At 40.3% G+C, this 144,179-nt stretch overlaps 1 protein-coding gene across 5 annotated transcripts; it reads left to right on the top strand.

Moving 5' to 3' along the window:
* The first annotated feature begins 23,638 nt into the window (after window positions 1-23,638).
* MKX (mohawk homeobox) lies at window positions 23,639-98,971 on the top strand. 5 transcript variants are annotated; one of them, XM_045399756.3, is made up of 7 exons: window positions 23,639-23,751; window positions 25,963-26,232; window positions 27,946-28,105; window positions 34,485-34,638; window positions 35,067-35,402; window positions 96,291-96,324; window positions 96,435-98,971. In XM_045399756.3, the coding sequence occupies exons 2-7, from the start codon at window positions 26,045-26,047 to the stop codon at window positions 96,436-96,438; spliced, it is 876 nt and encodes a 291-aa protein (XP_045255691.2). In that variant the 5' UTR covers window positions 23,639-23,751; window positions 25,963-26,044; the 3' UTR covers window positions 96,439-98,971. The 5 variants fall into 5 exon arrangements, with proteins under 5 accessions (XP_045255691.2, XP_005564914.3, XP_015311176.3 ...); XM_005564857.4 differs by having other exon boundaries at window positions 96,430-98,971; XM_065520442.1 differs by lacking the exon at window positions 23,639-23,751 and adding an exon at window positions 24,769-24,999 and having other exon boundaries at window positions 96,430-98,971.
* Window positions 98,972-144,179: the final 45,208 nt, after the last annotated feature.

Below are 144,179 nucleotides of genomic sequence, written 5' to 3'. Positions count from 1 at the left end.
ATGGTGACTGGGCAGGACCCCCTAGGCTCATATTTGCAAGAGAGATAGGCTATGTGGGGATCACATATGATCTCAGTGGCTTCACACCACAAATGCTATTTCTTGCTCCACAAACACCAGCACAGACCAAAAAGCCTTTTCTTTCATCTCGTACACCCATCTGCCACCATTGTGTGATGCCACTATATATTAAAGACTGCTGTTGCTGCAATAGGAAAGGAGAAATGGAGGGTCCATGGAGGATTTTAGGGCCAGCTTGGACGTGGCAGTCTCCACTGGCCAGAATGAAGTCACATGGCCCCTGTCTAACTTACAGGGAGCCCAGGAAACCTCAGGAGGCACCTAGGATCCACAGCAAGTACAAATGATTTCTGCTACAAGACCTTACCCCCACTCCAACAAGAGCAGTGATTTGTATATTTCTTTACTTGTGTGTAATATTTCCAAGGGAGATTTTATTTGAAGAGTTTCCTGGCTCAAAAGAAAAACATGTGTTAAGGCACTGATCTAATAAGAAAAATGACTATTTCAAATCTAAGATGGCACAATTTAGTTATACTTCGGAGAATATAAAATTGGTGCTTTCATGGTTTGATCAAGTTGAGGGAGATTGATGATAACAGAGTGATGTACCGACTTGTCAGAATCAAGAAAAAAGAGGTTGAACATGGTGGTTCAGGCCTGTAGTCATAGTGCTTTGGGAGGCCGAGGCAGGAGGACTGCTTGAACCCAGGAGTTCAGGACCAGCCTGGGCAACATAGTGAGACTCCATCTCCACCAAAAAAAAAAAAAAAAAAGAAAGAAAGAAAGAAATTAGCTGGACATGGTGGTGTGTGCCTGTAGTTCTAGCTACTCAGGAGGCTGAGAGGAGAAAACTGCTTGGGTCCAGGTGTTTGGGGCTGCAGTGAGCCATGATCCTACCACTGTGGTACAGCCTGGACAACGAAGTGAGACCCTGTCTCTACAAGAAAATAAAATAAATCTTAAAAAAGAAAGAAGACATCATCACATATGTAGAAGTTGAATTTATGTGAAATACGAATGTTCATCATCCCTTCCAATCTTTTTTAGCTTTCTCGTCTGACAGAGGCTGGAAAACTCAGGTCTATGTTTCCAAAACTCCTTTGCAAATTGGATTCTGAATGTGACTGATCTGACAAATCAAATGCACTCCATGTGCGATACAGCATTTGGAAGTACAGTGGAGGCCTCACCTCTGTGGTTTTCTGTTTCTTTCAGCAGTCAGTCTCATGGAGACATTTCAGGGTTTTGTTCCAGAATTGGCAGACTTTCCGGTGTCCACATACAAGTTCCATGGGTGTCAGAGGTGAGGTGCAGGCCATCGGTGCTGTTCATGGGAGTCACAGTCCTGGTGCCAGCAGCAGTGGTGGTTTCTTGGTCATAGCACTTCCTGACTGTGGCACAGGGGGGTGGTGCTCTGGAGTTAGGATCAGGGAGGAGGCAGAAGCTCTTTCAGTACCTCTGCTCTGCAGTGTACTTAGGAAGCCATTTCTGAAAAACCTGGAACGGAGGGGTTAACCTGATCAGGTCTGCCAGATGTAGCCGCCTTCTTGCTCTTGGTCATTTTTATTTCCATGAATCTGAAGGCCATGAGATGAATGCTGCAATGTCACCTTCACTGGCCACCTTATTGACAACACTTATAAGTCACCACGGTAATGGTCACGTCAGTTGTTTTTCAGGAACTTGGGACAGCTCCTATCCAGTTCAAACTGGTTGAGACCACCCTTCAACGGGGCCTGTGCAAATGCCCGAGAGCTGACCTTTTGACATGAGAGGACCCAAAACTTTACCCACAGATCATGCTCACAATGCCGTGTTCTGAACATATGTCCTGTGAAATGCCAGGCACACTGCCTATGCTTGTGCAGATCACTGATTATGTCATTTTTCCCTACTGCCAATCACCTTTTCCCACGCCTTAGACCACCCTGCTTCTCTAACCCATAAATATCCCTATAAGCCTCATCTTCAAGGAGGTGGATTTGAGACCTGCTCTCCCACCTCCTCATCTGGCTGCCTTGTGAATAAACTCTCTTTTGCAAAACACGTATCACAGTGATTGATTTATTGCGTGTGGGCAGAAGGGACCTGGACCAGGGTGATACCAAGTGTACCCAGAGTTTACTAATTAAGCACTTCCCTTCCTCCTGTTCCTAAGTTCTTAGTGGTTTTCCACGTCATTTCATGTCCTGTAATCAATCTTTTCCTCATTGAACTAGCTAGAGTGGATTCCGTTTGCACCAATGAAGCCCTAACTGCTACAAGACCCATCTTGAAAAAAAGAAAAAGAAAATGATAGTAATATGTGGGAACATCTTGGTAACTTGCTCAAATCATCTCCCTCATCCTGTACCAGGCTAAATGCCACTGTTGTGCAGGCCCTACTTCCCAGCATTTTGTAGAAGCTGGTGGATTTCATAAATGAACTGAACTTGGCTAAAGATGAGAGATGAGAAGAAAATGGCCCAAAAAATGTGACGGAGGTGTCCAGGCATAGTGGCTCTCACCTGTAATCTCAGCACTTTGGGAGGACGAGGTGAGTAGATTACCTGAGATCAGGCGTTCAAGACCAGCCTGACCAACATGGTGAAACCCTGTCTCTACAAAAACTACGAAAATTAACGGGATGTGGTGGTGCATGCCTGTAGTACCCCCTACTCGGTAGGCTGAGGCAGGAGAATCACTTAAACTCAGGAGGCGGAGATAACAGAGAGCCGAGATTGTGCCATTGTACTCCAGTCTGGGTGACAAAAGCAAAACTCTGCCTCAAAAAAAAAAAAAAAAAGAAAGAAAAGAGAAGAATTATGACAGAGGCTTTCCCTGCTTTTTTTTTTTTTTTTTCCATTACAGAGATCTGCAAACACTTTCTGTGAAAAGGCCAGACAGAAAATATTTTAGGCTTCATGGGCTGTGTGATCTCTTTAGGGACTACTTAGCTCTACAATTATAGTATGACAGCAGCCATAGATACTCTATACATGGGTATGGCTATGTCTTCCTAATAAAACTTTATTTACAAAAATAGGCAGTGAGCCAGATTGGGGTGGCAGATCATAGTTTGCTGATCCCTCTTCTATAGTAATAGTATCCTTTATTTTTATTTTGCAGATAGGAACATGGCCACCTGGAATAAAGACTGCATTTCCCAGCCTTTCTTGCAGCTAGGTGTGGGAACGAGGAAGCATGCATTTCTATTTCCCATTCTTTCTCCTTTTCTCCTGGTTGGAATGTGGTCATAATGGCTGAAACCCCCATAGCCTTTTTAGACCGGATAATGATCTCAAGACAGAAAGCCTTGCATTGGGGAAGCAACAAAATAGAAAGCAATTAGATCCTTGGCATATAGGAATGTCAGGTGGGTTTCTTGAATATGAAAAGAAAGTAAGCAATGATCTTGTTTAAACTATTTTGATTTGGAGTTTTTCTGTTATGGCCAAACAATCTTAACAGATCAGGCAAAAATTCAAAAAGCATAGTAAATGAATGAGGACTGCTCAGTACATCATTTCTGCTGGATTAATAAATGACTGTGAATTGAAGTATGCACCCCATGAAATAAGGCTATTGGGTCTTGTCTCAAAGATCTACATATCAACTTGAAGTACAAAATACAAAAAGGTATTTGGTTTATATATTTGCAATACCAAATTTCAGTATATGAACTATCTTTGTATAAAGTTATTTGGTATTTTCATGATATAAAACAGAGAAAACTAAACTTTATTAAAGAGGATTAAAATAAGTCTACATCTAGTTATAACACGTAGATTAAAAATTTATAACTAGGGGCTTGGCACAGTGGCTCATGTCTATAATTCTCACCAACGCCCGAGGATTACTTGAGGCTAAGACTTTGACACCAGCCTGGGCAACACAGAGAGACCCTGTTTCTACAGAGAAAAAAATCAAAATTTGCTGGGGATGGTGGGTGCACTTGTACTCCTAGTCACACAGAAGGTTGAGGCAGGAGGATCCCTTGAGCCCAGGAGTTCAAGGCTACAGTGAGCTATGATGGCACCACGGCACTCCAGCCTGAGAGAGAGCGAGACCCTGTCTCTAAAAATAAACAATTAAAAAATTGTAATTAAAACACTCAGCAATTGTACGCTAAACTACCAACACAGTGTTCAGATTTATATCTATGTTCTAGTCACTGTGCTACAGAAATAGCTTCCTAACTGTTCATACAAATATCTCTCTACACCAAATAAATCATCCCATAGAGGTGGTTTTTCTAATCCCTGTCCATGCCCTTACCCCTCTCTGTAATGAGTGTATCTCATTGGGTTCTATTTGTTTTTCTAAGTTAAGAAGAGAAAGACGAAACTAAGCTATACCTGAAAGCGCGGTGGCTCAAGCCTGTAATCCCAGCACTTTGGGAGGCCGAGACGGGCGGATCACGAGGTCAGGAGATCGAGACCATCCTGGCGAACACGGTGAAACCCCGTCTCTACTAAAAAAATACAAAAAACTAGCCGGGCGAGGTGGCGGGCGCCTGTAGTCCCAGTTACACAGGAGGCTGAGGCAGGAGAATGGCGTGAACCCGGGAGGCGGAGCTTGCAGTGAGCTGAGATCCGGCCACTGCGCTCCAGCCTGGGCGACAGAGCGAGACTCCGTCTCAAAAAAAAAAAAAAAAAAAAAGAAAAGAAAAGAAAAGAAAGTTTTCCAAAGAAACAAATTATGTTGTGTGTATTTAAGTTATACAGTATGATGTTATGGGATACATATACAGAGTAAAAAGGTTAATATAGTGAAACAAATTAACAAACATGTCTATCAACTCACATAATTATTCACTTTTTTATTTGTTTTTGTGGCAGGAGCAGCTAAAATCTACTCATTTAGCATGAATCTCAAATACGGTACAATTGTATCACCTATAATCTTCTTCTTGTACATTAGATCTCTAGACTTGTTTATCCTACATATCTGCTACTTTGTATTCTCTGACCCACATATCCCCATTTCTTCCCCCCATCCCCAACCCCTGCTAACCATTGTTATATGCTCCATCTCTGCATATTTGAAATTTTTTCAGATTCCACATATAAGTAAGATGATGCAATATTTTTCTTTCTGTGCCTGGAGAATTTCACTTAACATAATATCCTCCAGGCCCATCCGTTTTGTGGCAAATGGCAAGATCTGGTTCTTTTTTAGGGCTGAATAATACTTCATTCTGTATATAAACCACCCTACACCCTTGCTATTCAAAGTGTGGTCCTTGGGCCATCACCCCCACCTAGAAGCTTGTTAGGAATGCAGAATCTCTGACCACACAGTATCAGAATCTGGTTTTAATAAGATCCCAACGTGAATTGCACGCAAGTTGAAGTTTGCGAATATTTGAGAATACTGCTTTTCATTTCTTCTGTACTGACATTAAGTAACAAATACCCTTTAACTTCTCTCAGCTCTTTCAATCTCAAAAATACTAGTCACCTAAATAAAACGTTTCTGTACTTCTAAACTACCCACCAAGCACCAAAACAAAAAAAGGACTAAAATTAAAACATATGTCTCGTAGCATCACCTATATTCCCATTGGGAGAAAAGGGAGTATGTTTTCATTTCAAAGCACTTCTTTTTCCTAGAAAGCATCTAGGATTAGGCTCCTCTCTGATCCTCAGCTGAAAATGATAAAATGATAGTGATAAATTCTAACAATAAGATGCCATACCTGTAGAATCTCTTGGGGATCCTACAGAGTCAAATTCTGATAAATAAAACTAATAGTTTTATTTATTGAGACATCAATTTTATTACAGGTCTGCAACAATAGGTTATTATTTAATACTATTTCCACTACATATGTCAGTTTCATATCATTTCAAGAATATAAAAACTTGTATTACAAAGTAGAAATTGTATTTTTCCCCCCAAAGAAAATCTCTGCTTGCAGTCCTGCTTGCTTAATACATCCAAATCTATGCTTCAGGTACTTGGAGGAGAGCCTCACATGTAACTACAAGTTTAAAATATAAACTTTGAAGAAAAGTTAACAGCTTCTAGAACTAAAATACTGAAAAGAAAAGACAAGACAATTTCTAACCTTTGTCAAAGAATGATACCCCCCTTTTGGGGATATTTTTAAATATATTGGGTAGAATTCCATGATGGCTTAATTATGGCCTTGACTAAATATGGAAAGATAGATTCTATTGGCTTCTCAAGGTCTCTTTTCAATGAATAGTCGCTGTACAAATAGTATTTGCTATAAATAAAATTGCATAGTGAAAATCAACCCAAGCACATTGTACCTTATACCATTTTATTTTCTAAACTTTGGCTGAAATATTCAGAAATATTGGCAACAATATTACTTCTTTGGAAGAAAAACTAGGTAGTGAGATTCTTGGGCCCTTTTGTGCTGGGAGTTTTAAAGAAATTTAGTACATTCCTGATAACTCTTAGAACTCACATCCTGTGTATTTAAAAACGTATTTTCTTGCCATTTTGATATATCAGCTCATATCTGAATTAAAGGCCTGTTTAAATGTCTAGGTCAAGAACAGAAGATTCATTAGAGACCTGTTGGTTGAATCCTGTATGGTTTCCTATCTGGCAATTTTAAGGACCAATTGTAGGGATCATCCCCCCCACGTTGCCAAACCCTGGAGGGTTTACTGGGACACATAATTTTCAGTACTAACATAGAGACAGTTGGTCACACTACAATTTAGCAATATATTTTTCAGAGTGTATGTGTATCTGCACGTGTGTTAGTGAGTGGTTATGGGGTGTGTGTGCTTCTGTGTGTGTGTGTCTGTGTGGAGGTGCACGGTGTGTGTGTGTGTGTGGGTTTATGTCTGTGGATGTGTATGTGTGTATAAGTATGTGTGTTCAGATACATTTATTGTTATTATTTTTTCCATGTGTTTAACATCCTTTTAGAGGATAACGACCAAATATAATACTTTTTCCAATCTATGTGCTATGTGTGCAAGTAAACCAGTAGTTAGCTATTTATCAACTCATCTTTAAGAAAAGTAAAAACTAAAATTCAGTATTTGCATTTTAAATAAAAAGAAAAATTCTCAAAATAGAGACATCTTGTCTTGACGATGGTATCGGTAACCGTTTTTGAAATGGTGTTTCCTTTCCAGCCTTAATAAACCCATATTTCTGGAGTGAATTCATCTTTAATAATGCAAGGCTGATAGACGGAGCCTTATATGCTGCCATTAGAAGAGGACATTCTCTGGGCTGAGTGGCTCATCGTGTGTAACAAAAGACATTCTCACTTTCTTATCAATTCATTTTTTAAAATGTTCATAAAATTGTGAAGTTGGCTGTATCTGCTTCTTTTAAATAACACTTCAGTGTAAAAGCAACTGATGCTGAGTTGTTCAACTTATAACTTCTTGGATCCAAAATGTTTTCAGGATGAAGTGGCAATTTTTACAAAGCCAATAAACTCTGTGATTTTCTTAGATGGAAACAATGAAAACTCATAATTGAATAATGGTATTCAAAAAGGAGAAAGCCCCCCCCCCCACATACACATTTGAGGCAGTTATTAATTAAGCTCCTTATTCTAAAAATGTATGTCTAATGGGAAAGCTTTAACACTTAGTCTGCTTTTCCAGTAAGACTATATTTCAGGCCAACCAAAAAACCCCCACTTCATCTAGTGGGGTTTTACAAGAGAATACCATCTATGAAGAAAGATAAAAAACTGAACACTATGATAATCGTTGTCAATTCCTAATGAAATTATTGACCCAGGCAAGAATTATCAACTATTGTTGGAAGCAGCTGATCTTAAAAAAGATGAATGGACAGTCAGACATTCGCAGAGTACCAAAGTAATACCAAAGCTTTCTTGCTAGTCACAGGTGAGAAATGTAAGTGTACAATAGAAGGACCAGGTTTTCATCACCGGAAGCCAGTGGTCAAGTTTAACCTCATTTATGGTGCAGCCATCAAATATCATGTCTCCTGCTGTGACGCACAACAAAATGCAAACCACCACCTGAGACATATTCTACGAAAATGCTCAGTGTGAGTCCAGCAAACTTTCAAATCTAACTTCTGTTTATGGAAAACAGAGGGCATGAGGGAAAGTAAGACAACGGCATGAGGGAAAGTCAAATAACAGCACCAGAAAGTACACAGACAAATGAAGAAGGTGGAGAATTCTGTGGGGTCATTGGTCCAGTCCATCCAACAAGTCAGTGTGTAGTGAAAAATCATTAGGGATGGTGACTGATTAGAAAACAACTTGGAGACAATACAACTAGATTCAAGATGTGGGCCTAGATTTGACTCTAGTTTGGACAGACTGGTTCTGAATGGTGCCTTGAAGACAATGAAGATTTCAACTACGGATAGATTATGACATAAAAATTTATCGAATTTTAAAGTTAAAGCTCATTAATGTAGAAAACCAGGTTACAAAACAAGTTGCAAAGTATTTTCTCATTTATATTAAAATACAAACATATGTAAATCATCTGAATGAATCATTGAAATAGTATTAACAGAAATAATTCCTGGGTGGTAAGAATATGGTACTTTTATTTTCTTATTTTTGCTTATCTTATTTTCTAGCTTTCTTATTGCACATATATGGCTTCTGTAACAATAAAATTTATTTATTGGTTAAGAAACTGAAAGAATTGTGTGCTGAGGGCGGGAGTGCCACAGTTCAATGACATTAGGGTTTTAGACCTTTCTGAGACCTAGCGCTGATCAATGCAATCATTTTCAATGACTTTAAATAGAGAATTTGGATTAGCAGAACAGAGTTGAGTTATAATCAGCAGGTCCAGAGCCAGGTCAGCACTTTAACTCTTCGTGTCCACAACTGAAGTTGTCAGCATAGCCCAGATTTGCTGGACTCTTGGCTTTTATATGACCTCGAGCTCAGATTTTCATCTGGAAAGGACTGATAATGAGACCGTGTGCTTAGGGTATTGCCTTACATGAACAGATACACATGAGAGCCCTAGAACAATGCCTAGCATCTAAGAGCTCCATAAACATCAGCTCTTGTTCCTGTGATTGTTCTCTCTCACAGTGAAGGATTCCATTGTCCCCTGAGTCACTTAGGGCTGCAGGCCATCCTGGAGGCTCCCTCACTCCTCCCACAATGACCCAGTGGCATCTGTGGCTGCTCCGTTCTTATAGGAAGAAAACCAAAACAATGGACATAAGATACAGGCCTTCCATCATCTAGCATTTGCCCATTTATTGGCAGTCTTCTCATTTCACTTTCTGTTACGCATCCTAAGCTTCAGCCTTAAGCCACAATAATTTTTTCACCTTCTTGAGGATGTGACTATCATCCTCAAGGATATCTACTTTATAGTTATATAAAAGCAAAACACATATAAAACACTCTTCATCTGCCCCCTTCAGGTAAAGATGACATTTAACAGTAATTGAGAAAATAACTGCCTTCCAAAAGACACTTAGGATTTAGAAATGTGCCTTTCATTCCATAATTTTGTTTCTGAAAATAAATTGTATTATCTATTGAAAAACTCTGATTTTACTTAAAAACTTGGAAAAGGAATTTTCAAATCTACTTTAAAATCTCTTTAAAAGTTGCAGGGAATATGATAGTCATTTTTTTAAATTGAAGTGCCACACTTTCTGACCAATTTATAAGAAGAACTGATTGATATCAAGGAAGACTTAAAAGCATAATCTCAAGCAAGCCCCTTTGTATAATTTGTGGATGGGGCGGTAAATATAGTCAGAAATCCACCTCTTCTGTATGACTCTATGTCTTGTCCTGAGATATCTGGGATTTTAGGGATGACAGCAGTATGAAAAATGAAAAAGAAAAAAGGATGCTAATGAGCAACATGAAAGTTTAGAACTTACTGGTAAAAGTAAGTACATAGTCAAATTCAGAATACTCTAATACTGTAATGGTGATATGTAAATTACATGTATCTTTAATATGCAGGTTAAAAGAAAATTATTAAAACTAACAATAGCTACAACAATCTGTGAAGGGATACATAACACAAAAATATGTAAATTGTGACCTCATAAATGTAAAATGGGAGTAAAAGCATAGAGCTTTTATGAAATCAAAGTTAAGTTGTTCAAAACCAAAAACTGACAAATGGGATCTTATTAAACTAAAGAGCTTCTGCACAGCAAAAGAAACCATCAACAGAGTAAACAGACGACCTACAGAATGGGAGAAAAGTTTGGCAAACTATGCATCTGACGAAGGTCTAATATCCAGCATCTGTAAGGAACTTAAGCCAATTTACAAGGAAAAAACAAATAACCTTATTAAAAAGTGGGCAAAAAGCATGAACACTTTTCAAAAGAAGATATATATGCAGCCAAGAAGCATATGAAAAAAGCTCAACATCACTAATCATTAGAGAAATGCAAATTAAAACCACAATGAGATACCATCTCACACCAGTCAGAATGGCTATTACTAAAAAGTCAAAAAATAACAGATGCTTGTGAGGTCGTGGAGAAAAAGGAACACTTCTACACTGTTGGTGGGAGTGTAAATTAGTTCAACCATTGTGGAAAACAGTGTGACTATTTTTTAAGTATGAAGCAATTCAAATTACATTGGTACAGTGTGACTATTTTTTAAGCATGAAGCAATTCAAATTACATTGCTTTCACTAAAAGTAGCCTTGTTGATAATATTAATAATTATTTATTGACATAATATTTTGGTGGGAACAAAAATATATTTGTATCATTAATAGAAAACTTGTTTTAAAATATTGTTTATCTCATTGTTGCCTCTTTAAAAACCTTTCCATTTTTGAATGTTTTACAATTTATAAAATATATTAGCCCAGTTGTACATCTGTACCATCCATTACCAGTAAATGACTACATATGTATTAGAGCAGGCCGCCCCTAAATATTTTCTACTGATAAGAGTGTACAATAGGCCGGGCGCGGTGGCTCAAGCCTGTAATCCCAGCACTTTGGGAGGCCGAGACGGGCGGATCACGAGGTCAGGAGATCGAGACCATCCTGGCTAACACGGTGAAGCCCCGTCTCTACTAAAAAATACAAAAAACTAGCCGGGCGAGGTGGCGGGCGCCTGTAGTCCCAGCTACTCGGGAGGCTAAGGCAGGAGAATGGCGTCAACCCGGGAGGTGGAGCTTCCAGTGAGCTGAGATCCGGCCACTGCACTCCAGCCTGGGCAACAGAGCGAGACTCCGTCTCAAAAAAAAAAAAAAAAAAGATGTTCTAATTTGGCCGGGCGCGGTGGCTCAAGCCTGTAATCCCAGCACTTTGGGAGGCCGAGATGGGCGGATCACGAGGTCAGGAGATCGAGACCATCCTGGTTAACATAGGTGAAACCCCGTCTCTACTAAAAATACAAAAAACTAGCCGGGCGAAGTGGCAGGTGCCTGTAGTCCCAGCTACTCGGGAGGCTGAGGCAGGAGAATGGCGTAAACCCGGGAGGCGGAGCTTGCAGTGAGCTGAGATCCGGCCACTGCACTCCAGCCTGGGTGACAGAGCGAGACTCCGTCTCAAAAAAAAAAAAAAAAAAAAAAAAAAAAGAGTGTACAATAAAAAAAGTTTGAGGGCCATTGCTCCAGACCAATTGTCCTCAATGTACAGTTTGATAAATATCCGTATCAGCACCATTATAGAGCCTGAAGCCCAGAAAACCTGGCTTTGAGCATCTATAGTTGGGATGTGGAATCTGCATTTCTAACAAGTACCCACTGCTTAAGGTGGTTCAACGGCTTGAAAAGCCTAGCATTGAGGAAATAAAAAGCATTCCGTGCAAACCACGAGTGCCTAGGAATAAGGCATTCTACTGACAGCCATAGGCTATATACAGTGTCCACAGTCAGCAGTCTCCTTAGTAGTCTTACTGAATTTGCAAGTCCAACCTTAAGTGTATAAACTTCTTACCCTCAGCAAATAAATTATTTCCTAAAGGATGATTCTGCAACAATTGGCTCTGTAAAAAATGTATGTGACATACATAGGGCTTTATAGGGACTGCTACAGACTGAGTGTGTCCTCTCCAATTCCTATATTGAAACTTATTCTCCAATGTGATAAGCTAAATGAGTCCTCTGAAATTCATATATTGAAACTTAATTGCCAGTGTGACAACATTAAGATAAGTGGAGCACTTAGGAGGTGATTAAGTCATGAGGGTGGAGCTCTCGTGGATGGAATTAGGACATTATTTCCTAGTTAAGGCCTTGAATGAGTGGGTTCATTCCCTTCCCATTCTTCTGCCATGTGAGATGCAGCAAGAAGGCCCTCACCAGACACCGGATGCTAGCACCTTGATCTTGGACTTTTCAGCCTCCAGAATCGTAAGAAAGAAATTTCTATTCTTTATCAATTATCCAGCCTCAGATATTTTGTTATAACAGCACAAAAGAACTAAGACAGTGGCCCTGCCATTGCAATTCCAGGGGCTGAATTATGTGTTAATCATTGTGGGATCATCAGAGGATAAACTCATGGAAAGGCTTCAGTTACTGCAATTTCTTTTTCATTAATCAGAGGGCCAAGTTTAATAGTTTTAAAAAAATAATAAGTAGATAAATAAACACTTCAAATAACCATGCCACCCTTAAACCCAGGCAAAAGGCTACTGCCCTGAATCCTTCTTTTAAAAGGTCTGCAACACACACACACACAAACACACACGCACACTCTACCATTTGGGATTGCGTGCCAAACAGGGCATAGTGCAATCTAAACCTAAATGTCTGCTCTTGTGACAACATCATTCAGGCCCACGGAAATTGTTCTACACATTGTTTGCTTTATGTCCTCATAGTAAAAGGTGATCACATTCAAATGTTGTAAAGGTTTGGGTTGCACTGCTGAGAACACTGGAGGTGAACACTGCAGTGAACACTGCTTCTGATAGCTGGGAGAAAAGACCAATTAGTTAACTCAACAGATCCACAGAGAGGATGAATGCAATATATCTTTGCCTCATGCAATATTGTTTCCCAGTAGTGCCTGGCATCGTTTTTTCTTGCTCATCCAACACGTGGTTCTGGAGGTATTCAATATTTAGCAAAGCTTTGCAATAGTTGCAACTGGTAGCAAAAGAACGTTTTGCAATATTAAATAATTCATCACACTTAAATCAGTAATTGTATAAATCTTGACAAATCAGTCAGAAATCTGATGTCAATACTTTGCATTGAAACCAGCCATGTATTGAACACTAGCAATGCAAATAATTTCATTTGTATAAAGATATTTTAAATTAATTTTCCAAAGATTAAATAAAACAGATTTATTTGAAATTTTATATTCATTATTTTTATCTTTTAATTTTATACATAATTATTTTAGAATAAAAATAGCACTTCATAAATGACACATGAAAATGAATTTAATTTTCAAACCTGCCATATTTACTTTAATGTACATTCTTTATAAAAACATATTCAGATTTTAAACACTTAATAGAATTGCATTTACTTGTAATCCTTCGGAACACAAATTATGAGAAAATATTGATTATAATAACACAATGTCTTTTGCTGAAATAAAGACAAGAAAATTAAATTTAATATAATAAATATATTTTATATTTCTTATATTTTATTACTCGTCTAAACACCGCAAGCTTAACAGCAAGATATCCAGACATGTGCAATAACAATTAAATCTGATTGCCTTTAACATTTTTCTAACCAAAGTCCTAACTTTCTATACAGTTTTTGATTTTCCAGCGAGATGGTATGTTCGTCAAAGTAGAAGGATGGGGCATATGTTACTTAAGTGTTTTAGCTTGATTTATAGGGTTTAAATATTTAGACATATGGTACGTGGGCGTCATTTGTACTCTTGCCTTAGGCTTCACAAATGTTAGGGGTAAGCCTGACGACGGTAACAAATGAAAACAAGACAAAACAAAACAAAACAGAGACAAAATAACCAACGAGGATCATGAAGTTGTAGGGCCACTGCCACCTTCCTCCTCAAAGCTACTGGTTTTCACCCCTCTTAGAATCAGCCACTTATAATTGTGTCTACTCCCACAAGAAAACAACATTTCAGGGTCACTGAGGCTATTCCATAGCATGTTATTTTTCATTGTCCGGTGGAAAAGATGTTCTCCAGATTTCGAGAACCCTTAGAATATTCAGCAGCAATTGGCTTCTGGGTGTAAGCCCAGCCATGAAGATGAACATGAAGTGGAGCCTTTCTACCATGATGCTGAAGCTGTTAAAATCATCCTATTCCGGGTGACACTGACACTCCACTACTCTCCACCTAGAAAAAGTGTCATATACAGAATGAAAAGCGAACATATTGGCATTGAGTTTCTACCTGTGAAGTGAGGAGTTGGAAGGTGTGTAGCTGCATGTTTAGCTGTGCCTGCAATTATGGAGACAAGGGTTTAGAGTTCTTTCTGTCTACCCTTCCTATATACCTTCAAAGAAGGGGCAGAGTTAAGTGATATAGCACATGAGCTCTAGGGTCTGCCTGACATGGTTCAAATCCCAGCTCCACTAGTCACCAACTTTGTGACTTAGGGTAATCCTATGCCTAGATGTCCTCTTCTACAAAACGGGTACTAAAGGGTGGTTGTGAGAATTACATGAGTTAATTGCCTAGAATAGTGCATGGATTCATAGGAAGTGCTTTGTATGTATTATGTATTTTTAAAATATACTTTACTATGTCACCATTTATGAGTCTGGAAGAGTAGTATCAGGACATATGTCTTGAGCTGCCTGCTACTGCAGGTCTAAGAAAAATTTGTGACATTTGGATATTGCAAGACTTCCCCTATCCTACACTTCAGGCAGTTTAAATTATACAATTAGGCCTGGCATGGTGGTTCACACTTGCAATCCCAGCAACTTGGGAAGCTGAGGCCAGGAGTTTGCGACCAGTCTGGACAACATAGCAAGATCCCACCTCTACAAAAAAAAAATTAAAAATTAGCTGAGTGTGGTGGTATGTGTCTGTAATCCCAGCTACTCGGAAGGCTGAGATGAGAGGATCTCTTGAGTCCAGGAGTTCAAGGATACAGTGAATTATGATCATGTCATCGTACTACAGCCTGGGCAACAGAGCAAGATCCTATCTCGAAGAATTTACATTAATAAATAAATAGTATGCAATTAATTGGCCTAATGCCTTTTTCCTTTTCCCTTTCTACTAGTCCAAACTCCTTTCTCAGCAGGATTTATGGTAGCCTACTCCATCAAAGCACTTTTAACAAAGATCAGTGAAAAGCAGGACAAAAAGATGCTCACGCCTGCTGCCTGGCCTGAGGTTCCCTGGCCCAGATACTTGGGCAAGAATTAATCTCTCTTGTGCAGAGAATGACTGGAACCCCAGGAATGACTTCACTGCCACCCATAACAAGTTTATGCACAGAACACCTCTGTTCCAATACCTCTTTCCCTTTAGCACTTTTCCAAAACAGGGGTTTTATCAAAGTGGGGTGCAGTGAGGTAGGTTAGATAAAGGCACGCACAAGGAAGAAAAGTCACAAGCTAACTTCTGTGTGTCTACCATTACTGTATTTTTTTTTTCTCAACGGAAGTCCTAAAAATCTTTCTTGAAACCCAGAAGTTTTTGGCATAACATTCAAAACAGCCTGATGTAAGAGGTGAAAATACTGTTTTTCAATCAGGCTCAAATTTCTAAAATAATGCTCTCTTTTTGCATGTTTTCGGGAAGGATGTTGGTAATATGGTTACAAAATTTTTAGCAGACACATAAAATGGTCATTCTATCATCTTTAAGCTCCCTCATGCATTGCTACAGATGACTTATAGATTTACTGGATTCAAGCAATCTTTATATCAGATACCCTAAAGCATTTTAGATGAGGTATATTTATTTTCCGGTGCTTTCTTAACAGGTTTGTAAGCTAGGCAAGGATCGTGTCTTTTAAATCAGATTTGATGCAGTTCTTGGCACAGAACTTTGCATGCAGGTGCTCTATAAATACTTATTGTTGATTATTGAAAAGAAAACAATAAAAAATAGCTCAAATTTTGTGAGTTTTTTGGGGTGGTAGTGGTGGGGTATCGGTCAGAAAACAGCAAGCCTTGAAAATTAATCAGCATTTTCCATGATTACATAAAACATAAGCATCAAAATCCAAGTACCAATACTGCACCTAAAGGCATATCATATCAATAACAAAGGCATATCGTATCATATCAATAACTAAGAAGTGGAAGAAAGAAAGGAAGAGAAGGAGGGAAGGAAGGAAGGGGAGTGAGGGGAACCATGTAAGGAAGAAGGGAGGGAAAGAGAAAGAAAGAAATGAAGGAAGAGAGGGAGGAAGAGGGGAAGAAAAGATGGAAAGAAGGGAGACAGAGAGGAAGAAAGGAAGGAAGGAAGAGAGAGAGGGAGAAAGAAAGGAAGGAAAGAAGGAAGGGGGAAGAGAGAGGAAGGAAGGACGAAAAAGAGGGAGAGGAGGAGAAAGGGAGAGAGAGGAAAGAAAAGGAGGAAAAGAAAGGGCAGGAAAGGAAAGAAAAAGTGAAATAAAAAAGGAAAGGAAAGAAAGGAAAGGAATGGAAAGGGAAGAGGAAAGAAAAGGGGAAAGGAAAGGGGAAAAGAAAGGAAAAATTAAGATTTTTAAAATGAGCATAGCACCAAATAAACGTAAAAATAATTAGGCTGATTCTCTAAACACATGGAACACAGTCTCAGGAGGCAAGGGGAGGAAGCACTTTTTCTTCCCATCTCCTTTCCAGATCGCCCTGGTGTAGCAGCCTCTAGGCATCTAGAAAGCACTTTTCTTAAGCCCACCTGTGGCCACTGGGATCATTTTTTTTTTTTACAAGTGTCTATTACTTAGGGTAAAGACTAAGTTCCTTTAGCAAGGAAGCCCCCAAATACAGTGACTTAAATAAGGGGCATTTGTCTCCTCTGCAATGAGAGCTGAGTAGTGTAAGTCATAGGTCAGCAAACACAGCCCCTTCTCTGGCAAAATCCAGTTCATGGCCTGTTCCACCTTCTAAGGTAAGAATCACTTTTACATCTTTAACTGGTTGGAAATAAAAAATAAAAGGAACAACGCTATTGTATGTGTATGTCTCTTCTCGCGCTGCTAATACAGATGTGTCTGAGACTGGGTAATTTATAAAGGAAAGAGGTTTAATGGACTCACAGTTCCACATGGATGGGGAGGCCTCACAATCATGGCAGAAGGAGAATGAGGAGCAAAAGAACATCTTACATGGTGGCAGCCAAGAAAGCTTGTGCAGGGTAGCTGCCCTTTATAAAACCATCAGATCTCATGAGACTTACTCACTGTCACCACTATCACAGGAACAGTACAGGAAAGACCTGCCCCCATGATTCAATTGCCTCCCACTGGCTCCCTCCCATGACACGTGGGAATTATGGGAGCTACAATTCGAGATGAGATTTGGGTGAGGACACAGGCAAACCATATCAGTAAGGATGAGAATGACATAAATTCAATCTTCAGTGCCATTCAATCAAGTCTTATAGGAAAACATCAACCCTCATTCCTTAACTCATTCATAGTCAAGTCTTGTCTATGGTTGCTTCTGCACCACAATGATGGAGTTCAGTCACCATGGGGGAGATCACAGGGCCCAGAAAGGCTTTGCTATCTGGCCCTTTACAGAAAAAGGTTTTTGGACCCAGATTAGGTTAGCCTGACAGCTCTCGCTGGAGTGGTCCATTCAAAGCCACAGGTTCCCTTTATCTTGTGACTCTGCTGTTTCTTAGGTTGTTATCTGCTCAGCTGACATGGGTCACTGCCTGTAATGGACTGATCTGTGTCCCCTCAAAAGTCATATGTGACACCCTAACCCCCAATGGGACTGAACTTGGAGACAAGGCCTTTAATGAGGTGATTAAAGCTAAATGAAGTCAGTCGGGCATGTTAGCTCACTTTGGGAGGCCAAGGTGGGTAGATCACTTGAGGTCAGGAGTTCGAGACCAGTCTGGTCAACATGGCAAAACTCCATCTCCACTAAAAATACAAAAATTAGGTGGGCGAAGTGGCAGGCACCTGTAATCCCAGCTGCTCAGGAGGCTGAGGCAGGAGAATCTCTTGAATCTCAGAGGCAGAGGTTGCAGTGAGCCTAGAAAGTGCCACTGCACTCCAGCCTAGGTGACAGAATGAGACTCTGTCTCAGAAAAAAAAAAGAAAAAGTTAAATGAAGTTACAATGGTGGGATCCTACTTTGATACAACTGGTGTCCTTTTTTAAAAGAGGAAGAAGTAGCAGACCTCTCTCTCTCTCTCTTCCTCTCTCTCTCTCTCTCTTTCTCCTCCCCTCTCTCTGACCCCAGCCTGAGCACAGAGAAAAGGTCATGTGAGGACACAGCAAGAAGGTGCTGTCTGCAAGCCAGGGGGAGAGAACTCACCAGAAACCAACCCTGCCAGCACCTTGATTTTGGACTTTGAGTCTCCAAAACTGTGAGAAAATACATTTCTGTTGTTTAAGTCACCCAGCCTGTGATATCCTGTGATGGCAGCTGGAGTGAACTAATACCCTGCCACATCCATGCTCCAACCCTTGGACACAGGAAGAGTTAAAGGGGAGAGAAAGACAGCGATTTCCTTCTAAGCTTGTTGAGCAGAAGTTGCACACATCACTCCTGCTCACATTCAGTCCTTTGGTGAATTTATTCAGTTGTCCTACACATAGATCGAAAATGAAAACAGAGAAGATGGATTTGGGGAGGGTCAACCAAAAGCATGACACATTTTGGAGCACATATCGTGATTAAATTATTTAAAATCTACTGATTTCCTGAAGTCCATTATGCTTCATATGTAGAGCCCTAATGGCCTAGGGACAAAAGTCTTCACTATTTTTATTCAAAAGGACACTTTTTGACAGAAAGGCAAATTGATTCTCAAGCTAGAAGAGTCTTCTGAAAGTAATTCTAGTATTTAAGTGTAAATGAACATTTTCAGGATGAAATATTCCGCCAGTTCCCGTCAAAGCCCCAATGTATAGTATATTTTCTTGTGTATAATACAGTGGACTCTAATTTGAGGTCACTGAAGATACTTTGGTATCAAGAGAAAAAATAGGTTGTTAGAGGTCAGTGTCACATCAGGTCCTGTCTCAAGCAAGACCTGGAGTAGACCAAGACATTAACCCACTTGGATCTCAGTTCTATTGATTGCTTATTATGTGTATTTTCTGCACTTATACATAGCTAATGGTTTTTAAAATCATGGTGATACAGTACTTGCATTTCTGGCCAGAATGAATTTGACTCATATATAATCATTATCAAAGGTTCCTATCTTGACTAGCTGCTTTGCGAAGGGAAAAAAATTAATTCCCATTCCATGAAAAGTTAAGCAAGGAGAGAAATACATTTTACTTTCAGATAATGGGTGCTTTTTCATTACTTTTACAAATAACCTTATATTGCTTGTGATAGGTTATCCCTTCTTTTTTACATGATGTTTTTGAAAAGCTACGTGCAGTCACACTGTGCTGTGGAAAATACAGCTGCTGGAAACTGCTTTCCTGCTTCTAAGCTGATAAATGACTTCATCCTAGAACACCATTGAATCAACCATCTCAATCTGAACCATAACTTATTAAGAAGCCAAGTGGAAGCATTTTTTTTAAGTATTAGATGAAAATACAAAAAGAAAAAAAAAAACCTTCTTAAGCAAGACACAAAAAACAGAATTCAAAGAAGGAGACTGACATACTGATCTATTTGCATTTAATCATTTTGTAAGACAAGGACAAAACAGGTAAAAGGCAAGCCACAGACCAGGTAACATATTTGCAACATGTAAAAATATATATCCTGAAAAATGATTTATAAATAAGCATTATAAATCAATAAGGCATCTCATAAGGATATAAGCAAAGGAAATTCAATTGAGAAATGCAAATGGCTTATAAAGGAATAGGTTTTCAAACAGTGTGGCATTATTTTACTCATCACTTAGGCAAACATGAAGATTGAACATACGCAATGCTGTGTGGCATGTGAGGAAATTGGAGCATACATGTGTCAGCGGTGGTATAGGTTGGAGAAAAATTTGCAAGTATCTATCAACATTTAAAAACCATGTTTCCTTCAACCCAGAAATTCTATATCTGGGTAACTGTTTTCTAGAGAAACACATATACATACATGGAAATAATCATATGCAAGGATGTTTGATGTTTACATAGTGAAAATTGGAAAGACAGACATGTTCATAGGAGAATCGTTAAGTAGATTGTGGAGTCTCATGTAACAGTTTAAAAGAAGGAGTTACATGTGTGCCTACTAATACACAAGTTCTTTAGGACATCACGGAATGAAAAAGCAAGAATTAGTTTAATACTCGGTATGTATATGTACACTTATATACAGTCTCATTTAGCAAAGCTATAATTTATTTGTTTTATTCATGTATGTAAGTGCATAGAAAAAACTTAAACAGATGCATATCCAACCTGCAACTGCCAGCTTTGGGTGATTCCTCTGCAGAATGTGATTGGGTGGAAGTGGCTGAGAGGCATTTTCACTTGTATTCCTCTTCGTTTGAGAGTGGATTTATGCAAAAGACCCTCCCTGTAAGGTGTTATTCATTCTGCATTATTTATGGAACTAAAATTAACTTATAAACAAAGCAGAAACATCTTGTGAGATACTTCGTGGCCACCCATTCTACTACTTAGCTCAGTGTTTCTGCAGCCGTATGTGTCACCACTTGTTCTGTTGTTCCCCTTACACACTCCAGTATGTATCTCTGCCATCAAACTGGCCACGTGTGAGCTGAACCTGCTGTTTGTTCATTAACTTACTATTTTATGTCATTTGAGCAGGAAGTTGTAGTCATTCTCTGGTTTTGTAGTTTGCTTTATTGCTTATAAGTAATAACTGGAAAAAGGAGTTTTAAAACACTCATTGTTTTCAAACACTTTGACCAATATTTATTCTGAAATGTCAGGGTACCTTGGTAAAATATCAAAATGCTAAAACTGAAGACTTGTTCTTTTTCTTTACCAGAAAGTAATAATTACGTATATTTATAACTGCAGAGTCCAATACAATGAATTAATATTTCTTCCAAATGTTCTTACTTAACGTCTTTCTAGCTTTAGCAAAGCAATATCTTACTTTCACATTAAAAAAAAACACACACAAAAAAACCTTCATAATAGTGTAAGGCAGTTTGTGGAAAACTTATTATTGTCATTTTATACTTCAGTAAATTCAGGCTAAACCAACATCAAATTAACTAGAATTAAGATAGTTGATTCTAGTTAATCAGGGCTCAAGTCTTCTGATTTCTGGTCTAAGTTTTTAGGTGTTTTGGGTTTTTTTCCCCCCTGCATAAGGCCATCTTCCACAAACTACATATACTTTCTTAAATCTTCTAAAACTTTCTAAAACTGGAGGTTTTACTTCTGAGGATTATATATAGCATTTCATATACTGACATTGGATATAGCACAAGAAGCTGAGTAACATTTAATTTAGAAATAGGTGTAATTTAATTATGAATGTATTTGAACTGTGGGTTAAAATGAAGACAACACTTCCCTTTTGCATAGAGGATAAAACTTGTAAAAATAAAATAAATGCTCATTTGTATATTACAGAGAGATATTTCATACCATTTCACTTCTAGAATGGATCCTTCACTCTTCTTTCATTTTTAAATGGATTTTAATTATTAAATCATAGTCTAAGGGAATTACCATATGTTAATTTTTTAGTGAATTGAGGCTTACTCAAACGTATTTTATTCCTATATCAAATGAAAATTATTTTTGCATTAAGACTTTTGCTGTATATTTCATTTCAGAATTTAAGAAAACAAATATTACCTGTAAGAATATCTTAAATAAAAGCGCTCTAAATGCATTTTTAAATTGAGTAAATATAGTTAAGTACTAAAACAACAAAATTCATTTGTCCTATACTAACATGTACTATAGCATATAGCTCAAAAAGTTAGTAGAATACTGAGAAACTGCAAGTAACTGTATCATGCCTATTGCTTTACCTGGGACAGCTGACCAAAAAAATGTTTCAGGGGTGTGTTAGAGCTGATTTCATTACAATTCCTGGTGACAGCACCACTGATAGAGACCATAAAAGAGAAGATGGCTCTTTCGTCTTATGAAATCAATTAGATCTGCTTCTGTGGTGAAATTTGTTCGCTGAAAATTGATGGCTGAAACCTTAGGATTTACCCCTGTCTTTAAGTTCCTACAGCGAGGTCTGTAGACCAGAAGAAGCCTGTACTGAACTCACACCACAAGGGCAGCGCCAAAGACAAGATGCAAGCGCTGCAACAGCAAGTTATATAACAAAAGAGAACCGAGGACATCAGAACGTGCTCCAATGATACTTTGTATCTTCCTGGTGCGCAAAAATGTAAACCGGCCTTCCTTTATGGTTTACATTGTACCACTGCACAACGGTTTGCTATCGCGTAATTTGGTAGATGATACATATGAAATTTGAGGGTGTGATTAGTCTTTAAAATAATAGCTTTAGTAAATATTTTAACCCCTTCTAGGCATCCCCGCCCCCTAAACACACACGAAAAGAAGATGCTAAGGTGGGCCACTGCCCCGGCTCTGGCCAGCCACATTTAGAGGGGAAAAGGACACATGGTGCTATTTCTTTAAGCTTGGTGAGGGGAAATCTAAGTTTGTTCTTTAAAAAGGGCGAAAGTTCCCTGGGACCACAGGGCCGGCGGCGAGAGCGCAGGCAGCTTCGTTGTTGGCACCTTGGGGATCTTCTGGGCTGCCAGTAGCTCTGAGCTTGCAGTTACACCTAAACCGCCGATTTTGCTACTTATATTTGCAGTAATGCTAGGAAGCAAAGTATCATCAATTAGAGAATCTGGAAGCCATTCTCTCTTTGCCCTGTGTCCCAGCTTGTGATTCTTCTAAGTTCCATCTCCTTTGCCGAGTGCAGATTCCTGGCTCTGGCGCGCCTCCTCTTCTACACTCGGGTCACCGCGGGTTGGCCACCTGGGCTCAACTCACCCCATCCTTGCTTTCCCCCATCACTATACCCAGCGGCGAGGGCAGCCTCACTACTCTTGCCCCGGAGGTGAACGTGTGCCTGGCTTTGATTGAGACAACCAGGACCCCAGAAGCCCAGTGACATCAGAAAAGAGGCTCCTGGGCGCTAGCACTTTCCGCAATACGCTCCAGGGCTGTAGGTGCAAAACCAAGCTCTAACTTCCCTCCGAGAGGGAAATACAGGGCGCGTCACAGTGGCCTCTCCCGCCTAGCCACGCGCGGTGAAATTTCCGGCAATCGGGCCAGCTAAGACACGGGATTTGCACCGCAGTCTCCCAGCTTCTGGAGCCGGAGCCGAGAGCTCCCGGCAGCTTCTCCAATTTCTCTCCTAAAGTGCGAAGGGATAAGCCCCGTCTGCTCCACGCCTGCGAGGCCGGCGGATCTGGGAGCCGCGCCCGGCTCCGCAGGACTCGGCGGGCCCGGGGCTCCCCGGCAGCGGCTCCTCTGCTAGGGGTTAACAGCAGCCCCCGCGGCCGGGCGGGCGCGGACGCTTCCTCTCCACCCGCCCGGGAACGTGGATACTGCGCCCGCAGGATGTTCGCCGGCTGGGCCGCGCAGTCAGGAAACATGAGAAGGCCTCGCTATTCCTGTTCCCGGGCCGCGCGCGCCGGGCTGGGTAAATAAAGCCGAGACGACAGCGGTGGCGGTGGTGAGCGCGCCGGAGCCCGCGTGGAGAACATGCGGCGGGGATGGGAGTGCGCCTAGTCTCGAGGCGGGAGAGCCAGCCGCCCTGCAGCCGGCCGCCGGCCCCGCAGCCACAGGTACAGCCCCCGCGTCGCCGAGTCCCAGCCGGCTGCCGGGGAAGGCCAGGCTCGCTCTGGCCCCTGCGCCCCACCTTCCCTGTGCCCCGGGCGCTGGTACTCTCCCCGCCCTTCCCCCAACTTCCCTCCAAGGTCTGGTGGAGACGCGCTCGGGTGGCGGCCAAGCCTGACCCAAGGGCCTGCGCGGAGCCTGGGAGCCCACCTGGCCGCGCCTCCTTTGCTTTAAAATTATTCGCCGGCGTTGGGGGGAGGGGGACACTTCTGCAGGGAGTGACCTCCCCGGCCACAGTCTGGAGTGAATCCGGGTAAGTGATTTGAGAAGAGGCGAGGGTGGCCACGCGCCGGAGTCCTGGGAGGGTCAGGAAGTGTGGTTCACACGCCCCCGGACCCCTTGCGACAGGACAGCGCTCGGACCTTTGCCATCGCTTGCCTCTGAGCCTGCTGCCTGCAGACCTAGAGCGCGCCGGTTGTCTGTGTCTGCGATCTCTGCGTGGGCTTGGGGCTGCCGGGGAAGGGTCCGAGGTGGCTAACCTCGTGGTGACTTCGCTAGGAAAAACACGTCGTCGCATCTAGGAGGACGCACTGGGGTGGCGCGGAGAAGGCCGGGCCAGGGAAAGGTGTCTTGTACAAATAAAGCAGCATGAACGCACATCCCCAAGGGCACTGACGTTAAAAGAAAACAGCAACGCTAGTCTTGACTGTAGAACAGGGGCTGCGAGCGCGGAAATTCGCTTTGACACTTATTGCCGAGGCTGTGTGCACACCCCAGGCACGTACCTGTCTGCGCGGGAGGACGCAGTCCTAAGGGACACGCGGCATCCAGCAGAGGTCTGACTTCACTTCCCTACGAACACAGACCGTAGCCGTAGTTTGATCGCGGTGGCCACAGTCCTAAATGTCACGCGTGGCCTCTGCTGCGGTGGCCGGAGGGCGGGGCGGGGGCGTTGGCGAGTGTGGGCACTCGGCGAGGCAGAGGGTGTGTGTGTGTGTGTGTGTGTATGCGCGCGCGTGTGTGTTAGTGGAGTAGCAGCCCATGCCGCGACTGGACGGGCAAAGGGGGCGCTGGCAGCGAAGCGGAGGCCGCTCGGAGGAAACGGGAGCTGTCCCGAGGCGCGAGGCGGGGAGATGGGGCGGGCGAGGGCGGCCGCGCGCCCTGGGGCTGTAACTCTGCGGCTCCGCGGCCGCGCGGACTTGCCCCTGACGCCCGTGCGCGAAAGGCAAAGGCTCAGGGTCTCCTCGACCCCAGAGGTGAGCTGCTGGCTCTCCCCGACAGTGGCAGCCGCAGCCCGGGAGGTGCGCCGACCAAGCTGCCTCCTGACCTGGACTTCTGACACCTTTACAGCCTCTGAAAGGGTCCCCTTGAGACCCCAGAGAGGAGCGAGTGTCAAGGGGCTCCGAGCCCGCGACTGACACCCGTGCTGTGGAAGAGAATGGCACTGATTGAGGGCTCTCGGGACCTGGGTCCTGGCGCCTTGGACCTTAGGACCATGCGCGTCCCGGGGCGCGTTGGGGGATGATAGGAAGATTCGGGGAGAGAAGGGGGAGAAGTGGTGCTTTCGTCCTGACGCCACTTAACTTTTTCCCTGTCCTTGAACCCAACCTCACCCCGGGGGACCTTATCGGGCAGAAGATGCGGGGGTTTCAACCAAACCATCCACGATCTAGGAAACACGAAAATCCTCCAAATTCCGGTATGGCCTGGGACTCATGAATTGGGCCTTGCGGATGCGGTTGGCACATTACCCCAACTCTTCCCTTCCATCCAGTCCCTCCTGACGCCCCGAGTTGGGGATCCCAGAGGCTTTAGTCTTCTGCTGTGATTGAAGAACCACGCGCGGCCTCACGCCGGTCCCGGCTCCGCAGTCCGGAGTATGCCTCTCCCAGACACAAACTGAAACCCAGAGGCTCGTTTGGGAATTCGTTTCCTTTGCCTCTGCGGGTGAATGATTCCCAGTTGTAGTTCTGGGGAGTGAGGGGAAGGGGGGATCGATCGCCCAGGCAAGGAAGAGGGCAAGTACCTGTCCGGGGAGCCTGCAGGGGCGGGGGCGTGTAGCCAACTGGGGAGAGCCGCAGGGTCCCTGCCATTTGCGGCGGCGCTGCTCCTCCCCTCGGCTCTGCAGCCCGGCGACCCGGGCAAGTTCAAGGCCCAGGACCTGCAGGGGTCTGAGCACTCTCAGCCAGTAAGTAACGAGATGCACCTTCCTCTCCTAGAAGCCGAGCCCTGCTGCGGAGCTCCCGGCGGCCAAGCCCCGAGGCTCTGCGGCCGCGCAGCGCGTCCCTGCCACGCGGCACCATGAACACCATCGTCTTCAACAAGCTCAGCGGTGCGGTGCTGTTTGAGGACGGAGGCGCCCCGGAGCGGGAGCGGGGTGGCCGGCCCTACAGCAGTGTCCTGGACAGTCCTCACGCCCGCCCCGAGGTGGGCATTCCCGACGGCCCGCCCCTCAAGGACAACCTCGGCCTGAGACACCGGAGGACAGGGTATGCGCACTCCCGGGGGCAGGGGGCGGTGAGCTGTGCTGGGGTCCCGCGGCAACGCGGGCGGGTTGGGGGCAAAGGGCCCGGAGTTCCCTGGATGTGCAGGTCTGCCTCTCCAGGGCTCGCGCGTTCTCATGTTAACGGGCTCCTATCTCACAACATGAGGGATCAATTCGTCGGGGCAGCTCTAAAGAGCTTGGTGGAGACTGAGGGCGCCAGGAGCTGCCCCTCGGTCCTCGCTGCCTGGACCTCGGATTTGCGGGTTATTTGCCCCTCTCCGGACTGCGGGTGCCGGTGCGCGGCTGAGGGCGAGGAAAAAGGACTGAGCTGGGTGCAGAGAAACAGGCGAAGCCAAGTAGTCGGGGAGTCCCGGCTCAGACTCCGCGGACTTCTCTTCGGTCACCCCAGCCCCTCGCCAGGGCCCCGCGGCTCGCCTGGCCCAAGGAGTCGGGAAGGTCGCCTCCCCGCAGGGAGTCCCGGGCGCGCGCGCGGCTCGGCGGGGCCCGCAGCGAACCCGGAGGGGGAGGCTCTGGGCCTGCGGGGCAGGCTTTGGGTTTAGCGGGGTGAGGGGGATGCTGGGGGGCGGCAGCTTGCGGGTGGGCCAGCTGCTCAGACTGCCGGTGAGTGGAGGGCAGGCTATGCCCGGCCGGATCCCGGCGGCTTCCCGGACGCCCAGCTGGGGAGGGGTGGCAGTCCTGGCCGCCTCCACCTGAACGATTGCATCAGCTGCTTGTTCTGCGGCGTCGCTGCTTAGTAAAATAGAGATTCGGTTTCGTCAAAATGTTACTACCAGTCGCTTCGGGTGGAATTGCATTTCAAAGTGTTTAAAGAGGCAGAAACCCAGGACGCTCCGGCGCAGGCGCGCAAGCCTCGGGGAGCGGCTGGGCGCGCCGGCGGCCGCGCGCGACACCTCCCGGACCGGTGCGGGAGCGCATCGCCCCAGGCCACGCTCCAGGCTCCTGGCTCCAGGCTCCAGGCTCGTGGCTGCCTCTGCCTCCTCCTCCTTTGAATATGTTTTTCCTGAGGTCTTTTTACTTTACCTGATGTGACAGAGCTTGCCGTACTTTTAACCCTCCCTTAGTCGGGAAACGGCCCGACAGTGTTTTTGGGTTCTGCAGCCTTCCTCCACAAACCACCACCTCCTTTGGAAAGTTTCCCCCTTTTCCTAAAAGATTAAAGGAAATAGCTTAAAGAGAGCGGGGAAGGCAGTGCTCCTTTGCTTTATTCCCTCTGTCCAGTCGGCGACCTTTCCCCTGACCACAGGCGACGGAAAGCCTCTGGGAGCAGACAAGAGATCCCCGAGGAAAGTTTCGAGAGCCAGCCACATACCCTGCCAGGCCTGCCAGGCCAGGGTCACTCGAGGGCGCGGCGCCAGCGGGCGAGGGAAGGGTAGCAGTTAGCCCCGCTGCCCAGAGCCGCGACTGGAATAGCCGTTTTCTTCAAATCACTTGACCTTCGTCTCCTAAACCTCTAACCTTGGGGTATTGAGTTCAAAATATCCCCCTACTCAAGATAAACGTAGCGAAATGACCTCCCCATCCAGAAACTTTGTGGCTCCCACTTCCTGCCTCTCCCAAACTCTGGGCGCGCGCGGAGCAGGGGCGCAAGGCAGGACTGCGCAGCTTGGATGTGGGGTTCGGACTCGGCCGGTATGTGGAGGGGCCGGGCGGGCAATCGTGTCGCTCACCAGGGCCTCCTCCTCTCCCCATGTCCCAGCGCCCGGCAGAATGGCGGGAAGGTGAGGCACAAGCGGCAGGCCCTGCAAGACATGGCGCGGCCCCTCAAGCAGTGGCTTTACAAGCACCGTGACAACCCGTACCCCACCAAGACCGAGAAGATACTCTTGGCCCTCGGCTCGCAGATGACGCTAGTACAGGTAATCAGGACTAATTAACCCCCTGATCCGTTTCCCGGCGAGGGGCTGAAGAGCGGGCACGCTTAGGGTTCGTGAGGCTCTCCACGTGGCGCTTCTACCTGGAGAGGGATGGAGTCGAGCTGTGGGAGTTTCTTAATTCTCACCCTCATCCCTCAGTTCAGTGCGGATGCTCGGTGCAGGAAGGAATGCAGGAAGCGCTGTCAGGGAGGGAAGTGAAAAGTCAACTGCAGACTTATGAGAAGGTAACTGGGAATCTGGATTCAAGAGCCACATATAGATGAATCCAGATGATGCCATCTGCGGTGATTTTCAACATTAGTGAGCATCAGAATCGCCTGGAGGGCTTAAAACACAAATCGCTAGACTCCACCTCCCAGTTTCGGATTCAGCAGGTCTGGGGTGAGACCATCATTTGCATCTCTTACAAGGCCCCAGGTGTTGCTGCAGCTGAGGCTAGGAAGGAATCCCACTTTGAGAACCGTGCAGTGTGACACTCCATATTAAGGCCCAGTATTAAAGCTCAGGTACAGAGTAACTTTCAAAATTACCATTACTGACAGCTAGGAGTAGGGGATAGAAAGATAAGAAATGATGTTTGGATCAACACCCCCCCCCCACTCCCCCACCCCGAAAAACTTTTTTTTTTTTTTTTTTTTTTTTAATAGGAAGCATCCTAAGCATTAGCTGCAATCCACAGCATTTTGCTCCTGATGCTTTTCTGCTGGGCTTAAGGAGAGGAGGCAGATTTCAGATGGTTGAGTTACTTTGCCAAGTGTGGAGAAATGGTGCTAAGTTTGTGTTCTCTGGTGAACAGCGTTACTTTACATTTGACTAGCTTTTCAAAACTGAATCTTACTGTTCACAAAACCACGATGTTGTAGGCAGTTATTATAAGAATTTTACACTTGACATAACCAAGACTTGGGGCAGTTGTGTCAGTAAAAGACAGAGATAGGCCTGGAAATAAATAATTCCAGATCAAATGCTTTTCCCATCATGTCATAATTTTTTTAAAAAAATAAATATGGTGGCTTGAACTTTCTACATGCAAACAGGCAAATTTATTCAGAAAGAAGAGGAGGAGGAGCTACATCAGGTGAGAAGTTTTGCACATTACAATAGCATTACCTGATTGTGAAAATTTGGCCATTCCACTAAATTTACAGTAAGCAGGAGCTCCAAAAAGAAAAAAAGGAACTAGTGGATAAAATAAAAATTGCTTTCCGGAGTATTTAAAATTTCCCTTTAGGAATTACTGGAAAGTTTGACAAGGTGTGAAACTTGACTTATAGTCAGGCTATCAATACTAGAATATGTAATTTCTGCTTATTTTCAGAATATAATTATATACAAAAACATCTGTTTCTTTTATATTATCAGGCAATGGTATTAATAGTGATTTGCTGCAGCAGTGGAGGGGAAAATTAATTTAGTGTTCTTGGCTTAATAACTGTTTAACATAGAACTATGAATCTTTTAGCGATTTACCAAAGTAGTTTCTAAATAAATTATTCCAGTCAGAAAAACCTGACTTATGAAAATAAATAACCTATGTTAAAATTTCGTTTAAATAAGTATGCTATTTATTTTTAAAATACACTAATTTATAGAGTTATTTGAATATTTCACATGATGTCAGCAATGAAACACTAAGTTATTCTGGTTGATATAGAGCTTTATATTTAATAGTGGCTATTCTTTCATACAGAAAGCAAAAGAACATTTATGACATGTGTTAGGATGTTTTTAAATTATGAAGTAGCATTTGTCATTAGGAGAGCCATTTAAACTTTCTTATGTAGTACTTTTGTTGAGTTGCAATACAAGTAGTTGTAATTTTAAATTATTTGCCACCTGTAATGATAGTTCAAATACAAATAAAATGCTTTTTACATTCAGATCTTGGTGACACTATTACATTTTTAAAATATGCTTTACATGAAATTTTCATTCAAAACACTTTTTTTCTCTTACACTAGTCCTCAGAAAATAAAAATGCACAAACATATGTAATTTTAAGTAGGGTAAAATAACTTTTATAATAATAAATGACAACTGTATAATGATTTCAAATTTTATTATTCATGAAGCTGGTTTCTGAAGCTTTAAAGTGATAAATGGAAAAAATTAAAATGTATAGAATTACCAATGGATCTTATGGCTGATCCTATGGCTGATCATTGTTCAAATGCTATAGAAATACACTCTGGGCCGGGCGCGGTGGCTCAAGCCTGTAATCCCAGCACTTTGGGAGGCTGAGGCGGGCGGATCACGAGGTCAGGAGATCGAGACCATCTTGGTTAACACGGTGAAACCCCGTCTCTACTAAAAAATACAAAAAACTAGCCGGGCGTGGTGGCGGCGCCTGTAGTCCCAGCTACTCGGGAGGCTGAGGCAGGAGAATGGCGTGAACGCGGGAGGCGGAGCTTGCAGTGAGCTGAGATCCGGCCACTGCACTCCAGCCTGGGCGACAGAGCGAGACTCCGTCTCAAAAAAAAAAAAAAAAAAAAAAAAGAAATACACTCTGTACTCTCAAAATATAAACAGCTTTGTTGTGGAATAGTATAAAATGGTATGTGATTGGGGTTTGTATTATTGCAGGATATGGAACTTACCAAGGAACAATGAGTAGATGTTAATGCTTCCTCCTCTAATAATGGAAGTCTCATATTCCTGTGATCTGTCCACATACGATTTGTTAAAACTACCATGTTCCAAGATCCTGTCTCCACTGTTGACATAACTCTGTTTTTCGTTGGTACTGAGTGTGCCTGCTGAGATATATATGCTGTTATCAGCTATAAGGCTTATAACAACTGTTAAATATTCAACAAAATCTCAGATTGGTCCTTATTCATTATTCCAAGTGTTATATTACATGGTGTGGGAATGAAATGCTCAATATTTCAGTTGAATAGCTCAGAAGTTTGTTAATTCAGTGTGTTCAAAGATGGACAGATGCCAGTTTATCCCTTTGGGTGTACTATAACAATTGCTCTGTCAACATGATGAATGTAAACACCTTTGTTAAAGTAGGATGAATATTAGTTTTCCCTCCCAGCTTCGAGACAGTTGACCCTCTAATCTTTCACTATAAAATATGGGAGATAGATAGACAGATAGATACCAATATAAAATATAATTATATAAATTAGTCGTATCTAACTATCTCCCATATTTTATAGTGAAAACTTAGAGGCCCAAACATCTATACATATATACACACATAGCATTCAGTTTGACAGTAAAATTCTGTTCCAGAACCTATCCTTGGTAAGGAGACCTGTTTCATGTAAAATACAATTTGAAGAGAATATGAATGACAACCCGAAGGAATCCATAGTAGATTAAAAGTAGAAAATTTGAACCGATATTTTTACCTTCAGTGAAACAGATGGAATTTGCATTAATTCATCAAGAAAGAAATGCAAAACAAGAATATGCAAATTTGTTAACCAGCTATTTGCTGTTTGCAGGACCTACTGCAAATACACATTAAAGACCTTGGAGTGTATCTATCTGTTAGGTTGTACTGAAAGAAAAAAAACAAAACAAAAAACCCCAGCAGAATACATATATTACCAGATTGGGTGGTGGTCAATTTATGAAATCAGTTTTGAAACAGTCTATATTAGACATCAGCAAATCTTTCTGGAAAATCACCTAATGTGTAACTATTATAATATGGTAAAAAATAAAAGACTATGAGTATATAAAACATAAAAAAGATATGACTCCTATGTATGAAAAGTTAGTTAATCCCCTATGACATTTAAATCATTTAAATGTTCCCCCATTTTTGTCTGTTAGAAGGATAGTGTATTACTTTTTTTTAAATTAGAAGGCCATTGCATTTTCATTATAAGAAGAGTTTCATAAGAATTGGATTTTACACTGTACTATGTGTGGTTGCTGTGTGAAGATTTAAGGTTAGTCTGAATTATATCCTGTTTAGTAAAGAAAGTTACAGAAATGTTTTGGAGTTGAATTCTAGTAAATATGAATGATCTAGGGGAAGTTGCAGGCTGTACTCTGTGTGAAAGGAGCAAAGAAGGACAAAAACACTCTTGCTGGAGACAGTACTGGTCAACAGAGGGAGGTTAGTACCTAGTGTAAAGGATATTAACATTGCTGTAGGGAAACTTGGGCTGTATTTGCCCATCTTAATTTTTAGAGCTAACAAGGATATTAGGAACCATCAAATCCATTTTAGAGATGAAGGATTCAAAGTTCAGTAAAGTTGAATAACTTATCCAAATTCATACCGCATGGTTTTGGCAAATTCAGAACAGGAAGCCAGGTCCTTTTCCATTGTATGGTGATTATGGGATAACAGGACATTTATGAGGATTTGAAGGAGTGAAGTGATTAAATCAAAATGGTGCATCAATTCTTGAATTTGATGATAGTTGCTAAGATCGATTTAAGAGAACAGAATGGAAGAGAGGGAAGTTAGAGAAATGTTTCCAAATTCCCAGTTAGTAGTATAGTTGGATAAAGTAGTTGGATAAAGATTTTGACAGTGAGTTGAAGAATCCAAGGAAAGATTGAGAAATTTCATGAAGAAAGGGATCAGGCTCCATGTGCTTCCACAGCTAATGTTCACCGGTGTATCCCAGTTAATTATGTGTAGTTCTTTTCTGCTAGTCCTTCTGGGAGTGCAGAAGACAAAGCTTATTCATTCCTAGAACTTAACACTATGGCTAAAGTACAATAGTCACTCAGTAATTTTGTTGTCTGTCTGTAGAGAATGGGAAGGACTGAGAATTCGAATTCAGACTGAGAATTTGAAGCCAGACCGAATCATAGTCATAGTAACATAGCTTAGCAGGAAGAAGTGTTGATGAAGACTGACTTCTGAAATGCCATAGTGAGATTATATGTCATTGCATATAAATTTGAAAGGATAACTATCATTGCTTCAGGTACAAAGAAGATAGTACTGACTATATTGAATATTAAATACATATGGGAAACCCAGCATGTGTTTACCCATGAGGACAGGGAGAAAAAGTATAATTTGAGGGTTTTTTAAAAGTAGAATAATAAGAATTTGAGTAATGCACAAAAAATGTGTATTTATGGTATAAATCTAGAAAAAAAAAAAAAAGGAGAAATTTCCAGTACAAACACTGCCACACAAACCATTATAGTAATCTGGCCTTTCTTCAAAGCCTAGCTTAAATTCCTCAGTTTGGTCATGTTCTGGACCAAACTGGCAGAAAAACTTAATTCTCTTCCCATGTTTCATTCTTTTAAAGGCAAGTATTGCCCTTTTGAGTTTCTAAAAATCTCTGCACTGATGATAGCCTGATATTTTAGAAGAAATCTCAAGTACAAATCCAGTGGCATCTTCAAAAAAAGAATGGAAGTATCTTTTCTTTGTCTTGAAATGTTTCTTTCTTTGCCTTCAACTATTTGTCTAAGCAACACTTGACTTTTGGCTTAAAGTGAGGAGTTCTTTGGTTTATTTTCCTCCTCTTCACCGATGGCTCTGCCTCTGCTTGTTTTGCTAGCTCATCTTTTGGAAGCAAACAGGTCCCACCTTTTTCATCTCTAATGGTTTCCAAAGCTTGGTCTTTGACCCTGCTTTCATTCTTTCTACTCTTGCAACTTTGACAATTACCTCTGTGCCTTTTCCTCTTGAATTTGGTCATCCCCTCCCTTCAATCTCAGATACCACTTTTATTTTCTTACCAGACATGTCACCAGTATTAGCACCTCAAACTAGACATTGCCCAAGCCAAACACATCATTTTATCCTCAAAAAGTTTTATCTCTTTCCCCATGTGCACTACCTTTCTCTTGGTTACACAGGTTTGATGACTCAAGGTCATCTTTAACTCTTCCCTCTTCCTCAGCCCCTACAATTTCTCTGGAATTTCACTTCCATTTGTTCCTGTGTCCTCTTTATTGGGAATGCACTTCCCTTCCCTCTCAACCTGACCTATTCTGGACCTTCTTCAAAGCCTCACTTAAATTCCTCAAAAAGGCTGGAGTCACATATGAAAGTAACCCCTCTTTCTTTTGGACTCCTGTATCATTTTAATGTCTTGTATGCCATTCATCACATTCTTTCTTATATTAGCTATTTGTATACCCTCCTACTTCTCTGACTGGACTTTTCTCTTACTAGAATTTTTTGAGGTCAAGGCCTCTTCATTTTTCCTTATTCCACAAATACACTAAGTGCTCAGTGTCTGTAGTAAGCAACATGTTTGTCGAATGAATGAATGGATATGAATGTCCAGTATTCTTATGTCCTGAGAATATTTAATGATCAGAGGTGCTGAGAGAGGCTTAGCTCCTTTATGAGAAAATAATTGCACCATGGATAATGTTTTCAAGTTTTGTTAATTGAAAAATAATACCGTTTTAGGTGTCAAATTGGTTTGCTAATGCAAGACGTCGGCTTAAGAATACCGTTCGACAGCCAGATTTAAGCTGGGCTTTGAGAATAAAGTTATACAACAAGTATGTTCAAGGCAATGCTGAACGGCTTAGCATAAGCAGTGATGACTCGTGTTCTGAAGGTTTGTTAATATTTTTATTTTGCTTTCTTTGTTTTGCCTCTATAGCAAGTTCACCATAATTGCTATTTTTAAGGTTGCTCTCACAAAATATGATGGTGCCATAACGGTTCTTTTTTATTGCATGAAGTAACTTCACTTTTATAATACTATAAATGACCAAAGGAATGATGGCCATTTCCTCTTGTTTATAGATATACCGTGTGTCAGAATAACATATTCAGTGAAATTCATTAAAATTAAAATACCATAAGTGAGAGATGACATAAATATTTGCTTTCATTGCCTAAAAATTAATCTTGAATATCAAAGATAATTTTATATACTTTAAATATATTTCCTTTATATATTTTTAAGGATTAAATATAAGAGTTGGGTGGCTGGGGGAAACTGTGCCTACTATCCTACTTAGTGATACTGTTCCGCTGTAGATGGAGAAAATCCTCCAAGAAACCACATGAATGAAGGGGGCTATAATACCCCAGTTCACCATCCCGTGATTAAAAGTGAGAGCTCAGTCATCAAAGCAGGAGTGAGGACAGAGTCACGGGCCAGTGAGGACTACGTGGCACCCCCCAAATACAAAAGCAGCTTGTTGAACCGTTACCTTAATGACTCTTTGAGACATGTCATGGCCACGAACACTACCATGATGGGAAAAACAAGGCAAAGAAACCACTCGGGATCTTTTAGCTCCAATGAATTTGAGGAAGAATTAGTGTCTCCATCGTCATCAGAAACTGAAGGCAACTTTGTCTATCGCACAGGTAAGCCCATGTTTTCTGTAGTAATTCCTGTGATACCTTTTTAAAGTACAATTAAAACTGCATCAGAGGGGTTTATTTTAACAGGTATAAAGGCATCAGATTATTCACATATTGCCCATAATTCAGTTTTAAAGCTTTCATTTTGTTTATAATTGCCAATGGATAAATTTGTTAGTAGATTATGGTCTTATTGAGAAATTTTCAGTTTTCGTATTAAAGATAAGAAGTTTTATTTTTCTATTTTTTAATTTTAATTTTTTAATATTTTTGTTTTGATTTTATACAAAAATTAACTCAAGATGGAAGAATTTTCATTCTTAATGATAATTTTAATCTTCATAATAACAATGTTTAGGGGAGGTATATACTGGCTTTTATGAATAATTCATAATAGAGGATAGTGCCAGATTGTGGCCAGTCCTGCAAATACTTTGTATTATGTCTTTTCTGTTAAATGCTTTGATTGCTAAATAGTGATGGTAAATGAAAACAAATTAATAGGGGTGCCAAGCTTTTGTGAAAGAAAAGTATAGGTCTGGCTTCCATTGCTCTGGAAATTTTACTCTCATTCCTGAAAAGCATAAGCAGGGCTGAAAGATAGCTTTTAAAATTTTACTTTCCTTCCAGAAATAAAGAAATGATTCCAACCTGTCCAAAACTTTCAGATACAGTAGTAGGTTTGGTAAAAATTTCTATCTTGACTTCAGTTCCCAGAGAGGTTTGCTCTTAAGAAGTGTATGAGGTGACTTTCGAACAAGGAATATGCATGACCTACATCTACATCTGGTGTAGACAATCTGGGTCCTGAAAATGCCAGCAAATAGGATTTAGAATATTAGAGCTGGAAATAACCTCAGAAAGCATCTATAACAGGGACATTACATCACAGATAAGAAAACCCAGACCAAGAACACATAGTAGGTACTCTCCTCCAGATCTCTGAGTCTGCATGAGAGATAGGAAGAACATCACTACTATAATCACTATTATTATCCCAACTACTACCAATCATGTATACAGTAGTTACGGTACGCTAGGCCCTACGCTAGGCTCTATGATACTATACACATTTTACTACATCTTTTCTTCATAATATCAAGAAGCTTGGTCTGTGAACAGTAGGGCTTTTTTAAGAAATCTAAAGTTGCTCTGTTAATATACCCTGTAGATCATTTTGCCAGCAATCTGATTTTCAAACATCTACAAATATATATGAGACAAATGATCTACAAAGATTCAGAGAAAATAGCAATACATTTCTAAAGACTTAAATCAACCTCATTTTCTCTCTGCATTACCAACTCTAACAATAAAAACAAACTCTAAACACTCAGAAATACAGAAATCGTCTTGTAAACAATAATTGGGTCTAGGAAGAAGAAAAAATAAAAGGAAATTTAGCCAATAAGGAAAATGAAGCTGGGCATGGTGGCTCATGCCTGTAATCCCAACACTTTGGGAGGCAGAGGCAAGAGGATTCCTTGAACCTAGGAGTTTGAGACAAGCCTAGGCAACATGGTGAGACCCCCATTGCTACAATTTTTTTTTAATTACCCATGCATGGTGGTGCATACCTGCAGTCCCAGCTACTTGGGAGGCTGAGGTGGGAGGACTGCTTGAGCCCAGGAGATCAAGGCTGCAGTGAGCCGTGATTGTGCCACTGCACACCAGCCTGGGCAACAGAGGGAGCCCCTGTTGCAAAAGAAAAAAAAAGAAAATGAAGACACTACATATTAACATCTAACTATTGTAACCAGAGAACTTGAAAGTAATTCAGAGTTTTATGAAGGTTTATTTTTAAAGAAAGGAAATCACATTGTTCAAATACAGATAATTGAAAAAAAGTAATAAAAAAACAAAAAAAGGTCAAATGGAAAGCTGAAAAACAAATAAGAGTTGACTCTTTTAAAACAGTAATAAACAAGCAAAAATCGACACAAATTAAAATTGGAAATTACAAAGGAGGAAACAGCAATCAATAAATAGTTATTAAACAAAAAAGGTTTTAAAAAATTATGATGAAGTACTATGCACAATTGTTTGGCAATATACTATATGTAAATGTATATTTAAATAAATTGGCATTCTCCACACAAAAGTTCATAAACATGAAAAGTTTTAAATGGCCAATAACTCACAAAAAATTAAGATTTTTAGTCAATCCAATTCCCAAAACACATGACTTAATTCATCCATTTTTTTTCAAACTTTGAAGAATTAATGCTTGTGTTTTATGCATTTTTCTGGAATGTATAAAGATATCAAATTTTTTAAAAAGTAAATGTTATCTTATTTCCAAACCAGATTAAGACTCCATAAAAGTCAAAATCTTTATTTATAATACTGATACTATGAAAATACCTGAGAAATATTTATAATGTAGTATTAATTGAAAAACAATTCAAAATTGTGGGAACAGTATAATACAGTTATAACAGTACAAATGTGCATAGGCAAATACAAAAAAAATGACAAATACATTAATTTTAATGAGACACAGTAATTGGTAATTGGTAATCTTTTATTTAAAAATATTTTTCTTATAAAATATTTAACATTGTCTAGTAAAAACATAGGTTAATGACTATGCAATTTGCCCAGTGTGGTGAGTCTTCTGAAAATGCATGCTCTTTTCAAAAGTGACAAAATATAAAGCCAGAATGAATAGCACGCCTGTGCAGTTGATTCTTTTCAAAATTAAATGTCTCAGTGGCTTATTTTTATTAAAGCATTCCAAAGGCACTTTGTCCAATGTATGGACTATTCATTTGCCAATTCTATTTTTAAATAAAAGCCTATTTTTTTTAGTTATGGAAGCAAAGAGAAAGCAACCTAGACATGTAAACTTCTGGTTTTACACGCATGTGCATCAACTTAAAAAGGGCAGACTAAATGATTTGTTTTTATGGTTGGAGAATTAAGAAAGACTAGCAGCCTAAGACTGATCTGCTAGGTTTCAGATCAAAACAATCAATGGCTGTCTTCTGTGGGAATTGAGTGACAGCGTTTCTGCAGTTGTAGCTGGGTTACCAGGCATGTATAAATAGTAAAACCGGGGATTTCAAGAAATACTTTCTGAGCAACTGCTGTGGTTTTCTCTGGCATACAACCTTCTTCTGAATTCTTTCAATTCCATCTGGTTATATCTTTCTTTCCTCCCTCACCTAAATAGAAATTTTCTAAGTCTGTATTAACACCCCCACCCCCAGTGCTACAGTAGTACAAAGATTCTGAACTTTCAAATTTTTTAAAAGAACACTTTACAATTTATTTGTTTTTGTTACAATTTATTGCTAAGGAACTTTTTTGTTTGTTTGTTTGTTTGTTTGTTTGTTTTTAGATGTAGTCTCGCTCTGTCACCCAGGCTGGAGTGCAGTGGCGCTATCTCGGTTCACTGCAAGCTCCTCATCCTGGGTTCACGCCATTCTCCTGCCTCAGCCTCCCGAGTAGCCGGGACTACAGGCACCCGCCACCACGCCAGGCTAAATTTTTGTGTTTTTGGTAGAGGCGGGGTTTCACCTTGTTAGCCAGGATGGTCTCGATCTCCTGACCTCATGATCTGCCCGCCTCGGCCTCCCAAAGTGGTGGATTTACAGGCGTGAGCCAGCGTGCCCAGCTGCTAAGGAACTTTATCCATTTATTCATCCATTTTTGTTAGAGTGGCTGTTTTGTAATGAGTTTTATTAAATACATGGAAGCAAAATGCCAGTTGAGGCCGGGCATGGTGACTCACACCTGTAATCCCTGCACTTTGGGAGCCCGAGGCAGGGAGATCATCTGAGATCAGGAGTTCGAGACCAGCCTGGCCAACATGGTGAAACCTCGTCTCCACTAATAATACAAAAATTAGCTGAGCATGGTGGGAGTCGCCTCTAATCTCAGCTACTAGGGAGGCTGAGGTACGAGAATCGCTTGAACCCAGGAGACAGAGGTTGCAGTGAGAGGAGATTATACCACTGCACTCCAGCCTGGGTGACAGAGTGAAACTGTGTCTCAAAGAAAAAAAAAGGCTAGTTGAAAGTTGGTATGAGAAAGGATAATGTATCACTGAATTTTATTTCACTTATTTTTATTAAATTCTAGGGGGCTGAAGTCTTATAGATTATAAAGTAGTAATCCTAATTGAAGATATTGCTAGAAACATCAAAGCAAATGCATACATATTTTTACTGATTTTACATGGACATTATTTCTCTGTAATCCAGTCTTTGGCTTCATGCCAGGTGCATAGCACACTCTCAATACAGATGGGTTGAAACATTTTTGACAGCAGTAGTTATACCATCACAATTGATCAGAATTATTAAGGTCATTGCATCTAAATGTAATTAATACTCAAAGGAAATTTAGTCACTCAGTGTCATCCATTGAATTAAGTCATCTAAATTAAAATTATAATTTGTTTTTATCATGTGAGCTTAGCGAATGTCAATTTTCAGATATCTGACTGAGTGAATTTCCTTACAAACTGACCTCCAAGCCTCTAGACCTGGGGGTCATCTGCTCTGGGAGGTGCCAGGATAAGGACCCCCTGTGTAATATCCACCTTCATTCCTGTTGAGCCAGGTTCAAATTCTCCAGATGGAACCGTCTTTGCCACCTTACAGAGTGGGTTCTCGCTGGAACCTTTCTTAGCTTGGATTAGAATTTGACTTTATCCTCAGAACCAAGCCTATGGCATATCTTTCTCTACTGAAGAGGAAAGAGGTTTCTAAGAAGGAGTAAATCAGGCAAGTCTTGAAATAAAACCTGTGGAGTTACCCTTTTGTTTTGCTCGACTTGAAGACAAGTCCCTGTTGCATTTTTCCCTTTCACAGATCACAGATGATTAGTTTATAAAGGCCTAGTGCAGGCCAGGCCTGGTGGCTCATGCCTGTAATCCCAGCACTTTGGGAGGCCGAGGCCAGTGGATCATCTGAGGTCAGGAGTTCGAGACCAGCCTGGACAATATGGCGAAACCCCATCTCTACTAAAAATACAAAAAAATTAGCCAGACATGGTGGCGTGTGCCTGTGATCCCAGCTACTAGGGGGAGTGAGGCAGGGAGATCACTTGAACCTGGGAGGTGGAGGTTGCACTGAGCCAAGATCATGCCACTGCACTCCAGCCTGGGCAACAGAATGAGACTCTCTCTCAAAAAAAAAAAAAAAGGCCTAGTGCATTAGAATGGTTGCTCTATGAGCTCCATGGCTCTGTCAGTATAGGCTTCATAAATGTATCCTGCTCCCAAGAGGCTGAATGTTTAAACTTCATCTTGTTAAACTCTCTAAAATCTCTCTTAATTAGACACATATGGTATAAACCAAAGCATCTAGGCAGATAGGAGTCTTTTCTATGTTAGTATGAATTAATTGGGCTAACTTCCCATCGCTTGACGGAGGTGAATATCCCTGGGAAGAAATGAAGATTTTGATTGAGAGAAAAAAGAAGTCATTTATTGGTGCATGGGACACTTTGGGAGGTAGGATCCATTTGGATGTCCTGCTGCAGTTGGAGACGTGGAACGAAACGAGAGAACAAGGCATTTTGGTTACTGGGGAAAGAGGAACAAGGACGTAGAAAGTTTGGGAGGATAACAAGTCCAACTGCCATCTCCAAACCTTTTTTCTTGGCTCATAATGACCCTCAGGGGAGAAAGTGTTCTTTTTTCTTTTTCTCTCTCTTCCTGCACACTGTGTACTTCAGAATTTAAGCTGGTATCAGTAGTAAAATCTAGATATGCTCATGAGTTCAATAAACCATTGGATCTGCCTGGGCTTCAAGCTTAATTTATGGCATAGTTTCTTCGGAGAAATGTACTCTCCGTTCTAAACAAGCAATGTAACAAGGACCCTTCTGGGACAGAATCCATTGGTATATGAGGTGCTGCTCCTATGTGCACTCATTCCACGTGCAAAAATGATAATTAAGAGCCACTCCAAGAAGGCTCTGGCTTAGACTCACTGGAGGCCTGTGTTTGGTGCTGGCCACTCTATCCATGAAACCATATTTAAATGAACCAGAAGAAAAGTTTAAAAAGATGCCTTGGCAGATCTTTTTGAGCAGTGAATATTCCCCTGACAATATCTGTTTCATTCATTTCAGCTTTTGTTTTGGGGGGTAGCTTTAAAAAAGTCTTACGGCGGCATCAAGAGCCATCTGTGTTAAGGGCCCTGCGTCGAGTGCCTCGGTGCACACGCACGGTTTCTCTTTTGGGCTTTTGTTACCAGTAAGTCTACCTCGGACACTTATTTTCTTATTTTATTTCCCTTTCTCTGCTGTCACTTTCTTGGTTTTAGTGAAAGAATTAAGCTTTGCCTTTTTGGATTATTCCAGACATTCTTTTCCTGGCATGCAAATGACTGTTGATGTACTCCAGCAGAGAATAATAAAAGCCTCTATCAACAGTCCAGCGAGTGACATTTAAAGGATACTTGAAAGGTTGTCCAATTCCTTGTCTTGTACCTTACCTAACAAAGGCCATCTGGGAATGAGGTATTTCACATAAGTCCAATTTCCAGATAGCAGAAATTTAAGGACCAATTTAAAAAATAGAGAATTTTCTTCTCTTCTAAACTTACACTATTCAGCACAGCTTTGGAGAGGTACTTTAATGATCTTTCTATTGTCTAAACTTCCTCTTCCTTGTATTCCTTATATTCTGTTCCACCCTTTCAAGTCAGTAACCTGAGGGTTAATCACAATCGGAAACTTGCCCCTCACTCCTTTGAATAACGAGCCTTGTCTTCCTGACAGCCTTTTTAAAAGGGAACTTTTCTAATTACTTATTTCTAAGCAGAATCTTTTAAAATGAGATTTATACAAATGCTGACCCTTTGAATATGCATGGGCTTACTATAGAATTATAAAAACTTAAGCACTATTCGGAATACCATAGATTCTTAGTAAACGTTTATGAGTCATGGTAGAAGCAAAACACATTGGTGTGGATTCTTTCTGAAGTTCAAATTAATTTGATGTTTGAAAATCATATTTCTTTCCGGCTTCACTTGCAAAAATCCAAATGCAATTGTACCAGGGTTTCATCCATTGTGAAGAACTGAGAGATTAATGGCAGACAAGAAGAGAAAAAAAGAAGAAATATTGGCAACATGAGCTGTGTGCTGGCTCCTTCAGGGGTGGCTTTCCATTCCCTTTTCTTTGTTATTTGGTGTCACATGAGAGCCCGAAAAATCCTACATGTAGATAGATGCTGAGACTCGCACTTTCCTACTATATGGCTTACAAACAAATCGAAAGTATGAGGCAGTTTAGCCTAGAAACTGTACAGATATTTTAGGGTTGTGTTAGCTTCTGACATTTTTGTCTTTTTACATTGTGGTACCTAAAAAAGATAGCAACGCTGATTTCATATTCGGCTGAATATGGGCAGATTGTTTTCCGAAATGCAGCCGCATCCTATCTCTTTCCTTTGGTACTAGCTCTCACTGCCTTGTGTGTATTAAGAGTTCCTGGAGACCCTGAAATGGTGTTGTATTAATTTTTATAATTCCCCTAGCACTTACTACCGTGTCTTTCATGTATTTACTCTATAAATGTTTCTCAAGTGAATGAATTCATGTTTTGATGATTTAGTATGTCTGCGCCCTAAATCATAAAAAACATTTAAATTTACTTAAGTATATGTTGATCTGTGTTTGTGAAGAGAATAAGAGGAAGGGTCCTGAATAAGTTTGAATTGGTTTTTAAAAAGTTTTAAAAAGAAGAGAAACGTAAAGTAAAAACAAAAAGTTAAACAATGAAGCTGAAAACAATGAAATGTTTAAGAGAGTCAAAAGAAAAACATAGAAAGAATAAAATGAAACTAAATCGATTTTCAAGTAAAAGAGTAACTTCCAGAGAGATGCAAGGATGAAAAATGGAAAAAATTAGCTAGTTTAAAGAAAATCCACCAAAGAATAAAAAGCACAGCCGACAGACAAATAGAAACAAATGGAGCTTTTACAAATTTGACTTCACTAAGTAGTGGGATTTATTGTTTACCTAGTACCATACATAGCCTTGGAGGTGAGACTTAAGAAATAAAGCACAGATCTAAATCCACTCATTTAAACCCTACTGCCACCTTTACTGTCAGGGTTGACAAGAACCCTAAGTCAAAGTTGTGACTTTTTAAGAATGACTATTTTTAGCTGCATATGAGACTAGGAGAAAGTCCATACAGAAATTTTACACTTTCTCTCTCATCCATGTGCAGGAGCAAAGATCCCGTACATTTTTGATATTTTCCTGTTAAGAACAAGTTACCAACCTGAAATTTTGATCTTGCAAAGCCATTCTCTGTATTTTGGCATTACCGTTCCACTGATATTTATCAGCAAATCGATCATATTTGACTTTCTGATACTCAGTGCATTTCAGACTTGCTTCAGTGGTCAGTCACATCCTGGGGCAGCTTCATAGAAGTCCTTGTTCATGTCACTATATTTAAGACTGTGTCAGTATTTCCATTAAGAGACTTTCTCATTCCCTAGGGCTTCTAAATAAGTCATAAAAAATCAAGCCAAACTCAAAGCTGGCATAAAGGGGTCCTTTTTTTTTCTTCTCCTATATATAAGGAATATAAATGCTTAACTACCATTAATTCTATATTTAGTTAGGTTTGTAAACGCTTTATACACTGACGAGACCAAATAAGATCCATTGATGCTTCTGTGGCCTAAGAGTAAAAAGAATTTCAAAAAGTTTTTACTGTCTGTGAAAACAACAAGACATTCTATTTAATGAATATAGCCCAATGAATATAGAGGTGGTTTCTTTTCTCCCTTCTTCTTCTTCTTCTTCTTCTTCTTTTTTTTTTTTTTTTGTTAGTTGCAGTTAGTTTTTTCCCTTCTGTCTCCCTATTTTGTTTCTAAAATTAAGAAGGTATTTTTCTGGGTTAAGATTTGTCTTGTTGATGTAACAGAATTTTTACACAGGGTAAATATGTGCTTTCTTCCAGTCCAGAGTTTTGGTACTTTTAATTTTGGAAGACTGATTTCTTGTTTTCCATTATAAATGATATCATTTATAATTGTGAGTTTTGAGGAAGTGAAAAAATATAATAATAAAAGTGTTCACTTTGCCCAATTTCCTTCACAAAATTTGAATATTTTTCTCAGTTTTCAGTTTAAATGAAGGGTGGTGTGTTTAAATAACAGCTGCGTAATGAACTTTTTCTCTGTTTCCTCTTTGACAGCTTCTGTTACCCAATTTCTCTGTTTCATTGCACTAAACAGGTAAATAGTCAGGGATTTTTGTAAATCCAGCAATCAGCTTTTAAAGGATCTTCCAGATCAGTCCCATATTTTTCAGGTTAGGAAATGGCTTTGGCCTCTATACAAGGCTCTGAAAATGTTCACTTTTGGCCATGAGTTGCTCTGTTGCTTGGAGATGTGATCCTGATCCTTTGTGTAGTAAGTCTAACAATTTTTGGCAGCTTCAGGCACTTAAACGACTTTTACTTACAAAATACTTAAATCATTAGTGTTGAACTTTTGAGAACTTGGAGTAGCTGTGTATGCCTTTCTAAAAATTTCTCTGTTGTAATAGCTAGAGTGGAAAGGTTTTTACACAAGTTGATATTATAAATTGTGGGTTGTAATAGTGATATAGTACCTAGGGATCATCTTTGGTTATTATGGGAAATAGAAATGGTTTGCAGAAGATCCCACACCATTAATACTGGTGGCCAAAGGTTTCTGCGGTGTGTATGTGTATGAGTGTGTGTGTGTGTGTAGTAGTAGTAGTAGTAGTAGCAGTAGCAGTAATAGAAATTGAACATAGTTGGAAAAACAAGGTCGCTTTTGAAGACGATCAGTGGCATCTCCCCTCCGCCTTGTACATAACACTGGAGACATTGAAGTTATTACCAGGAAGTGGCCAGAAACAATTTGAGGGATAACAACCCAGTTGGAAAGTGGTTTTGGGGAGATAGATTAGTCTCAGTTTCAAGCAGCAACACCACTCTACTTTCAACAGTTTGGAGTCTTCCCCAAAGTGAGTCAGTAACTTTTTCCAAGCCCAGTAGGAGGTGCTACAGGGTGAAATTCACTTTTAGCATTTGCTCAGGTCATGCAACCAAAAAAAGCAAAATTGAAGTTTAGATTTCACAGGCTCATGGATTTGGGTAGCACCTTAGCAATGGGCCATGATTCTCTTAAGCACTTTTTTCATGTCTTTCAGAATTGCTGGACTGCAGATAGGGGTAAAAACTGCCCCTTGCCCACTGACTTCAGTACTTTTGAGTGTCTTTGATACAGTGATGAAGACATACATCTTTTACACACTGTGTTCAATTTTTGGTCACTTTGTGTTCATTTTTTGATCACTTTTGGCCCAAAAACACACAATTTTGTTTTTTTGTGTGTGCTGTGTTTGTTTTAAATGAAAATTTTGATCAGTTTTCACTTAAATAAAGAGAACTTTTTTACAATGTGATTTAGAGAGGAATATTTTAGTAATACAAAATTAAAATGGAAAAGCAGAACTCAAACGATAATGAAACCTTTTAAAATGCTGAAAGGTGGTCAGAGACAACCATTCATAAAGTGATATTTCCAAGAAGCAGCTTGCTTCTTAAGTTTTCACATAGTTGCCTGTGTATTAAGAACTGATAGTCCCTTCAGCCGAGCCAGTCTCAGGTGATGGTGAACAAATCTCCCAGTATGGCAGAGACATTTCAAGTAAGAATGCCCTGTTCTGCCAAGACTGTCATGATACTAAAATGTACCCTTTTGCTAAGGGCCAAAATTCAGAGTCTGTCCTCCCAGTTTCTACACTGATGTAGACAACAGATGCACAAAAAGGCAAAGTGGTATGTCACATGGCTTCAGAGCAAGAGGATGGCTATCTGGCAAGGGAGAGAATTCCTTAAATGTTACTGGGGCTTACATTTCTAAATGTAAAATTCCTAGCCAGAAGCTATTTGGTGCCAAGTGTCTTTGCTGTGATGCCTGAGCCTAGCAGGAAACTGGATGGTTGCAATATTGTGGCTGCTGTTGGAATCCACACACCCCTTGCTAATTTGCAGCCAAGATTGAGTGATATGATTGTTTTCCATTTTTTCTTATCGTTGTTTTGGTTGCATCTAATCTTGCTGTATTTTCTTCTCCTAGAATTCTCTTCTGAGTGCTAAATCTATCCAGATGGGTCAAGAGTTTCTTCATAACCTTGTCACTAGTGCAACTGGTCTTGTTTTAGTTTTGATGGTGTCTCCTGGGTTCATTTATTTTAGACCTTTTTAGAAATATGGCACCAATTCATATTTATGCGGCAACCCATGGGGACTCTGGCTTATCTAACTGTGTACTTTTTTCTTTCAGAAGATTTTGTATGTATATATTTTTCTTAAAATGTGCTTGGAAAAGTATAAACATAAATCATCTGGAATAGTAATTCTCAACTATCTTGAAAGGTGTTCGAGGACTATTTCATGGTTACTATGATTGAAGCAGTAAAATTTAGTTTATAGTTACAATAACTTTCCTCTCATTAGGAAAATATTAAAAAGCTCAACTTTATGATTTCACGACATATTACCAACCCTTAAATTCCATTCTAATCCCCACCCCCTAACACACACAGACTGGGTGAAATGCTCATAGGAAGCTCAGAGAAGAACTGTAGAGGCATATGACCCGTCTGTGCTATGTTTGACCTCACCTTTTCTCTCAGCTGCTTTCATAAAAATGACAGCATAAAGGTCTGGGCAGAGGCTGGGTTGAAGCAATACACATCGAATGTATATTTTGATTATAGTAAAGTTCTTGCTGCATCAACTTGTGATTTGGAAAATGACTTTGCAGGGCCCCAGTTTTCTCTCCAGCCAGCCTCCTTACCTACATGAAATTTTCCACCTGTAGATGAGACCACAGGAAGCTCTAATGTGGATAGAGCAGAGAGCAGTGCCTCAGATATCAGCAGCTCTGTGTGTTGGCCAGATCTGTTAGCAACTGGGTATGTGTTCTAAGGCAAGTCCCTTTATTAATCATGGCTTTTGTCCCTTTAGCCGTAAAACAAAGATGTATGACAAGATAATCCATAAGTACCTTACACCTCTGAGAGAGTGCAATTCTGTGCAATGCATAGGGAGACAAGGAAGCCCACAGTTTATAGAAAGTCATAGCTAAATGCATATCACAATGTCTCTATTAGAACAGAACTTGGGCTCTGAGCCACAAGACAGGGATATTGCAAAGGAGCGTTGGGGAGCATGGCACCAGTAAACCTCCCTGGTAGCAGATAAAGGAATCTGCCCAGCAGGGGTGTTGAGCCCTGAGCATGGGGTAGGAGGCCAAGAGGGTAGATGTCACGTGTTTAAATCTGGCAATGTTTGCCTTATGTCATGTGTCATTTTTAGGAGATCTCTCCCAAGATTATAGAAGTATGCTGTGTTTTGCTTTGTCTGATAATTTTTATCAGAAGTATATTTTCTGACATTTTTATTTTAAGTACATATTATATACTTATAATCTACCTACAATTTATTTTTGTAAATTATATGAGATCATGATCAGACTACTTTTTTCCCCACCAAATGAACAGCCAATTGTCCCAACACATTTTACTGAATACTTCTACCTTTCCTCATTGATTTGAAATGCTACCCTTATTATATACTGACTTCCTTTATATGTATACCTATTTCTGGACTCTATTGTATTCTATCCAACTATAACATATATTAATAGCATAACATTTTATTTCCTTTTTATTTTAAGTTCTGGGACACATGTGCAGGATGTGTAAATTTGTTACGTAGGTAAATGTGTGCCATGGTGGTTTGCTGCACCTGTCAACCCCTTTCTTAGGTATTAAGCCCAACATGGTTTAGCTATTTTTCCTGATGCTCTCCCTAGCCCTGGACCCCCCACGACAAGCCCTAGTGTGTGTTGTTACCCTCCCTGTGTCCACATGTTCTCATTATTCAGCTCCCACTTATAAAAGAGAACATGCTGTGTTTGGTTTTCTGTTCCTGCATTAGTTTGCCAAGGCTAATGGTTTCCAGCTCCATCCAAGACCCTGCAAAGGACATGATCACATTCCTTTTATGGCTGCATAGTATTCCATAGTGTATATGTATCACATTTCCTTTATCCAGTCTATCATTGATGGGCATTTGGGTTGGTTCCATGTGTTTGCTATTGTGAATAGAATAGCATACCATTTTCGTGACTGTAGTTTTATTGTCCATTTTGATGTATGACAGGGTATGTCTACTTTCAGTGTTTTTTTTTTCCAAAATATTCTCATCTAGGTCCTTGAATTTATTTTTCTAGTAGAACTTTAGAATAAGTTTGATAATTCTATTTTTAAAAATCTTGTTAGAAGTTAATTTGGGATTTCATTGACTCTATATGTTAGTTTGGGGAATATTTTTGTCCATGATATTTACATCAAGTCTTCCCACTGAGGGCATGGCAGATTTCTCCATTTATTCTGGTCATCTTTTATGACAGTTGTTAGTTTTTATAGTTTTCTTTATATAGGGTTGGCATATTTCTCATTAGGTTAATTTCTGTTTTTTTATTTATTGTTCTTATTGTTTCTGTTGCAGATGAGTTCTTTTCAATAATAGCTATAATTGATATACAGGAAAGCTGTTGCATTTTGTATATTTTTCTTATGTCTAGTTCCATTGTTCAAGTACACAAGTATCTCATCTTCAAATAGTAAGTTTTGTGTATTTACTCTCTTTTTCTTTCCCTTCCTTCCTCCCTCCATTTATTGTATCATGTTGGCCAGGTCCTACAAAACGTCATTGACTCACAGCAGTAATAACACACATTAATGAGAATTTGTCTTATATTTTACCATTGAGTGTAATGTTTGCAGAAGGTTTCTTGTGTAATCACTTTATTGAGTTAAGGCTTTCTCTTTCCATTCCTAGATTATTTAATAAGATATCTCCCTAACCATACACTTAACTGAATAGGTCATTGCATTTACGACAAACTGCTATTTATATAGTTTTTAAGATTGTCATCTAGTTGTCCTCTTTTCATCTATTTAAGTTATTTACAGTAGTACATTTCCTAATGCTTAATCATCCTTGAATTCAATATTCTTTTAATATATTTCTGGATTCCATTTATTAACATATTATTTAATAATTTTGCATTGAAATTCTTAACTGAGATTTATCTTTAGTTTTCTTTTTTTTTTTTTTTTCTAATGGTCTCCTTGCACAGTTTTAGTATTAAAGTTATGCTAGGCTTATGGAATGAGCTGGAACATATTTTATCTTTTTCTACTCTAGGAAATTTTAAATAAAGTAAGGATTAGCTCTTCCTGATGCCTTGAAAGTTTAAAATAATTCACCTGTGAAAGGATCTTAGCCTGAGATTCCTTGGTTCTTTACTTTTCCTCTTACGTTTCTCATCTTTCTACATGTTCTGAACAGTTTCTGCTTTATCTTTCAGATTATTATTAATAATTTGGTCTTTAACTTTTCCCCCATTCATTCTTTAATCAACTTTTATTTTTCTTTCTCTCTCTAATTTTTTTTTTTTTTTTTTTTTTTGAGACAGGATCTCCTTCTGTTGCCCAGGCTGGAGTGCAGTGGCACAATCATAGCCCACATCAGCCTCAAACTCCTGGGCTCAAACGATCCTCCTATCTTGGGCCTCCAGAGTAGCTGGGATTACAGGCATGTGCCACCATGCCCCGCTAATTTTTAAACTTTTTTGTTGAGATGGGAATCTTACTATGTTACCTAGGCTGTTCTGAAACTCATGGCCTCAAGCAGTCCTGCTACCTTGGCCTTCCAAAGTTCTGAGATTGACAGATGGGAGCCAGCATGCCTGGCCCTATAAATCAACTTTTCTACTGCAGTTTTTCTTTTAAGTTGGGTATCTTATTTTTATTCTCCAAGAACATCTTTTTTATCTTATCACTCATTTGTCATAGCAGCTATGATCCCTGTAGAGATCAGAAGTTACTAGAATCTCTACTCTGTACCTCTTAATGGCCTTAAAGCCTTTTCTAGGAACTCCCTTAGACAGGTCCCCTAACCTATTTAAAGAGTATTTGTAGCAGCTTTATCCTGGGGTTAGATGACCCGTAAAGCTCTCTGTGGACTCAGAGAGGAGGAAGAGGTATGCCCTAGCTCTTCTGACAGCTGTCTTGTATCTGATAACCTTCTTGATTCCCCTGGTAGGCCACTTATTCTCTGTGAACTGTGCACTTGGAACTGTGTGCCCTTTTGGGAGAGGCAGCTCACACTCTCCACGGTCTTGCCCTCCACCTGTTTTGAGTTGTGGTTCCCTGTTTGGATTTCCCCACCAACTTGATGCCATATGTATTTTCCTTTCCATGAATTTCTCAACTTTTCTGACTTGGCAATGGTAACTTTTATTGTTTTTGAGCCCCATTAAGCATGTATTTGTTTTCAAATTTATATTTTGCAATTTAATGAGATTTCAAGGGAGAAATTAATAAAGCTTATTCAGTACCCCCTCTTAAAGGGTGATTCCATAACATAGACTTTTAGCAAATGATTTTATGGTAAAAGATGTTTTCCTTACTTCCGAGAGGTTTTATGGAGAATTTGCACACATTCAAAATTAAGCATAGATTCTGAATATCAATGAAGAATAAATACAGAGTAACTGTGCACACAATGGAGCAGTGGGAACTGTTGCAACATTCCTGGTAGGTTTCATGTACATAAACATGATGCGTTGTGATAGGTCAAGACTTCCTCAACTATGGTGCTGGAATAAAGAGATAACTATAATTTAGTTAAATAAAAAATGCCATAATTATAACATGGTGTATTATTATTTGGCAGCTGTGCACCTAATCTCTACTGTACTTTTGAAACGTGACTGGAGTCCAGGTGGATAATGTTTTACTGTGTCATGAAGCATGTAGCACGCTAGACCTGACTTTTATTTTTGTCCTTCCAGTGGAAAACTTGGTGTTTTGTTTGAGTGCGGACTGCTGGGATTTTTTAAAGTAAAACAAGGAGCTAAGAATTTCACTCCTTCTTGCCAATAGTTCCTTCAAGCAAAATTATCAATTAATGGAGCGTTAAATATCATATGCTTCATATTGTTTTTTACCCTTTTGTACTTGGGTTATTTTAATAATTTTCAGCTAGTGCTACAAATTGACTAAATATTATTGACTATAATTGGCTATTATTGACTAAAATTATACATCAAAATAAAACAAAACCATGGCAGGGAAAAGATTATCATATTTGGAAAACATTTCAATAAAGTACATATTTAAATTTGCATATTTGGCTTATTGTGAAAATGTCAATATAGTTTTGCTTTCCCCTAATACCTTTGTTATTATTTCTTCTTCTTCTTGATAATAATACAGTGCGTTGTCTTTGCTCAGAGCATTAGATTCTTCCTTGGTTTGTTCGACTGTGAATGAGCTGACTGAGTATTTCACCACACTTCTACATCCCTGAGCAGTGGTGAACTGACCATAGACTATTTTTCTATGAGTTTTCTTTCTTCCTTCAGGAACAAGTTTGATTGTTCATCTGTCAGCAGGAGGAAACTGTGATGCTTACATAGTAACGAATTTAAAATAAGCCACTGTTCCCAAGATCTTTCCAAGAGCAGCAAGCTTTCAGTGGAGTAACTAACATTTCTAGAGTTCTTTGCTTGCAGGGCACTTATCATCATTGTGTTAGGCAGTCCCTGTTATGCTGCACGGGTCTTTCCCTGAATTATAGAGCTAGTTCTCTGCTTCATCCTTTAAGGTGCTAAAATCACTCCGATGAGCTCGAGTTTTACATGTTATCACTAGTTGATCTCGCCACTGGGCAAAAATCATAAACAGCAAATGTCCAGACCTAATTTCTAGCAAACAATTGCAGCATACTCCTCCACCAGGCTTTCCCGGGGAATATGGGAATTTGAAGGGTTTTCTTTTCCAATGTTTCTGTCTATCCTGTTGGAGATGGTGATGGGCAGCGTCATCTCCACACACATATTCTACGAACATATTAAGTGAAGCCTCTGCAACTAAGAAGGGCAAAAGAAGTGCCGGATGTCCGGCCTGAGATCATGGCACCTACATGGCCAGGAACAGACAGCTTGCATGCAACAGTCAGGAATGCAGTATGTAGTTTCTGAATTCGTTAACAATGTCAGGTTGAAAACTGATGACTAGAATTTTAAATCAGAGAACAGTTTTTATGCATACGTATTAGTTTTCTCTTGCCGCATAACAAATCATCACAAATTTTGTAGTTCAAAACAGCACCCACTTATAAGCCCACAGTTCTGGAGGTCGGAAGTCTGGCATGGCATAGCTGGGTTCTCTGCTCAGGGTCTCACCAGGATGACATCAAGGTGTCAGTCATTCTAGGCTCTAAGAAAGAACCCATGTACAAGCTTATCCAGGCCAATGGCACAGCTCATTTTCTTGTGGTTATGGGACTGAGATCCACATTTCCTTGCCTCTCAATTTCTAGAGGCTGCCCAGCTCCCTTCCCTGTGGCCTCCTGGCACTTTCAAACCAACACCCGCATGTTGAGTCTTTCTCAGGCTTGAATTTCTCTGACTTCTCCCCCTGCATTCCCCCAGGAAAAAGCTCTGCATTTAAGAGTTCATGTAATTACATCAAGCCCATCCAGATAATCTTCCTATTTAAGGTCAACTGATTGATCATCTTAATTACATCTGTATAGTTCCTTTTAACATGGAATGTAACATATTAACAGATGTAATACCAGGTTGAAAAGTCATGAGGGCAAAATTCTTCCACCCCAGCATAGATCATGCGGCAGCGGGATTTGGGTAAGGTTTTGCCCGTACAACCACAAATGTTTAGACAATTAACATTATGATGAGTGTGAGCTTATAATTATAAAGTATAAAAAATGTACTGCTTCAAATGCTTTTGGTATGGCTAATCTATAAATGGAGTAATCAAATTCTGTCTAAATAAGTTAGTTGAAATTTACATAATTATTTACACATGAGCACAGAAAACACGTGTTCTCTTTATCCATTCAGTCAATCTTGCTTTCCTTAAGGTTATTTGTATTTTATCTCATAACATGAAGTAGGCATTTTCACATGCAGGCCAGCATCAGGCAGTTGACATGTGCCTTTTTTTTTTTTTTTTTTTTTGGAGCCGGGGGCAGAGTCTCACTCTGTCACCCAGGCTGAAGTGCAGTGGCATGATCATGACCCACTGCAGCCTCAACCTCCTGGGGCTCAGGTGATCCTCCCATCTCAGCCTCCCTAGTAGCCTGACAATGTGCTTCTAAGGTATCTGGCTAGATTATTCCCCATGGCATGATGAATGTTTATGACACATAATAATGGCTGCTATTTATCAAGCACTTCCTATGTGCCTGGCATTGTGCTATGTGCTACACTTGCAGGTATTATTTTAGTTAGTCTTTACAATAAGCCTATGATGTATATATTATTGTCCTTATTTTAAGGACGAGGGAACAGACTTAAATAGCATGTAAGCTCATGTAAGCTGAGATGTTGCAGAACCGTGATTTGAACTCATATCTGTTTGACTCTAAAACCTTCTTCAGCACTATCTTTTACTTTTTCCTAATCCTGGGAAAAGATGGCAGTTTATTTTTGACAGATCCTTCTACCCGCTGTTATAAGTCTTCCTCTACCTTTTTTCCCCACTATGCCCAGAGCAACCTATGTCTTTATGCTATGCCCAGCCCCCAGCCCATCCCATAGGTCCTCTGTCTGCCCTTCAGTCTTCCGGAGTAAGTGCTTTTCCATCTGTCAATCGATAACGACAGGTCCTCATCTCAGGCAGCTGATGTCAGTGAAGTATGAAAACAGCACCATCAAAATAGCTTATACCAGGGCATAATAATGACAAAAATAGCTGGGGATCCCTGTGCCAGGCACTGCACTAAGCACCCTACATGTATTTTCTTACTCAATCCTCATAATACCACACGAAGTAGGTACCTTATTATCCTCATTTCCCACAGGGAATTTTGCAAGCAGAATTTCTAAATCTCTGAGGGGATTAACTGTGTGAGAGAGTTTGCAGGGAGACTCCTTGCCTTCTCCGGGCCACCCTAATCCTTTCCTCATTCTAGAAGATTAGGATCAGCCGCATAGCGCCCTCATCTTCAGTAACAGCCTTCAGTCTAGAATTTATTTCATCCTTCCTTCGTCTTACTTCAGATCCTTTCTCCCAGAGTGCCACTGTGAGCATTTGAGACTGGAGAGAATGCCATTAGGACCGAGCCTTCTCTGTAGCACAGGCCAGTGGCATTTTGGTCTTAGAATCCCAGGAGGGGACATTGAATATCTCTGTAGAGAGGAAAGGGACTCCAGGAATATAACAGATTGTCCAGGGCAAAGCAAGCATCTGCCTGCAGCAATTCTCCTGAGGGCCATTGAGGCCAAAACTATGATAAAGGAAAGTACAGCAATTGCATGGAACAAGGGTTACAGGCTCCTTATTAATAGGGAGAGCTACTTCTTTGAAAGGGACAGCAAGTCTGTTAAGAAAACAGGACTGCAGTCTAATTCTTTCTTACGGCCTAAAGATCTGAGTGGTCTCAGGATGCCGAAGGCAGGAAAGGAAGAGAGACCCTGCCTGGGGTCTGGGGTCCAGGCCCTCAGTCACTGCCCCTGCCTGTAAATTTGACTTACACCCTTTACTTCACATCACTCTGTAAATCCACAGAAAATAAAGTTGCGCCTTGATTTTCAGAATAGAAAACAAAAGGTTTACGTCTAATCAAGGTTTAAGGACAGCCCAGACACTTGGTGTTTTAAACTAATCTTGCCGTAAATCGTTTTGTTATATGTGCAGCATAAGTCCACTTCTGTTTCATAAGTTTAGGTTCTCAGATACTGAGTGTTTCTTACATTTAATGTTAACCAGCAATATCAACTTCCTTTGGTTGAGTCTGTCATTGTGTCCGCAGTAACGGCTACTAAAATATTACATCCTGGTTGTAAAATATAACTGAAATCACTGGAAAATATAATACTAAGTGGGCGAACTGTGACTACCATAGTTTGAAAACCACAAAAATGTTGTCTTGATGAGGAAGTGCATACTCTGTTTTTGATCATCCTATATTAATGAAGATTGTTACTTTAAGAGAATAATTAATTTTTAAAAAGTCAAGTGCTTTCTCCAACAGTGGGACTCAATGACATTCCTTTAAAACAACTTTCACTTTTAATCCATCATTAAGGCCAAAGGTTTTTTTAATTTTTAAAAGCTTGTCCTTGAGCTAAAATAACATGGAACATTTTAAAACATGGCTCCAAGCTGCTCTACATACATTTTATTTAAACCACAGAGACTGCAGTTAGATTTCTCAGTGCCAGACAGACTGCAAATTATAACTGTAGCAGAAGCGACTATGAATTTCTGGATGTTGTAGTACCAGTGAGCCTGGTTGTTTTTTTGGAGCTGTTCCTCCCTTTGGGCTCTACTCATGAATGACTTAATCCCTGTGTCAGATCAAATGTCATGCCTGTTGCCATGCAGAGAAAAAGCAAGCAAAGCCTCTTTTTTTTTTTTTTTTTTTTTTTTTTTTTTGTATTTGCACAAATTTGCTGTACTCGCCTGCGGAGGAGCAGGCGAGAGGTAAGAAAAGTCACAAAATAGAAGTTGTAAAGTGAGGCCAGAACACAATGAAACTCCAAATGTTGGATATATGATGAAAATATCATCTAAAGCAGAGCACCATTGTTTATTATGGCAAGAAGAGGGGATAATATCCACGGTTGAATAGTAAAAATATTTTTACTAAGGTCATTTTTGTACTTACTATTCTGGTATTAGATTAGCAAACCTAATGCCAGATTAGATCTAATAATATCTTATGTTGTGTTGCACTGTGTACTGTAGAAAGTACCTGAACATCTGTTATTTTCTTTGATCCTCATTATAACTCTATGAGGTAAAAATAAGGATAATTATTCCTGCTTTCACGCAGGGTGGGAGGGAGTGATCAACTCTTGCACAGCTACTTAATGGCAGAGCCAGAAAGAAAATTTAAGTCTCTAAGCTCCTGGTTCGGGTTCTTTCCACTCGATTTTACTGTGTTTTCCATCCTGGTTAAGTCAACTCAAAATAAAATAAAAAAAATCATTTACAGAATAGAACTCTCTAAAGCAGTGACTCTTCCTTTTGTACATGGACTGCTTTAGAAATTGGGTAAAAACTTTGGATCCTTCTTCAGAAAAATGCACATCCACCCCCTTAAACCCCCATAAACACACAGACACTGTTGTGTAGCCCAGATGGCAACAAGGGTATCTCTGATCCTTTCCATCTAAATAGCAATCCCATAGATACTTGATTGCACACTATGGAAGGTCGGACACTTCTGAAGACTTCTAGAGATGCCCAAGGGCTCTGTCTTCTAAGCATATGGTACATTTGGTGCATGAGTCGTGTTGCCATTGCACATATGTGCTCCCTGTTCCGCATCGCGTGGATTCAGATGTGAAATGTACTCCCTTCCTCAAATGCCAGAAGATCCCCAGTCTCAGAAAGCCTGTGCACGTGGTACACTTGAAGGAAAATTCAGAGGGAGTGAAGGAGGACCTTCTATCACAGCAATTCGTATGACTTTATTATTGCTTTTTTTAAGAGACAGAGCCTTGCTCTGTCACCCAGGCTGCAGTGCAATGGCACGATCACGGCTCACTGCCACCTTGAGCTCTTGGGCTCAAGCTATCCTCCCACCTCAGCTTCTCCAGTAGCTAGGACCAGAGGCATTCACCACTGCACCTTGCTAACTTTTTATTTGTAGAGACGGGGTCTTGCTGTGTTTGGTCTCAAACTCCTGGCCTCAAGCAATCCTCCCCCATCAACCTCCCAAAGTGCTGGGATTACAGGCCTGAGCCACTGTGCCTGGGCACAGCAGTTTATATGATTTCCTACAGATCACTACTTGTCTTCATTCTTTAGTGCCCTTTGGCCACCCCAATATGGGACTCTTCCCTGCCTGCTTCATCTCCCAGGGTCTCCAGCCTCACAGCACCTCACTGGCTCTACTCTTCCCCCTGCCACCCTTTCCTGTTACCTCCTAATCCCCAGTTGCCTCAAAATCCCATGTTCTTTACCTGTAGTGTAACCCAGGTCTCTCCAGCTTCAACTCCCAAAGTCTGTTCTATGCTCAGATCACTTATTGAGATGCTAAGCAAAGTTAAGAAACTTAAGGGGCTTTCTAGGTCCCCTTCCCCTTCCTTATAAGGCGTTTGGGACATTAAACAGTAGTTTATTTTCTTCATACACATCTGTTTATAATTGTAGGAGTTTCAAGGATTCCCTAAAACATCACCCCCCTGGCTTTAGAATCCCATTCGAAGACAGCAATGGGAGTGACTGGTTTTCTTGGATCTGTGAGTTTAGAGCTTTATTCAGGTTCCTCTTTGGAGCAGAGTTGATGATTAGGGACAGAGTGCTCTTTTGAGCACTCCAGAGCTGTATCCAAGCCAGGACAGCTGGTGTGGGGCACCACGGGATCCCATGCTTATGGTCCTGCTTGTCTCCTTCACCTGGCCAGTCTAGAAGCAGGGAGTAGTATGGAAGCTTCTAGGAAAAAAGAAAACAGGTCAGTTGATCCAGCAAAAATCTACCTTGGTTCATGCTTATAGTCTACCTGCTTCTTGTCCTTTATGGAAAATGATACCTGTTTTATAAGAAAAAGTGAAGGATGGACACAGTTGTTCATGCCTGTAATCCCAGCACCCAAGAGCAGGAGGATTGCTTGAGGCTAGGAGTTCAAGACCAGCCTGGGCAACATACCGAGACCCCATCTCTATTAAAAAAAAAAAAGTTTTAAAAATTAGCTGAGCATGGTGGTGGGCGCCTGTAGTTTCGGCTACTGGGGAGGGGCTGAGGCAGGAGGGTCACTTGAGCCCAGGATTTCGAGGCTGTAGTGAGCTATGACTGTGCCACTGCGCTGCAGCCTGGACAATAAAGCAAGACCCAGAAAAAAAAGAAAATAAAAAGAAAGAAAAGAAGGAAAGAGAGAGAGAAAGAGAGAGAGAGAAGGAAGGATGGAAGGAAGGAAGGAAGGAAGGAAGGAAAGAGAGAGAGAGAGAGAGAAAGAAAGAAAGAAAGAAAGAAAGAAAGAAAGAAAGAAAGAAAAAGAAAGAAAGAAAGAGAGAGAGAGAGAGAGAAAGGAAGGAAGGAAGGAAGGAAGGGAAGGGAAGAAAAAAATAAAAATTTAAAAAGTGACAATTATGAAATAAGAATAGACAATGGCATAAAATAGTATTTCAAAAGTAGATCGTGCTTTTAGGAAAGAAGTGTTTTAAAATATTAGTATATTTTTAATTTGATTCAAGTTTGAAGCTATGTTATTTTGAGAGATGCATTCTTTTCCCAGTGATAAAGCTTCTCTTCTTGTTGATGGTCTGTGACTTTAAAGCACTGTTGTCTGAGTATTCTAGCACATCTAGTTTTGTTCATACCTGTGATTGGATAGTATAAAATAATTATTATCATCTTACTTGAAAAGTAATGACATGATTAGGCTAAGGTTGAACACGTTTCTAAAGGAAACTCTTGCCAGTCCAATGATATGACTTATAAATATAATTGGTAAGCACAAATGTTTAAAAACAAAAACTGGCTGAGCACAGTGGCTTACGGCTATAATCCAGCACTTTGGGAGGCTAAGGCAGGCAGATCACTTGAGGTCAGGAGTTTGAGACCAGTCTGGCCAACATGGTGAAACCCTGTCTCTACTAAAAATACAAAAATTAGCCGGGTGTAGTGACTCATCCTCTAGTCCCAGCTACTTGGAGGCTGAGGCACAAGAATCATTTGAACCCAGGAGGTGGAAGTTGCAGTGAGCCAAGATCATATCACTGCACTCCAGCCTGGGTGACAGAGCAAGACTTTATCTCAATCAATCAATCAATCAAAATAAAAAATAAAAAACTAGCAGAAGTATGGAGTTAGAGATAGACCAGAAATGGAATTAGACCCATTGCTAATTCTGAAGTTGTGTGGAAAATGTAGAAATTCTCAAATTAGGAATTGGCCCTGCCCAGGCTGCCCCCAGAGGAGGAGTCCCTTCTGTGGGCCTTAGGCTTTAGCTTACACTCTGATTGATCTATTGGAGGACATCGGGGAGTGTGTCCTTCTCATGCTAATGCAGAAACTAAAGATAAGCTGGTGAGAGGAGGAATCCTGTCCTTGTGACCAGTCAGTAATGAAACCAGAGGAGGAACTTCCTTTAAACCAGAGATCAAGAATAGGAAGCAAAGTACATGGCCACAAATCAAGCCCTAGCTCATCTTCAACTTTTTCATTGCAGGACAATTCTAGGAGTCTCTGCTTCCACAGGATTTCTATAGGAAACTCTGATATCTCTGTACTTCTGAGGCATCCTCAGAATTCACTATGTCACTATGAGATTTAAGGGACAGCCCACAGAGTGGCTCACTTGTTCATTCTGCCTAGAGAGCCCTTAGAATTGTGCTGTTCGATATGGTAGCCAATAGCCACATGAGGCAACCCAGCACGTGAAATATGACTAGTCCAAATTGAGATACGTTTAAATATATGAGAAAAGAAAGCATGGAAAATATCTCATTGATAATTTCTATACTAATTACATGTTAAAATGATACTATTTTGTATATATTGGGTTAAATAAAATATTTTATGAAAAATACTTTCACCTTTTTCTTTCTACTGTAAGTGCATCTACTAGAAAATGTTAAATTACTTACATGGTTTGCATGTAGCTCACATTATAATTCTATTGACAGCGCTGCCTTAGAGTCATGGGGCTTGCCAAATGGTGGTGGTCAGAGGAAATTTATGGAAAGGGCTTTTATTCCAACTCAAAGAAGAGGCATTGAGAGGGAAGTCAGAGTTTCATTTGGCTTAAAACTGGCTGGTATCCCTTTAATCCCACTCCAGAGGGGCACAGAATCTTCATCTTCAGGAATCCCTGCTGTCTTCCTGGTCACTCACGCATGGGGAACAGAGCCACATCCTCAGATCAGCTCACCCTTGTTTTGTTATTGTTACCAGTCCTACCAGAAATCAGTGCAAAGAACTGGTTTGTTCCCCTCATAAAATGTCGACTACCCTACAGTACAATAATCCCTCCATATCTTGGGAGGCTTGGTTCCAGGAACTTACCCTGCTTCTGCCACCAATACCAAAATCCACAGATGCTCAAGTCTCTTATGTGAAATGTCATAGTATTTGCATGTGACCTGCACACATCCCCCTGTATCCTTTAAATCATCTCTAGATCAGTTATAGTACCTAATACAATGGAAATGCTATGGAAATAGTTGCTATTTTTAATTTATACTTTTTGTATTGTAAACTGTATTTTTTATTTGTGTTTTTTTGTTGTATTGTTGTTTATTTATTTATTTATTTGCTTTTTTCTTTTGAGACAGAGTCTCGCTTTGTTGCCCAGGCTGGAGTGCAGTGGCAGGATCTCGGCTCACTGCAACCTCCGCCTCCTGGGTTCAAGTGATTCTCCTGCCTCAGCCTCCAAGTAGCTAGGATTACAGGTGCCCACCATCATAACTGCCTAATTTTTTGTATTTTTAGTAGAGATGGGATTTCGCCATATTGGCCAGGCTGGTCTCGAACTCCTGACCTCAGGTGATTCACCTGCCTCAGCCTCCCAAAGTGCTGGGATTACAGGCGTGACCCACTGTACCCAACTGGTATTACTATTTTTTATTGTCTATTTTTTTCCAAATATTTTTCAATTCACTGTTGGTTGAATCTGCAGATGCAGACATGGAGTTCCAACTGTATAGATTCTGTCTCATTCATCCCTGGTACCCGACATATTATCTGGTATATAGTCGATTTTTTTTTTCTTATTTTTTGAGACAAAGTCTCCCTCTGTCACCCAGGCTGGAGTGCAGTGGCGTGATCCTGGCTCACTGCAACCTTTGCCTCCTGGGTTCAAGTGATTCTCTTGCCTCAGCCTCCCAAGTAGCTGGGACTGCAGGTGCATGCCACCATGGCCAGCTAATTTTTTTATTTTAAAAGAGATGGGGTTTCACCATGTTGGTCAGAATGGTCTCGACCTCCTGACCTTGTAATCTGCCCACCTCGGCCTTCCAAAGTGCTGGGATTACAGGCGTGAGGCACTGCACCTGGCCTATAGTTGATTTTTTGATGTGTTAAAGAAATAGAAAATGTATAGATGAATAAATGAACAAATAAATTAATGGTGCACAATAAACCATTATTAATTTCTGTGGGCTCAGGTATACGGGAGAAGGCTTTGTCATGGTCAGTGAGCTAAACTAGGGAAAAAAAGTGTGAAGTGAGACGTAAAGTACTTTTTACAAGGGGTGAGATACTTGCCAGGATGCACCGGTGGTCGCTCTGAGTTCTCTACAGCCAGCATCTCTTGTGATTGTTTGATGTGAATGCCATACTGGCTGTTAAATATTTTAATATTCTCTGATTGGAAGGATTTCTTAGTTTTTTTTTTTTTTTTAATTAAATCAACTAAGAGAGGTAACAGTTTCCTTCTTTAGGAATAAAATGTAGAAGAACGTTATTTAGAAAATGTATGAAGGTTACCATTTCCCACTCTCCCATTATTTTAAGGATACAAAGTTGGCTTTGGTTTAACCTGTTCATTTCTGATAGAATAATGCAGAGACCTGTTTAATTTCATCTGCACGTGTATGACGTAAGTCACTGTACTTTCAAACAGAAGCATTTTTGTTTAGAGGATATAAGCTTCCATCTAGAAAAATATGCTTTTTAAAAAATAAAATGCCCTTAAAAACACAAATGGATTAGCTAGAGGAACATTTCAGTTTGGGTGGAAGGAAAGTTCTATTTTACTTTCATTTTTCTTTGAAATGCAAAACTTACTAAGTTAGCTTTGCAGAATTAACCCATTCTTAGTGCCAGTGGATGCTAAGTGCTGCCGCCAGTAACTGTCAGAGAGGATGCAGCGATGTGGATGCAGGGCGGCAAACCTGGAAGCGGCTGAATTTTTATGTTGCTTTTATTAATACCTCTCCTTTCCACAGCTGTGCTGGGTTCCCACATCCTCATGTTGCCCCCTAATTACCCAAGACCACGACCTTGGGCATTACAAACCTGATTTCTTTAAGAGATACCCACATCCACTACTTTTTCCTGGGTTACCTTACCCAAGGCCAACTTTCCAAGTTAGGCACAGTAGCATGGTGCCTAGGGTCCACGAAAATGTTTCAATTTCAATTTTTTAATCAAACAAAAAATGAATATAATAATAATGAATACATCATAAGCCTGGATTATATGCACCTATATACCAATGCATTTGTAAAATATCATTTAAATTTTTTTTTATGTAGGAAAGGGCGCGCCAAAACACAAGTACTAGAGCCTATGAAAGTCATAATGCAGGCCTGACCCCCACTTTTTTAATCCCCTGGGGCACATCGTTTTGTTTTCCAAAGGGACTGCTTTTTTGTCATCTGACAGTTTAGCATCCTAATAACATGCTGTATGGTAAAGTATTAAATTAATATCTCCCCATCAGTTCATTAATCTCTTAACAAATAATCATTGAGAATCCTTTCTGCTGTGAGTTGGGGCTGACGCAGTGACCAGGACAAACGGTACTTTGTGGTAGACGAGCATAGAACAAGGAAGTGTGCAAAATGCTACACGGAAATACAGCGTGCATACAGCACGGGACAGAGAGATCTCATCTAAGTACATCTTTAAAATATTTAACTTTTATTGTGTTCTTACAGAGATTCTGTATGGATTTAAGAGCAAGTATAAATATAGTTTCTTCTTTTCCCCTCTTTTATATAAAAGGTAGGCTATTCAACTCAACACCAAAAATCCAAACACCTCAATTAAAATGAGCAAAGGGCTTGACTACAGATGTTTCCAAAGAAGATATACAAATAGTTAATAAGCACATGAAAAGATGCTTAGCATTACCAATCATTAGAGAAATGCAAATGAAAACTACAATGATATACCACCTCACACCCACTAGGATGGCTATTGTTAAAACACACACACACACACACACACACACACACACACACACAGAGAGAGAGAGAGAGAGAGAGAGAGAGAGAGAGAGAGAGAGAGAAATTAACAAGCGTTGGCAAGGATGGGGAAAAATCAGGATCCTTGTGCACTGCTGGGATTATAAATGGTACAGCTATGGAAAACAGTATGGTGTTTCTTCAAAAAATTAAAATTAGAGTTGTCATATGATCCAGCAATGCACCTTCTGTGTACATACCAGAAAGAGTTAAAAGCAGGGACTGAAACAAATATTTATATACCCATGTTTGTAGCAGCGTTATTTATAACAATCAAAAGGTGGAAGCAGCCCAATTGTCCATCGACAGAAGAAGGGACAAACAAAATGTGGCTTAAACAGGGAGGAAATTCTTTTTGTTTGTTTGTTTGTTTTTGAGGCGGAGTCTCACTCTGTCGCCCAGGCTGGAGTGCTGTGGCGCGATCTCGGCTCACTGCAAGCTCCGCCTCCCGGGTTCACGCCATTCTCCTGCCTCAGCCTCCCGGGTAGCTGGGACTACGGGCGCCCACCACCACCCCAGGCTAATTTTTTGTATTTTTAGTAGAGACGGGGTTTCACCTTGTTAGCCAGGATGGTCTCGATCTCCTGACCTCGTGATCCGCCCGCCTCGGCCTCCCAAAGTGCCGGGATTACAAGCGTGAGCCACCGCGCCCGGCCAGAGGAAGGAAATTCTGACACACGCTCCAACATAGATATACTTTCAAGACATTGTGCTGAGTGAAATAAGTCTGTCACAGAATGACAAATACTGTATGGTTCCACTTGTATGAGGTACCCAGAATAGTCAAATTTATAGAGACAGAAAAAAAATGGTGGTCACCCAGGGCTGGGGGAGGGAGGAATGAGGAGTGATGGTTTCATGAATATCAAGTTTCAGTCTGGAAGGTGAAAACATTTCTGGAGATGGATAGTGGTGATGGTTGCCCAACCATGTGAATGTACTTAATGCCACAGAACTGCAGAGTTAAAAATGGTTAAAATGATACATTTTATGTTATGTATATTTTACCACAATTTTTTAAAGAAAGCCTTCATCAGAGCAATTTCAGATCATACAGGCTGCTAATGGGCTAGAATTATCTGTCTTTGATTTGGACTATGATGACTAGTGTATTTATCCCATAGCCAGAAAAAACAATAGTGATAGCCACAGTTTATACTGTGTCGAGATACTAACAATAAAAAAATTACTTTGTTTTACATTTTTAAAAAAGGTAGCATATGGCTGGACATGGTGGCTTACACTTGTATTCTCAGCACTGTGGGAGGCTGAGGTGATAGGATTGCTTGGGGCCATGAGTTTAAGACCAGCCTGGGCACCATAGCGAGACTTCGTCGCTACAAAAAATTTAAAAATCAGCCAGGCATGGTGATGCACATCTGTAGTCCCAGCTACTTGGGAGGCTGAGGCAGTAGGATCACTTGAGCCCCAGAAGTTTGAGTCTGCAATGAGGTATGACCGTGCCACTGCACTCCAGCTTGGGTGACAGAGTGAGATTCACTCTGTACAAAACAAACAAAAAAACAGGTATATATCCCTTTACTTTGAGATTTTAAATTTAATAATGTATGCTAGAGATGTTTCCATAATAGCACATGGAGAGTATTCACATTCTTTTTCTTACAGGCGCGTAGCATTCAATCCCAATTCCAAATCGCTCTCTGTAGGTTCGGAATCAGTTTGCACTCTAAGGATGAGAATCCTTGTTTCCTTACAGCCTCTAGATGCAGTGTCATGAAACTCATTAATTATTTTATCCATCTGATTGGTGAACAATGAGTCTGAGCATCTCTATATGTTTAAGGGTCGTTCATAATTCCATTTTCCTGTGCACACATATTCATACTGCTTTTGATAAGGACTCTCATGGATAATGTTTTATTAATTTGAACAGCTCTTTATGGAGGGAGATGAGCCTTTAATGTTCATTAACAAATATTTTGCCCAAGTTAGTTATATATCATTGTATATATTTATTTTAATGAAGATTTTTTTCCTTATGTAGCCATTTTGAAATGTCATTACACTGATTATTTTTTATAGCTTCTAGAATTTAAGTGATAGCGAGAACTTCCTCATTTTAAAACTTTAAAGGGAGTATTGTAAGTTTTCTTCAAGGATTTCTATGGTCTCAATTTTCACTTCACATCTTTCATCAATTTGGAATATCTTAGTTTGAGGTATAGTATAATATGGTGTGACAAAAATGTCCAACTTTATTTTTTTCCACACAGTCACCCAGTTATTCTAACACCATTTATTGGCCAGTCTTTCTTGTCCTCCCTAATTGGAAATATCGTCTTTTAAATTGAGTTGGTCTTGTCTTTCTATTCTCTTCTATTAATTTTTCTTTTTACTCATGTTTCTGTCCTATGCAGTTTTAATTATGGAGGTTTTAGAATATGTTTAATGTCTGGTTGTGCTTATTCTTTCTCATTGTTCTTTTTTCATAGTTTTTCTAACCAGTCTTGCTTATTTTTGCATATTAACTTTAGGGACAACTTGTCTATTTAAAAAATCCTTCTGTTATTTTTAATGAATTGTGTTGCATTTACAAAGTAATTATAGAAAAATCAATATTTCTAGGATGTAGAATCCTCTTATCCAAACACTTGGTATGTCTGTTCATGTATTCTTGTGTCACTTTTAATAGTGTTTTAAGATGTTCTAAATTGGCCTTGAACATTTCTTATAAAATGATCCCTATGCATTTTATCTGTTTTATTGTTATAAGTGGGTCCTTTCTTCCATCGCATTTTCACATTTCTGTATATTAATATTGTATTCTGCTACCATCATATATTTGTTTATCATTTTGATAGACTTTTAGTTTATTTTTCTGTGTTTTCTTGTATTTTACTATCCTCATAAATTTGCTTATCATTTTGGTAGTCTTTTTTTTTTTTTTTGGATACACAGTCTTGCTCTGTCACCCAGGCTGGAGAGCAGTGGTGTGATGTCAGCTCACTGAAACCTCCGTCTCCTGGGTTCAAGTGATTCTTCTGCCTCAGCCTCCCGAGTAGTTGGGATTACAGGTGCATGCCACCATGCCTGAATAATTTTTGTATTTTTTAGTAGAGATGGAGTTTCACCATGTTGGCCAGGCTGGTAATGAACTCCTGACCTCAAGCGATCCACCCACTGCAGCCTCCCAAAGTTTTGGGATTACAGTTGTGAGCCACCAAGCCCTGCCAGCTTGGAAGTCTTTTAGTTGATTTTTCTATGTTTTCTAGCAATACAATCATATTTGCAAAGAGTGATGATTTTACCACCTCTTTGATTTTTTTTTTTTTTTTTTTTTTTTTGCCATAGATGTCTTTCTCTAGCTTATTACATTGAATTCTATTTCCATTGACCTTAGTGGTGTTATGTAAGTTGCTGGCCTTTGGGTTTCAATCAATGCCTGCTCAGATTATGGTTTTAGACTTGGAGGATCTGGGTTCCAATTTTTCTCTCTGCCACTCACTGAAAAACATTAGGTGAAACATTTAACTTCTCTGATTTACATTCATCTCTATAAAATGAAGAAGGCAATACAAGTACCTACCTCCCAGGGTTGTTTCAAGGTTCCAATATGATAACGATGGAGAAAGCACTTAGTAAATGTGCTATATATGAGTTCCTTGTTATTCCCATTTCCTCCTACAGAGAATGCTTTTCTACAGCACTCTTTTAGGAATTATAAAACTGGACTTCCTTTTGTGGTCCTGCGCCTTTTTGTAATTCCATTTTCTACATATACTCCAAGGCTGGAAAGGAAAAGTGTTTTTTGAACGATGAGCAAATTCCTTTGCTGACATTTAACCAAAATGTATTCCAAACCTGAAGCTTTTTGGAAGCCTAAGAAAATGTTGGTCACCTTCTTGTAAAAAAGTGAAATAAAAAATGTTTATGTACCTCGGCACTTCCTGACTGAGCTGGAAGTGAGTGCACTGGCATGTTGTTATTTTGTGGTGTTTCAGTTCTGGGAAAAATGAAACCAGAAAATATAGCAGATTTTTTGAGATTTTTGGTTGTGAAAAACTTTCCTCACCCCCGCCCACCGATCCACTTTGGTTAACACTGAGAAGGCCATGTAAGTTTGACTCAGCTGTAAGTCTTCTGCAAACTAATTCTGATCTGTGATCCTGCATTAAATTTCTTTCTCTTTCCTTCTCTTGCGTTAAATTTGGTCGAGAATGAACTGCATGTCTAGAGATAGGACAGTGGTTCTTCTTTCACCCTTAGACACAACACTGCCGCCTGATAGCCTTGACTGAATGTATAATAACTTCGGTGTGTAAGATGTTTGTATTCCTTTTGAAAAATGAGCTTCCATAACTAGTTTCTGTGCGTAGTTTTGTGTCCTGGTCCAATCTGATAAAATTTGCAAATTTGCTTTTCCTTTGTAAGAAACCACCCAGCAAGTGGCTTCACTCCTTCAAGGGTTTTAGTTACATGTCAACTGCCCCTGCCCTGCACCTCCCATGCAGGCATCTAGCTTGAAAAGTAATATGTGTGGTCATTGGTATGTCCCTGTGTTTCCTAACACCACTAACCTTCCTATTTAGACAGCTCTCTCTCTTAGGACCTCGCATCCAGCTGGGAAAGTTGTTTTTCCAGCAGCAGCCGCCTTTTCCCTTGGCTTCCTGGCCTATCAGTGGCTTTGGGAGATGCTTCTGGCTTTGTCCGTGCCTGGCTTCAGAAGAGAGTTTCGTACTCCCTCATTTTCCTGGATTCAGTTCTACAGCTAACTTTGAATAGGAGGAATTTGCCCTTTGTGGAAGGAGTGGAGATCAGTTTTGCATTGAAAGTTAATGAGGTCTTAATGTATTCTCTCCTGGAGATTGGTAGGAGGAGGACATTCTAGTCTCCAGATGGGCTGTGGATTCGTTTACTGACCTTAAAGAAAAGCACATTTGAAAACATTTTCCTTCTTTTTTTGTGTGTGTTTGTGTGTGTATATATATATATATAAAATATACATGTACATTTGAAAACATTCTTTCTTTGTGTGTGTGTATATATATAATATACATGTACATTTGAAAACATATTCTTTCTTTTTTTGTATGTGTGTATATATATGCACACACACACAAAATAACTCTGTAAACTTCTTTTTATATTATATATTTATATTATAATTTATATATAATATATATTCTATATATTATATTATATAAATATGCTATATATAATATAAATATAAATATAAAATAACATATCAATATGTAATATATAAATATATTATTTAAATATTAAAACAATAATTTTATATATGTATACATGTATTTATAATATAAAATTTTTACATTATTTTATATCTATATATCTAAATAAACATATAAAGATATTAGATATATAATAATATCTTTTATATATTGTATATTTATACATCTTTTATATATAATATATTTAATCTTATATACTTATGCATTTTATATATATTATATATAGTAAAATCTGTTGTATTTTATAATCTTATACATATAGATAAAAAATCATCTTTTGTGACTCTCAAAGCTCAAACATAATGAGGTAAAATCACGTGAGAATGTGCTGTGTGCCGTGATGTGCACTGCTTCAGTTCTTTAGAGGGAAAGTCCTTTGAAAACCCTTGCTTGTTAAAACTTTAAGTAGCAGTTGTACCAACAGTAGCAGTGCCATCGTTTATGTTAGCTAACTTCACAGAGTGCTTATCAAAGCAGATTTAGTAAATTAGAATAAAAGTCAAAATAGAAACAATTAAGTGAATCCATTAAAAACTTAACCCCTTTGTAGACATAGCCTGAACTGCTAGAGGCATCCAGCCTAGGAAATTATTTGTGGCTACCTTAACAGACCACTACTTCAAATGAAGGGCTTCATCCCTAAGTTTATTCAATAATAAGATAGGTATATACACCTACTGTATACCCACAAAAATTAAAATTTTTTAAAAAAATTATAGAATAGGAGTCAGGGAAGACAACGTGTTAATTTTGGTAGGGGAAAATATTTTATTATTATATAAATTAAAATGAACAACCTAGGAAATGAGAGTATGTGCTTAATGGATGATTTTTCTCATTAAGTAAACTTCAGGGGACACAAACCACCTTCCTCTCGTTCACTACTGTATTACTAGCTGTTAACGAAATGCAATGAAAATCTGTTGATTGATCGGTTTATTGATTGATCACTGGGGAATATAATAAGTACTTCCACCTTTGAAACACTCTTAGTTTAAAGAGGAAAGTATGTCTATCTTTTGTTATGTAGCTATAACAGCAAGCAAAGAAAGCATGAAGGGCCAGAATCGATTCTTGGGTAATGAGGAACAGGCTCTATTCAACGGAAATGGTTTACATTATTCCAAAGGCACAATTTTGCATTTAGTGTAAGATACAGTGGTAAAACATTGAGCTTTTGCTTTTTACCGATAATGTAAACATGACTCCAAGATGTAGTCTCTGGAAATAATTTAGTTAACTCTTATTTTTATATGCATGTTCTCTTCTGGAGACTTGTTGCAAAAATTGATGGAAAGTTATTTTCTTTAAGTGACAGTTTGTTTACAGAAATTCCTTGAAATCTTGATGGTTATTGAAAAGACTGAAATAAATGTTGCCTGAAACTGCCTGTTTTAGGGCTACTCCACACCTTCCAAAGTAATACCATACTTTGTTAGTAAATCATCTAAAATCCATAAAGGTCATGGAGACTGCTCCCTTTGTAAAATGAAATATTTATGTTTCAATCCCAAAAACATATTGTGAACCATTTTGTTGTTTTAAGTTGAGGGTACATAGTAAATTATTCCAGAATTATGGAGGCCAAATGTCATTCCCTCCAAAAGTTTGTGTAACATCTATTTATCTGCGGGCAGATGACTGCTCTCTATAATCAGAGGCAGACTTTGTCAAGTTAAGTCTAAGTAAACACAGCTGAACATAAGCAAGTTGGACTACAAGGTTTTTCTGAGCTTTGCCAATAGCATATGACCTTGAAGAATGCTGACTTCTTACTACAATCTGCTTTCCATGGAAAGAAGAATTTTTTTTTGGTTTCAAATTAACAAGTGATGATTAGAAGCTTGTTACGTTCTAATTTTTAGATGAAAGACAAATGAACATCACGCATGCACCCCAAAGACCATCTTTCTGAGGGAGTTATTCCCATGTCAGGGAGCTGAATTTAAACTAGGAAGGCGCATGTGGAAGCCAATTAAATGGAGTTTCTTTCTATAAGAAAGCCTTTTTTGTTGCTGTTTATTTGCATTTTGTGGGTTTTTTAAAAAAACATTTTGTCTTTGTGCCATTTTGACAGATTACAACTGTGGTTCCATATGCCAATAGCAAGTGAACTTTATCGATGTATTCATTCTTCATGATGCATCTGTCCTCAATAGGAAAGGAGCTTTATGTTGTCATTGACTTTTGGTTTTCAATAGAAATTCTCATTAACTTCTCTGCGCTTTCCACAAGTCCCTTTTTTTCTTCTCCTTTTCTTTTTAACATACATGTGTCTTTTCAGTCACTGAATACCTCCTTCTTTTAGTCTAGTATGGAGTCCAATATTAAATTTTTAAGGGCACTTTGTGGCTAAAATAAAACTCCTATTAAATATTTCATGTCAAAAGGTGGGACTTTAAGTGAGAACTTTGGTAAAAGATGGATTAGTAGAGATTTGCCTTGAGACTTCTAGCTTTTCAATATTCTCTGACTGGCAGCTCGCCAGACAGATCCTCTGTTCTTTCTGTTTCTTCACTTAAGGAAACTATTACTTTCTGCTTCACCCTTTGGGTGTACATTTCTTTCTGAGAGTAAATAGAGTATGTATTAAGGATGTGTGACTAATAAATATTTTTAAATAATTCATCTTTCAAGACTTTGGCATTTTACACTTTTTAAAAATCACATGTTGAATAATATTAGCTGAGCATATGGAAAAATATTTAGATCTATGTGGTAAGATATTATACTGTAGTTAGATTTATATAAAACTCTTATTGATTGATTGATTTACATACCTCTTTTTTTCTATATGCGACTGACTTTCCACATTAAAAGGAATGCATTGAGGAGAAAATATCAAAACACCCTGTCTTTCCAAATATGTTGCTAAGTAATTTCGCATCGCGGTTTGCTTTTTGCAAAGAGCTGCATCAGACATCTCTGAGTACATCAACAGCTATGCAGGAAGGTCCTGAAGACACCACATACTCTCAACACATCCAAATCAAACACTTTATGTCCTGCATCCTTCAAAGTGAAGCTTGGCCTTCTTCCTTGCCCCCCTTCCTCAGACAATGCCATTGCCAACCACCCAGTCACCCAAGGCAGAAATCTGAGAAACATTTCAGACTCCCAGCTCCCATTCCCCCAACTCCATGTGGTCAGTCCGCAAGTCTCTCCTGTAAATATCTCTCGAATTTTGCCTTTCCATCCCCCCGGCTACTCCCTTAATCCCCAGGACTCCTCACGTCTCCCTTGGGCTCCTGCCATGATCCCACCTGGCTCCTTCAATCTGGTCTTCCACTAGGGCAAGAGGAATCTTTCCAACATCCAAATCTGATCCTATTATTTAAATATTAGCGAGTAACTCCCCGTGCCTGTCAGGATAGAGTTCACTTTCCTTATCTTGGCACACAGAACCACAAACCCCTCAATGTCTGGTCTCTGCTGATCTCTCTTGGTTCATTTTCCAGCTGTCCTTTCATATTCTTCATTCATTTCAGCTCAAATAAAAACTCAAACACTTTCCCAGAGGAGTCAAGACATTGCACTTTCATACAGCTCGTCCCTCTCCTTGGGCTGCTCCTCTCCATCTGTTCATCTCAGTAACTCCTGTTCACCTTGACCTTAGGCTGAGGCATTCCCATCTTTTCCACGTCTTGGCACTCAGATAATGATAAACTTGGTTGGGAACACTGGCAAGACCAGGGCAGGCTGCCTGCTGCTGGAAGCAACTGCCTGGAGTCTCTTCCCTGCTGCCCCACTGGTGTCATCTTCTTTAGAGCAATTTTCATGACCACTGCCTCCTTACCCCTGCCATTGCTCCATCCCGCCTCTGTTCCCACCATACTTACTACAATGAGCTATTGCCTTTCATTCATCACAAAGTGAGCTTCTTTGTGATGAGATCCATTTGCAATTTGTATTTTGAGGGCCCGTCACAGTGCTCAGTATACAGTACACATTCAGTAAATGTTTGCTGAATAAACCAATGAACCTGTGAATAAGTAAACAAAGACAACATGGAGAAGACCAAATTCTGTTGTACTTGAAATGAGAAGATCTGACTTCTAGTGCTAGCCCTATTGTTGACTAACAATTTGGCCTTGGACCTGTCAATGGGCTTTTCTGAGGCTCAATTTCCACATTACAAATTGGGGATTGTTTTGAAAATAATGTAAGTGTGCACAAAAAAGAAATGAGGTAAGTTGCAGGTTTGTGACTTGAAAAACACTCACTAAATACTGTTATTATCATCACAGGTTATATTAAGGTGTCCTGGCCCTTTGTTATATCAAAAAGGGGGAGAAAGAGACAACATTCTGCATGCAAAGTATAGTTTTCCATACAACACTCACAAAAAGATAATTTGGTTTTCATTTGAATAACTTCAGATACATTGTAATGTGATTACATGTTCCCTATCAAAGTGGCAGGCATCGAAGGATGACAACAATAATTCCAAGGAAAATCGAATATTCTTCCCATTCAGCAAGGCAGGGCGAAGAAGGTTTGGGATTGTCTGCCTATTTGTAAAATACCAGGATTATTTGAAAACGTATATACATTCTTGCAGCAGTAAATCTGAGAATTTGAGGATACCAAGTATACTGGTTAAGGATGAAGCAGTGATACAATTCAAGTCTTTTAGGTAACATGTGGTCACTTTGTGAAAAGGATAGGTGTAACAGTTGTGAAAAGGATGGGTATAACAGTTAGATCCTCACAGAAAATTCTTACTAACAGATTAGAGAAGTAGCTTTTAAAAATTGGGAATTTCCAAAGGTGTCCCCCACATTCAAATGCCATACTCTTCTTGAGTAAGAACCTTTACATTTAAAACTTTTCTCCAAGCCACTAAGAGTAAAACACTGTCACATACCTATATGATTGAGTGGGTGATATACATATGATGCTAGTTCATGCACCAGCTCTAAAAGAGAAGAGCAGAAGACTAGCTGCTGACATAATTTTGGAATTAGCCTTGGTATGCACGTTCTCACTCTCGGTGAAGATTCCATCCTAATGTTTTGCATATTATGGCTAGTAACCAATTTAAGTGACCTTCTCCAAGGAGTCTCTAAAACTGGAATCTTTGTAATATGCAGCTTGTGCTCTTTTGATAATATTCCACACTTGAGCATCAGTCATAGACATAACATAACTGCCCTTGACCCAGCTTAGGCAATTCAAATACAAAAACTATTCTGGATTGTTGCGTTACTTGTTTTCTGTTCCATTTCAAGATAAATCTTAAAAGTTTGCTGTCACTACAAAAACAGTATTTGCAATTGTGGAGTAATTATTGCTGCAGCTCATTGAACGTTACTGGGTACCCGGTGTCTGACAGTGACTACTTCTAATTTTCACAAGAGTCCCAATTGTTTGCTACTCTTGTATCTATTTTACAGATGAGAAAAAAAAAAGACTCAGAGAGATTAAGTAACTTGCCCCAAACCTTTTTGAATAAAATCCCAGCAAAACTGGGATTCAGACCCCAGTCTCTGAGGTCCCAAATCTATTATCTTTCCAGTTCAACTTACCGTTCGAGGAATAGAGTGTGGTTAAATTTGTACTGATTAGCAGTAAACAGGTGTGTTTAATTCAAGATAAACAACAACGACAAAAAAGGCATGAATCCTACGAGAGAGCCGCCTTAGGAATTCAAATAGCTAATAGGTTATTATTTTTCTGTGTGCCTTTGTAACTACTAAAGTTAGCGTGGAATTTCCATTTGAATACTTCTTCAATTAATCATAAACTCCCAGTTCTAAAGTAACCTTTTGATACATGCTTCCAGCCCTTGTCCCACACAACTCTCATTACCCTTTTCTTCTTCAGTATAAAAATAATCATCTTTTTCCAACTCTGGCCCACTTTCTGCTTTTTCTATTTTCTTTATTATCATTATGATTAGTCATGTGAATAATTAATTAAATGCATTTTTACCTTTAGTAGGGCCCTTCCTCATCCCTCATCTCTCCTATCTTTATTCTTCTCCATGAGCTCCTAAAAGTCAACACAAATACAGACTCCTTGCTCCTTTCACATTGGAAATAGTTTTCATTTTATGTGCATCTTCCTGTCCAAATAAGAGTCTATATATTAAGTTGCCTAACAAACCATCTATCTTGTAGGATGATTTTTATAAACCTCCTAAATTAAGCTGAAAATTGGCTGGATAATAGAACTAGTTACTGAGTGCATGGAAAATATGAGATTCTTTTCTTTTCTGTTAATCCTTACCGAGCATTTATGCTTCCTTATCTCCTATTCTTGTCTTGTGCTGTGGGCGGTGTAATTAACATTGCCCAGAGTCCTGCGACAGTGGCTCGCTTCTTCCTGTGTGTTGTGTCACGTCTGGTTTTCAGCTTCCACTGTGGGTGGCCTGGGAAGGAGCGTTTCTCCTTGTATGTTCAGTAGACGTCTTCAGCTCCCTCGGGTTGGGACTCATGTGCAAACCACATGCAACACAGACAGTGGCACACTACTGCTGGTCATTAACTGGGAGGGGTCTAACTGGGCCGACATTGAAAATAATAGAGGATGTCAGGAGCAATGGTGCTGGGGCACCTTTTGAGGCTCAGAGGTCCTCACAGTTCCTGGTTTCTTGTGAGAAACCTTCTGCCCTTGAATGCAAGGCTGGGCTATAACAACCCCTCTTGCTTCCACCTTCTGAGTGGTGGAAAAGTAACTGGAACTACCACACACCTGCAGGAGCTTGGGACTCTTGCAAGGAACGGAGAGTTTTCCTGGCTGTTGTTAAAAAAAAAAGAAAAGAGGGCAATTTGTTTGTGCTTCTATGATGAAACTATGTGGTCTGTTTACTCTTGTGTAGGAGTGCCAGGCTTTTTTGTGTGATCCTTTGATTCAAGGCAGTAACTACTATCTGTTTCTCATTGCTCATTCACTATCTACTTCTGGATGCCTGGAGAGAATTTAGAATTGGGAGATTAAACTTTTTTTTTTTTTTTTTGAGACAGAGTCTCACTCTGTTGCCCAGGCTGGAGTGCAGCGGCATGATCTCGGCTCACTGCAAGCTCCGCCTCCTGGGTTCACGCCATTCTCCTGCCTCAGCCTCCCGAGTAGCTGGGACTACAGGCACCCGCCACCACATCTTTTTTTTTTTTTTTTTTTTTTTTTTCAGTAGAGACGGGGTTTCACCATGTTAGCCAGGATGGTCTCAATCTCCTGACTTCGTGATCCGCCTGCCTCAGCCTCCCAAAGTGCTGGGATTACAGGCATGCGCCACCACGCCTGGCCTGGAGATTTAATTTTTAAAGCACTTTGGAGTATGTGTAGTATATTCCAAAACCAAACCCAAAAGGTATAGATAAATGGATCTGGTTTGTCCTGGAAATATCGTGTTTGCTTCCTTTTCTCTTTTGTACAGCTTTCTGCCTTTCTCTCTGTTTCTGTTGTTTATTTTTAAATTGGTAAGAGTATGTTAGTGGTCGTTAAAATATTACGTTTCTCTCTATAATCATTGTATTAGTCCATTTTCATGCTGCTGATAAAGACATACCCAAGACTGTGTGATTTATCAACAGAAAGAGGTTTAATGGACTCACAGTTCCACATGGCTGGAGAGGCCTCACAATCATGGCAAAAGGCAAAAGGCACATTTTCATGGCAGCAGGCAAAAGAAGATGAGAGCCAAGCGAAAGGGGAAACCCCTCGTGAAATCATCAGCTCTCGTGAGACTTGCTCACTACTATGAGAACAGTATGGTAAAGACCCGCCCCCATGATTCGATTACCTCCCACCAGGTCCCTCTCACGACACATGGGAATTGTGGGAGCTACAATTCAAGATGAGATTTAGGTGGGGACACAGCCAAACCATATGAGTCATCAAAAGATATAACAAAGAGGAGAAAAGATAAGAAAGAGCAGAAAATTGCTTTTAATCCCTCAGAAGTATTAGATTCATTGGCCATTTCTCTAAATCAGTAACTTTTAGTGACTAAAATATGTTTTCTTTTTTATTTATAGGTGTCTTATTTACTTATAACAATATGTGACATCTGTAATGTAATATGTATGGTCCATTGGCATTTAAATACATTTGAATCATGTGAACATGCCATTCTTTTGTACTTAAATTTCCATGAAATGGCCTTGCAAAAGTTTTCTGTGTATTCTACTTGCTCTTGCCTTTTCCTGGTAGTCATTCAGTTCTTGTTTGGGGGTATTTTTAAATCTAAGATCATCATGGTGTTTGTTCTCTCTCTCTTTCCCTTTCTTTCTTTATAACTTCTTTGATCCATGCTTAAGTACTGTAGTTTGAATGTCTGGTGATGCCCACAAAAATTCCTCTCCTGCATATTACACTTCTTTTTTTTTTTTTTTTTTTTTTTTTTTTTTTTTTTGAGACGGAGTCTCACGCTGTTGCCCAGGCTGGAGTGCAGTGGCGCGATCTCGGCTCACTGCAAGCTCCGCCTCCCGGGTTCCCGCCATTCTCCTGCCTCAGCCTCCTGAGTAGCTGGGACTACAGGCGCCCGCCACCGCGCCCGGCTAATTTTTTGTATTTTTAGTAGAGACGGGGTTTCACTGTGGTCTCGATCTCCTGACCTTGTGATCCGCCCGCCTCGGCCTCCCAAAGTGCTGGGATTACAGGCTTGAGCCACCGCGCCCGGCCATATTACACTTCTTAACTCTGTAGTATAGATCCTCATTGTTTTAGACCTGCTACTTTTAATTTTTGGCCCTTGGGAGGAGTAGTCTCAGCACAGAATGACCCCACAGACTCTGGGGGAGGCACAAGCCCAGCTCATCTCTCAGCATACACACAGTCAAGAGTTGTTCTCAGATCTCAGGCTCTGTCCCTAGACATATATATGCCTTTGAGATGGCCACCGTTAGCAGTTTAGTCCTTTTCAGCCCTATGGTTCCAGAAGCTGATGCTATGACATTCTGCGGCTGTTCAAAAGCAAAGCCATCAGCAGGCCTACATAGGACCCTCTCTATCCTCCATCGCAGTTCAATCCAGGATCCTAACCTCTGTGCTCTGCCTCAGTGGTTTTGGTCAAGCAGTTGCCAAGCTGTTTGCCTGGTGGATCTCTACCCCAGTCCCTGTTCCTCTTTAGAGACCATGTAGCTCTAGCTACCTCGCAGGGCTGCCCTAGAAATAACAGACTAAAAATAACCAAATACTCTGTTCGTAAAACCTCATCACTATGTCAGTGTATAATAAAACAATGCTCTGTTCTTTTTGAGGCAGGCCTGAATAAAATATTCCAAGAGCAGCAGAAACTAAGTTCACCTTAGTTTATAAAAGCTTATTATCCTACCCTAGAAAGAAATTCTATGTTAGGTTGAATAATTAGTTTTTGATGACCCAATGTGGAATACTATTTGTCACCTTATTTTCCCAAAGGAAAGATTAAGAAAAAAGTCAAAGACTTATAAAAATAAAAGGCCCTACCAGCACAGCAATTTTGCACTGGGCCAACATGTTTATTTTCAAAACAGAAAACACAGATCTCATGACAGTATATCATTACCATGGCTATTCCAGTTAGAAGAAGGAGGATGATTTGCATATTCTGAAGTATCTTGTAATACGTCACAATGAAAATCTTGGATTCCTTTGTTCTCACGTGTGTATTAGTAATAATTCTCCCTGATTTATATGTCATAGCATAGTAAAACTTACAAGAACTGGGCAAAAGTAATGCAAGTAGAGTGAGGTGTTTTACCACCTTACCTGACAAAAAGCATTTTCAGAGGTATTATATCCATATTTAAGCAAAGATAAACAATAAATAGTATTTTTGAAGTTGGAGTTATGGATTTCTGAGTGATATTTTCTTATAAAAGTGTTGTGTCTGCTATTCATATTAAATTGGAATCAAGAACTTGGTTTATTAAAACAGAATTACCATTCAACCCAGCAATCCCATTACTGGGGTATACAGCCAAAGGGAAATAAATCATTCTACCAAAAAGACAAATGCATTTGTGTATTCATCACAGCATTATTCACAATAGCAAAGACATTAAATCAACCCAGATGTCCATCAATAGTGGATTGGATAAAGAAAGTGAGGTACATATACACAATGGAACACTACACAGTCATAAAAAAGAGTTAAGTTATATCTTAACTTAAGATATAGTTAAGTTAGATATAGATATAGATATAATAAAGATATAGATACTGCAGCTGGAGGCCAGTATCCTAAGTAAATTAACACAGGAACAAAAAATCAAATACCACATGTTCTCATTTATACATGAGAGCTAAGCATTGAGTACACATAGACACAAAGAAGGAAACAATAAGCACTGGAGACTCCAAAAAGGTGGAGTGAGGGAGGGCAAAGGCTAAAAAGCTGCCTATTGGGTTCTGTGCTCACTATCTGAGTGACAGGATCATTCATACCCCAAACCTTAGCATCACACAATATACCTGTATAACAAACCTGCATATGTACCTCCTGAATTTAAAATAGTAGTTGAAATTATTACAAAAAAATCTTGGTTCATTCAATACAGGCTTAAGATGGCTGGTTGACCCTTGCTGGAATATTAGAAATCCAATAATATGTATATATATTTTACTATGACAAGGTAAGAGTGCCTTGTGCTGCTATACTTGAGTGAACACCAGGAATTCCAGCATAGTTCTTTACTAAAACAGTCCATTTCTAATGCTCCACACCATAGTTCTCATAGGGCAGCCCCTTCATCGTCAGCATCAGAACACCTGAGGAGCTTGTTCAAGTGCCATAGCCATGACCTACCTGAACACAATCTCAGAGATGGGATCCAGAAACCTTCCCCTTTGAAGACTTCCCCAGAGAATTGTATTCTCTTCTCTAGAGCATCCTAAGAAAATGAGTAAGAGGCCTGTATTAGTCCATTCGTACACTCCTATAAAGATACTACCTGAAACTGGGTCATTTATAAACAAAGGAGGTTTAATTGACTCACAATTCTGTGTAGCAGGGGAGGCCTCAGGAAATTTACAATCATGGCAGAAGGAGAAGCAGGCACCTTCTTCACAAGGCAGCAGGAGAGAGAAGAGTGAGCAAGAGCAGGGAAAACTGCCTTATAAAACTATCAGATCTCATGAGAGTTCCCGCACTATCACGAGAACAGCATGGGGGAAACCACCCCCATGATCTGATCACTTCTCACTGGATCCCTCCCTCGACATGTGGGGATTATGGGGATTGTAATTCAAGATGAGATTTGGGAACACAGGCGAACTATATCAAGGCCTAAGGTATGACAGGAGAGACCCAGTAGGGGGCTTAGTACCTTTGTAGAGCTTGGAGTGGCCCCTTGCCTAACAAAGGATGATTTGCACCCTGACTTCTTCAAGTCAGGAAGCATAGTGCCACAGCCCTTCCTATGTGCTGGGCACTGTTTCAAGAGCTTTCCATTTAATACCTCATTTTATCCTCACAGCAACCGTACGAAGTAGGTGTTACAATGATCCCCATTTTATAGATGGAAAAACCTAGATATAGTGTGCGTAAATAACTCCTCCAAGGTCATGTACTTAGTGAGTCCACTATGTTCCCATGGGCCTAGGACGAATCCAGTGCCTCAGACAAATACTGTATGAGCAGGTGGTTTTGGATCTATGAAATGTTTTTTTATTTTCCTCCCAAAAGATCAACTTGTTAGGGTTTTGTTTTTGTTTTTGTTTTTTGAGATGGAATCTCGCTCTGTTGCCCAGGCTGGAGTGTAGTGGCACAATCTCAGCTCACTGCAACCTCTGCCTCCTGGGTTCAAACGAATCTCTGGCCTCAGCCTCCTGAGTAGCTGGGATTACAGGTGCACGCCACCACGCCCAACCGACTTGTTAGGTTTAAGCAATTTATCAGTTACTTTTTTCTAGCAATCTCTTGTATTCTGTTTAGGTGGTAATCGTAGAAAAAGGATCTGTATGCCATTGAAATTTAATAAGTGTATATTTAATAGATTAATAGGAAAGGAACATAATCAGATGCTTCCAGTTAGCAAGAGCTGTCCCCAGTCACCCACACGTGGCTTCCTTCAGCCAGAACTGGTTCTCCTAGGCAGGGAATCTTTCTCTAGGAGCAGAGTTGTTCTCATTGAAAAGTAGAGGTGACCAGTCTCTTCCCTTTTCTTTGGAGGTTACATTGCTTCTTGGTTTGGGATGTACATCCCTGGGCAAAATTTAGAGTAGATCTCTCAGCAAGATTTAAAGTGGAGAGGAGTTATTTAGTGTTCTTTTGGTCAAAAGGGGTCATGGGAGGACCACTAGACTAGGGGTGCTCTGTAACCTAGCTCCAGCCACCTTCCCACGGACAAGGACTTTTACCCTGCCTTTATTCACAGTTCTTTTTTAACTTATGCCCTTCAATACCATCAGCAGAAATCTTCCCCATTTTCATTTCAAAGTATACCTCCACCCTAGTTTAGGCTTTAAATACTGTTCCTAAATTAAAAGCAGAAGATTGCAGAACCTTTAAACATAGAAATGTGTGAACCTAGAACACTGACATGCCAAGTACAGTTTTAAGGTTTAAGTTTATTCAGAACATTGAAGCGTATTTGAAATGTAGAAGAAAGACTGGTAATAGTATTCATCTTATATCTAAAATGTGGGGGGTTTTTTCTAGTAGTAAATACAGCAGATGAACAGTGAGTAGAGAAACTGCCATTTGCTGATCTTGTGAAAGAGCCAAGAAGTTTGTGAGCGTCACCTCTCTCATTGTGTCATTTCTGGTGTTAATCATTCAGACAGGTTTAACACGGAGATCTCCTAGTCTGAAGTGTCATTTCTGGAGACGGTAATTTGAAGAATTTGTAAAGCATAGCAATAATATGAGCCAATTCAAAGATACACTACAGTTCATGTATCAAAGGAAAAATACTTTTTGATGGTTTTTTAGAGATACTGAGGAGTTTGAAAATAGATGGAGGAGCCAGACTTTCCAGATCATGAATGCACATTTTTTCCGTTTAAAGAGTCTTTTTTTTTTTTTTTTTTTTTTGCTGAAGTCATATTAGTCGTTTGTAGCCTAACACCATGCAGCTGTATATTTATTAACAAGTCAACCCTTCCAAAACGGCAGTGTGGTAACTGTAAAGTGAATCTTGGGAGGAATAAACCTTGTGCTATAGAACTGAAAGGATGAATATCAATATTAAGATGTGGGGACAAAATTAAGGTTTAGCTAAGAAGCACTATAAATGCATTTAGGTTTCAGAACTAGTAGCCCAACCTGCATGTAAAAAGGAGTGCTTTTATAAACAATTAATGCTCTTTGCAACATATAAGCACACACAGAACTTATTCATGTATAGTTAGGAGTTCATTTTCTGAGACTTTGGCTGGAAATCTAGGTTTCATGGATGAAACACTTTGGGTAACATCTCCAATATTCCCCCTGAGAAAATGAAGTAACAAAATCCATTAGATACTTAAAGCTAATAGATATTCTTTAATGTGGCTCCAGGTCTCTTTGTCTTGGCATGTTGTGGTGTTTTGGCACAAAAGACCATCAGAAAAGCCATTTTTGTCTTTGAAGATGATAGATTCTGCACACTTAATCCATTAATCTGAGCTGATGGGCTTTTGCCCAGAGTTAAATATTTTCTCCTTACATAATGGTTTTCATATTAAATCATCGAATAACACTAATTTTTCTGGTGACTGCATTTAATTCCATTTTCTAGATGTAGAAAATTAAAGTGAGAAGGGAGGTAAACTTTTTCTTTTTTTTAACGAGGACTTCTATAGTGCTTGGTATATGTGCTCAAGCTGTCTTCTAAGTGTTTTATAAAATATGAACTCATGTGGTCCACATAACTACCCTATGACTCCGGTACTATTATCCTCGTTTAATAGGTGATAAAGATGAAACACAGAGAAGTCAAGCAGCTGGCCAGCTTGGCACGTGGATGCTAAGTGAGAGAGCAGGGGTGCAGCTCATGCTGTCTAGGTCTGGAGTCTGAGCTCTGACCATTACACTACACAGCCTCTAAGGCTCCCTCCAGACCACCCTCGTGGAGAATACCAAGAGCCAAGAATAGAAACGAGAATACTTAACATTTCCAGATCCCCTTTCTGAACCCCCGCCGACCCTGGCCTCCCCATAGACTACATTCAAATCTTCAAAGTGAAATTTCAGGCTGAACGTTTTAAACTTGGGGAAGATGGAGCCTTTGAGATCACAGAGGAGCAATCTTGGAAGATGGGACTATGCTGAATGACTTAGCATCAAGAATATTTAATGTGCTTAGTGAATAAGATTAAAAGTGAATTGAAACATGATCATTGGGTGGTGTTCTGTTTATTCTGAACAGCTACTTTTAAGTTACAAGTCCCACTTCCTGCACCTCCACTGGCCCAGACTGATGGGGCCAGAAGAGCTGTGCATTTTACCAGAAAAAAGAAACATCAGGAAATGACTAAAGAGCCACCAGCCAGGGCAGTAGCTCCCTAACATAAGGAGCCAAGCAGCACTTTCACAGGTCTACCCAAGGCATTGGTACTCCTGCAGAAAGAAAGATGTCCTATCGTTGTTCTTAATGGAATTATAACCTAGCCTGAGAGCTTTGAGATATGAAATAGCCCCATCTTAACCAGGGAGCTCTTCACTATTGGTTCAAAATAGAGAGGTGTGGGCTGGGTGCAATGGCTCATACCTGTAATCCCAGCACTTTGGGAGGCCGAGGCTGGTGGATCACTAGGTCAGGTGTTTGAGACCAGCCTGAACAACATGGTGAAACCCTGTTTCTACTAAAAATACAAAAAATAGCTGAGCGAGGTGGTGCGTGCCTGTAATTCCAGCTACTTAGGAGGCTGAGGCAGGAGAATTACTTGAACCCAGGAAGTGGAGGTTGCAGTGAACCAAGATCGTGCCACTGCACTCCAGCCTGGACGACAGAGCGAGACTCCGTTTCAAAAAAGAAAAGAAAAGAAAAGAAAAGAGAAAGAGAAAGAGAGAAAGAGAGAAAGAGAGAAAGAGAGAAAGAGAGAAAGAAAGAAAGAAAGAAAGAAAGAAAGAAAGAAAGAAAGAAAGAAAGAAAGAAAGAAAGAAAGAAAGAAAAAGAAAGAAAAAGAAAGAAAAGAAAGAAAGAAAGAAAGAAAGAAAGAAAGAAAGAAAGAAAGAAAGAAAGAAAGAAAGAAAGAAAGCAAGCAAGCAAGCAAGCGAGCTGTGGCTTTCAATTTTTATTTTCTGGCAGTAGCTAGTTGAGGGGACTATGCATTGACAGAAAGGCAGTTGAAGGTAAGGACCCTGTGGATCCAGGACATCTGGGTGTCATTAGCCATCAAGAGGGGCCAGCCCACATAAGCGGTGGCAGAAAGGAAAAGAATCTCTGGCCAGAATATGGAAGTCATGGCTGGAGGCAACGTTGGCTTTATTTTTGGAAAAGAGTTGGCCGGGCGCAGTGGCTCATGCCGATAATCCCAACACTTTGGGAGGCCAAGGTGGGCGGATCACCTGAGGTTGAGAGTTTGAGACCAGCCTGGCCAACATGATGAAACCCCATCTCTACTAAAAAAACAAAAATTAGCCAGGCATGGTGGCAGGCGCCTATAATCCCAGCTACTCGGGAAGCTGAGGCAGGAGAATCGCTTGAACCCAGGAGGAGGAGGTTGAAGTGAGCCGAGATCACGCCACTGCACTCCAGCCTGAGTGACGGAGTAAGACTGTCTCAGAAGAAAGAAAAGACTTTTCTTTTCTTTTCTTTTTCTCTTCTCTTCTCTTCGCTTCTCTTCTTTCTTTCTTTCTTTCTCTCTCTCTCTCTTTCTTTCTTCAAATTCTGAAATAATTTTAGACGCCTCTCATTCTTTATACTCCCAGGATAACTAATTCAGCTAGTCTATTACAAGAAGAAAAAAAATACTAAGTCCATCCATGAATATGGGGTGGGTTTCATTTTATTCATCTATTATTCATTATTCACTTCTCACCACTTAGAAAGCTTCCAAAGCTCTCTTATCTCCAGACCCATAAAATCCAGGCTTCTAATAACCCTTTTATCTTCAGTAGCCTTGACTTTCACCAGGCTTTAGTTGCAGTCTCTTCCTGTCATGCCAGAGTTTTAGAGTCAAACTCACTTTGGTCAGCGGGACTGGTAGAAGCAGTCTGGTCATCAACAAATAAGTGTTATGGGTTGTTGGGTGGTTTTCCTTTACTTCCTTTTCTGGCAAATATCACTTAGAATGATTTATCTTTACTCATTCAAAAGCTCTAACTGTCCCAAAGAGAGGATAACCACAAAAATTTCCTGTAAAAGTGACACAGCACTTTTCCTCTAAAAGTGACGCCTAGGAACTGTTTAGCAGTCATTCACTCAGGGCTATAGAGGAGTAGTTATAGGGATATCACACACACATCGATTAGAAATCACTCTACTGGGCCGGGCGCAGTGGCTCACGCCTGTAATCCCAGCACTTTGGGAGGCCAAGGCAGGCAGATCACAAGGTCAGAAGGTCGACACCATCCTGGCTAACACAGTGAAACCCCATCTCTACTAAAAATACAAAAAAAAAATTAGCCGGGCGTGGTGGCGGGCGCCTGTAGTCCCAGCTACTCAGGAGGCTGAGGCAGGAGAATGGTGTGAACCCCGGGAGGCAGAGGTTGCAGTGAGCCAAGATCACGCCCCTGCACTCCAGCCTGGGAGACAGAGCAAGACTCCGTCTCAAAAACAAACAAACAAACAAACAAAAAGCAAAGCAAAACAAAACAAAAATCCAAAAGAAATCACTCTACTGAAAGTATAAAGAAGATCTCAAGACAACTGACTTGAATTCCCTATTCTACAATTTGGACAGATTCCTTGATATTACATATTAAATCATAAGGAGAAAAAAATCTGGTTTTGGTCTCTTTGTGGTCTAAAATCCTAGCAAAAAGTACAGAGAAGTTTAATCCGTTTTTAATAGGTTCTACTGCCATAGGCTTTCTATGTATACTATGCATTAAGTCTTGCCACGGTCTTTGCAGGTGGCTTTATTGACAGAGGTTACTTGGATAGTGCCATGCAGGGGTTAAAAACAAGACCTTCAGGGCCAGGGGACCTCGTGCTGAGTCTCACAGCTTGCAAAGGTGCAAGTTCCTGGACCCCTCTAAGCTACAGTGTCATTTGTAAATAAGGGTGGTGGTGCTATCACACAGGGTCATTGCAGGCATTTAATCAGATCACATTTGTAGAGTTTCTGGCATAGTGCCTGGCATAAGAATAAGCATACAATAAATATTAGCAGCAGCATTAGATTCTCATAGGAGCATGAACCCTATTGTGAACTGTGCATATAAGGGATGTAGGTTGTGAACTCCTTACGAGAATCTAACTAATGCCTGATGATCTGAGGTGGAACCGTTTCATCTCAAACACCCCACTCCCTGCTCTGTGAAAAAACTGTCTTCTACAAAACCAGTCCCTGGTTATTTTAAAGATAACTCCTTCTTGCAACATTTGCACTGCTTAATATTCAAGTTTAAGTTGGATGGAGCTGGATTTTGAATTCTTTCAGGCTGTTTCTATTTTACAGGCAAAACCCACTGCCACATTGGGAAAGGCCAAAGGGTGAATTACTGTCTTATTTATTAACAGAAGGTAAGGTGAACATGGAAGTTCAGTAGCAGGTTGTAACACATGTCCAGAATGATGCCATTTAAAAAAATGTGTATAATACTTGTTTGGAAGGCCATATATCCAAATGTTAATATTAATTATCCCTGATTGCCCCTTATTTTCTATTTTACACTTTTTCTTAGATTTTCTGCAGGGAAGCTGTATTACTTTCTTATTTAAAAAAAAACAACAAATGCTATATATTTATGTGCATGCGTGTGTGTGTGTGTGTGTGTGTATATATATATATATATTTTTTTTTTTTTTCGGACAGGGTCTCATTCTGTCACCCAGGCCTGAGTGCAGTGGCATGATCTCAGCTCACTGCAGCCTTGACCTCCTAGGCTCAAGTGATCCTCCCACCTCGGCCTTCCGAGTAGCTGGGACTACAGACACACACCACCATGCCTGGCTAATTTTAAAAAATTTTAATAGACACAAAGTCTCACCATATATGTTGCCCAGGCTGGTCTCAAACTCTTGGGCTCAAGCAATCCTCCTGCCTCGGTCTCTCAAAGTGCTAGGATTACAAGCATAAGCTGCTGTATCCAACCAATGAATGCTATTTATAAAAAGAAAGAACTGTATAGTCACTGTAGAACCAATTTGTAGAGGGGTGTGGAAGCCCAGCTTCAGTCTCCAGGTATGAAAAAGTAGAGATGGAGACTGTAGCCATGTGAGCAGGGAGCCCTGGGGATTGCTTGTGAGCCCTGGGGGTCATTTGGTAAGGCACTGCAACTTCACAGCAATTGGTATTTCAGAATCTTCACTGAGGTTTTATACCTGCCATACTCACCAGAGTCTTGTTCTTATCCTCAGTTGTTCCAAGTATGTGAATAACTCCAGAAACTGATCTGGTACCCCCAGAGGCTCTCTGGATTTCTGAGGTCAATAACACACTAGACGCAGGTTCTGCACACCTGCTATCAAAGTAATGGCCCCCAAACTTAACAGGTGTGCAGAAGCACAGTTTTCAAGCATCTGGAGCTCTGACTTGCTTTGGATCATTATCACAGGCCCCAGATTTTTAATTGCTCTGCAAGGGCACTAGGCCAGGCCTCATGAGCAAGGTGAATATAGTCATGTGTTGCTTAACAACAGGGATGTGCTCTAAGAAATGCAAATGTATCATCAGGCAGTATCCTGGACTACAATGTATCCTAGACTACAAACCTGTACAGTAGATTACTATACTGACTACTGTAGGCAATCGGAGCCAATGGTAAGCATTAAAAATATGTATCTAAAAGAAACTACCATCAGAATGAACAGGCAACCTACAGAATGGGAGAAAATTTTGGCATCTACTCATCTGACAAAGGGCTAATATCCAGAACCTATAAAGAACTCAGTCAAATTTACAAGAAAAAAACAAACAACCCCATCAAAAAGTGGGCAAAGGATATGAACAGACACTTCTCAAAAGAAGACATTCATACAGCCAACAGACATAGGAAAAAATGCTCATCATCCCTCGCCATCAGAGAAATGCAAACCAAAACCACAATGAGATACTGTCTCACACCAGTTAGAATGGCAATCATTAAAAAATCAGGAAACAGGTGCTGGAGAGGATGTGGAGAAATAGGAACACTTTTACACTGTTGGTGGGACTGTAAACTAGTTCAACCATTGTGGAAAACAGTATGGCGATTCCTCAAGGATCTAGAACTAGAAATACCATTTGACCCAGCCATCCCATTACTGGGGATATACTCAAAGGATTATAAGTCATGCTGCTACAAAGACACATGCACACGTATGTTTATTGCGGCACTATTCACAATAGCAAAGACTTGGAATCAACCCAAATGTCCATCAGTGACAGACTGGATTAAGAAAATGTGGCACATATACACCATGGAATACTATGCAGCCATAAAAAAGGGTGAGTTTGTGTCCTTTGTAGGGACATGGATGCAGCTGGAAACCATCATTCTCAGCAAACTATCGCAAGAACAGAAAACCAAATACTGCATGTTCTCACTCATAGGTGGGAATTGAACAATGAGATCACTTGGACACAGGGTGGGGAACATCACACACTGGATCCTATTGTGGGGAGGGGGGAGGGGGGAGAGATAGCATTAGGAGATATGCCTAATGTAAATGACGAGTTAATGGGTGCAGCACACCAACATGCCACATGTACACATATGTAACAAACCTGCACGTTGTGCACATGTACCCTAGAACTTAAAGTACAAAAAAAAAAAAAAAAAAAAAAGAGTTAACAGAAATGGGACCTGATTTCCTTTGGGAGTCTTATAATAATGAATACTTTAAAAATATAGAAAGTAATTCCTACTCACTAGAAGAAATGTTTTACGTATTAATTGGGTTTTCTCAAAGGGTAGAAAAGTAGTACAATGAAGTAAAATATATATATATATGTATCTAAACATACCTTCACATAGAAAAGACACAGTAAAGTATGGTATAAAACAGGGGCCCCTCACCCCCAGGCCACAGACCGGTAGCAGTCCAGGCTCCATAGCAGGAGCTGCATAAGCAGCTTTATCTGTATTTACAGCTGCTCCCCATTGCTCACATTACCATCTGAGCTCCACCTCCTGTCAGATCAGCGCTGGTGTTAGATTCTCACAGGAGCGCGAACCCTATTGTGAACTGCGCGTGTAGTTGTGCACTTCTCTTTCTTTTTTTTCTTTTCTTTTTTTGTTTTTTTGAGACTGAGTCTAGCTCTGTTGCCCAGGCTGGAGTGCAGTGGTGCGATGAGATATTGGCTAACTGCCACCTCCACCTCCCGGATTCAAGCGATTCTCCTGCCTCAGCCTCCCAAGTAGCTGGGATTACAGGTGCCTGCCACCACACCCAGCTAATTTTTGTATTGTTAGTAGAGATGGGGTTTCACTGTGTTGGCCAGGCTGGTCTCACACTCCTGATCTTGTGATCCACCCTCCTCGGCCTCCCACAGTGCTGGGATTACAAGCACGAGCCACTGCGCCTGGTTGGTTGTGCGCTTCTTATGAGAATCTAACTAATGCCTGATGATCCGAGGTAGAACAGTTTTATCCTGAAACTGCCTCCCTCCCTGGTCTGTGGGAAAATGGTCTTCCACAAAACCAGGCCCTGGTGCCAAAAAGGTTTAGGACTGCTGGTAAAAAATAAAAAAAATATGCACTTGTATAAGGCACTTACCATGAACGGAGCTTGCAAGGCTGGAAGTTGCTTTGGGTGAGTGAGTGAGTGAGTGGTGAGTGAATGTGAAGGCCTAGGACGTTACTCTACATTACTGTAGACTTTATAAACACTCAACACTTAGGCCACCCTAAATTTATTTAAAAATTTTTTTCTTCTATAATAAATTAATCTTAGCTTACTGTTACTTTTTACTTTATAAGCTTTTTAAAAAAACGTTTTGACTCTTTTGTAATAACACTTAGCTTAAAACACAAACACATTGGACAGCTGTATGAAAATATTTTCTTTATGTCCTATTCTGTAAACTTTTTCCTGTTATTAAAATTTTTCATTTCTTATTTTTACTTTCTAAACACTTTTGTTAAAAACTAAGCCACAAACACACACATTAGCCTAGGCCTGCCCAGGGTAAGGCTCGTCAATATCACTGTCTTCCACCTCCATGTCTTCAGGGGCGATAACACGCACGAAGCTGTCATCTCCGATAATAGCAATGCCTTCTTCTGGAATTCCTCCTGAAGGGCCTGCCTGAGGCTGTTTTACAGTTAACCTTTCTTTTTTTTTTTTTTGAGACGTAGTCTTGCTCTGTTGCCCAGGCTGGAGTGCAATGGCGCAATCTCGGCTCACTGCAACCTCTGCCTCCTGGGTTCAAGCAATTCTTCCACCTCAGCCTCCCAAGTAGCTGGGATTACAGGCACCCGCCACCACACCCAACTAATTTTTTTGTATTTTTAGTAGAGATGGGGTTTCACCATGTTGACCAGATTGGTTTTGAACTCCTGGCCTCAAGTGATTCGCCCACCTCGGCCTCCCAAAGTACTAGGATTACAGGCGTGAGCCACCGCGCCCGGCTACAGTTAACTTTTGAAATATAAGTTGAAGGAGCACACTCTCAAATAACAATAAAAAATATAGTAAATACATAAACCCAGTAATATAGTCATTTATTATTACCAAGTATTATGTACTGTACATAATTTATGTGCTACACTTTATACATTTAGCAGCTCAGTAGGTGTTGTTGTTTGTTTGTTTGTTTGTTTTGCAATGGCGTCCTGCTGCGTCACCAGACTGGAGTGCAATGGCGAGATCTTGGCTCACTGCGACCTCCACCTCCCGGGTTCCAGCGCTTCTCCCACCTCAGCCTCCTGAGTAGCTGGGATTACAGGCATGCAACACCATGCTTGGCTAAGTTTTTGTATTTTTTAGTAGAGACAGGGTTTCACCATGTTGGCCACGCTGGTCTTGAACTCCTGAACTCAAGTGATCCACCCGCCTTGGTCTCCCAAAGTGCTGGGATTACAGGCGTGAGCCACTGTGCCCGGCCTCAGTAGGTTTCTTTACACCAGTATCACCACAAACACATGAGCAATGTGTGGCACGACCACATTATGATGTCACTAGGTGACAGGAATTTTTCAGCTCCATTATAATCTTCTGGGCCACTGTCATATGTCTGGTTTGTCACTGACCGAATTATCGTTAGGTGGTGCACAACTGTACCTTCTTTTATTGTTTTAAAATATGAGTGGCTTCTTCTTCCCACTCAAATAATCCTAGTGGACTGTCTTTGTTTTCCCCCTTGGCTGAGCTATTTCAGTGATGATTTCTCACTGACTCATTTACTTCCCTTTCCGTGATCTCAAAAGTTTTTTTTCTTCTACTCCCTCCATTTTAATTTAGGGAAACATATATAATTTTTCAATTGTTTAATTTAAAAACCTGAATTCTTAATCTCGCCTCATTTTATTTACATTTCAGTGGCATATGTGAAACAAAAACATTTTTCCCTTTAGGGCCTATTTATTAAATTTTTTAAAAACCTCAGAGAAAAAGATTTGGCCACATTTTTGTCTCTTTTTATGGCTACAAATATAACATCGGGAATATACATCAGAATTGATGTGCTTCTGAGTTGCATTTTTCACAGTTGGCCGCAGAGCTTTTTGCTCAGATATCTCGAGTTGCATTGGAACTGGGTTTTCTGTATAATTTTTTTCTCTACTTAACCGTAGAAGGAAACACATGTCCAAACTGAGGATAGCCCCACTTTAAGTTTCAACATGGTTTGGGTTTTGCAGCATCCAAGATTTTCCTAACTACACACCTCTTTTTTTTTCTTTTCTTTTCTTTTTTCGTCTTAAAACACGCTCTTTTGGCTGGTTCAATAAGCCGTTCCTGCCAACCAGTTGCTTTTATGATAATTGACAGCGTAGCTGATTTTTGGAACCTTGGAATCTAAAGAGGCATTTTAGCTCAGACTTTGGAGAGGCTGAGCCAAGCTACTTGCAGAGTAAGAGATACAGCCGAGCCAAATGTGGGGCAGTCAGACCCTGAGTCTGTGCATGCTAATGAACTGCTCTCAAGAGTCTACATACCAGGAGCTAGCTCCAACTTGCGTTTTCCCTCTTTCAGCAACATGCACGATCCTTCTCTCTCCTGTCTGATTGTTTCTGGAGCTACTAGGTGCCACTTCTCGAGTGGAGCCGGTGAGACCACCTGTCAGCAGTGGACAGACGTGTCAGGACCCCCATGACCACCAGGGGTGGGGTACACAGACCCACTGCACCTCAAATACTGACCATGAGCTGAAAAGACACAAGACACAGCACACTTGAGCCAGAGAAGAGCTGATAAGTTTTTACTTCAAAGGGAAAGAGCATAAGAAAAAAAAAAATTACAACATTAATACAGCCAGTTAGTATAATGAGAAGATTGTAAATTTTCTGAATTCCCCTCAAATGATATCAGTTCGCTAAAAACTGTGACATTTCTCCAGATTTCATCTTAGCACAACAAATAGAAAAAAAAAAAAAAAATCTCCCCAGTCTCCCAGATCTTTCGAGTCCTTGCTTTCCTAAAAAAAAGCACAAATGTTTCAGAGTCAAAGGGCTCTGTTTGCTATCTTCCTTTTGCCGGTTTGGCTTTTCTGGGAACCAGCACACATTACTCCACAGGAGGTGGCTCTTGGACTACAAAATACCCAAGTGACACTGGGCAGCCCACCAGTAACAGCCTCAGGAAAAGCGTGCCCTTCTAACATCAATTCATTTTTTGAACTAAAAGCACTTTGGGCACAGAGACTGCCCACCCCCGGCACTTCCCAAGTGGTGGTAAGCAGCTTTTCCTTGTGGATTTCAGTCTTTGAGACTGAGTTTTGTTGTATGCAGTTTTCACACTGACTACTGATAGAGAAGCAACATGTGTCTATTCTCCATTACTTTTTTTTAAATAGAAATTCTTTTTTTATTGTATTATTCTTTATGTTCTAGGGTACATGTGCACAACGTGCAGGTTTGTTACATAGGTATACATGTGCCATGTTGGTTTGCTACACTCATCAACTTGTCATTGACATTAGGCATTTCTCTTAATGCTTTCCCTCCCCCAGCTCCCCACCTCCCGAAAGGCCCCAGTGTGTGATGTAAAACAATTTTCTTCTGTTACTGGAAAGGAACCCAATCTATACCTAGTGACATTGAATGTGCCCATCTGCCTGAAAAATAAAATACAGAATTCAGTGTATCGAATCCTGTGTAGTACATTGTTGAGATTTGTAAAACCTAATTAAGAATACCTGCATGGGGATTTGAGTCTACGTTTTTGCACTTCAAAGGTATTTTCATAGGCACCAAAGTGTCAAACACATACACCCAAAGAGTAAGCAGAATTTTATAATTTCACAGTTGGCTGTAGTAAACATGTTTCTCAGTGGAACAAGTCCAAGGAGTCAGCCACAGGGAGTGCTAGCCACAGGCAGGCGCTCACGATGCTGCAAGACATGCAAGTCAACTCCTCATCCTAAATAGAGGCTCTCCGTGGACCTGAGCCATGAATTACATCTTCTCCTTCCACGTGCAGGCTCCATACATTGATGGCATTGATGCACTGACAGGTTCTGTAACCCATAACGTATTTGATAGGCACAGGCTTTCTTCTTGTGTGTGCAGTAACCACTCTGAGGTTGACAGTTCAGGTAGGGAACCGGGTTCTGGTCTCCTTCGCCTATGTGAGATGGCTTCATCTGGGAGCCAGAGCGTCAGTTACATAGTCTTCTCTAAATTATGTTTTGTTATTTCCCTAACGTTATTTAAGCCTCATGGAACTTACTCTGCTTTTGCCAAGTCTTTCCATTGAATAAATATCTCCATAACCTATTGCTTCACTTTGGCAACAGAATTGTTGCAATTTGTGGGCAAAATGGAGCAAAGGCCTAACTCATTTTTTTTTTTCCTCTGTGAAATGTGCAATTTGCTGGCTTTCCTTCTCCCAGACGAAAGCCTTGACTTGTTCTCTGTTCTGGTAGCACCGTGTCTCTGTCCTCACTGAGTGAAGATTTACAGATAGGAGAATAGAACTCGATAAAAAATGACTTCACAGATACCGTGGAGACTTGTTATCCATACACAAAGTCAGTAATCATAAATAAATTAGGCCACGGAGTGCTCAGAATTGTGCCTGGCACGTAGTAAATGATCTGTAAATCAGTAGTATCAGAGTTCTGTAAATTACCAATGATCATTCTTTTCCTGCATTTACATGAGTTACTTTATAATTGCAAAACTATGGAAAGTAGCAGAGGTATAGCTAAGCATCTAGGCTGACCCTGTAAGAGCCAGAAGCTGGCAGAGCTGCAGAAGGTAACGATCTAACTGTTCACAGATCCAATTATTTCCCCCAAAGGATCCCTAAAACCTTATAAAATGCTGCCTGAGTAGTCAGTGAAAGGAGACCAAGGGAACTAACACTCGTTGTTCCATTCTGGGCCAGACACACATGATCTCATGTGTTCTTCACAACCACTTTGCCATTTGTTCACTAAATGCTTTTGTTTTGTTTGTTCGCCTTGTTTATTTAAGTTCCTTAGGTGAAGGGCTGTGAAAAGAGCTCAGAGTGACCCATGATTGTCTCGTGGTCTACACCTTAAGGCTGAACTCAGGATATGTCAGCAGGTTTTCCCCATTCTTTTCCTTCAGACAGGGTATTGAAGCTTGGCTGCCTCATGGTCATGTCATTTGTTTTCTCTTGACCACCTCTTCCCTGGGAAATTTTGCCCTGCTTAGACTATATGACGATCATGTTGACGTTACTCTTCTCAAACCTCTTCTAGTTCTGTGACTCTCTTAGAGCTCAGAATTGGAAATTAGGATGCATTTCCTAACTATCCTTAAGCAGTGTAGAGAAAAAGAAATTGTGAGAAATATTGGGTTGGCGGGGATGGGAGGTGGGGTAAAAGGAAGGGAGAGGACTAAGGGCAGGAAAAGACAGTTTTGTAAAGGCCATAGAACTAGCAGAGGGCCTTGCATCTTCCAAGTTTCCTGTGTGGAGCACAGTGCCACCTGCAGTAGCTCCCCGGTAATATTGATTATTGTTGTGGATGATGATGGTGATGAAGAGGGGCTCACCCACTGTCTGGTTTTGGAGTCTCAACCCTACTCCTTTGCTAGGACGCCACGCCAGTAGCCTATCTACCACCCCCCTACATCTTTCCCTTCAGTAGGGAAATTTTTGTGTTACTCATACCAGATTCTTTTAGCCTAAGGAGCTCGAGAACCCATTTTTGTGGGTTCTTTATATTTATGTGGTGTTGAGAGACATTCGTGTTCGGAGTGAAGCAGCAAATCTAAACCAAAGATGTGAGTGTAGAAGCAAAAGCTAGCATCCTAACTTTCATTTCCTGCAGCAGCAGGAGGAAGCGTTCTTTTGGAAATTGAGGACTGGTGCCTGCTTCTTCTAATAAATATGCCAGGAAATCCTGTATTGCTATCGCCATTGGGTCTGTTACTCATTTGCTAACTAGCAGAGGGAACTATTTGCCCATCCTTTGTCTGAAATAAATGTGTGATAACTGGCCAGGCACGGTGGCTCACACCTGTAATCCCAGCACTGTGGGAGGTCGAGGCAGGCAGATCAGGAGGTCAGGAGTTCAAGATCAGCCTGACTAACATGGTGAAACCCTGTTTCTACTAAAAATACAAAAATTAGCCAGGCATGGTGGCAGGTGCCTGTAATCCCAGCTACTCAGGAGCCTGAGGCAGGAGAATTGCTTGAACCCGGGAGGTGGAAGTTGCAGTGAGCCGAGATCATACCATTGCACTCCAGCCTGGGCAACACAGCAAGCCTCCTTCTCAAAAAAAAAAAGAAAAAAGAAAAAAGAAAATTTGATAACCATGAAATTATAGAATCATTGAGCCAGAAGCACCCCCAAGTTTGTCTAGAACCCCCAGTTTTTTATTTTAATTTTCTTAGAGACAGGGTCTTGCTTTATTGCCCAGGCTGGAGTGCAGTGGCACAATCCCTGCTTACTGCAGCTTCAACCCCTGGGCTCAAGCCATCCTCCCACCTCAGCCTCCTGAGTAACTGGGAATACAGGTGAACACCCACCATACCCAGCTATTTTTATTTTTATTTTTAGTAGAGATGAGATCTCACGATGTAGCACAGGCTGGTCTCGAATTCCTAGGCTCAAGCAATCCCCCTGCCTTGGCCTCCCAAAGTACTGGGATTACAGATATGAGCCACTGTGCCCAGCCAAAACTCCCTGATTTGATAGTTAGAGAACTGAATCCCAGACATTGTGGGAGGTCATAATCTGCCCCCAAGTTACACTGCAGGTGGATAGTAGGGCAAGGCCAGAACCTGGCCCCAGGCACAGTCAGCACTTTTTTCCTTATGCTGCTTGTCTCCTGATCCAAAAGGCCCCAATTTCTCAGAGTAAATAACTTCAGATTATTGTATAGCTATGAGAGCTCCCTTTTATTCTTTACTACCCACTGTCATCTTATTTCTGCCCCTTTGCAATTTTTTTCATCTTAATACAAACTGCTTTATCTTTATTAAAAGCTAACTAATTTTCAACTATATTTCCTGAAGAACTTTTACTTCTGGTCATTAGTGATGAAACTCCTGAGATGAGAAAAGAAAGGAAAAAAATAAAAATAACTGAATTTTTGCTTTTCTTTACAGACACTCTGGAAAACGGATCCAATAAGGGTGACAGGTGAGCAAAATGTTCCCATTGGCCGTGCCTGCTTTTCAGCGATGACATTTTCAATGCAAACTGCAGTGAGTTTGATCGTTTACTTTCTGTTTTGCTTAACTCCAGTGCAGCTAACAGAAAGGGACCGAGCAAAGATGACACGTATTGGAAGGAGATCAACGCAGCTATGGCCTTAACAAATCTTGCACAGGGAAAGGACAAACTGCAGGGAACTACCAGCTGCATCATCCAGAAGTCGTCCCATATAGCAGAAGTAAAGACTGTCAAAGTGCCGCTGGTGCAGCAGTTTTAAGAGCTTGTTGCTTTTCAGATCCAATGGATGTTCTTTCCAGTGTTTTCGTCAACCCTCATCCTAAGAGCCAAAGCAGGGATGAAAATGACTCTCTCCCAAACCTCTTCTTATTTTTAATTATCCCAAATATATCATTTAGTTGCTTCTGTAAAAGACATATAAATTATAAAAAACTCATTTTAATCAAAAATATTAACTTATTTTATGTTACTCAAACTATGCATAAAATGTCTGCATTACCATTACAGTAAGTGCCTTGCTCCCAAAAATAAGCTCCAACGTGGGCATAGTTGAACAGCTATGCCTCAAAATGCCAACGCCATATGCTTATTAGCCTGTGTGCATCATTCCAGATGGACCTAATCATTCCAGGACTGAAACCAGAATCGCTGAAAGCCCTTGAAATGCATTCAATAATTCACAAGTTAAAACTTGGATATCTGTTCAGCCCAAATGAAATCTTCCTTTTAAAAAAAGTCTACAGTATTGAAAATTGTTCAATGTGCTTTTCAGAGTGACAGTGAGACTTTTATGCATGTATCTTGCCTGCATATCTGATATGTTACAAACTTCCAAAATTCAAGGTGCAGCGATCCACATAACGTTGTACATTTAAGAAGTGATTCCTTCAAGTTAATTTAAAATTTCAATGAATACATGGTGATCAGGAAAACTTTTTTTCAAGCACTGTTGGAAAGTACCACAAAGCCCTTTAGAATTAATCTGGATTTTTTTCTCAAGTTCTGCTGAAGTTTAAAAAAAAAAAAAACAACTTTATTATATAAATAACTCAAAATTTTCCTGTGTAAAACTAAACCTGTAGTTTTAAAACATAATCCTGTTTGCATTAGAGCTCACTGTCTTTTTGTGATGGAAACTGTGTTCATATGGTATGACTAAAAATCTTTTATTTGATTCGTTTCAAATTACAATTGCTGATGGACAATTTGTATTGCAGCGAGAACAAGAGAATGAAAGAAATGTATCTCTGTGTGGCTATACATACGCATACATAAAATTGATTTTTAAATTTAAAACATATGGAAAACAAAACATTGAACAGTTTGAATTTTGCCAAGTTGGACATTAATGTAAAAGTGAAGTGAAATCGTGCATTGAAAGAAAACATTTTGTTTCTAAATTAGACTACCATTGAGTGAGAACAATCAATATCAAGAAAGAAGACTATCTTTCTCAACTAAACAATAATATTCTAATCAGCTTGGGAAGACTTGAAACTTGAATAAACAGTGGAAATGCCAAATATAACAGAGGGTATGTGCTACAGAGAAGTAAAAACGGTTTGACTCTTTTATGATGGGATTTTTTTTTTCTGAGTATGTAATCTATTTTTTTTTAAACTGGAAAGCATTTTTGTCAGTGTGAATGAGGGTCAATAGTGTAGCCAAGTGGTGACATTTTTCTTTATTTTGCAAAATGCTTTTAAAACCAAAGGCTGCTCTAGTTGACGGACAGTATCAGTCTTGATATAAATTGTAGGACACTTTTTCATGTAACATAGCATTTGGGGATTGGATTTATTTAGTGTAATGAAGATAATTTGATATAAAAATATTTTGTGTATATATATATTTTTACTTTGTTTTCTAAATTGCTGTTTGCAGTAACAGTAAGCGCAAAGCAAAATATATAAGTTATGACTGTATGATCAGATGAAGTATGAGTTCTTTTGGTTTGCATCCTTAAATAGTTAGAGATCTCTGATACAAACTTTGGAATCTTTACAAAACAATTTTGCCAAAATGTGAGCATGTCAATGAAAACTAAAGACAAATACTTCACTCTTTTTCATACTATTATAAGTTATTCTGGTATTAAATATGTTAATAAAAGTGTTTTTGTTTTGACATATTTCAGTTAGATGAATGAATGCTGGTTGTATTTTATTTGAATGAGTCATGATTCATGTTTGCCGTCTTTTTTAAAAAATCAGCAAATTTCTTCTCTGTTATAAATTATAGATGACAAGGCAATATAGGACAACTATTCACATGATTTTTTTTAATACCAAAGGTTGGAAGATTTTATAATTAACATGTCAAGAAGACTTTATAATAAGCACATCCTTGGCAATATCTCCAATTGCAATGACTTTTTAATTTATTTTTTCTTTTGCTGCTTTAACATTTTCTGGATATTAAAATCCCCCCAGCCCTTTAAAAGAATCTTGAACAATGCTGAGCCGGCAGCTGAAAATCTAACTCATAATTTATGTTGTAGAGAAATAGAATTACCTCTATTCTTTGTTTTGCCATATGTAATCATTTTAATAAAATTAATAACTGCCAGGAGTTCTTGACAGATTTAAAATAAAAGTTAATTTCTAGACCTCAATGATCGTATGGATTTTGTTTTCCTTTGAGAGCTGAGCAGGTAGATGAAGCAGTAGAACAGACGGGCCCATTATTTGCAGCAATTCTCCTTAGACTGTTAAGGGATATGATATGGGAGTGCTGCATTTGTATTAGGTTTGAATTTCATCACCTTAGGCCACCAATCCAGCTTTTAAAGACTGAGGAAGAGGGAGTGTGATGCTGACTATTAAAATACGTACCTTTAAAATGAGCATTTTCACATAATACCTTCTTTCCCTCACTAATACAATTAGCATTATTTGTGGTGTGCTCTGCACTGGAGAGAAAACCTTGGCTTTGAAGCTAGACAGAACTACCTTTGAATCTCAGCTTTGTCCCTTACTACTTAGTCATTCTTACCTAGTTTCTTCATCTGCAAAGTGGGAGTAAGGAGCTATACCTTCTAGAGTTTGCAATAAGATTGAGATAAAATACAGTACATAAAGTGCCTACCACAGTGTCTGTCCGATAATAGGTGCTTGGTAGCTGGAACGTATTATTATGTAGTTACAATTCCTCTCTCCAGGCTTTATGCACAAGAAAGTAGAAATATTTAAAATGAATGCAACATACGAAATGGGTAGTTTAACAAACAGCTGTGGAGAGGGAGAGATGCCTGACAAGAAAAGCTGCTGTGCAACGGTGAAAGTTGGTATCAGAGTTAGAAAGGCCTTCAAGGAAGATTAGTTTAGCATCGTCACTTTGAATTTCCAGGCAAAAAGCATAAAGCGTTGCAAAGTTAAGGCAGAACAGACATTCCAGCAGAAAACACGATACATGCGGTCGCGTCCTTCTTTGGGATAACCAAGAATTGCTTTCCCTCTATTTGTCCTGCTTGATACTGTTGAAGATGGCTAAGAAAAACTCAAGCTGCTGCCTGTGTTCTCTGTCTGCTCCAAGTAGCAATGTTTAACAAACAGTGGCAACAGCCATAGCCTGCTTTCAAACTTATCCAGCTCAGCGGTGTCACAGCATGTAAATAAACACAGAGAAGCAGAGCAAGCCCCCCAGGCCGTCCTGCCAGGGATGGCATAGGCAAGTCGTGCCTTGGAAGGCAGTGTGTTGTGGTGGTAAGAACCTGGGCCGGCATGCTCTGGCTTTGCTACTTCACTTCTTAGTACCTTTGGGGAATAAACATAAGCCTTCTTTCTATACCCATTGTTTGCACCTATAAAATTAGATCTGTGAAATTTACCTACTCCAACGATCTGTTGTGGGGAGTCAATGAGGCAGTCGATATGAAAGCACTTTACAAACTGCATGGCGCTGTACAAATGTTAGCGATTATGACCGTATTCCACACAGCTCTGAAAGGCCTCATGTCTCACACTTTTTGGCACTATAAACTGTGGCTTCCGTGAAGCATATAGGACCCCTCGACTCTGTCAAATATGCGTTAGGGTCACCAACATTGGGTCCTTGTGAGCACTAAGAATTTCTTGGTCCTGTTCTTTTTTTTTTTTTTTTTTTTTTTTCTTGAGACAGAGCCTTACTCTGTCACCTAGGCTTATGGAGTACAGTGGTGCGATCTCGGCTCACTGCAACCTCTGCCCCCTGGGTTCAAACAATTCTCCTGCCTTAGCCTCCCAAGTAGCTGGGACTACAGGTGTGGTTGTGTGCCACCACACCTGGCTAATTTTTTATTTTTAGTAGACACAGGGTTTCACCATGTTGGCCAGGCTGGTCTTGAACTCCTGACCTCAGGTGATCCACCCGCTTCGACCTCTCAAAGTGCTGGGATTACAGGCGTGAGCCACCACGCCCAGCCAGTCCTGTTCTTCTTTGTAACCATTATGATTAGAATTAGAAGATAGATTGCCACACTGCAGGAATAGAATCCTGAGTTCACCGCTCCGAGCTTTGGGACCCATCTCAGAGATGGATTAAAACTTTGGTTTGGGAGAAGGGTGAATTGGCCACAATAAACTTTTCCTCTCAAGGCGAGGAAAAACAGATTTCTGAGTTTGGAAACAAAACAAAATGCTGAGGTGTTTTTACATTTTGCACAAATGACTCCATGGGAATTCACCCCATGTAAGATGGTCTCACTAGGTCTTCTACAACAAATTGTAACCCAAAGCCAGTTTCTAGAAATTTGACCTACACTGAGTCTAATCTGACAGATATTCTTGACTTTTAAACAAAATTTAAATTTTAAATTACAAGTGTTTTAAAAAAATATAGATGTAATTTATGCTAATTGCAGAAAAATGTAAACAGTATAGAAGGGTAAAGAGGAAAAGCACCTACATGAGGATCTATTATTTTTGGATCTATTATAATTTATTTAGCAGATAGCCCACTGATGAACTTTTGGGTTATTTTGAATTTTTAATTATTATAAACTAGTGCTACTCAAAGTGCTGTTTCACATTGGAATAAGGAGCTTGCACCAAAATGGATTTCTTTCTTCGTCAAGAAAGTCTTTCTGTAAGAAAAAAAAAAATGTCAGCTGAATGTACAGTGCTCTTAGCAATGTAGTTGATTCACATTAAGTAACACTGATAACAATGATGCAGGTCCGGCACAGTGGCTCACACCTATAATCCCAGCACTTTGGGAAGCCGAGGCGGTGGATCATTTAAGGTCCAGGAGTTCAAGGCCAGCCTGACCAACATAGTGAAACCCCATCTCTACTAAAAGTACAAAAAAATTAGCCAGGTGTGGTGGTGAGCGCCTGTAAGTCCCAGCTACTCGGGAGGCTGAGACAGGAGAATCGCTCAAACCCTGGAGGCGGAGGTTGCAGTGAGCTGAGATTACGCCGCTGCACTCCAGCCTAGGTGACAGAGTGAGACTCTGTCTCAAAAAAAAAAAAAAAGAAAACAGACAAACAAAAAACAAAAAAACAAAAAAAAACCCACAAACAAAAAAACAATGACTCAATGAACATTCTTACGCCTATGTGTCTTCAGACACTTATACATCTATGGAATAGATAGCTAGAAGTGGAATTAATGGGTCAAAAGATAAGCACATTAAATTTTTTGATGAATGTTACCAAATTAGTATTTTAAAATTCTACCAATTTACACTTCCAAAAATAGGGTATGCCTGTTTTCCCTCAACCTGGTCAAAACATTGAGTAGTAGTAAACTTTTCAATAGTTGACAATGTGGTTGATAAAAATGATGTCTCAACATTGTTTTAACTTGTGCTTGTTTAAGATGAGTGGCGCTGCACTTAAGCTTATTGGTATTTCTTTTCAGTAAACTGCTTGTTCATGTTTTTCTTTTTCTTTCTTTTTTACCTTTACTTGTCCATTTGTAAGTAATTTGTATGAGTTCTTCGTATATTAAAGAAAATTTAGTACTTTGTCTGTAATATATGCTGTAAGTGTTTTCCCACTTTGCTAGGATTTTTTTTAACTTCACTTATCATATTTTGAAATTCGGAAAGTTGAGCCTCGTCTGTGTGTATATTTAGGGTACATAGGATGCTACTGCATCTATTTGGCCATCATAGAAGCAGTGTCATGTGGTAGCTCAGAGCATACACTCTGGAACCAGACTGCTGAGGTTCAAGTCACTTCTCTTGTGCTTACTGGCTCTATTACCTTGCACAACACACTTAACCCGTCTATGTCTCAGTTTCCTCATCTGCAAAAGATGGTTGATAATAATATCTACTTCTTAGTGTTGTGAGGATTAAATTAATTATATATAAAGTACTTACAATGCTACCTGGCATATAGTTAGTGCCAAAATTGTAAGAAGATTCATCCATGTTTTCTACTATCAGTTTTATTATTTATTTTTGTATATTTAAATCTTGTATCCATTGGCGATTTATTTTGGCTAAGAAGTAAGCTAGGTATCTGGCTCTCTCCTTGATCCTCCCAGCAAAAGACAACCTAGCTGGCTGTCTCAAAACTGTTTACTGGATAATCCACTGATCTCAGTATTTGCTTCTGAGCCCTCCTCAGGCCCTTACCATAGTACTGAGTATAAATCCTTCAATATCATTCTTCCTCAGAATTTTCCTGGCTCTTTCTACATCTTAACTTTTAAGGATATACATGATACATTATATTATCAAATCCCTACTGCCCCCAAAATAATGTTGGCATTTGTGGAGTTCATGAATATATAGATGAGTTTATACTTTGCAATGTTGAGTTTTATTATTCAGTTTTCTCCTTTCATTTGATCTCAGTAGAGTTTTAGTTTTGTTTCCTATTTCTCATTAATCTCATTCATTGGTGTTTATTTTTGTCTTGCATCTGTCAGTGTAGTTTTTCCATTTTTGTTTAATCTTAATTATCATTTGTTTGCAGACAAACTATTGGTTTTTTAATATTACTTTTGTTAGCCAGACACTTAATTAGGATTCTTTTTTAAAAATTAATATTCCAAATATTTCACTTGAACTTTGAGGTATACCATCATGTTATTTCCAAATAATGAAAATTTACTGATCCTTTTCTAATATTTATACCCTATTCCTTTCCTTTCCTTGTGGTATTGACTGATATTTCCAGAACAATTTTTCATGACAGAGATGGTAAGCTCTCTTGTGTTTTTCCTCACTTTAATGGAATCACTTCTAGTGTTTAAATATTTATGCTGTAATGGATATTGATTTGAGAATTATTCTTTTTCATATTTTAAGACAATATTATTTCATTCTGGATTGACTAAAATATTATATTATAAATGGATGTTGAATATTTTCCTAAACATTTTTTATTAAATTATAATGTAAAAAATTTGCAAGCCATAAATGTACAACTCAACAAATTTTAACCTAGAGAATATAATTGTGAAAGCAAAACCCAGATCAAGATTAGGACCATTATAAGTGTTCCAGAAGCTCTTACCCAGATGTAACTATTTTTCTGACTTCTGCCTAGTTGTGAAATTAAAGTAAATTGAATCATAGAGTTACATTCGTATTTCTATCTTTTTGATCAATATTATATTTGTGAGATTCATCCATCTTGTTGCATGAATTTATTCTTGTAGCATCCATTCCTCTTTATTGCTATATATAATTGCATCATTATGTGAATATAAAACAAATTATTTATACAACCTCCTGTTGATGGATATGTGGGTTTTCCATTTGGGGGGCTATGATGAATAACACTTCTATAAACATTCTCGTATGTTTCTTTGGGTAAATTCATGTATGCATTTCTGGTAGACTGGAGCTAGACTTTTTGAGTTACGTTCCATTGTAGTGGATATTATCAAACAGTTTTCCATGCTGGTAACACCAGTTTACATCTCCAAAGCAAGATATGAGAGACTTAGTTGCTCCATAGACTTGCTAATTTTGGTATTTTCAGATGTTAATGTTTTAGCTTCCATAGTAGATTTGTAGAGGCATCTTATGATTTAACATTAAGAACAAACTGATATTGTTTAATATGAATATTTAATTGATATTTAATTGGTGATTTTAATATGTCATATTTGGATATTGTGGCAGTGCCTGTTCAAGTTTTTTTTTTCTTTGAGACAGGGACTTACTATGTCACCCATGCTGGAGTGCAGTGGCACAGTCACAGCTCACTGCCTCAACCTCTCAAGCGCAAGTGATCCTCCCCCATCACCCTCCTAAATAGCTGGGACTACAATTTTTTTTTATTTTTTGTAGAGTCAGGTTTTTGCCATGTTACCCAGGCTGGTCTTGAACTTGTGGTCTCAAGCAATCCGCCTGTCTTGGCCTCTCAAAGTGATTGGATTGTAGGCATGAGCCACTGTGCCCAGCCTCAAGTTTTTTTCTAATTTATACATTATAATTGTACAGATTTATGGGATACAGCTTGATGTTTCGATGTATGTATGTTGTAGAATGATTTAATAAGGGTAGTTAGTGTATCCATCACTTCATGCATTTATCATTTCTTTGTGGTGAGAACATTCAAAAGCCTCTCTTCTAGCTATTTTGTAACATGCAATACCTTACTGTTAAGCATGTTACCCTCCTGTGCAATCAAATACCAGAACTTATTCCTCCTAATTGTCACTTTGTACCCAGTGACCAACCTCGGACCAGCCTCTTCTTTCCCCCTTCCCTCTCCAGTCTCTGGTAACTACTGTTCCACTCTCTGTTTCTATGATATGAACATTTTTTTAAATGGACTTCATATATGAATGAAATCATGTCTTTCTGTGCCTGTCTTATTTCACCTAATATGGTGTCTTCCAGGTTCATCTATGTTGCAGCAAATGACAGGATTTCATTCTTTTTTATGGCTGAATGTGTGTGTGTATATATATGTGTGTGTGTATGTGTGTGTGTGTGTGTGTGTGTGTGTATATATATATAAAAAACATTTTCTTTGTCCATCCACTTATTGTTGGACACAGTTTGATTCCATATCTTGGCTATTATAATTAGTGTTCAATAAACATGGAAGTGCAGCTATCTTTTTGATATACTGATTTTATTTCCCTTGGATATATACTCAGTAGTGGGATTGCTGGATCACACGGTAGTTCCGGTTTTAATTTTCTGAGGAAGCTTCGTCCTGTTCTCTATAATGGCTGTACTAGTTTATAATTTCACCAACAATGCATAAGTGTCTCTTGTCTCTACATCCTCACCAACACTTGTTTTCTTTTGTGTTTTTGATAATAGTCATTTTAACTGGAGTTAAGTGGTATCTCCTTGTGGTTTTGATTTGCATTTCCTTGATAATTAGTGATGTTGGGCATTTTTCTACATCCCTATTGGCCATGTTTAGGTTTTCTTTTGAGAACTGTCTTTTAAAGTCTTTTGTCCCCTTTGAAATCAGATTTTTTTTTTTTTTTTTTTTTTTTTTTCCGTTGAGTTGCTTGAGTTACTTATATATTCTGGATAATTATCATTTTCCCAGTGTGTGTTCTTTGATAAGTACTGACTATTTGGATTTACACCAGTGACTGTTCAAGATTTTTCCCCACTCTTGCATTGGGTTGTTTGTTCTTTACTTACTTATTTTTAAGTGTTCTTTAATACATTCTGGATATGAATCCTTTGTCGGGTGTGCGTGTGTGTGTGTGTGTGTGATAGCAAGCATCTTCCAGAAAAATATCCTGCTGCAACTGAATCTCCTTAAATGCATTTGTTTGATTAATTATTTATGGTCAAGTTATAATAGTTCTCCTCCAATGGTTCCGTTTCAGTAGAAACTGCCTATCTGGGATATTGTGTTTTATTTCTCTCTTCGGCTGCTCAATCACCATTTTTCATTGCATGCACAAGACTTTCTTCAATTTGAAACCTAAGTCCATCTTAAGCAGTGGAAATCCTATGAGTTAAGGGATGGGGCAGATACTTTCAGCCCTTGTGATCAGGAGATAGACCAGCTGACAAGCTGTACTTCGTTGTTAAGGCACCAAGACATATCCCTTCTGCTCTCCAGGCTGCAGAACTGCAAATGGAAGAAGAACTTGGCCAATTGCTCAGCAACCCCACAGCACTTTGAGGGTCAAGACTTCATACGGTCTAGTGCTGCCTTCTTCTCAGAGGCCTCTGTATTTTCACAAGTAATGCTTTTTCTAAGAACTTACAACTTGATGCCCATTTTGGGGTTCTCCTCTACAGCAATCCAGGTTCTAGTCTTGACAGAGGGAAACTAACACATGATCTCTGTCCCTCCCTCCCTCTTCTCCTCTTCTCCTCTCTCCTACATCTTTCCTTGCAGAGCCAAGTCCTTGGTTCAACTCCACAGGCTCTGCCTAACAACTTCAAGAGCAGCTTCCCTGAGGTAGTTGAATTGGAGCTGGGTTTGAGAGGCAAGGCAGTCGAGGCACACAAAGGTGGCCATTTTCCCAATCTCAATTTCTTAAGCTACAAGCCTTGAATCCTCAATATGAAAGGTGACGTAACCAGAACTTTGATACTTCCTCTATTCTCACATGTCATTTTTAACACTTTCTTGTTAATTTTACATTGTCAGTATTTATGCTACTTAAATTATTATTTGAAACTATAACTCTTACAGTTACTGAAATAGGTTTGATGCTTGTTGGGAATACTTCCATAAGCTGCTTCCCCTTCTTGAGGTCTCTATTTTGATTTTTCTTTTGATTAGATGGATGTTATCATTAATTTTGTTTCTAAAGTTTATCATGTGGATGTTCTATTCCCTCACATTGAAGCTGTCTTCTTTTCCCTTATATACTCCTGATAACTTAACTAGGTATCGAAGTCTGAGCTTTTACTTTTGCTTTCAGAACTCTTGTCATCGCTCCACAACGAACTGAATATTGCTGTGGCAAATTCTGACGTCAGCCTGATACGTGTCTGCTGGGTTGTTTTGGCTTTGGTTTTGTTTTTGTCTTTGCTTTGCCTGAGGGCACATACAATTCCTTATTTAAACCTAAAGTTCACTCACTTACACAGGATATGTCGTGGATCTACAGACTGAAATCTGGAAAAAAATTATTATATCTAAATTTCAGGAAAAAAATTGTTATATCTAAATTATTTCCTAAGTTCCTTTTTTTCTGTTAGTTTTCTCAACATTGCCAATTTGCTGTATTCGTTTATTCAACTGTTACTTATTGCATACCTACATTTGCCAGGCACTTTGCTAAAAGTGTTGGGTGTTCAATAATGTGAACAAAAAGTGCAGTACAATTCTCTCTCGATCAATCTCCTGCCTCTCTCATACTTATTTTTAGCAGTATCACATTTTCATGGTATTATTTTCAGGTCTCCTGATTTTGCTTTGGCTTTGTTTGTTTATTATCTTCCATTTCTTCCTTGTCCTTAGGAGGCTCACTGTTGTTATTCTCCCCTCCGTGCTTGTTCTCTCTTTCACCCCCTCTTCGAGCTTGCTTTTCAAAATCTATTTCATCTTTAACTTTTTGGAGTATATAGAGTAATATCTGTCAGAAATTTTCTTCTTTCCTTAGAGAATTGCTATTCATGCAGGTTCTTCATTTGCTTTTTCCTTGTTATGTTTGCTCTTCTCCTCCTTGAGAATAACATTCAAGTCTCACTTTTCACCCTTTATACTTACTAACACTCTTTGCTTAAAAATAGTTGTGGGGGTGGGAAGGGCACAGTGTCCATGGTCGGACTTACAACAACACCATGCTCATATTTCTTAGCAAATCTCTGTCTCTGCGTGATAGGATAGACCTCCCCTCTCCAGGCTGGGCAGATCTCCCAGGCAGGAATTAAAGAGGCTTACAGTGAAGTGTGGTAGTTCTCACAGATTATTTCTTTGTTCACGTGACTCAGTTCAGCAATTGCAAATCTGATTATTGTTTTTCTGTTGTTTCAAGCCTGCCTCACTTCTAGTCAATTTTGAGGATAGAAAAAAATAAGCCTTTCAGCCCCACTTTTCCTTCCAATTCTATGTTATGAAATTAAACTCCCATTGGGATTTAGCCCTTTTCCTGTGGTCTACTCATGACTCAAGTCCTTGTCTTTCTAAGTCAGGGATTATTAGTTGAATATTTTAGGATTTTGTTTAACTTACTTTTAGAGCAATCTATACGCTTCTTGAGATGTAGAAAGGCATGTGTCAACTCTTACATTCTCTCTCAAGTTAGTCAAAATTTCACTGCATGGTACAGATACTCTTATGCTGTGGTTGGGTCTACACCAAGTTTCATCAAAGATGAAACTCTGCCCTCTGTTTCTCTTCTTGTTGTGCTTGTGGAAGGCTCTAGCAAAGGGCATAAGGTAAGTATAACTTTATGCTATCGTCTCCTACCAGAAGTCTTGGGGCAAATTATAGTCTTATTATTTTTCTTTATTCTGGTCTTAAAAATTCCAGTTCTGGGCCAGGCGCAGTGGCTCAAGCCTGTAATCCCAGCACTTTGGGAGGCCGAGGCGGGCAGATCACGAGGTCAGGAGATCGAGACCATCCTGGCTAACACGGTGAAACCCCGTCTCTACTTAAAAAATACAAAAAACTAGCCGGGCGGGGTGGCGGGCGCCTGTAGTCCCAGCTACTCAGGAGGCTGAGGCAGGAGAATGGCGTAAACCCGGGAGGCGGAGCTTGCAGTGAGCTGAGATCCGGCCACTGCACTCCAGCCTGGGCGACAGAGCGAGACTCCGTCTCAAAAAAAAAAAAAAAATTCCAGTTCTGACTTTTTTTTTTTACTTTCTTTGCTAGATTTGTACAATTCTTAACACTTTCTCTTTTTTTTTTTTTTTTTTTTGACCTGACACTACCATGTTACCTTCAAATGATTTTTTTCTTCAAACAGCCTCAGTCATGACTTTCCTGGTATGTCACAATACCCCCCTGAGGTCAATAATGAAGGGAGTAGCTATGAAGTGATAACCTCTGTTTCCTGTTCACTTTCTCACACGCCTTCAGCTTAACTGTGTGCTATAAAATCTCTTCAACCAACAAGCTCAACCATTTATCACTATAGTCTTAACTACCTCTGCTTTTTGGATATCTTAATTCCCCAAAGGACTGTCAACTTAACCATAACTACCTAACAACTGCCAAGCCTCACTTTATGAGCTGCTGTTGAGAGTTTAGCTATTTAAGGCTGATTTTTAAAAATTTTTATTGGCACTTCATGGCATTTGCTTGATTTACACTGCTGTAAATAACCACAATTAGGAAAATTTCTTTTCCTTTAAGGTATGGTAGGCAAGGATGAAAATGGATCCTGAGTCATCTTTCTCCATATAGTTAACTCCCTGCCAGTGCATTCTTCCAAGTTTGCCCAAGCTCAAAAGGTCAAATGTGGTCAGTTGTCGAGTGGGTAGAGACCTCCTTGGAAACCAAGAATGGATCTGTTAAGGTAGAAGCTTTTTTCTACCCCACCCTGAGCTGCTTAGGGATCTGCTCCTTCACCAACCCTTTGGTCTTAAAACAAATGCTTCAATTACATTCATAGCTTCATGCATCTTATCAGGTATTCTGAGTTTTTGCAAAGGTATCCAAAGTAGGGGAAATCCAGTGGTTTAAAAAAAGATATTGGCTGCGTGCGGTGGCTCATGCCTGTAAACCCAGCACTTTGGGAGGCAGAGGCAGGCGAATCACTTGAGGTCAGGCATTCAAGACCACCCTAGGCAACATAGCAAAACCCCATCTCTACTAAAAATACAAAAATTAGCTGGGCATGGTGGCACACACCTGTAGTCCCAGCTTCTCGGGAGGCTGAGGCGGGAGGATTTCTTGAACCCGGGAGGTGGAGGTTGCAGTGAGCCGAGATCATGCCACTGCACTCCAGCCTGGGTGACAGAGCAAGACTCTGTCTCAAAAAAATAAAATAAAATAAAAGTAAAGTCAAATATTACTGAGACATAAAAAAGAACGGAATTCAGATACATGTTACCACATGGATGAACCGTGAAGATATTGTGCTAAGTGACATAAGCCAAACAAAATGATAGACGTCTTATAATCCCACTTAGATGAAGTAACTAGTATAGGCAAATTCATAGAGACAGGAAGTAGATTCAAGTATACCAGGAGCTGGGGGAGGAGGAATGGGGAGTGATTGCTTCATGGTTGCTGAGTTTCTGTTTGGGATAATAAAAAGTTGTAGAAATAGATACTGCTGATGGTTGCACAACATTATGAATGCAATTAATGGCAGTAAATTGCACACTTAAAATTAGTTAAAATGGTTTATTTTAGTAAAGTAATGTATTACTTTGAAAAAAAAATTGTCAAGAAGTAACTTTAGGACTTTTGATTCCTCCAGACTTACCTTCTGGGATACAGTGAGTAAATGCACATCCTGGGGCTCTGCCGTGGGATCCCAGTCGTTCAGAATGCTGAGACCCTTGACTCCCTCGGTGGATCACAGTCCAACTCATTATCTTCTTCACCCTCTGAAGTTGCTCCATTCCTCTCTCCTCCTTCTCTCCCTCCCTGAACAGTCTCACCCCACGTTCCTCTGACTCGTTCCTCCATCGTTCTCAGATCCTCCTCCCCTGCCTCGCTTCTTCTTTTTTTTTTTTCCTTCGAGACAGTCTCACTCTGTCACCCCTGCTGGAGTGCAGTGGTGCCATCACAGCTCACTGCAGCCTCGACCTCCCAGGCTCAAGCGATCCTCTCACGTCAGCTTCCCAAGTAGCTAGGACTACATGCATGCACCACCATGCCAGGCTAATTTTTCCATATTTTTTTTGTAGAGATAGAGTCTTGTTGTGTTGCCCAGGCTGGTTTGGAACTCCTGGGATCAAGTGATCCTCCTGTCTCGGCTTCCCAAAGTGCCAGGATTACAGGCATGAGCCACTGTGTCCGGCCCCTGTCTCACTTCTGAGTCTGAATGTTGCCAAGCAGAGTATGACCATTCCTGCTAACACCTGCTGAGATTTAACAAAGCACACTCACCACTTCTGTGCTGCCACAAAGTCCTTCAGGGCAGAGCCCACAGCTCCTCCCACTCTGCAGCCCTTCCTGAGCAACAAAACAGCACCTGGACTACGTGGTCAGCCACAGCCTGGGCCCCACCGCCTGTGCAGAAAACAGGCCAAATCTCTGGAACCAGCATACCAAACCACCAATTGGGCTGCTGACCACTTTGACCCCTGGCCCAGCCCTAAAGCCCTCAAACCAGGTGGAACAGTTTTCTTTAGCTTCACCAGCAGAAGTAGGCGGCAGGTATAGGAGGACCCTGGTAAAGGCAGGGACGGGCAGGAGCAGCTCATGGCACCAATCCGCAAAAATGGAGAAGCGTTAAGTAGTGTTTAAAGGAAACATTAGGTCTGGCACGCCCATGCCTGTAATCCCAGCACTTTGGGAGGCCGAGGCGGGTGGATCACTTGAGATCAGGAGTTCGAGACCAGGCTGGCCAACATGGTGAAACCCATCTCTACCAAAAATACAAAAATTTGCTGGGCATGGTGGCAGGCGCCTGCAGTCCCAGCTACTCAGGAGGCTGAGGCAGGAGAATCGCTTGAACCTGGGAGGCAGAGGTTGCAGTGGGCCAAGATCACACCATTGCACTCCAGTCTGGGTGACAGAAAGAGACTCTGTATCAAAAAATTAAAAATAAATAAATAAATGAAGGAAAGGTTATTCCTTTCCCTAAATGCAGCAGAGGTGGGGCAAAGCAAATGCCCAGGTGAAGGCAAACGCCAGGGCAGGGGCAACAGCCAGAGTAGAAAAGACATTAGGCTGTGTTGTGGAGTTGAAGCAAAGCCACCCATTTGTATACTAAATGGCAGTCCAGGATAGAGGTGGGCAGAGTCCAAGACAACACCAAAAATTTGGGGGAATTCCACATTAATTCCGGAATTTGGTCATTAAGCAAACTGATTTTTAGTGAATTTGCCCTCATGAAATTGATTTTCAGCAACAGCATTTGTTACGCTAGTATAGCAAGAGAAAACTAGGATGCCAATATAGTTACTAAATACAAGTGATATTACCTAGTCATGACGAATCATTCCAGGCTCCAGTGCTGAGCTCCACGAACTCTGGAGAAGTGGAATATAATTGCATGCATCTGCTCAAATTCGCTAAGAATTATCAGAGGAGGCCGGGTGCGGTGGCTCATGCCTGTGAGTGGCTGGATCACCTGATGTCAGGAGTTGGAGACCAGCCTGGCCAACATGGTGAAACCCCATCTCTACTAAAAATACAAAAAATTAGCAGAGCATGGTGGTGAATGCCTATAATCCCAGCTACTTGGGAGGCTGAGGCAGGAGAATCACCTGAACCCGGGAGGCAGAGGTGGCAGTGGGCTGAAATCGCACCACTGCACTCCAGGCTGGGAGACAGAGAGGGATTCCTTCTCAAACAAACACCAAAAAAGAATTATCAGAGGAACTTTCACACGAGCAGGTGAAGGTGGAGAGAAACAAAGTGGCCAAGCTTAGGAGGCAGAGTGGGCTGAGCAGCCAGGGTCAGGCAGGAGCATAGAGGGGTACTGCTTATTAGCTTAAGAAAAACATCATTAGGATGGAAATTTGCTACTGAAAACCAGGCCATCGTATATCATGCAATCCAAAGCCAAATACGTTGGGAGGTTTTTATTTATCCGCTGTCTGGAATTTTCCATACTTTTGCCATTGACCAATGGAGAAACAACCTCAGCTTTAAGCTGGCTCATTAAGGCCTTTCAGAAAAGAGCCAGTGGATTTAGCATCTCATCCCAGAGGGAAGGCTCTTGATCACATTAAAACAGAACGGAGCTGGCTGGCTGTTTCCTGCACTGCGCTGTTCGATGAAAGTGTTCAGCACTAAAGTCTCTGGAATTACACTTCACTTTCTTTTCTGCCATTATTATTCCCAGAAATAAGCTACACAGGCACATTACATCTCCACCCGGCCCCCACGCCTGTTTTACTTTCTTACTCCCTTTTAAATCTTTTCTCCCGACCCTGTATCTTCCCTTTCCTCTCTCTCCCTTTTCCTCTTTATGTAGCTTCTTGATCATTTGTCTCCAAGTTGAAATCAGAGCTCTTGTACTAAAAACAAACAAAAAGCTCAAAAAAGCAAAACCAGGATCCCAGGTGTAAAAACGTTCTTATGGCAACTCCTCTCTACCGTATTTGGGTAACCTGCAGAATGAAAACAGCGTTGTGTCATGTTTCAATATGGTTTCACTGTTGAAGCTACAAGGGTCAGATTGCATCTCCCAACGGTAGGCAAAGTCTCTCTGGAAAGACCGTGTGATTGATTCCTGGACCAACTTCTTTAGGAGAGAAGTTCAAAGCTCAAAACGGAGATTGGAACCCAGAGCGGGGACCCAGGTAGGCATGAAGGAGGGCTGTGCTTTTCTCGGTCAGACATCATGGAATCTAACGTCTGGGGGATCACCCTTGAACAGCGGATGTGCAATACGGCACTTTCAAACTGACACCTAGAAAATGAAGTTGAAAACAAGACTGGATTTGCTACCTGAGTCCACCTGGAGATGTGACCTTTGTACTGCAAGCTCTACCTTGCAAGGCAGATCACCTATATTTTTAATATTTTCAGAATGTATTCCCCTCTGGTTATCTCCATCTGTGATTAATTTTCTTCACCTAGCCAACGAAGTAATTTCTTTGCCGGGGTTTGGGTCTGAGTGTCTTAGGAGGCATGTGTCCTCGAAGCCACCAGCATGACCCTACAGAGCAGAAACTGTGGTAAGAACAGACTTGGAGTTTCTCCCAAAAAGGAGAATCCCCCCGCCCCATTTTTTTTACTTTTGATTTCCATAGGTTATTGGGGAACAGGTCGTGTTTGGTGACATGATTAAGTTCTTCTGTGGTGATTTGTGCAGTGACTGGATGAGATTGGAGACTATTATTCTAAGTGAAGTAACTCAGGAATGGAAAAGGAGAATCTCCTTCTAATGCTAACTTTAGTGTCTTGGTCTTACTTCATGTTGGAAGTTGGTATTTCTTTGGCCTTTCCCTGCTCAATTCACTTAATGGTCTCCATCTTCCTTTCCAAAACATTTGCAGTCAGTTAATTTTTGCTCAAGAGAATTAACTCAGTTAAAAGAAATCATGTACTGTTGTAGCCAGTAAACCCACCCATCTCTCTCTCTCTCTCTCTCTCTCTCTCTCTTTCTCTCTCTCTCTCTCTCTTTCTCTCTCTCTCTCTGTCTTTCTCTCTTTCTGTGTGACACACACACATACACACACACACACACACACACACACACACACACACACACACAGAATCTGCAAGTGGGGTATGCTGCCACCAGGTGGCGTAGTACTTTAACTTTGCTGTTAAAAACCAGAAGTTCTAAAACCGTGGTCCCGATCACCTTTGTCAAAATGAACTGAGATAATTGTTTAAAACATGAACTCTCATTTCTTGTCCCAGACCTACTCAGTAAAATCTCTGAGGATGAGACTGAGGAAATGTTTGTTTGTTTGTTGAACAGTTCTTAGGTGAATCTGAGTCACAACTGGTTTTCAGAATTTCTGATACAAACTATGATACATATTTATAATTTTTTTGCTTAAAATTCAACTGATTTTTCCTTAAAGTTCCCTTGGCTTCGTAATAAATCTTCCATCTTTCATTTATCAAAATATAGAACTTTGTACTAAGTTTACATAGATGACCTCCAAAATGATCTTCCTCCCTCAGAATATTTTTTTCCCTTTTCTCTTCATTCTGGAAAAACTTCTTAAGCTTGTCTTCCATATTACTAACATAGTTTTCTTTTCCTTTTTTTTTGAGATGGAGTCTCACTCTGTCTCCCAGGCTGGAGTGTAGTGGTGCAATCTCAGCTCACTGCAACCTCCACCTCCCAGGTTCAAGCGATTCTCCTGCCTCAAGCTCCTGAGTAGCTGGGATTACAGTTGCACACCACGATGCCCAGCTAATTTTTGTATTTTTTGTAGAGACTGGGTTTCACCATGTTGCCCAGGCTGGTTGTGAACTCCTGGCCTCAAGTGATCCTCTTGCTATGGCCTCCCAAAGTGCTGGGATTACAGGCGTGAGCCACTGCACCAGGCCCCATATTACTACCGTGGTTTTCTGAGATATTAATTCAAATCTTTTATTTCGTCTTGTATTTTGTAGTATTCCTTCCTTGTTCCATTTAATATATTTTTTAAAATCTCAGTTTGGTGACTTATTTCAATCGTATTTCATAGACCACATGTTTTCTTAAATGTTAGTAAGAGCTCATAGCAGATGCTGTCTAATATTGACTTCTTTTTTATGCAACAAATCTTTTACAAAAGTGTGTTCCCATTGCCTTTTGAGTATTATATTTTCCTTCTTACATTACAGTTTATTCCTAGGACCTGTATGAATCAGAGTACAGTCAGGAAAACAAAACGCACTAGATAGTTGAAACTGGGAAGCTACGTACAGAGAATTGGTCACAGAAGTGATGGAGGAGATGAGAGGTCAAACAAGGATGTTGAGGACTGGAGAGACAGAGGAGACCAGGAGCCAGGACACCGTGAAGAAGCTGGGACCCCCATGGGCTGGCCCCGGGGAGCTGAGACCACAGAGGGAGAGACAACACTTAGGGAACTGGAGCCATGAAGGAGACATGGCCACTGCCCAAGGAGCCTTCCGATAAAGAGAGGGAATGTCCTGGCTTCTCCCTCCCTCCCACCCTCAGCCTCCAATGGGCCAGGGAGCCTGGGACACAGAGCAGGGAGAGAGCAGAGGAGGAGAAGCAGAGGGGAGCCACCTCCATCGTGCTGGCTTGCTGGACTCGCTTCCTCTCCACTCTTCTGTGAACAATCAGTGTTCTCTACTGGCCTAGTATTTGGGCTGAAAGTGAAACCAGCTCCATTTTCCAACAAGCTGAATGCCCATAGAACTGAAGCTTGAGAAACTTACATTTGCACAATGAGATGCACCTGCTGCTGCTTCTTGGCCACTCCTCTTCCTTACCCATCTGACACGGTTTGGCTGTGTCCCCACCCAAATCTCATCTTGAATTCCCACGTGCTATGGGAGGGACCCAGTAGGAGGTAATTGAATCATGGAGGCAGGTCTTTCCCATGCTGTTCTCATGACAGTGAATAAGTCTCACAAGATCTGATGGTTTTATAAGCAGGAGTTTCCTTGCACAAGCTCTGTCTCTTTGCCTACCGCCATCCATGTGAACGTGACTTGCTCCTCCTTGCCTTCCACCGTGATTGTGAGGCCTCCCCAGCCATGTGGAACTGAGTCCATTAAACCTCTTTTTCTGTATAAATGACCCAGTCTCGGGTATGTCTTTGTCAGCAGCGTGAGAACAGACACCATCCCTAATGCCTGTTTTCCCACATGTGGTTATGATGAGATAGACCCCTCACTTGACCACCTGCTGCCTGATGACCACCTCCTCTTCCTCACCCTTCTTGTTGTCCTTCCCAGCTATATAAACCCTTAACTTCCATCTGCAGGGAGGGAGGGGTTTGAGGTTTTGCTCTCATTTCTCTGGCTGTTGTCACCCGAGAAAGCCTTCTTCCATGGCAGTACTCATTGTCTCCACTATTGGCTTTCTGTGCAGCAAGCAATGGGACGTAGACTGAAGCCCTGGTGTTTGTAACAACAGAATGCCTCTCCGATGCCCTTCAGAAGGTGCCTGCCATTCCTAAGCAGGTGCAATCCATTAACTAGAGGAATGAGGTAGGAAGTTGGGGGTTCCCTGGCAGCACATCTCCTCTCTGCTTTAGGGGAATCTGCCCTTCCAGTGCCAGCTGCTCTCACTGATCCTCCTCCTGGGCCTGTGGCTGCATCATCATGGCCCCACTGCCTCTGCCTCTCCAGGGGCAGCTCCCCCCACATCCAGCCTCCCCCCGAGCCTCCCCACCCAGCCTCCCCCAACATAATCTCCCCGCCAGCCTCTCCACCCAGCCTCCCCCCAGTCAGCCTCTCTTTGCTTGGCCTCCTTCCTGATGTTGTTGCCTAAGAAACTTCCAAAAGCCCAGCACTGACCACTGCCTGGCAGGGCTCCTGGAGCCCCGCGCTTTACCCTGACCTATCCTCCTAAAAGATGATGTGTTGAAAGAAGATCCTTACTCCTGCTGAGGAGGCCTCATCCTCCAGCACTGCTAGGGGGTTTCTTCATCTGGACCTGTGGTTTGAGCCTCCCTTACAATGGCTGAAAGTCCTCTAAGAGGGTGTCACCTCTCTGTCTCATCATCTGTCCTCACACTTGGACCCAGCAGACATTCATGGAGTTTGAGACCCTCTCTATTTCTTTCCTGAAAGGCCACCACAGCCAGGGACCCTGCAAGGCTCTAAGGACACAAATGAACAGGACAAAGCTCCTGTCCCAAGAAGCTCATGGCCCCACCAGGACAGCAGGCAAATAAAGAGGCACTCCCAGAACAGAGGCAGGGCCAGGGAGGGTGGGCAGAGCATGCAGGGTGTGCAGGGAGGAGGGGCACGTCTTCCCACCTAGGGGTGGCGGTGGTCCAAGGAGGCTTCCTGTGTGGGTATATCTAAGAGTGGGCCTGAGCTCAGGAGGTGACAGGAGTGAGTAGGGATAATGTCAGACAAGGGAGGTGCAGGGAAGGGCCTCTAAGGTAGAAGGAAGAGCACGAGCAGAGGTCTGGAAGTGGAAGAAAGCCAGGTGCATGTACAGCCTGCGTGGCAGGGAGTGCGTGGAGAGTTGAGAACAAGGTTGGGAGTGTTTTGAGAGATCTGGGAGCTGTGGCACCAGATTACAGAGGGCCTTGCATGCCAACTCAACCACACTCTAGGCTGAGGGAAGGGGCACCCAGCGAACACGTGTCACAGCATCCCATTTGTCTTTTAGCAAGAAATTACCCTGGCTACAGTAAGTAAAAGGGAAGCCAGTCCAAATACTGGAAAACTGTGGCTATAGTCAAGGCTAGGGACAAAGACATCCCAGACTAGGTGATGGCAGAGGGGACAGAGAGAAGAGGACGAACGGCTTAGGAGAAATGACAGCACTTGGTGGCTGACTGGGTATGGGTGTCAGGGAGAGAAAGAGAGCCATACTGAGGCCTTTCTGACTTGGATGACTGGAAGAATGAGAGGAGAACTGAAGTAGTGAACATCGATTGCAAACCAGTAGGGTAAGGGTGGTTTCATTTTTGAACTTGATGAGTTTGAGACATCTGCAAAAAATCTGCTTGATCTACCTGGCTCTGGAGTGCAGCAGCTACCTACGAAATGTAAGGATGCTGGCTGAGCTAGATATACTGATGTTCAAACTAACGATCTTCCATTACTTTATAAACTCCACAGTGTACAATATAAGTGGCAAAGAATACTGAAAACACTCTGCAGTTGACCCTTGAACAACACAGGCTTGAACTGTGGAGGTCCACTGGCAGCTGGATTTTCTTCTGCCTCTGCCACCCCTTGAGCAAGCAAGACCAGCTCCTCCTCTCCCTCCTCCTACTCAGCCTACTTAACATGAAGACGATGAGGATGAAGACCTTTATGTCCCAACAAAAGCAAACTCCTTTTTTTGTTGTTGTTGCTCCAAATGCTACGACCTGAAGAATGGATGTAGATTGAGATATCAAAAATCTCAGAAAAATATATAATATATTTCTATATCTCTGTATTTTTTTATTTTTATTATTTAAATTTCACATTCCTTTTAAAGTGGTTATTCAGTCAGTAGCTGCTGAAGGAGGCTCCTCTGCTGGACCTGGGGGCGGGTGTGGGAAAATGCAATAATTTTTGATGAGATGGATGAAGGACAAGAAGTGAGTTCTGTCAATTATTGTAGATACAATTTTCTGATTAAATCTAGAAAAACAAGACCTTTATGATGGTCCACTTCCACTTAGTGAATATTTTCTCTTCCTTACAATTTTCTTAAGAACATTTTCTTTTCTGCAGCTTACTTTATTGTAAGAACACAATGTGTGATGCATGCAACCTACCTACAAAATATATACGGTTTTCTTTCTTTCTTTCTTTCTTTCTTTCTCTTTCTTACTCTTTTCTTTCTTTCTTTCCTTCTTTCTTTCTTTCGTTCCTTCCTTCTTTCTTTCTCTTCTTCTTTCTTCTTTCTTTTTTTGACACAGAGTTTCACTCAGTCACCCAGGCTGGAGTGCAGTGGGACGATCTTGGCTCACTGCAACCTCTGCCTCTCGGGTTCAAGAGATTCTCTTGCCTCAGCCTCCTAAGTAGCTGGGATTACAGGCATGTGCCACAATGCCTGGCTAATTTTTTGTATTTGTAGTAAAGACAGGGTTTCCCATGTTGGCCAGGCTGGTCTCAAACTCCTGACCTATAGTGATCTGCCCGCCTCAGCCTCAAAAGTGCAGGGATTACAGGCATGAGCCACAGCATGTAGCCAGCCTACAAAACATGTGTTAATCAACTTTATGTTATTGGTAAGGCTACTAGTCAATAGTATACTATTAGTTAAACTGGGGGGCAGTCAAAAGTTGTATGCAGGTGCTTTGGCGCCCCAATCCCCACATTGTTCAAAGATCAACTATATTTGAAAATGCCCCACAATGTTGTTTCCAAGATCGTGACAGAGACACAGGTTAGTTTTAAAGGAAAGGTCTTTGAGTAGAGCGTCTTGTAGGAACATGGGTCAGCAGGTCACCTGGAACCAGAAGACAGATTTAAAACACGTCGTGAGGGTAGCAGACTTGCCAGCCTGCACACAAACCCTTCGTGGACCTGGCTGGTGTCTCAGGAAGCTCTGCCTCACAATTACTGAGCAGGACAAACAAGACAGTCTCCCCGAGCAAACGTGGCCAAGTCAGGAGCTGTGACATTTGGTCTCTATCAAAAAAGCCTCCAGAGAGCCCAAAACTCATTTTGAGCTGTTTCATAGAGAACCCGTTCAAGGAACATGACTGGCCTCATACAGCACCTTTAAAATAACAGCTTTAAAAGTTACAGCTTAGCTGTAAACACTAAGGAAAACAGTGCTCACAAATATTTTTTAACCAATTTCCAACAGAGCATGGCCTTATGTAGGTACCCGAGTTGAAACACTGTTCTCCTTCTGTGAGGAGCTATGGGGCCTCCTGCAGACATGAGCGTGTGCTCAGGGCATGGTTCTTTGCAGATTTTTTCATGAGCAAAACAGAACAGGAATTCTCCACATCACTGTTCATGTGAAATATTCTTTGACTCTGTGTATCAGTCTGTTCTCACCTTGATATAAAGAAACACCTAAGACTGGGCAATTTATAAAGAAGAGGTTTAATTGGCCCATGGTTCTGCAGGCTGGACAGGAGGCATGATGCTGACATCTGCTCAGCTTCTGGGGAGGCCTCAGGAAACTTACAGTCATGGCAGAAGGTTAATGGGAAGCTGGCACGTCTTACATGGCTGGAGCAGGAGGGAGAGAGCAAGGGAAGAGGTGCCACAAACCTTTAAACAACCAAATCTCGAGAGCACTCTTTCATTATCACAAGAGCAGCACTGAGAGGGAAATCCACCCCCATGATCCAATCACCTCCCATCAGGCCCCATCTCCAACACTGGGAATTACAATTTGACATGAGATTTGAGCAGGGATACAGACCCAAGCCACATCACTCTGTTTCATGAAAACAGACTAGAATGAAAGTCATGGTAAGGTGAATATGGATTGACCACTGAAATACCATTCTTTCTTTTAAAAAGTAATTATTGAGAATTTACTAGATCCCAGGTACTATTATAGATACTGTAGAAAAGAAGCTAAACGATAAGATTTTTGTTCTCCTGATGTTTACTTTCTAATGCACAGAAAAAGAGAGTAAACAAAGAAACAAATGAAGAAAACCATTCCAACCGGTGCTGAGTGGGATAAAGTACTATAAACGGGGCCGGACACAGCGGCTTATGTCTGTAATCCCAGCACTTTGCAAGGTCAACACAGAAGAATCACTTGAGCCCAGGAGTTCAAGACCAGCCTGGGCAACAGAATGAGACCCCATTTCTATTTTTTAAAAAAATCAAAAATTCAGCTGGGTGTGGTGGCACACACCCGTAGTCCCAGCTACTACAGAGGCTGAGGTAGGAGGACCTCTGGAGCTTGGGAGATCGAGGCTACAGTGAGCTATGCTCACACCACTCTACTCTAGCCTGGGTGGTTTTCTGAGACTGTCTCAGAAAACAAACTACAAACGAGGGGCAGGGGGCATATGGAAGAATGTAATATGAGCTGGGGTAGGCTGTGCAATTAGAATAGTCAGGAATATTTAGTTCAAACATTTCACTGAGGAAATGTTTGAATTAAACCTAAATGGTGCTGGACACAGTGGCTCATGCCTATAATCCAAGGGCTTTGGAAGGCTGAGGCAGGAGGATTGCTTGAGGAGTTCAAGACCAGCCTGGGCAACATAGGAAGACTCCCATCTCTTAAAAAATAATAATAATAATAAAGATTAGCCAGGCATGGTAGAGTGTGCCTGTAGTCCCGACAACTCAGGAGGCTGAGGTGGGAGGATGGCTTGAGTCCAAGAGTTTGAGGCTGCAGTAAGCCGTGATCACGCCATTGTAATCCAGCCTGGGTGACAGAGGGAGAACCTGTCTCAAAACAAAACGAAGAAAAAAACCCACCCAAATGACACACAGGAGCCATGGGAAGAGCGGGGTTTGAGTATCACAGGCAGGAAGCCCTGGAAGTGCTCAAGCTCAGTGCGTGTGTATTCTAGAAAAAAAAGAAGATCCAGTTAGGAGGAGCTCAGTGAGTGAGAAGAGAGTGGTAAGACAGGAAGTCACAGAGGTGGGCAAGACCAGATCCTGTAGATCTTTATAGCCACAGTGCTGAAAATTAGATACAGAACTAGGAGACTATTTGGTGATGACAACTGGACCAGCCAGAGCCCCATAGGAAATGAGAGGCCCCTTAAATGAGCTTCTGAAAAGAATGCAATGAAGGGTTTATTTTAAAAGCAAGGTTAAGGGAATTAACAGGGGTTGCTGAAGATTCAGAACCTGGGAAGGATAAGAACACCTTTAAAAAGGGTCGGGCATGGTGCCTCACGCCTGTAATACCAGCACTTTGGGAGGCTGAGGTGGGCCGATCACTTGAGGTCGGGAGTTCAAGACCAGCCTGACCAACATGTTGAAATCCTGTCTCTATAGAAATACAAAAATTAGCTGGATAGTCCCACCTACTCGGAAGGCTGAGGCACGAGGATCACTTGAACCCAGATGACTGAGGTTGCAGTGAGCCAAGATGGTGCCACTGCACTCCAGCCTGGGCAAAAGAGCAAGACCTGGTCTCAAAAAAAAAAAACAAAGGCTGGGGGTTGGTGGTGCAGAGGTAGTGTAGTGAGAGCTAAGCCATAGTGGAAGGATCACTCAACAGAAGATGATGTCATAGAAGAATGCAGCCATGGCTGCAGGGGGTTGCAAAACAGTGAGGGAGGAGGTGATGGGGAGAGAATATCCCACCTCTTTCTGTTCCCACCCTCCCGTCTCCTGCTAGTGCCTTCCATTGGCTGAACCCAACCAAAGCCAGAGCAAAAGGGTGGCCAGATTATGGAGTCCCCATGGTCATTATCCCAGGGCCAAGATTTGGCAGAAAGGGGGGATTTGGGGTTGGGGAAAAAGGGGAAATGACCTGGTCCGATGTTAGCTATTTATAACAGCTTTTTGAAAAATACATTTAGGGGATACAAGTGCAGTTTTATTGCATGGATGTATTGCAGAGTGGTGAAGTCTCGGCTTTTAGCGCATTCATTACCCAAATAGGGTACATCATCCCCATTAAGTAATTTCTCATCCTCATCCTGCTTCCCATCTTCTCACCCTTCCTAGTCTCCAATGTCTATTATTTCGCAATGTATGCCCGTGTGTACATATTATTTAGCTCCCCGTTATCAGTGAGAACATGCAGTTTGACTTTCTGTTTCTGAGTTATTTCACTTAAGATAATGGCTTCAAGTTCTTGTTTTGTTTTGTTTGTTGTTTGTTTTTTTGTTTTGTTTTGTTTTTGAGACAGAGACTCACTCTGTCGCCAGGCTGGAGTTCAGTGGCACGATCTCGGCTCACTGCAAGCTCTGCCTCCTGGATTCAAGCGATTCTCCTGCCTCAGCCTCCCGAGTAGCTGGGACTATACAGGCGCCCACCACCACGCCTGGCTAATTTTTGTATTTTTAGTAGAGATGGGGTTTCACCATGTTGGCTAGAATGGTCTCAATCTCTTGACCTCGTGATCTGCTTGCCTCAGTCTCCCAAAGTGTTAGGATTACAGACATGAGCCACCGCGCCCAGCCAATGGCTTCAAGTTCTATCCATGTTGCTGCAAAAGACATGATTCTATTCTTCTTATGGCCAAGTAGTATTCCATGGTCTATGTGGAATTTTTTATTATTCAATCATCCATTGATGGACACTTAGATTGATTCCATAGCTTTGCAATTGTGAATAGTGCCACAACAAACATACAAGCACAGGTAATTTGATATAATAATTTCTTATCCTTTGGGTAGATACCCAGTAGTGGGATTGCTGGATTGAATGGTAGTTTTCTTTGTAGTTCTTGGAGAACTCTCCATACTGTTTTCCACAGAGATTGTACTTGTTTACATTCTCATCAACAACATATAAATGGCCCGGAGTGGTGGTTCATGCCTGTAATCTCAGCACTTTGGGAGGCCGAGGCAGGCAGATAACCTGAGGTCAGGAGTTCGAGACCAGCCTGGCCAACATGGTGAAACCCTGTCTCTACTAAAAATACAAAAATTAGCCAGGTGTGGTGGCACACACCTGTAATCTCGGCTACTCAGGAGGTTGAGGCAGGAGAATCGCTTGAACCTGGGAGGTGGAGGCTGCAGTGCGCTGAGATCATACCATGGCACCCCAGCCTGGGCAACAGAGCAAGACTCTATCTCAAAAAAAAAATAAAAAGTGTATAGGCGTTCCCTTTTTCTCCACATCCTCACCAACATCTGCTATTTTTTGACTTTATAACAGCTTTTCCAAAACAGCAATATAAATACAGCACAGAAAACATCCACCAATGTTCTAACTTACTCTACTTCCCAGTAGAATAAAGAACCAAACTCACTATGCAAGGAAACCCACCTAAAACGCAAGCGGGGTTCACAACCTCCTGTTTGTATTACAAAGAGAATGAGGTTTGCTCTTTGAAAAAAAATTTTAGTTTTCTATGACATTTAATGATCTCTAAAATCAATCTGCAGGTATTTATTACATCCAAAGAATGTCATAAAAATAGGTCAGAAAAAAATGTTCTGATTTACTGGGATTTTTCCAATGCAGCCCTACCATAGTGTTGGGGGTCATCCTTTCGTGACTTAAGAGAGGTCCTTCTTTGTTCAACTTTTCCTATAAATTCTTTCCAGATGACTCCAGGTCTTGTCAGTCTCCACACACTCCAATTCATCTGTATGATATTCTTTGCCTATACCTTGTAGCAAGGTGGGTAAGAGTGAAAATTCCCACTGCCACCAAACTGCCTGGCACATACAAGCAAACACAGAGAAACAACACAGCACAATGTTAAAGTGTATGTGCTTGGCCGTCAGCCCGCCTGTGTCCCTGGCTGGTCCACCAAGTAACCCTGGGCAAGTTGCATAACCTCTTTGTACCCTGGTTTCATCATCCATAAAATGAGTGATAATAATAATACGTGTTACATACTGTCGTTATGAGGATTGAATAAATGACAATTTCTAACAGTTTCAAGCAGCATCTGGCCTGGAGTATGCACTAAAATGCTCTCCCCTGTGCACAGAAAGCTTCCTGTAGGACACACTCTAGTATACCACCTACCTCGCTGCCGTACATATGCCTGGAAGTCCATTTCCCCCATATGGGATGGAGAACTCCCACAGGGTACAAACTGAGTTCCAGTCTTTTCTGAATCCTCAGCACTCACATCACTGCCTCATCTCTTCATTCCACAAATAATTACAGAAGGCTTACTGTGTGCTTGATGTTTCTAGAATCTGCTTCTAGTTTGGTGACCAGATGAACTGCATCATTGCATTTTTCTATAATTGTCTTATGGGTATAATACGTCTTGTCTTTCCAAATAGATGTGTAATGTTCTGGAGAAAAGAGGTAATATCTTAAATTTGTCTCAATTATATTTAAAGATATCTATAATTTTTATTTTTTCTATGAATCGCCCTATTTTGCCAAAGCCAGTGAAAGAAGTGCCAAAGTTAACAATATTGTATTTATACGTCAATAACTTTTTACACCTTTTTCTCTTCAATAGAGGAGATAAAATGTACATATAAACAACTGTCATACAATATAGAAAAGACTGAGTGCTGGGTAAAATGCAGAGGGGATTCAGAAAACAGCAGAATTACTTTTAGTTCTGTACTCATTAACTCATTAAAGTTAAGTACAAGTAATAAAAAGCATTATGTTAGCTTAAACATAGAAAAAAAGGATATATGTTCAAAAATATACTCATAGAATTCAAGGACAACTGGGCATTACAGGACACCTGAAGCAGGAACTGGCACACTGAAGAAGTCCTTCCATTTTGGTACAACTGAAAACCATCATCTTCACTTGGTACAACTGAAAACCACCATCTTCACGTGCATCTGTTTCATTTCTTTCTTTTTCTTCAGGTTACCTTTATTGTCTCTCTGCCCTAACGGCACTAGGGATTATGTGGTATCATTCTAACCACAGCTGACAATAACTGGCCATCTCTTAGTTTGAATTCCAAATCTCGTAGAATTTAACAGACCTGATTTAGGGCCAGAGAAGGGATGCCAGTGAGCCAATCAGAGCTCAGAAAAGATGTGTCTTCAGGGGCTCAGGGATAACTCTGTGGAGGAAAAGGTTCTGGAGCCTCAAGGAGGATGTCTGTGCCCTAGAAAGAAAAGTATCCACGTGCAAGACTCTCCTCCACTACTTGAGGTCATTTGGGATTCCCCAGAATAAGAGTCTGCTACAGGTGGCTTCATACTGGCTTCCAAGAACCAATTGTTAAATTTTCAGGAATTTTCTGATCAGTTGTTAAACACAGCCCTATTAAAAATTAAACTATATAAATTCATAATTAGAAACAATATTAAAAATGAAAGTAAAGCAAGGCACCCATCCAGTAATCCCAGCACTTTGGGAGGTTGAGACAGGAGGATCACTTGAAGCCAGGAGTTCGAGACCAGCTTGGACAACAAAGTGAGACCCTGTCTCTAAAAAACATTTTAAAAAATTACCTGGGTGGTATAGTGGCATGTTCCTGTAGTCCCAGTTACTCAGGAGGCCAAAGTGGGAGGATCGCTTGAGCCCAGCAGTTCAAGGCTGTAGTGAGCTATGATTACATCACTGTACTCCAGGGTGGGCAACAGACCAAGACTCAATTAAAAAAACAAAACCCCATCAAAAAGTGGGCAAAGGATATGAACAGACATTTCTCAAAAGAAGACATTCATACAGCCAACAGACACATGAAAAAATGCTCACCATCACTGGCCATCAGAGAAATGCAAATCAAAACCACAATGAGATATCACCTCACATCAGTTAGAATGGCGATCATTAAAAAGTCAGGAAACAACAGGTGCTGGAGAGGATGTGGAGAAATAGGAACACTCTTACACTGTTGGTGGGATTGTAAACTAGTTCAACCATTATGGAAAACAGTATGGCAATTCCTCAAGGGTCTAGAACTAGATGTACCATATGACCCAGCCATCCCATTACTGGGTATATACCCAAAGGATTATAAATCATGCTGCTATAAAGACACATGCACACGTATGTTTATTGCGGCACTATTCACAATAGCAAAGACTTGGAATCAACCCAAATGTCCATCAGTGACAGACTGGATTAAGAAAATGTGGCACATATATACCATGGAATACTATGCAGCCATAAAAAAGGATGAGTTTGTGTCCTTTGTAGGGACATGGATGCAGCTGGAAACCATCATTCTTAGCAAACTATCACAAGAACAGAAAACCAAACACCGCATGTTCTCACTCATAGGTGGGAACTGAACAATGAGATCACTTGGACTCGGGAAGGGGAACGTCACACACCGGGGCCTATCATGGGGAGGGGGGAGGGGGGAGGGATTGCATTGGGAGTTATACCTGATGTAAATGACGAGTTGATGGGTGCTGACGAGTTGATGGGTGCAGCACAGCAACATGGCACAAGTATACATATGTAAAAAACCTGCATGTTATGCACATGTACTCTAGAACTTAAAGTATAATAATAATAAAAAATAAATAAAAATAAAAAAAAACCCACACAGACTCAAAACTCATTACTTTCTAATTATTTTTTATATGTTACCATTAGCTATGTCTTAAGATTCTTTTTGTCTGTTGTATCTGCATGGTGGAAAAAATGGCTGTATAATGCTACTGGGGTGCAACTTCACATTCTGTGACGTCACATTAGTAGCTTGAAATGAGCCAGGTAAGAGTACTTAGCCCATGGAATTGACAAATACTATAAATCAGACCTTGATTTGTTTTTTTGTTTTGTTTTGTTTTTACTATTGCTACTTTTTAATTGTCTAAATGAGGGATTCGCAAACTGTGGTCTAACACAGCTTGCCACTTATTTTTGTAGAATCCACAAGCTGAAATTAATTTTTAGTTTTTAATGGTTAGGGGAGAAAAAGAATGATATTTAATGACATGTGAAAGTTATGTTAATTGTAAATTTTACTGTTTACAGATGAGGTTTTATTGGTACACAGCCATGTTTACTACTATCTATGACTAATCTGTGGTATAATGGCAAAGTTAAGTAATTGCAACAGAGACCACATGGCCTGCAAAGATAAAATATGGTGTGGTTCTTTACAAAAATAGTTTTTCTGATCTGGGCTAGATTGAAGAAAATCAGAAGAAAATGTGAAGTATTCAGATTCTTAAATGTTAAAATTAAGAGTGTTGTGTCTCTTAGTGTTACATTATAATTAGCACAAAAAAATTAAGAAAATATCCTTTTGGAATTTAAAAACTGTTATCCAACTCCACAAAGATATCCCCCCAATCACTGACAAACAAATGAAGTTCTGACATCTTTCTTGATTGCTTCACTTTCTTCTAAATGAAAATATTAACCAACATTCATGAAGTTATTTATTTGCTGAATCAGACAATAATCAAACATTTATTCATAAGTTGATATTGTGACATGATTGCTGGCAATAGTATTAAAAACACTAATAGTAAAGGAATGACATTAGGGAAGACGGCAGAGTAGGCAGTGGCAGGAGTTCATCTCTTCACCAAACAGCAATTGTGTTGGCAGGATTTCTCTGATGTAAGTATTTCGGAAAACTGTAGTCTGTTTGAAAGCTTGCAGCTTCCAAGGGAAGTCTTTTCCTATAAATCATGGTTAATTTCAGTCAATTTCAGCAGTTATCATGGTAGCAGCTACCCAGCCACAGCTGCCAAATCTGAGCCCTGTGCCAGTCAGCTGTGCCAACATTCCTAGAGGAACTTATAGCAACTAGGATAGCTAGAAAACACATTGTCCTTTGAAAAACCCTGGGATCAGTTCTAACGTCTGGTGGCTGCTTCTGATTGTGGAGGTATAGACACAGAGGTCAGCTGCCATTGTTGCAAGTCCCACCCAGCAGCTGAAGTGGCTTCCTGGGAATGTAAAGAAACAAAGTTTGTTTTCACTCTTCATTTCTGCCCCCGTTTTTTCTTTTGCTGAGCTAGATATTTAAGGATTAGGACATTGTAAAGCAACTGCACATGTGGAGGAATTTAGAAAGTCACTGCCCATGCCCAGGGAAAGACACCAGCTCAGAATACTACCCTAAGTTTACACCTCAAGCTGATCCCAGCATAGAGACACCTTATAACAGTTTAAAAACAAAAACAGAAAAACAGCAAATCCTGGGGAAGGGGTTGAATCTGATTTCCATAGTTGCCACACGATAAGATTCAAATGTCCAGTTTTAAACACTATAAGATTCAAATGTCCAGTTTTAAACACTATAAGATTCAAATGTCCAGTTTTAAACAACCACCAAAAGAACCACAAGTCACATAAAGAAATAGGAAAGTATGGTTTACTCAAAGGAAAAAAATAAATCAGAAGAAAATATGGTGTCTTTACTAGACAAAGACATGAAGACAACTGTCTTAAAGACTCTCAAAGGACTAAAGTAAGATATAGATAAACTCAAGAAAATAAGATATGAACAAAATATAAATATCATTACAGAGATAACATAAAAAACAAAACATAAAATTCTGGAGTTTGGAATTACAATAACTGAAATTTTAAAAATTCACTAGAAACATTTAAAAGCAGATTTGAGCAGGCAGAAGAATCAATCAACTTAAAGACAGATAATTAAAATTTTGAGTCTAAGAAACACACACACAAAAAAAATTGAAGAAAAGTAAACAGAGCCCAAGGACAGTGGAACGTCATCAAGAATACCAACCTATGCATTGCGGGAACCTTAAAAAAATAAATAAATAAAGGATCAGGGCAGAGAGATTATTTGAAGAAATAATGTGCAAAAACTTTCCAAACATGATGGGAGATATGAATCTACAAACCCAAGAAGCTCAACAAATTCCAGATATAATAAAGAGACCACACCAATACACATTATAATAAACTTATCAAAAGACAGAGAGAATCTTGAAAGCAGGAAGAGATAAGTGACTCATCAGGCACACAGGACCTTTAACAAGATTATTGGCAGATTTCTCTTCAGAAACCTTGAAGGTTTCAAAGTGCAAAAAGTGTGGAAAGTTATTCAAAAGTATATTCAAATTGCTGAAAGAAAAAAAACTGTCAAATGGGAATTCTATATCTAGAAAAACTATCCTACAAAAATAAGGTAGAAATTGAAACATTCCTAGATAAACAAAAGCTGAGGGCATTTATTACCACTAGATCTCAAAAGATCTTCAGATTGAAACAAAGGGACATTAAATAGTAAATCAAGGTCATATGAAGAATAAAGCTCTCCAGTAAAGGCAAATACATGGACAATTTAAAAATCTAGTTTTATTGTAACTTTTGTAACATGATTAAAAAGACAAATGTGTTTTAAAAACCAATTATTACTCTATGTTTTGAGGCTCACAATGTATAAAGATATAATTTATGATATTAATAACTGAAACCGGATGGGGACAGGGCTGTATCGAAGCAGAATTTTTGTATGCTATTGAAGTTAAGCTACTGTAAATTCAAATTAGTGTTATAACTTTAGGATGTTAAGTGTAATACCCATAGTAACGATAAACAAAATAACTATAGAATGTACTACACTAAGGAAAATGAGAAAGGAATTAAAACCTTTTCCTACAAAAATCAATGAAACACACAAAAAGAGCAATGCAGGAAATGAGGAACAAAAAAACTATAAGGAATATAGAAAATAAATGCAAAATGTAGAAGTAAACCCTCCTCATTAGTAATTACTTTAACTATAAATGAATTAAAATCTCCAGTCAAAAGACAGAGATTCAAAGAATGAATTAAAAAAAAAAAAGTGATCCAACCATTTGCTGTCTACAAGATACTCACTTTAGCTCCAACACCACAGATAGATTAAAAGTGAAAGGATGAGAAAATATATTCCACAAAACTAGTAACCAACAGAACTCTGGGGTGGTTATGCCAACATCAGACAAAATATACTTTAAATTTAAGAAAGTTGCAAAAGACAAAGAAGACATTAAGTTTACAAAAGACAAAGAAGACTTTACAAGAGACATTAATATATGATGTTTGCTTTGTCTCTTGTAACCTTTTTAAATGTAAAGTGTATTGATTTTACTATTACATATTAATACAAATTTCAACATAGCAAAAAGACATAATTAGAAACACTTGTACACCTAATAACAGGCTCCCAAAATACATGAAGGAAAAATTGACAAAATTGCTCTTCTTTTGCTTCAGAATACTCTCATGACAAAAATCTTGACTCTAGTTAAATCTAACTGTATCTATTTGTCATCTTCACTGGTGCAGTTATTTAGGGGTGAATTTTTTAAAAGCACAACTATGTTCATTGGCTTTAATTCATTATCATGAACTGTGGGAACTTAATGCTCTCTGTTGGTTATATGACATTTTTTTTTTCAATCTGATCACTTTTCCACGCTTCTGGAAAACGGCTTCATGTTTTCTTCCCCATTCTTTCTCTCCTTCCCTCCCAGCTTGTGACCTTGCTTCTTGTTTCACCAAGAAAATGAAAGCAACCAGAAATGTCTTTCACTAGTTCCAACAACCACATCCATCTATAATCTGTCTTTTGTTCCCACATTCTCTACTTTCTCTCCTGTCATAATAATACACCTACCCTTTTTACTAGAGTGTTATATATTACCTTCTCTTGCCTATTAAAAGATACTGTTCCAGTAATTCTTTCCCCTTTGTATTAATTTTCCTCTCTGTTGAATCATTTCTATGTAGCACTTCAATAAGGTTTTCATCCTTATACCACTTCACTGAAATTGCTTCTGTCCACACCACTGATGAACTCCTCTTTGCTAAATCCAATGGTCAACTTCATCTTCATTTTACTTGGTTCGTTGGCAAGATTTAACATCAATCATGTCATCCTTCCTGAAGCACTTTCTTCACTGTGTTTCCAGGACAGCCTCTCTCTGGCCACATTTTTCAGTCTGCTTTTCTGGTTCTTTCTCATCTCCCTTACTTCTAAACATTAATGTACCCCAGTTACTTGAGTCTTTTATCCTGTCTATAAACACTCCTTTGGTGATCATAAAATGTCTAATGACTTTAAATATTATCCATGTAATGGTAACTCATTGATCTACTTTGATGGCCCAAACTACTGCCTGAGTTTATCTATACAAGTGCCTACCCAATATCTCCATTTAGAAGTCTTATTAAACTTGGTATGTCCAAAACTGAGTTCCTGATATTTCCATCTAAGCCTGCTCCATCCACAAAAGGCCTTTCTTAGTTAATAGCAAATTTATCCTACCAAAAACCTAGAACCATCCTTGATTCCTCTATTTCTTTCACATCCTGAATCCAGCTTGTCAGCAAATCACATCAGCTGTTCCTTAAAAATAAGCTAGAATCTGTTTTCTCAACACAACCACAGCTACTACCCTGGTGCAAGCTTCCATCCTCCCTCATCTAGATTACTATAAAGCTTCATAACTTGTCTCCTTGTGTCTTTCCTTGCTTTCAGTCTATTCTCAAAACAGAAGTCAAAGTGATCCTATTAAAATTTAAGTCACATTATGTACCTTCTCTGCACAAATCCTTCCAATGGCTTCCCATTTCACATAAAGTATCATAAAAACCCAAGTCCTCATCTTAACCTACCAGGCTCTGCATGATCTTCCCCGTTCTGCCCATAATCTCTCTGAAATCATTTCCCTAACTCAGTCTTCTCCAATCACTCTGGAAGACACCTTCCTGCCCACCACCTTCTTTAGCTCTTCCCATTATTAAAAACTATATATATATATATATATATATATATATATAACTCCACTAGATTGTAAACACCATGACAGCAGGATTTTTTTTTTCAGTCTGTCTTGCTATCCACAGCACTGGAATAGTGTTTGGAGGCAAGGAAAGGGTATATGAGATAGCAAGGACGTGGTATTGAACATTTTCACTGTAGACATGGTGATATGGTTTGTCTATGTCCCCAACAAAATTTCATCTTGAATTGTAGCTCCCATAATTCCCACATGTTGTGGGAGGAACCTGGTGGGAGATAATTGAATCATGGGGGCAGTTTCCCCCCATACTGTTCTCATGGTAGTGAGTAAGTCTCACGAAATTTGATGGTTTTATAAGGGGAAACCCCTTTCACTTGGTTCTCATTCTCTTTTTGCCTGCTGCCATGTAAGACGTGCCTTTTGCCTTCTGTCATGATTGTGAGGTCTCCCCAGCCACAGCCACGTGGAACTGTGAGTCCATTACACTTCTTTATCTTTATAAATTATCCAGTCTCGGGTATGTCTTTATTAGCAGCATGAGAATCAACTAATACATATGGATTTTGTCATTCAAAGGGATATCATTATGTCTGTGAATAGCCAGTTGATAGGGGGATCCTGAAGTCATTTTGAAAGGAATAATCATTTCCAAACTCATGATTTTTTCCAGAGACTACAAATGAGGACAAAGATGAGGTGACATTGATGGTATTTTAAATTGATATGTTAAAAGATGCATCTGTACCTTATTAGCATTTGAGAAATCAGTGGCAGGCAGTGTGCTGCAGAGAGACAGCCAGTGGACAAGAAATAGGAGATCCTTCCTGCGAGGCAAAAAGATGGGGCAAGGCCAGGAGGGAAGTGAGAGGAAAAGGCCAAGAGTGATACAAGCTTTGGCTCTTATGGTGTAACCGAAATACAACTAGGACCCCCCACCCCCACTCCAGGCCTAGCCTCAGCACATACATTTTAATTCAAAGAACTGCACTCTAAAGGAAAATACACATTAAATCAGTTCCAACTCTTACTTAGGGAGAAAATCGCCAAGAAATGTGGAGGGAACTACACTTTTAGTGCACAGTAAATCATGCCGCATCCTCTCTATGGGTCTCCTCCACTCTCAAAACTCACCACAGAAATTGCTACTGACCCCACAAACCTCTTTTTCCCTCCTCTCATCTCCTAATCCAAACCTCTCCATGGCCAAGTCCTGCTACTTCCCATTATCCCTCCATTCATCCTCCCTTTCCTCTCCAGCTTTCTTTCTCATGAATAATCTCGTTCTTTCCAATGTAATCCCTATGTCCCACTTGTCCAGTGGTGTCTCTGGCTCACCATTAACTCAGTTCTGCATTATAAAACCCTGAGCTCTGAGCTGACAAAGCTATAATTATCTCTAGAGAGGCAGAGGGAGGTACGGGAAAGGCTGAGACCACAAAACATTAATAATTTTCTTCCCCATCACAGTAGAATAAAGTCTCTTTTCCCTCCCTGGATTTCAAGTGTCTGAAAATATCTAATTTCAAAAGAAGGAGGAGGAAGAACCCCTTGGAAAGACAGAAATACTGGTGAAAAGAGAAATCCCTCTCTTTGACTGGGGATTTCAGCCAAGTGAGCTAAAAGGCCAGGATTCTTTCTAACCGTCCATGCCACAAGATGTAAACGAATCTATTTACTCAGCAAAATATTTCCTTATTACATTTTGAGTAATTTCCCATTGAAAACAAACAGTGCATGTCAAAAAGCTCCAGGAGTCCCTCAGGCCCTCGGGACTTAGAATGGGCCCATCTCAGTCATCTTTCCTCTGCTTTCAAGAGAGGAAGCCAGACAAGTTTATTTTTACTTTTGTCTTTCTATTTTGATTTACCAAATGCCACTGCTTAATTGAGTTCTGAAAAAGACAAACAAAAGCAGCAACCATCTCAGTGTAGACTGACTATAGAACATTTGAGCTGATCTTATCAGACAACGAATTCAACCATATTTTATTTACCAATAGAGATACTGGGAGTAGTCAAGATTACCAACCTTGATGTAGGATGCCCAGCTGTCATTAACTCTTCATCAATTAACCATTGAAAAAGAAACAAAATCATTTCACTTTCCTTTTTTTTTTTTTTTTAACTGATTATAAACACAATTCATTGGCCAATCCACTCTTTCCCTACTAATGTGAAAGACCACTTTTGTCATTTACTGAAGTATATTTAATTCTATGCTATTATAATAACTTCTGTGTTCTGGCAGTAAAGCCCCAGACGTTCAATTTCTGTGACTGTATGATTAATTTTAACAGCTTGTATGAGATTGGTGCAAAAGTAATTGCAGTTTTTGCTATTAAAAGTCATAAAAGTAGGCCAAAGTGGGCGGATCATGAGGTCAGGAGATCGAGACCATCCTGGCTAACAAGGTGAAACCCCGTCTCTACTAAAAATACAAAAAATGAGCTGGGCATGGTAGCAGGCGCCTGTAGTTCCAGCTACTCGGGAGGCTGAGGCAGGAGAATGGCATGAACCCGGGAGGCGGAGCTTGCAGTGAGCAGAGATCGTGCCACTGCACTCCAGCCTGGGTGACAGTGTGAGACTCTGTCTCAAAAAAAAAAAAAAAAGTAATGAAAGTAACACATCTACTTTCATATCTACCAGAATGGGTAAAACTAACGAATAAACATAAAGAATCCATACCAACATAAAGTGGTGGTATGGATTCGGAGCAACTAGAGCTCTCAAATACTGCTGGTGGGAATGTAAATTAGAACAGATGTTTCTAAACTGTTTGGCAGTGTCTATTAAAGCTAAACATATGTACTGTATACTCTATGACCCAACATTAACCCTCCTGGCTTTCCCTCTAGTAACAATGAATATTTACTTTCACCAAAAGACATGCGCATGAGTATGATAGCTAAAAATCAGAAAACAACCCGAATGTTTACCACTAGTGAAGAATTTATTTTTTAAAATGTTGGTATATTCATGAAATGGAGCACTGGGAAGCAATGAAAATAATAAACTACTGCTACATGCTGCAATATCAATGAATCTTACAGGCATAATGTTGAATAAAAGCCACACACAAAAGATTAAAAGGTTAATCTTATTAATGTTATCAGTTGTATTAATTGATTACATTAACAAGAAATTCAAAATAAACAGAACCAATCTATGGTAATAGAGGTCAGGAGATAGTTGCCTTTTGTTGGATTTACTGACTGAGAGGGGTGCAAGGAAGCCTTCTGGAATGTTGGAAATGTTCTATAACTGGATCTGGATTGTGGTTGTATAGGTGTATACATATGAAAATACTTATTGAGCTGTACACCCAAGATTTGTGCATTTCACTACATTTAGTTATACCTCAATAGTTTTTAAAAATATTGCCTTTTATTTTTATTATTTGGGGTAAAATTTAACATCATTTGACTGATTTTGATAAAAAATCTCTTTTAGGATTTACATATAAAATCAGAGTGCATTTAACATCATTGTAATTTTATTGATTTTAAAAATATTCCTCTTTTAAAATGTTGCTGTTTTCTTCATGTAGGTATAACCCAGATGTCAATTGCACTCAGCAAATATTTTGACATTCTAATTAAATTGCCTTGAACACTCTCCCAAATACAGTGAGAAACCCAGAGGAGGTGAAGCCATGAGGAGAGGTTGAGGTATAGTTTATAAGCTCCCCAGGCAATGTGCAGAATGTCGAGAACCTATAGCCTGGTTGACTTGACTCACTTGGGTCCTGCTGAAAGTCAATAGCTTGAGTGCCAAAAACACAGCACTATTTTGCAGTCAGAAATAAAGAATGAGACCTTTTCATTTGGGCTGGTCAGTTCCCTTAAAAAGAAATCAATGAATCTTCTGCTAGAGAATAACACTGACTGGGTATTCTGAGACCCCAGTGAAGGGAGAGGACTAGAGGTCTCACTATTGAAGATGTTAACTTTCATTTGATCTGCCTATTTTCAATATGGCACTATATTAGGCTATTTTTTCATTACTATACATAAATACCTGAGACTGGGCAACTTCTAAGAAAAGAGGTTTAATTGGCTTGCAGTTGGGCAGGCTATACAGGAAGAATTGTGCCAGCATCTGCTCATCTTCTGGGGAGGCCTCAAGAAGCTTACAAGGAGGGACGAAGGTGAAGCAGGAGAAGACAGGTCACATGGCAAAAGCAGGAGCAAGGGATGGGGAGGTACCACACTTGATAACAACCAGACCTCATGAGAACTTACTCACCATTGCAGGGACAGCACCAAGCCATGAGGGATCCGCCCCTATGACCCAAACAGCTTCTACCAGGCCCCTCCTAAATCTCATGACCTTCTTATATTGCAAAATGCAATCATACCTTCCCAGTAATCTCCCAAAGTCTTAAATCATTCTAGCATTAACTCAAAAGTTCAAAGTCTCATCTGAGACAAGGCAAGTTCCTTCTATCTATGAGCCTGTAAAATAAAAAAAAAAACAAGTTACTTACTTCCAAGTTACAATGTGGGTATAGCCTTTGGGTAAACATTCCTGTTCCAAAAGGGAGAAATTGGCCAAAAGAAAGGGGCTGTAGTCTCCACTCAAGTCCAAAACCCAGCAGGGCAGTCATTAAATCTTAAAACTCCAAAATAGTCTCCTTTGACCCCACGTCCCACATTCAGGGCACACTGGTGCAAAAGATGGGCTCCCAAGGGCTTGGGCAGGCACCTCACACTCACTTTTCTGCTTCTGCTGTGTACCAAGTTCAGGCTGCTAAAATTGGGGAGAAGTCGTGACACAGCAGTATGGGGTCAAGGAAGGATTCAGGAGACTAACTGCTTGGTGTAAGGCCTTTCAACCAACCTTTCCAACTCCAGCCACATCTACACTCTTGTCTTCATAACCTGACACCTAGAATCGGTGAGCTTTTCTGGGGCTATGCGTAGAAACTGGCTTACTCCTTATTGGTTTCTTTGCTCATAGGCTTCGATTTTGACTTTCTCTCTAGAGTTAGTCAGCATTTACCTGCTTCCAAAATGTTGGTAATATATCTTGTTTGCTACATCTTCTAGGTGTGTCTTTTTAAAAAGACCATATAGTCATTTAAAATCTCAATTTGAGTCTTTGCCATTTTTTTCTTTTTTCTTCAGTACAATTTACATAAGGTGAACAAATCTTAAATGTATAATTAAATGGAGTTTTACATATGCATACACTTGTGTATCCACCTTTCAAGTCAAATTATAGAACATTTCCAGCACCCAAGCAGGATCCCATCTAACACCATATTTTAGATTGGGTTCTCTTGGAAGCAGACTCTGAGACTGTTTTGTGTCCAGAATATTTGTTATTGAATAATCATGATCAATACCTGTTGATCATGAGGGAAGGAAGCAGTCCTGGGTAGAAAATGTCAAGGTATCATGCAGGACCCTCAGCCTCAGCCAAACCCACAGAAAGCTCTGGAGCTGAAAGCGTCCGATGAATTGTCCTGTCCAATGGACAGGTGACTGTCCAAAATGGCTAGTCCTTTGTCTTTATACCCCCACCTGGATCTGTTGTTAGCTGTAAACTGCCTCTGGAAGAGTGCGTTACCCTGGTCAAGGCATGTCTCTGTTGCTGATGCAATCCCTAGGTCAATGACAGCTGATGGCTGTTGGTTGACAGCACTCCTTGCAGCTGAAGGAAGAATCAGGCCTCTTCATGTGTACCACACCCTCCTTGTCAAAAACCCTCCAAGAAAAACATCATTCTAACTCCTGTTACCTTAGATTAGTTTTGATTGATTTTACATTTCTTTTAAATTGAATTACACAGTATGGACTAATTTCATTCTAGTTTATTTTTTTCAGCATTACATATGTGAATTTCATCATGTTGTTGCATGTAGCAGAAATCATTCCTTTTCATTGCTATATAATATTTCACAGTAAGAACAAACTGCAGTTTATATATCCTTTCTTCCACTGATCAACATTTGAATTGTTTCCATTTGGGGCTATTAGGAATAATCTTCGCTTTCTCTTTCATTGGTTTCTGCTTTAGCTTTATTTTTCCTTCTTCCTATTTGGTTTTAATTTGCTCTTCACTTTCTAGTTTCTCAGAAAGGAGACTGAAATCATTGATTTTCGACTTTTCTTTTTCTACCCTATTCAATCAAAAGTATAAATTTCCCTTTGGTCAGAAACTGCATTCCATAAGTTTTGAAAATATTTTATAACTGCTGTTATGACTTCTTTTCTAATACATGTATTATTGAAGTTGTGGATTTTCTACTATTTTTCTATTATTGATTTCAAGTTTAATTCTACTGTAGTCAAAGAACATTTTCTTTATGTTCTGAGTCTTTGAAATTTTGGGAGGCTTACACTCTGATCTAGTATAGGCTCTATTTTGGTGAATGTTCCATGTAGGCCGGGCGCAGTGGCTCACGCCTGCAATCCCAGCACTCTGGGAAGCCGAGGTCGGTGGATCACAAGGTCAAGAGATCAAGACCATCCTGGCTAACATGGTGAAACCTCGTCTCTACTAAAAATAAAAAAAAATTAGCCAGACGTAGTGATGGGTGCCTGTAGCTCCAGCTACTTGGGAGGCTGAGGCAGGAGAATGGCATGAACCCAGGAGGCAGAACTTGCAGTGAGCCGAGACCACACCACTGTACTCCAGCCTGCGTGACAGAGCAAGACTCTGTCTCAAAAAAAAAGTTTCATATAAACTTGAAAAAAAAAAATGTTCTGCAGTTATTGAGTGTGATGCTCTATACTTGTGAATCAGATTCAGATCTTCCATGTTTTTATTAATATTTTTTCTTTATTATTATCAATTGCTGAGAATGATGTATTAAAATCTCTGACTATAATTGTGGATTACCAATTTCTACTTCTGGATCTATGAACTTTTGCTGTACATATTTTAACTACGTTAGGTGCACACAAATTTAAAATTATCATGTTTCCTTGATGAATTACCTCTGTTATTATGAAAACTCTGTCTCTATTAACATTTCTTTCCATAAGTCCCATCATGTGATATTAATAGAGCTGTATCAACTAACTTTTGTTTAGTGTTTGCATGACATATCTTTTCTCATCCTTTTATTTTTCCATTTTCCTGTGTCCTTATCAATAAGTCTCTCATAAACAGTATTGTATTTAAAGTATGTCTCTTGTAAACAGCATATAGTAGTCTCTTTTTTAACCAAATTGGCCCATTCATCTAGCAAAGGAAAGGGCTAGTAATTGCAAGTTCACTTCACAATTTTCACTTCACAATTAGAATTTCAACTCATCTAGTCTCTTTGTTTCCACAATTCTCCTATGTCTTTAAAAATATAATTTTGGAAAATCTTGGGATTCTTCTTTAGTTATTGCAGCCTGAGCATTGGGCTATTATGACCTATTACATCCTTCCATGAAGCGCAAGCCTCTGTCTTGTCATTTAATAGCAAGGGTTTTTGTTTGTTTTGTTTGTTTTTGTTGTTGGTTTTTGTTTTTAGAGACAGGGTCTCATTCTATCATTCAGGCTGGAGTGCAGTGGAGCAATTATAGCTCGGTGTAACCTCAAGCTCCTGGCCAGAACCTATCCTCTGCCTCCCAAGTAGCTAGGATTATAGGAATGTGCCACGATGCCCAGATTTTTATTTATTTATTTATTTGTTTTAGAGACAGGGTCTTGCGATTTTGCCCAGGCTGGAATGGAACTCCTGGCCTCATGTGACTCTCCCTCTTTGGCCTCCCAAAACACTGAGATTACAGATGTGAGTCATTTTGCCTGACCTAATAGCAAGTTTAACTATACACATTCAATGTGATAACTGCTTTATTTGATCTAAATTCTATTATCTTATTTAATGGTTTGTGGCTATTTTTCATATTACTTTTTGATAGATTTATCTTTTTAACTCTAATAATACAGATATTCTATTGTATACCCCCAGAAGTCACATGGCCCCTCGATACCTAAACACAAAATGAACAAAACTATTGACTCTCTCAACTGTATTCAATAAGAAATTGAACGCCCTCTCCGAGATTGCAGGGGCTTACATTTTCATGGAGAATTTTGCTTCTGAATGTTTGTGTCTTCCATTCTGAACATCTCTAGCATTGATTCCCATAGCATGATCCCTGCAGCTTCATTCTGGCCCAGATGTGTTCCCTATTCCCTTTTCTCATACCGCCCCCCCAACCTCCTAATCACTCTAAGCCTGTTTTTTTATTTGCTTATTATTATTTTTTAAGACAGAGTCTCACTGTCTCCCAGGAGTGCAGTGGCACCATCATAGCTCACTGTAGCCTCTAACTCCTGGGCTCAACTGATCCTCCCACCTCAGCCTCCCTAGTAGCTTGAAATACAGACACACACCACCACCCCTGGCTAATCTTTTTTTCTTTTTTTCAATTTTTTTTTTTTTTTTTTTGAGATGGGATCTTGCTTTGTTGCCCAGGCCAGACTTGAACTCCTGGCTTTAAGCAATCTTCCTGCCTCAGCTTCCCAAAGCACTAGGATTATAGGCATGAGCTACCATACCTAACCTCAAACCTTATACTAAGCTTTTTTTTTTTACCTCCAAACCTTCTGTAAAGTCTTTTCTGAAGACTTGAGGTAATGAATAATGAATTATAGCCAAGCAATCAATGTATTATCAAATGAGGTGAATCTCCTCCTAAAAGTTCTTTGATCATCCTGGCCTTACAGATCACTCAGAAGTCACCTTTTTCCACAGGGAACTGTTCTCTTAACTTGCTAAGTTGACCTCTTTCTCTCAACAGACCTCAAATTTTGTGTAGGCAGCCTTTTAGCTCTTCACTTCTATTCAATTGTACCCACCTCTGTAGATCCAAAACCTGATTGGCACGTTAAGCTAGAAAAGGGACATGTATCTCTTCACTTCTATTCAATTCTACCCACCTCTGTAGATCCAAAAACTGATTGGCACATTAAGCTAGCAAAGGGACATGTATCTCTGTGTTGTATGCTTACCAGCCCCAAGGTATTTGCTTGTGATTTTCAGTTTCAGTCTTTCCTCCCAAATTATCTCTGTATTAATAGAAACAATCAATAGAAAGACTGCTTTTTCCCACTGACTTGATTTATGCTGTAATTTTCTCTCTCTCTATTCCTTTGTTTGTTCTATAAAGTTGCCTTTCAATAAAAGTCAAGCCTAAATTCTTGATCATAATTAAGCAAGAAATTATATCTATTCACTGTTCTCCCCTCCCATTATGTAAAACAAGACATTTAACAGTCTTTTATCTCACATCTCCCAACTCCCAATTACTGTTAACATAATCTAAGCTTTTAGATCCAAATGACAAATGTAAATTATTTTATTTTATTTATGTTACCTTTCAAGTACACTTGTCAGTCTTCCCGGGAATACCAGCCTGAAGCCATCAGGGTCAACTCTGTCTCCACTTTTTGCTCTTTTCTAATTGACATACTTGCTTTTGTAGAAACCAGGTAAATATTGATGCAGACCTCTGTGTTGCATATTTATTCATTTGTTTCAGTGGGAATTAGGAAGGAGAAAGGAAATTACCTGCCAGCTTAAATGCAAGGATCATCTTGACCTAGAAATCTTTTTTTTTTTTTTTCCTGAGACAGAGTCTTGCTCTGTTACCCAGGCTGGAATGCAATGGTGTGATCTCAGCTCACTGCAACCTCCACCTCCCAGGTTCAAACAATTCTCCTGCCCCAGCCTCCTGAATAGCTGGGATTACAGACGTCCACCAGGATGCCTGGTAAATTTTTTGTGTTTTCGATAGAGATAGGGTTTCATCATGTTTACTAGGCTGGTCTCAAACTCCTGACCTCAGGTGATCTGCCTGCCTCAGCCTCCCAAAGTGCTGGGATTACAGGCGTGAACCACCGCACCTGGTCTAGAAATCTTTAAACTTACTTTTACTGAAGCAAGGTTTCATATTATAATTCATTCCTTAGATTATATTATATCCAATTTTTAAGTATAAGTTGGTGCTCTTACCCCAATCCTACCTAATTTACTCCTTCAAGTTTCTCCCCTTACACTGACCCTCCCATCACAATTTGAGGCCCTCATCCTTGCACTTGCCTAGGAAAAGTCTATTAACAAAATGCAACTTTACTTGAATATTCACCCCAGTCTGTTTTTATTTTTAAATGCCTGCAATCTTTCCACTGCTTAACACAGACTTTATTCCAAAACTCTGTTTAAAATTGATTTTTTTGGTAAATTAAATGCACCAGCAGAGCTATTATTTAAGAGAAGCTTTCAGTGAATCATTTTGCAAAATAAAGGATTTTTTTTTTTTTGCAATATGTATTAACTCCTATCCCAACCATTTCCACCTCCTCTTCCCACTCACAACAATAACAAAAAAAATCTGTTTTGTAAATTTGGATTTTTGAATAGTAAATGGAACTTACCATATTTCATTTTAAAACCAAATATAAACATTTACAGACTCTGCCCTGTAACTCTCTCATATCCATATAAATAATTATGCCTTTTCTGTACTTGAGAACTTATTATTTCTTTTCACTGCTTTCACTTTCTTTCTTCTTTTCTCTTTTTTTTTTCCAGATCGTATAGATGCTTAAAGGGAGCTGAAACAAGAGATGAGAAAGATCAAGAGAAATAATTGTTTTTCTTTGTAAATGTTACAAACCTTTTAATTTTTCCTCCTAGGCTCAAAGCTCCTTTAACTTTGTTCTGTCATTATTATTGGCCTCTCGGAGATAAAGCAAACGTGCTAAATAGCATGTCCACACTGGCAGAGTTTTATACTTGCTGCACTTTCAGGCAATGAAATCGGCAGCCTAGAAAATTCAATTCATTGCTAGAGTTCAATTTCTGGCAAAAACCACTGCTCCAACATGAATGTCCATTCCCATTTCAGGTATTTCTTGGCATGGTACTTTTCCCAGCACTGAACCCTTGATGTCGTTAGTAATGATGACTATTATGGGGATAAAGGATCCAAAAATGAGAAAAACTTTCAGTGAAAGATAAGCTTTTGCAGTTATCCAAGAAATACAATGAAGAGGTGTTATTGAGCCAAGGTGCTCACTAATAGGACCTGCTTCTGATGATTAAGGGCGAGTGTTCAGTAGGCTTCATGCTGAAGTAATTAGCGGAATTTTTTATTATATTCTGACAAGTTCAATACAGAGTTGTTTGGTTACTCTCTACACTTGGAACGCACATGGAAAACACATGTGGCATTGACTGGAGTTTGTTCCACTCTAGAAGTGTTGATAAAATACTTTTTAAAATGTAACTCACAAGCCTGTAACATTCCTCAGCGCTACAGGATGCAAACCCACCTCCTAGTCAAAGGGTGAGATCTTTGGGGAGAACGCCATTGCTACCACGCTGTCTCTAACACTCCAAACCAGTACTACCCCGCCCCAGCCATGACCTTGGACTCAACCCGAGCCATTTTCTGGGAGTCTACTCAGCACAGGAAAGCTCTATGTTCCAGACAGGGAAGACACCGCACTGGAGCTTGCTCTCATTCCCTTCTTCTTCCAGCTCTTGCAAGGGTTCTGTGTTCCTGGAATCTGAGCACCAGGCTACCAGCA

The sequence above is a fragment of the Macaca fascicularis genome, chromosome 9 (genome assembly GCF_037993035.2).
Source record: "Macaca fascicularis isolate 582-1 chromosome 9, T2T-MFA8v1.1".
NCBI classification, from domain to species: domain Eukaryota; kingdom Metazoa; phylum Chordata; class Mammalia; order Primates; family Cercopithecidae; genus Macaca; species Macaca fascicularis.
This window is presented reverse-complemented; position numbering and strand designations above follow the sequence as displayed.

What these genes read in the sequence shown, in the direction of transcription:
- MKX (XM_005564857.4), top strand. Translation starts at nt 26,045, where the DNA reads ATGAACACCATCGTCTTCAACAAGCTCAGCGGTGCGGTGCTGTTTGAG. An exon ending in CGCAGATGACGCTAGTACAG is followed by an intron (nt 28,106 to 34,484) that starts GTAATCAGGACT and finishes ATACCGTTTTAG; the next exon opens with GTGTCAAATTGGTTTGCTAA. An exon ending in TGATGACTCGTGTTCTGAAG is followed by an intron (nt 34,639 to 35,066) that starts GTTTGTTAATAT and finishes GTTCCGCTGTAG; the next exon opens with ATGGAGAAAATCCTCCAAGA.